Source organism: Scomber japonicus, chromosome 3, assembly GCF_027409825.1.
Source record: "Scomber japonicus isolate fScoJap1 chromosome 3, fScoJap1.pri, whole genome shotgun sequence".
Lineage (NCBI taxonomy): Eukaryota > Metazoa > Chordata > Actinopteri > Scombriformes > Scombridae > Scomber > Scomber japonicus.
The window spans coordinates 14553879-14698057 of record NC_070580.1 but is presented as its reverse complement, the minus strand read 5'-3'; the positions used below and the strand labels follow the sequence as shown (position 1 = coordinate 14698057).

The 144179-nt window shown below is 40.0% G+C and overlaps 7 protein-coding genes across 9 annotated transcripts; 4 read left to right on the top strand and 3 right to left on the bottom strand.

Annotated features, from left to right (window-relative positions):
- The first annotated feature begins 783 nt into the window (after positions 1-783).
- Positions 784-7283, top strand: LOC128355629 (dnaJ homolog subfamily C member 11). Its single transcript, XM_053315946.1, has 16 exons — positions 784-858; positions 1706-1835; positions 2003-2076; positions 2167-2268; positions 2399-2527; positions 2630-2752; positions 2951-3024; positions 3144-3333; positions 3469-3554; positions 4271-4387; positions 4483-4638; positions 5034-5103; positions 5276-5333; positions 6262-6404; positions 6493-6622; positions 6748-7283. Exons 1-16 carry the CDS (start codon positions 784-786, stop codon positions 6771-6773), a joined length of 1683 nt encoding a protein of 560 aa, XP_053171921.1. The 3' UTR covers positions 6774-7283.
- Positions 7284-13839: 6556 nt separating this feature from the next.
- phf13 (PHD finger protein 13) lies at positions 13840-18516 on the bottom strand. 2 transcript variants are annotated; one of them, XM_053316480.1, is made up of 6 exons: positions 18359-18516; positions 17525-17626; positions 15474-15653; positions 15262-15348; positions 14802-15141; positions 13840-14711 (listed from the first exon to the last, which is right to left on the bottom strand). In XM_053316480.1, the coding sequence occupies exons 1-6, from the start codon at positions 18401-18403 to the stop codon at positions 14479-14481; spliced, it is 987 nt and encodes a 328-aa protein (XP_053172455.1). In that variant the 5' UTR covers positions 18404-18516; the 3' UTR covers positions 13840-14478. The 2 variants fall into 2 exon arrangements, with proteins under 2 accessions (XP_053172455.1, XP_053172454.1); XM_053316479.1 differs by having other exon boundaries at positions 14802-15348.
- A 4935-nt stretch (positions 18517-23451) lies between these two features.
- LOC128355888 (uncharacterized) lies at positions 23452-27762 on the top strand. The gene is made up of 4 exons (XM_053316270.1): positions 23452-23640; positions 24675-25048; positions 26592-26638; positions 26721-27762. Exons 1-4 carry the CDS (start codon positions 23463-23465, stop codon positions 27718-27720), a joined length of 1599 nt encoding a protein of 532 aa, XP_053172245.1. The 5' UTR covers positions 23452-23462; the 3' UTR covers positions 27721-27762.
- A 1920-nt stretch (positions 27763-29682) lies between these two features.
- Positions 29683-34976, top strand: LOC128356049 (heme transporter hrg1-A-like). The gene is made up of 3 exons (XM_053316481.1): positions 29683-30059; positions 33373-33540; positions 33649-34976. The coding sequence occupies exons 1-3, from the start codon at positions 29930-29932 to the stop codon at positions 33783-33785; spliced, it is 435 nt and encodes a 144-aa protein (XP_053172456.1). The 5' UTR covers positions 29683-29929; the 3' UTR covers positions 33786-34976.
- An 11281-nt stretch (positions 34977-46257) lies between these two features.
- LOC128355787 (twist-related protein 2-like) lies at positions 46258-46830 on the top strand. The gene has a single exon (XM_053316138.1). It carries the CDS (start codon positions 46258-46260, stop codon positions 46828-46830), a length of 573 nt encoding a protein of 190 aa, XP_053172113.1.
- Positions 46831-53238: 6408 nt separating this feature from the next.
- On the bottom strand, positions 53239-99031 carry LOC128355793 (histone deacetylase 7-like). The gene is made up of 25 exons (XM_053316146.1): positions 98894-99031; positions 80406-80590; positions 79968-80055; positions 79293-79407; positions 79029-79108; positions 77902-78015; positions 77494-77591; positions 76718-76816; positions 75592-75745; positions 71074-71318; positions 70561-70806; positions 69645-69843; positions 69363-69496; positions 69068-69188; positions 68903-68952; positions 67497-67604; positions 67207-67262; positions 66002-66089; positions 65255-65374; positions 62572-62669; positions 58744-58862; positions 57910-58043; positions 57678-57762; positions 55813-55960; positions 53239-55719 (listed from the first exon to the last, which is right to left on the bottom strand). Exons 1-25 carry the CDS (start codon positions 98910-98912, stop codon positions 55677-55679), a joined length of 2946 nt encoding a protein of 981 aa, XP_053172121.1. The 5' UTR covers positions 98913-99031; the 3' UTR covers positions 53239-55676.
- Positions 99032-112650: 13619 nt separating this feature from the next.
- Positions 112651-141755, bottom strand: LOC128355028 (vitamin D3 receptor B). 2 transcript variants are annotated; one of them, XM_053315173.1, is made up of 11 exons: positions 141655-141755; positions 139351-140946; positions 139005-139078; positions 127467-127614; positions 126312-126442; positions 124762-124958; positions 123944-124043; positions 123007-123187; positions 120115-120266; positions 118918-119034; positions 112651-118280 (listed from the first exon to the last, which is right to left on the bottom strand). In XM_053315173.1, exons 4-11 carry the CDS (start codon positions 127610-127612, stop codon positions 118027-118029), a joined length of 1278 nt encoding a protein of 425 aa, XP_053171148.1. In that variant the 5' UTR covers positions 127613-127614; positions 139005-139078; positions 139351-140946; positions 141655-141755; the 3' UTR covers positions 112651-118026. The 2 variants fall into 2 exon arrangements, with proteins under 2 accessions (XP_053171148.1, XP_053171149.1); XM_053315174.1 differs by lacking the exons at positions 139351-140946; positions 141655-141755 and having other exon boundaries at positions 139005-139342.
- Positions 141756-144179: the final 2424 nt, after the last annotated feature.

The window sequence follows — 144179 nt, the reverse complement described above, 5'->3', positions numbered from 1 at the left end:
ATCTACCCTCACTTAACATTACTCTGTAAAAAAAAATCTTGTTTGGATTGAGTGAATATTGTTCTATTTAATTAACATGCTTATTCTATTTTAAACACATTTTATATTCACAAATCCAAATTCTTAAGCAAGAAGCCAAACTTTGCAGAGCTGGCCGTACACATCAAACAATACATTTCTTCAATATCTGAATGTACAAACAACAACTTACAATATATTTATAAAACTATTTCTCTTTTTTAAAATTACAACATTTAAAAATAAAATAAAGCTGTTTACTAAAAAAAAGAGCGTAAGATAAGTGTTAAAAGAAATCAAATTGTCAACATAACTTGAATTTTACTGTGATATTCTTTATAAATGAAAGGTCTTCATCCTTACCGTAATATCTAGTGGTAGCTCAGTCGCTACACGTTAGCCCCGTCTATGGTTAGCCCTCTGGCTACTTCATTACCGTAATGACAGGTGTATGCTGTAAATAAAGAGTCGGTGTTATCGGTTAGACGAGATGAAAGCAGACCGACATTTTCAGCGAGAAAGAAAAGAGAGGAGATGAACAGCTTCTGCTTTTCTTACATAAAAACAAATATAACAACCTTTACACACCTCACAGTTGACTTTCTTGTCGTTTTGGAGCGTTTTTGAGGTTTTTTGAGGCGTCAAATCTTTTATTTCCCGCTTAGCTCGAACTCAAACACTACCAGCAGAGGGCAACAGACCGACTTCCGCTCCTACGTCTGGCTGACCAATGAGCTTGCGCAAACACTGGACCAAACGCAAAACATGGCCGCGTCCATAGAGGATGATTTTGAGTCTAATAACCAGGACTACTACTCTCTACTCAACGTCAGGAAAGAGGTATGGTTCATACAGTGTTGTGTAGTGACCTTGTAGGTGTTTTACAAATGAGAGTGGCCCGTGAAGCTGCCGACAGTCGGTGCATCACCTCTCAGCTGAATGACGGTCTTCTGCAGCAGCATCATCCTCCTCCGAGCACACGCCGAGGCCGGCTGGTGCTGCAAAGATACCAACAAGCAGGACGTCTCAGCATGTACTTTACCTTAATTGCACTCTTAATTTGCACTTTGAAGCGGGTAAATGCAGAACTAGCATGTATTCACCTTTTCAAATATCAGTCCTCGTGAAGGTGAGAGGCCTGACCAGGACTGCTGCCGGGGTGTTTAACTGGACCGGTTGCAGTAGTAAGTCACTGAGGCAGACACCATAGCCTAACGAGAAATTACATTGCTATCACGCTTTTAATTGCATGCTTGATACAAGTGGCAAATATATTGGATACTTCAGTGCAGCGATGTTATGTCAGCAAAACAGTTGAAACAATTCATCAACAGAAGATTCATCCTGCAACAAGCATAGTTATCAAAAAAGCAATGAATCGTTCAAGTTATTTTTCAGTAAATAGTGAAATGCAGAAATTTCTCAAAGGGCAAGATTTTCTCATTTAGTTTGTGTAATGTGATAGAAAATGAATTTATTTGGTTTCTGAACTGCTGATCAGATATAAATAAGCAATTTGGGGCATCTGGGAACTTTTTTGTTGTTTTAGCTATTTTATGTCGTTTTATAGACCAACAAATTAAGCAACAAATCAAGTAAAAAGTATTTGGTAGATTCATCCATAATTGAAATATTTGTCGATTGCAGCCCAACTCTGGAATGAGGTCTATCCTCTCTTTGTTCACAGGCAACTGTAGAGGAGCTTAAGGCATCATATCGGAGGCTGTGTATGCTCTATCATCCTGACAAACATCGAGACCCTGAGCTGAAAAGACAAGCTGAACAGCTTTTCAACCAGGTGCACCAGGCGTATGAAGGTAAGGAAGCTCACACGTGTATACATAGAACTGCGACTGTAAAAAAAAAACAAAAAAAAACCCCAATTCAAATTAAACAGCATTTTCTCAGCACAAGGATGTGGAAACTGACAAAATACAAAAACATCTCAAACAAATCCATGTAAACAGAACATATTTTCCCTCAGTGCTGAGTGACGCTCACTCTAGAGCCATCTATGACATCTTTGGAAAGAAAGGACTGGAAGTGGAAGGATGGGAGGTATGTTTTCATTGTAACTCAAAAAATACTGTACAGTATGCAGTAAGGTATCTACATAAACAATATTGTATGGTGATGATTGCTGTGTAGGTGGTGGAAAGGAAAAGAACACCAGCAGAAATACGAGAGGAGTATGAAAGGCTGCAGAGAGAAAGAGAAGAGAGGAGACTGCAGCAAAGAACCAACCCCAAGGTTTTCTTAGTCACAACTTTTTTCTGTCAATTTTACTACCTTCATTGTATTTCCTATGTGGGCCACTGCTTTTATGTAGCTCAACCTTTTTTAATGTCATGTCAATCTCTCTCCTTTACTCATTATTCAGGGCACCATTAGTGTGGGTGTGGATGCAACAGACCTGTTTGACCATTATGATGAGGACTTTGAGGAGATGCCAGGAGGAGGCTTTCCTCATATTGAAATCAACAAGATGCACATTTCCCAGTCCATCGAGGTATAACACTCATAAGTATTATCTGTTAACCCACTTGCTTTCTTCACTGTTGTGTAATATCATCTGTTATAATCAGGATGCTTCTTTTTTGACTGTCTTCAGGCTCCTTTGACAAACTCTGACACAGCAGTGCTGTCTGGTTCACTCTCTACACACAATGGGAACGGAGGGGGCAATATTAACGTGACCGTTCGTAAGGTGACGTCGGCCAAAGGCTGGGGAGAGGTACACACACACACACATGTAATATTCAACAAACTGTATAAAGCACATTTTGTGAAGAGGTATAAACATATGTAGCTGATTCACCTTCAGAGGGACTTTTACAAATATTTGTATTATGTTAAATATAAGGACAGGATAATGCAGATTTTTTCATTATTTTGGTAAGTTTTTGTTCTGTGGTCACTTGTTTCTGTGCAGGTGGAATTGGGGGCAGGAGACATACTGGGACCTCTAATTGGGTTGAAGATGTTTCGTAATATCACTCCCCGGTGGTGAGGCCCAACTCATTCATATGAAAGACAATAATATGTACTTTATTAACATATGAACAGAGTCAACCTTCCCTTTAATTTTCTCTTGTTTATCATTCTCTTGTCATTTCTATGTAAAGTTTCTTGACAGCCCAGTGCGGTTTGCAGTTTTCTCCTCGTGGTTTGCGACCAAGCTGCTCATTGATGACAGCACGCCACTTGGACCAGAACACTATGGGTTATCTTCAGTGGCGTTGGGGGCCCAACAGTGCCATGACCACCAGTGTGGTGCGTGACACGAAGCGCAGCCACTTCACTTTAGCTCTGCAGGTACGCACATACAGAAACATGAATATAGACACAGTACCTTGCTGTCCTCGTGCTAATTTTGGTTTGTACACAACTGAAATAGAGCTATTTGATTGAGGTTTTCTATCTTCTTACACCCAACCCCACCCCTTCCAGCTGGGTGTGCCTCACTCCTACCTAATGATGAGTTACCAGTTCAAGTTCCAAGATGAGGACCAGACCAAAGTTAAAGGCTCTTTCAAGTAAGTCTGACTGCTATTGCCGTCTCAACCCTAACCCTTTTTTTTTCTTTAAATCACCAAATTTTCCTGGATGCCATAGTAAATCAAATTTGGCAACCGAGAATAAAAAGATGAGGGAAGAAATGTGTGAGTATTTTTAATTTAGCCTTACATGACTGTTGTAGCAAGAAAGTAGTGTTATTACTTTGATGTAACACATTTTCTTTTTCTAGTATCTTAACACCATGAAATAATTCTTTCTTGATCACAAGTGAGCAGCTTGATTCATGATTTCATGATATCTCATGGTCACACTCAAAAATATTCCTGTCATGATTATGAAAATGCCCAACATAACCATTGCCATAGCCATTTTGTCATCACCAAATAAACAAATACATAAACACCCTTATTTCGAGATCAAAAACATTATTATTTTGTTGTCATGTTCAAGCAAAACACAGCAAGAAAATAATTTCCCAGGAAGAAACAAGACTGTATAAAGCATTTAAAAATGAGAGTAGGAAAATAGAGTAGTTTCATTAAACTGTGGGCTTCACTTCAGTGTTTATTGATGAATTTTGGTACAGATAATAGTTACAGTCCTAAAACATATTACTCTCCCTAACAGCCTCCTGTCTTGAATGGTTGTAGAGTGTATACTATTTACTCTGCAGTAGCTGCCTGCTTCCATCTTTTCATGGTGTCTGTTTGTGTCTGTGTCCCTCCCCCTTCAGGACAGGCTGGTTTGGCACTGTGGTGGAATATGGAGCGGAGAGGAAGATCAGCCGACACAGTGTCCTGTCAGCCACTGTCAGCATCGGTGTCCCTCAGGGAGTCACACTGAAGATCAAGTACACTGGCCAAACCCAAAATATGACCTCATTCTTCTGTGTGTCCCCGTATGACAACATGATTATTGAATGTGTGTGTTTGTGTATCTATGCAGGTTGGCTCGTGCCAGTCAGACATACCTATTTCCAGTCCACCTGACAGACCAGCTGCTGCCCAGTGCCGTCTTCTACGCCACCGTGGGACCCCTGCTGGTCTACTTGGCCGTCCACAGACTGGTCATCATCCCATATACACAGCAACAGAAAGAGCAGTCAGTACATTTCCTTTCTTCTTAACTCCCCATTTTACACTGACATTTAGCAGCAATCTTGTTCTCAGTAGTGGAAAATCTTTATACCAGGCTCATGTTAAAGATTCATCACTGTTCAGTCTGGATTCTTATTGTTACTAAGTCACACCGTCTGAGGTTCTTTTTAACAGTTGTGTGTTTTACATCATTTTTGTATGTTCTTCATGTCAAAAGTTAGATTGTTCTTCAAATGATAACAAATTCAAGATGATTCAAGCAGACAAATGCAGCATTTCAGTTGTGGGTGCTGCTAGTACTAGAGGGGTTTCTTTGACGCATATGCTGTCATCGTAGAGAGTCTCCACAGTGAATCCCAGTGGGCGATTGTTGATGTCTGCTTTGTCTGTGCTTCTCAGAGATCTAGAGTTGCAGAGGAAGAGCTCAGCCACAGACATCGCCAAGAAGAAGCAGGAGGCAGAGTCTGCTGTGAGTGCTTGCATGCAAACACACAATCGCTCACTGTGAGTGGGATCATTGATCATTGTTTCGAGGTTCGGCTCTCCCCATCTCATTTCAAAACCTCTTTCCTATCCCATTCTATTTCGTTCTCCTCCCTCCCTCCCTCCCTCCCTCCTCTCTCCCTCGGCTCCTTCTGTAGGTTCTGCTGATGCAGGAATCTGTGAGGAGAGTCATAGAGGCAGAAGAATCCAAGATGGGTAAGGGAACACACACACACACACACACACACACACACACACACACACACACACACACACACACACACACACACACTCTCACTTATATCTTTGTGAGGACACTCATTGACATAATGCATCCCCTAGCCTCTTACCTAACCCTAACCATAACCATCACAACTAAATCTCTAAAACTGACTATTAACTTAAACTGAACCTAAACCTAATTTCAACCTTAATTCTAAAACCGAGTCTTAACCCTCAAATTGTCTTTTGAAGTTGTCAGGATGAGCCAAAGTGTCCTCACAATACAGAAATGTGTTCACAATGCTGAATTTCAACTGAAATTGGTTCCCTCAAAGATAGAAAGACATGCACACACATGCACACGCACACACACACACATTACAGCAGGATGAGAAACCTTTTTTAGTTTGCAGTCTGTCAAAACTTGGTAAAAATCCAAATGTGTAATTCAAACACATTTCTCATGGTTATTTTCAAGGGCATACTACACTGTACTCCAGGATTCTGTTTTTCTTAAGTCTGACTTCCATCATCTACAGTAGGGCTGTGAAGCAAGTCATGATGATGTAGCCCACCTCCATGCTGCTTTGTTTACATAGGTTACATTGTAAATCTGAGCACAGAACACCAGAGTGCACGCTGGCATAAATCAAAACTGTGATTTTAGTGTGCTAATGGATTTCCTGTCATATTTATGTAAAGGGTGCATGTGGTTATTTGAGGAGTCACCCTCTGGGTGTGTTTACCTTACAGATACTCTGGCCAAGGAATAAAGGGAGATGAGTGTTGAACAATATTAAGCTGACTGTTGCCACAGCTTGACCTAGCTGACATAAGTTTTGTGTTTACACAGTTGGAGGAATTTACACAATAACATTTTAGACAAAAGTACATAACACATGAACTGTACATTGCTGTCTAGGTCTGATCATCCTGAATGCCTGGTATGGAAAGTTTGTGTCAGACACCAGCCAGAAACAGGAGAAAGCCAAGGTCATCGATGTCACTGTGCCTCTACAGTGCCTGGTCAAGGACTCCAAACTCATCCTCACTGAAGCTTCTAAGGTGTGTGTGTTAGCATGTTAGCCTGTGTGATTGCCCATTTGTAAATCTGCACGTGTGCATTGCTTATGAATTGCATCCGTGTGTGCAGGCGGGGTTGCCGGGCTTCTATGACCCCTGTGTGGGAGAGGAGAAGAGTCTTAAACTACTGTACCAGTTCAGAGGTGTCATGCACCAAGTCATCTCTGCAGACACCGAGCCACTCCGGATACCCAAGCAATGTTAGTATGCAGCCACTTTACATCATACACTCTCATATTATCGTGCAATTTCACACTAATTAAAACATGACTAAAGACTATACACATCAACTCATACTCAAACCATTATTTATGTGTCTCATCAGCTCACAGAATTGAGTCTGAGTCCTAGGAGCCCCCCGCTGCTGGAGCACCAGAGGGCAAGTGAAGACAAAAACTGACTTTCTGTAAAGAGAACAACCCAAGAATGGAGGGTACACACCTAGAATAAGTTGCTCTCCTCTGGTCCTAATCTGTCATGGTATTAGTGAATCTATTCCTCAACTCCTCCCTTTCCTGTGGACCATCTCCCAGGTTAAGCAGAATACAGGAGTCAGCTCTGAGTTTCTGCAAGGTGTTATTTGTGTCTCTTGTCTGCAACACCTGACAGAGCTGCTCAGATATCTGCCTGCTGCAATAGATCAGACATTTGGTCCTGCACATAGTTTTATATATGCACTACACAGAGGGCCTGATAGTCCCATCAATGATGAGCTAAAAGTGCACAGATAGATTAAAAGTTGTGTCTTGACATTTGTTAGGTCAAGCATGCAGCCGTGTAAACAAATGAGCTGTGCTGTAATTTTACCCCATATCATTACAGTCTTTGTCCTGTCTGTGCATCACCCCTGTAGGTTTGAATCTTTTGAATGAATAATGTTATAACGTACCAGTCATTTCACTAACTCATGCAAAGGTTTAAAGGAAAACTATGCAGGATCAAGTCTCGTAGCCCTGAGGCTGGGCCAGGACAGAGGTTGTGTAACTGATTGTGTAACACATGTTATTGTTTACTTGTTAAAATGTTTCATCCTAATTTATTATGCCTTTAGTGACTTGTCTGCTGCTCATGGGGGATGCAAAAAAAAATGGTGCTTAAAACTTGAGTGTTTGAATAGGGGAGTTAAGGGAAAGACAGTACAGAGAGGGACAGTGATAGAGCCAATCTGTGGTAGCAATCCAACCATGTAAAGAAATGGCAAAAACGTTCATTCAGAATTTACAATATCATCTCAAACTGCATTGCAATATAAAAGAAGAACTTCCACTTAAGAGTTGCTTTACATCAGTCTTTATAGATGAAATTGCAGCCAAAACAGACTTATTGACAATGATTTTTAATACAGTGAGTTACTAGTGTGGATTAGCTAATAATGTTTAAAAATTTGAGATATGAATGAAGACTCTTTGCATGGTTGTAATACAATCAATAGAGGGTGTAGGTCAACTCTTTCCCTCATATAGGTTATGTTTGCTGCTAGAGCAGTATGGGGCTAAAACAGTGACAGCTAAATTTCGACATAGAAAAGGTGTGGGTCCTTTGAAACCACTCACCCTACAGAGTTGACTGATTCGTCTGACATGAAACAGAGATTTCTCGGTTGAAAAGCAGTCGATCCAGTGATTGCAGCGGGTGGACTCATGATCGGCCAGTCAATGCCATGGCACCGAAAGCAAAGAGGAGTAAAGCTAGACAGATATCTGAGTCAAGATTATTTTACTGCATTGCTTATTTCTCACTTCAAATGTTTTCAGAAACACATTTTGGTACACTCTTTAGCTGTATTGTTGGAAAGTTTATGACTCAGCCACCATGTAGATGCAAAACCACAAGTTCTAACCACTCACAGAATGTCACCCACCAAGTCACCACCAGCCAGACTGTTTAGTGGTGATCAAAATTCAAACAAAATTCCTTTTCAAAGATCAATGTTGGTCTCACAGATGAAATGTGTGTAATTTTGGCAATTACTGGACAGAACAACGGTGCTGCCTCTGGGGCTCTATATGTAATGATATCACATTTACATAAATATAAATGCATTAAAACAAACAGGTAAGCTCATATTCAATTCCCTTTTATTTTATTGAGCTACATAACAATTTGGATTTTTATTACAGCTCCATTACAGACTGAATAACTTAATTTACTGCTTCTCTCTGTCAATAAGGATATGTTTTCATGCATCACTTTACCTTCAGACAAACTTATGTTGCAGCTCCAGTTGTTAGATTTCATCTGTGAGACCAACATTTTTTTTCTTTCAAAAGGAATTATATATCAAAATGCTGCGGAAAAGTTAGAGTCAGCGGTAAATCACCAAAGAGCTGCACAGATCAGTTCATCATATCATGTTCTACACAGGAAGGCAATGCAGGACTCAGGCTGCTGCTGTGAGGAATCGACATGGTTACTTTCTCAAAACAACAAAAAAAAAGTGACATATTAGCCCTAGAGTGAAAATTACAACAGTCATCACCATTACCCTTGAATATCTTTGTCGGACCACAAGGCACACTGGGGAATGTAGTCCCAGCGAGGGTGCTTCTTTCAAGGCTAAAACACTGAAAGAAAAAAGTACAAAAAATGAACAAACACACATAAAAAAAAATATAAGATGATTCTATTGTAACTTTTAATGTCTTTTTTATTTTTAAGTGCTAGAACAATTTCTCCAGTACTACTACTCCAGTGCTTCAATGCCAGAATTTGACTCACTGTTCAGACCCCATAGAGCAGTCACTGTGTCAGGCTGTAACTTATTACTGGAGCTGACCTGAGCCACACTACAACCACTGTACTCATTATGGCACATTAATTATTCTACATTTATTTATTTTAATTTGGTTACAGAACGTAGGTTTAGTCTGTACACTACTTCTGTGCCATATGTTTTAATTTTGATATTGTTCTCTTCCCTTGTTTTATTTAAATTCTTGAATTGAATGAATCTACTAATGCCATGTTTAAGATACTCCAACCAGAGTTTCAATGCTGTCTATACTAGGTAACTTTACCTCATCTGTAGCTGTCTTTCATCACTGTGGTGAGGTCGACATCGGGAAATCTAATAACCTCTGATGCACTTTCTGCTCAGACATAAGAAGGTGTTGCAGCACGGTTTTCTAATATATCAGATGCACACTACATTAAATGTACATTCCCTTCTACTCAGATTTTATTCCTTATCCTGATTAATCATATGTATCTGTAGCTAGGATGCTCTTAATTTTAGGTGGATTAATACTGTAACTACAAAGGGAGGTTTGTGAGTGATGTCATGGACTACAGGTAATCCCTTAAAACCACTACTGAAGTATTCAAATGTTATTTTATTGAATAGAAAAGTAATATTTTGCACAAAATGTACAGTATTTAAAACCAAAATTAGATTTTAGTTGTCATGGAATCAGTGTTCTAAATGTAGATCTACGCTTGGCTTTTAACTGAACTTCATGGAGTTCACACAAGAAATAGTGACTATTCGTCTCCTTTGATTGATTTTGGTTTTGCCATCAGTGGGCGGGAGTACATTGATTGGCTTGCCAAACTAGTAAGGTTGGGGGTAGTCTCAAGAATAAAATGTGAAGCATTGAGATGGATATGAATGAACATGCTGGGGTCACTATGATGACAGATATTTTGCACTGATTCTGTTTGTGGTATTTGTCTTATCTCTGTTGTTAAAAGTGTGCTGTAAAGTATTTTGACGGGTGTGCTGGTCACCTCTGCTCTATCGCCACCATGAGGCCCGCAGAAAGACTGCTCCCTGTGGTTACATTCCAACCCATCATCCAAAATGACCCACGTTAGTATGTGTACTGTATGTTTGAAGAGCCTGTGTTCTCCATCCTGTAAAGACTACAATAAATAAGAACAAATGAGACATTGTGTTTGATTTCAAGTTGTTACAGAAAGCGCACTTTGGTATTATGATAAAAAAAAGCAACAGGTTAAAATGGTAACTCTTTATTTACAATAGTTTACAATAGTTTCACAGAAACAGTTTGCACCACAGTACAGACAACGCTTTCTCAATAAGGGGATAGGACAACCCAGGATCAGGATAAACGAGCTGTATCACAATGAGCATTGTTAACATTAATTACACTGATGTCTTTAAGACGTGGACTAAAATTGGGAATTTGTGCCAGAATATGTCTTCAGGCTCTCTTCAAGACATACGGTGCATGTCCTGAGAAACGGCAAATGATTTTAGGTCTTGAAACGTCTTTAAAAAACATCACCATCTGGGTAATGGTTGGGTACAAACCAGATAATCAACATTTGTAAATGCCAGAAGACAAGAGTGCAGAGATGAGCTTAACCAATTTTAAACTCTTGGAAAGTCTTGTGTTCTTTACAAACCACATTCATTGTGTGTTAGTCGTTCCCTGGTCAAGTCATTGATTCTTTATTGTAAAACCCATCCTGGACTAATAGCCAAGGTTCTGAGTCTGTCACTAAAATCTGTCACTCTACAGCAGGGGTCGGCAACCTATGGCGTGTATTTTTTATTGAATTGCTCTGCGTGTCACCATGGGCTCGCATAGCAATTCAATAAAAAATGATTCTTTATTTTTTGGATAAAAGCATTTTTCAATATAAAGTACAGCCTATTGGTTAACTAAATGAACAATTCAATTTCAAATAATACTGAAATAAATGTAATGACAGCAATAATTATTGACAGCAACACAGCGCACACAATTGCGCTAGAATAGTGAGAACATAGGAAAGCTAGCTAGCTTGTTTAGCTTTATTTCAAGAACTGACGACGGCAGAAGCAAAACAAAGAAAGTTGTCTATTAGTCGCCCCTTTTAGTCGTCTTGGACAAACGGATTCAGATTTATTTCACGACAGAACTGAGCTGTGTACACTCTGCTGCAAAAATCTGTATTGAACTGAACAGGTGTTAAACGTAATTTTAAAACAAGGCACAAGAAAAACTTCAAAGATAAGGCTAATAATGCTGAACTGATCAAGAGAGGCTAGCACAGGAAGCAAAGCAGCCTCTTTATAACCGTATGTGCCGCCAAAAACCAAGCTAACGTTACAGAGGGAAGCTAGAAAGTCACATGCTGCGTTGCTGAACACAGAGTATATAAAGGAGGCTTTCCTCAGCAGTTCAGAGGTCATATTTGATCGGTTACCAAACAAAGACACAATCAACAGGATCAAAGAAATACCCGTTTCTGCTAGAACTGTAGAGAGGTGCATTACCAACAGGGCTGAATAAGTAAGGCACCAGCAAACTGTTGCATTGAAAGATGTCTCTGTGTTCAGCGTAGCTCTTGACGAGTGTGGATGTAAACAACATACTATGTCTAGCAGTGGTAACCCGATTTTGCGACAAAAGGAGAGATGCGAAAAACTTTGTTGTTTAAAGCCCATGCACGGTTTGGCTAAAGGGGAAGATGATGAAGATCCATTGCCAGTAAAAATTTTGTGCAAAAATTTCAATATCTGATCTTTAATAGCACAATGGCTAATGTGGTGGAAATGGTTAACTATATTGTGACTTGCTTCTCTTTGACACTCTGTCAGTTCAAATCTCTGCTGGAGTAGACGGACAGTATTCACAAGGATTTGCCGCTCCACTGAAGTATTTGGTGGCTGAGTGGCAGTAAGAATTTCAAACAGTTTGTTGAGTGCTTTGATGCAATCAAGACCTTTCTGGTTGAGAAGGAGCAAGACTACCCTGACCTGTAGGATGAAAAATGGCTTCACAGCCAACCTCAACAAGTTCAACCTACAGCTGCGAGGTGTTTGATGTATGGATGACATTCATGGTGAAGATTGTAGTCTGCTCACGGGACATTAAACATCAAACCTTTTGTCATTTCAAGCACCAGGCGGAGCTGTCAGGGCATCAAACTGTCAACTGCAATGACATGAGCATGTACATGCAAGAGCTGGAGTTGGACTTCCAGCAACATGGCCTCCACTCTGACCTGTTGAGAAAGCTTGCTAGAGAAGTTTGACTGTTTGAAGAAGGTGGCCGATGCATTGATTTCAGCATGTGCATCCACTACAGTAGGGTCCAGGGGTACAAACATATTTTTACATATGAAGCCAATTTTGAGTCCCACGCGTAGCGAGAGTGACTACAGATCATTCAGAAGCTTGTGTCCACCTGAAAGTCACCCATACGGACCAGAGATCACACAGCTCAGCAAAGTAAAGTAGGGACAAGGGTTGCACTAAATCACTAACATTGAATTAGTAATAAAGAGAGAGTGTGTGCAGGCAAATGGGCAATCTAGACAGGGAAACAAGTAGCAGAAAATAAATAGATTAATGCTTATTATGAAAATGAACTGGCACTAGGGTCTGTGATTTTTTTTTTTTACATTATAAAGTGGCACGGGACATACAGAGGGTTGCCGACCCCTGCTCTACAGTATGGCTTTTATATAATCAGAAGCAACATATAGCTTACACAGACAGGCCCCAACAGCAGATGGCACATGAATAACAAAACTTAAAATATTTCTTCCAAAGTTTGAGGGAAAAAGGTGCCCTTTAAACCTGTCAAATCTGCTGCATATGGAAGTAAATGAATACTGCTGTGAAAACTTTAGCGAGAGGTGAAAAGGGACTTGAGATCTGCTCTTCTGATCTGACCCTTCAGAGACAAACAAAACAAACCGACTCTGCCCATGGCACTTTGCAAATATCCATTCCTCCATTTTACGGAAGACCAAAAACCCACAGAGCTTAGTTGAGTCAACTCACAGCAGCACATGCATTGCCAAACACCGTCACACAGTTATTAACCATTCAAAAAAAAACCACACACTCACATGCATAATTTCAACTGGACTCTTGAGAGAATCTCTCAAACGATACTATTCCAGTTAACTAGATAGTTTTTTTTCTGTTGATACTTTAAACAGGACGGCCATAGAAGTTCCCTTCTATAAATATATTTGTCTCTGAAAACTTTGTCTTGAGCCTGAAACCGTTGAAAACTAAGAGAAATACAATTTCGAGGCATGGAGAAAAAAAAAGAATTCATGAACAACACCACTGTCCAACCCTGAAATTAAGCAAAAATCACGGACCAAAGCCAACAGAAAACACCTTTACTGAAAACCAACTGACTTATCTGAATCTTGTTAATTGTCTGGCTTTTTTAAAACTGCAAGATAAAGTCTTTATTATGAAAAATGAAAGCATTTTTGAGAAGCAAAGTGTGTGAATGCTCCACTGTTGGCCAAATGACATCTCAACTCGAGAGAAGCAGCCGAGGCTGGAAGACAGCTTGTGAGAGGAGCAAGCACTTGGTTCAGTTGTTCGGGCTTAAAGCCTCAATGATATTCTTTTCACAACGTCTTAAATAACAAAACAAAACAACAAACAGATGAAGCAGATGCAGACTCTACATCTTTGTTCTATTGGATTATACCTCGGCTTAATACTATAGCACCATCTGAAGCAATAAAGACAAGGCTTAACTTGTTTTTTTGTCATTTTAAATGGTTAATCGTGTAACATTAATAGAGGCATCTTAGAGAAATCAAATCCAGTTTAATCAGAAAGACATACCTGTCCCTATCACAGAAAGGTCAGATGGATTTTTTTTTCTTTTTTTTTTCTTCTTCTTTTAAACATGAGAAAAAGTGCAAACCGTCTTTCCCATAAATCCCAGCATGCACCATAGTGGGTGGCAGTTGTGCGGGTATTCTCTCTATATGGCAGTTCAAATGTTTCCAGTGTTCATGAGGCACAAAGTCCCAACAGTAGCGGTTTGCTGCTATGCTAATGTCATCTACAGACAGACATCCATTCAGTGATTGCCTTACGCACAGAGTCTGTAGGGAAGCAGAAACAAACCTTAGTAAATGTAAAATAGCACTCAAACGGTTTTCAAATGGGATAAAGGCTCCGGATAGGTCCACCGAAGTGTTTATAGAAAATGTGGGTTCATGGCTGACCATGAAGGACAGACTGCTGAAGGGTGCAAGACCTGAATTTGAGGAAGGGTCAGTCCAGCAGGTGGAGGGGGGACACAGGAGTGGAGGGGGTCAGAGTTCAAGGTTCGGCCTGGGGTCAGTCTAGCAGATGTTTGCGCGGGCCTATGCGTGAGCGGTGGGAGCGGCGGGCATCTGCGGGTCCATGAGTATCTCGACAGCTCTGGCACACATATGTCTCTGGCACGTGGCTCTTGCGGATCTTGGCGCACGACAGGTGGATCCAGGTATTACACTTGTTACACTCGATCATGGCCCGGCCTGCAAAAGGCTTCATGCAGAAACACGTCACCAGGTCCCACGAGTCGTCGTCTGAGAAGACAAGAGAGGGAATACACTGAGCATTTCACACTGGTCACAAACCTGTAACAACGTAATGTATGCAGCAACACAAGACCCCACCTGAGTCCACCATGATGTCCTCGTCCTCTCCTGATCCGTCTTCGTCTCGGAACACCACCTGTTTTCCCTGGCGGAATACTGTTCTGCTTCCTGAAAAGCCTTCCACCTTCTGTACCTTTACCACCCCTTCTTCAAGGTCTCGACCATCCCAGTGTCGACGCTCCTCCTTCGGCTCCTCTTTGGGCTCCTCTTTGCAGGTGGGTGGGCTAGGTAAGTGCTGAGGATGAAGGGGGATGCTGATATCATCGTCAGGCTCTTCTTTGATTGTTCTGCCACCAAAGGAGAAAGGGGACTGCAGCTCTGGGACTGTCGTGTGGGCCTGCTGACTCTCCTCACCAGCCTGATGCTCCTTCTCCTCACCAGCCTGATGCTCCCTCTCCTCACCAGCCTGATGCTCCTTCTCCTCACCAGCCTGATGCTCCCTCTCCTCACCAGCCTGATGCTCCCTCTCCTCACCAGCCTGATGCTCCCTCTCCTTTCTCCTCTTCTTCTTCTTCAGCTTATCGGCTTTTCTGCGGTCCTCTGGATGCAGGGTGGTGATTGTGTGCTGCAGAAAAACAAAAAACATTATTTATGTCAAAATGACAGCAAATATATGACTTGGTCTGATTTTAGAGGATTACAGTTAACATCTATCAGGCAAATGATAACAACAATATTAAAACAACTCACATCTTTCTTGGTGTGACTGGACAGTGTAGCCCCAGGCTGTGGACGTTTCCTGCTCCTGTCCTGGGGGACCTTGGAGGGGCGCTGGGGGCAGGAGGGTGAGGGTCCCGGGGTCCAGCCATCACTGTCAGCTGTGCTGCCTGTGCTGTTGGGGGGGCTGGAACTACTGCGCAGTGGCGAGTCCTGTAATAATACATGGAGATGCAGAGATCAGTAAGTGCAAACACACATTAGGAGATACAGCTGGTGTTATTATTCAAAACCTGCAAGTAGTGTAAACATTGTATCCATTCAACAGCAACAATTAAATTACCATCCTGTCATATTCCTCATTAACAATCAATACATTGCCACTGCGCCAACAAATAGCATGACACTATACTAGTTTAGAGGTCTAAGTTTAAAAGGTCTAGCCAACATAGGGCGATTTGTATTGTGAATCTATTTATAAGAGTAAACAGTAATTACACTGCGGGAAATGTTTAAGTGTTGTCATGACAATTTGAATGTTGGGCTGCACTATTTATTTTATTTTTTTAAACTTTAATTCAGACATCTCTGAATTTCCATGGTTACAGGACAACAATTTAATTGTATTTAAATTGGCAGGAAAAACAGCTGCATCAAATCAACAAAAAATAACAATACAACCTTGCACCACAAGGCAAAATATGGCCAAGCAGAGGGGGGGGAAATAAAGGAAACAAATCTAGCACTAGTAGGAGACAAACACAGAACTGAAACTGTGAACGAAAGATCTTTGAAGGAACAACCACAACATAATCAAAATGAGTCAGATTTTTAGAAAAGCCTGCCACTGACAAAGAGATATATATTTATCCCAGTTGTGACGAACTGTGCTCATACTGAAAAAGCATGTCACACTTTGTTGTCTGTTTTGCCGTAGTTACAGCACTAGAGAGTAACATAACACACTTGGATCAATATCAAGAGTGTGACAATTTTAACCAGAACACCCCTGCCACCCAGAGGGTCCTACCTGTTGAATTTGAAGGAGAAAAAGAAAAGTGGATGACAACAGACAGTGAATTCAACATTGTGAAAGCAGCCTTCCTCGATTATAAGACAGTGATTCAGTGAGCCCTTTTTGGGTAGTGTAAGTGACTATTTTAGTGATTAATATTTAACTGAATCTGATGTTTTTAACCATAATAAATATGTTGATCACTGGGACCATGCTTACATGTAGGTGGCCAGTGTGACCAGGACTACTTGCCACACAATAGAGAGTTGAGCTAATCTGGTGACAAGCAGCTGAAGGCTAGTGCAGCTGAAGAAAGCTTTGAATGTAGCGGATGGTCAGGGCAACATGGAAAAGAGACCCACCAGCCGTGTGACCTGTAACACAATTGCAACTGAAATCTTGCTGAAAATGAGACTAGTGTGCTATAGTCTGTGTGAAAGACAATGCCTGGTTTAGTTCTTGGTAGAAGGCGTGCTGAACCTAAAATAAATACTAGAGCCAGAGAAACTACAGACAAAACATTCTGTTTAAGATAATTTTGTGGTGTGGCTGTATCAACCTCCCTATCTCCAAACAGAGGATACGATTCAACCAATGAAGATAGCTTCAAGTTTAAAACATTTGCTTCTAAATTTATTCAGGGATTTTTTTCTCCAGGGGGCAAACATTCAAATGTAACTGTTGTAATGATAATAATAATAATAATAATAATAATAATAATAATAATAATCTATTTTCATCTTAAAGTGTATGTCTTTTTTTATTTTTATGGAAAATTAAGCATCAAAATCAAATGCATTAACAATATGATGCTTGATGGATTTTACAACGTTATCCACTGCATTTGCATTGTTTATGAATTGGTTTTCCTTTATTACCGAGACTTTTTATTTTTTTATTTGACTTACATTCGTTTACATGTGAAGGAATATCCTAACTCCAGACAGCAATGCTCCGAGTAAATGAATGTTGTTAAACGAGTGCATTAGCGCCAGCTAAAGCCCAATAACACAGGTGTTGACATGAAGACGAGTGTAATGTAGTGGCGCTGACCGCCTTGTTTACTCACCTCTTGGGGATAAGGGATGTAACCAGCATAGGCCAAGACAAAAGTGCAAAACTTGTTAAAATCTTCGACTGTCCTCCTCCTCCTGTATGGCGGACTGAAGCCCTGAAACACAGTCACGTCATTGAAACATTAGCTGCATCAAACGTACACATCTCGACATGGCGTTTAACATACACGACAACCGATAACCACACACACACCATACGAAACTGAGCCAAACTACATTGAAACGTGCTGCCTCCTAACACAGGCTTAAGTTTTAATAATTGCACCAACACCTGCCTGTGCTCGTTGTTGAAAACCTCAATAAAAACAAACTAGAAGCGACAGCCAATGTTAGCCATGTCGGCTAGCAATGGAAAACAGATAAGTAAGTGTCAGTGGAGTTGAACTGGAAAACAACAACAACTATTAAACTACGTGATCTCGTACCTAACATTGTCAAAGAGTCACGCTGGGTCATAAAATCATCAGCTGTTAACTGAGGATAAAAGCAGATGGCGTTAATATGATGCTTAGTTAGCCGGCGTTGACGTTAGCATGCGCCGCAGTGATGATGGACTGCTTTAACGACACCAACCCTACAAAGTACCGTCCAAAGTAACACGAGTGACACATCCTCCCACAAAATGTCAAGTCTTTGTGTTGAAAAGTTTGAGTTTTAGTGACTTGTCTGGATGCTTCTCGCGTATAACTAATGTGTCAACATTAGCACAGCACGCTAACGCTAACTAGTTAATGACCGTGTGCTCCACAGACCTGAACAACTTGTAGCCATGACTGCCAACTAACATGTACAACATTTAAAAAAACAACATGAAAACACTGCCTTACCTCTGATTGAAATGCGTGGGATGTCGAGGGGTTTATATCACCCATCTTTACCGAGTAACGTTTACCGACCACCTGGCGTTTAGTCGATAACGTGACAGGCTGACCAAGTTAACTGGGCTACCTTAACGGATACCGCCTCCGATCGTAAACACCGACGTAAAAAACAACAACAACGAAAAAACAGCGTGGTTATCTTTAGCCTTTGCTTTCCTGGATAGCTGACTGTACCTATGCGAAAACTGGAAGCAACAGTGTTCACTCAGTCTGCCTGGGAGCTGTCCAAAGAGCTAGTGGGCTAAAAGTTGTAAAAACGTGCATCCCGTGGTCGGTGAACGTCCCACCGCGCAGTGCTGTAATGTCTCCGTTTGATCCAGTTTACTGACTGTTGGGGGAGCGGTTCACTTTGGCTGTCTCCAGCTGTCTACCTGCCCCCTCTTCTCCTTCTTCATCATCATCACCATCATCATCATCATCAAATCTACAGCGGTTGCTAAACGAAAAAGCTTCTTTTTTTTCTCCTCCCCAACTTTATTGACAACTAAATGAAAAAGGTTCCTCAGCGCCCTCATTTGGTGTGTGACATATTTGTGTTTTAAATTAAAGGGCACGTTCACAATTTTTTCCAGTACTGTCTTAAAATGTACCTGAATGGGGGTTTCTTGCTGTAATAATTCCTCCTGTTCACACTGACCATAGATCCCTTCATAATGTACGTGCAACGTTAGTGATGAGGGACACAATCCAAAACCCTCCTCCTGATAAACTTTGAAAAATGTAAAAGTTTATCTGGACCTAATATTAAACTTCAGCCATGTATATTTGTTAAATCAAGTCAATATCTTTCAACATTACAGTCTTTTTAGTGCCAAAGTCTCTTGCCTAAATTGGACTGTTTATGCATCATGTCAGATAAACGTTTTAATAGATTTTAGCACAAAATTACTGTGTGGACACACACTGTGAAATTTGGCCCCCATCAATTACTTTGAAAGCACATTTGAAGGGGATCTTTTAACAGCCATGAACAGGAGGAATGATTACAGCAAGGAAAATGTCTTTCAGTGTTCATTTGGGCACCTCACTGTTGTTTTAAGACAGACTTGAAAAATGAATAACTGTTTTCACAGGCTTAGAAGTACGCCTCATGACAAACTAACTGACCTGAGTGTACAACCGACAACCTTTGAGTCCTTTATGATGACCATAAATCTCACATCTTTGAATTTTATAAAACCATTTACCAAGGCTGGTCTTAGGAAAAGTGGGCAGGTGCACTAAAGCCCAGGACTCCCAGGGGCCATGGAAGCCCCATCTTCACTGTTTGCACTCTCAGTGTGCTATAAAATCTAAGTCTTGCTTCATTATTATCTGATCTGGAGGTTTCGTCTTGTGGAGAGGGCGTGTGTAAAAATCTATTAATACACAGCACCCCTTTAACTAAACAAAACAGAATACATAGTATGTAGAGGGGGAGGGGTGTGCAGCATCCAGTAGGGTGCCACAGTAATTTTTTGCCTCAGGCACTGTAAGCAAGTTATTCCAGTAGTTCTATCAACTTGTTTTCTTTTTCTTTTTTCTTTTAAGCAACCACTGCTTTTCAATCGGTATTTCAGTCTGCTGTTCTTTTCTCTCTCTAAAAAATACAATTATGTCAACATGTCAGTCTTTCTGTAGCATTTCAGCTATTTTCTCTGCTAATTAATTCTAAATATAACATATAATTCTTACAGTATGGAAGAGGATTAGGGCCACTTTGGGGGAAAAAAGTGAGTTCTGACTTTTTTCTCAGAATTCTGACTTTCTGAGAAAAAAGTCAGAATTCTGAGATTAGACGATAAATTACAAGATATATATATGGTAACACTTTATTTGAATGTGTGTGCATAAGACTGACATTACATTGTTATAATTATGACGTGACACCTGTCACAAGTCTTTATGAGTCTTTATGACACTTGTCATTAAGAGTCATTTGGTAAATTATTTCACTTTTAATGCAAAGTTGACAACAAAAACAATCTCAAACATGAATGTCCACTTTGCATTAAAAGTGACATAATTTACCAAATGACTATTAATGACAACTGTTATAAGCATTCATTAAGACTCATGACAGGTGTCATGTAGGCATGGGCCGGTATGAGATTCTGGCGGTATGATAACCATAAGCAAAAAGAAGTTTCACAGTATAGCGGTATTGTGATTACAGCTCTAAAATGTTCCTAACAGGAAGAAAAATAAAGACAGACATGTTCATTTAACCTGAATCTGTAATGACAGTGTGAGGGGTCGTGATACTCTACACTGCAGCTGCACCACCTGAGGGATTTCTGACCAGCACTTTCTGTCTTTGACCAGACTAAAAAACAGCTTATACCTTAGGAACAGTATGACAGAAAATTTGGCGGTTTCGGTTATCGTGACTTTTTCGTAACGCTGTATACCTTGAACACGGTTATCATCCCATTCCTAGTGTCATGTCATAATTATAACAATGTAATGTCAGTCTTATGCACACACATTCAAATAAAGTGTTACCATATATTCTAGTTTATTGAGCTCCACCTGTAGAATGTAATGGCATGCAAGAGTGATTCAAGCAACTTTCAAATGCATAGTCTAGAAGAAAAAACTTGAAAACGAACATTTTATTTTAGAATTTGAATTTGGATGTTGTTATATGTCCATATTTGATGGTGTCTGCTATCGTGTAGTTCGTAGCAGTGCTTTCAGTTGTACAGATACATCGAAGCATGTTATTTTTCACTTGGCTCGCTGAATATGAATAGCTTAGTGTTTTAATTTTTACATTGCTACTAAGAAACTTTTTATAGTCACTCTGACTCTCAATTCATAGCTCATCTGTCTAGGTATCAAAGTATAAAACACTGTTTTTCTCAATACTCAGAGCTTACATTTATGTATCCAATTTTCAGTGTTATGATTTTGTGTCAATTTTGTTCTAGCTCCACAAGTGGGACCTTTTGGAGCGTCACCCAATCCTCCTCCTGGCTAAGCGAACCTCAAATGTATTTGCCGCTGAGTGTTTCTGTCCATGGGACATGGACACAGAAGATTCAAGAGATTCGTAAAGCAGTTTCATTCAGCAGTTCAATATGTCCATATTTACATGTAAATAGTTTTGGTTGCTGTGATCCTTCCTCGTGTTCATACTAGCCATGAAGTATCACTCTGTAATGTGACTGCAGTGGCACTGATGTGGTGGTGGGGGAGTTGACAGTCCATTATGATTCAAAATCACTTTTAAATTTCAGATATGATTTAAGGCTACTGAATTTTTGAATGTTACAATTTTTGTAGTTGAGAATTCCCTTTTATTTATACATATAGTGAGCCATGAAAGAAATGTTACTTAGGATAATAATCTCTAGTTTTGTCTGAATTATAGAATATATCTGTGCACAGAATGAAATATGTGGATTTTGTCTTCCATCTCTTACATTAGAATTGCTTTAGTTATGGATGTATTTGTGGCCATTATCTACAGGATCCATCCCATGGCAAGCACAGTTATCATTTCTCCTCTGTAAAAACAAAACAGTAATGATGCAAATTTGAATAAGTTTTTAATTTGATGCTGTGTCAAAGCATACCTTTTTTGTTTTTATACCAGCCTGACTTGGTCATGTATTTTGTAGTCAGAGCTGCCCTTGAGAGGAAGCTATTGACCTGTTCCACCTACTCGCCGACAGTGTTTCCAGCACCATCGAGGTTTCTGCCACTCCACCTCACCTGCTCCAAAACAAACAATAAGATAACCACATTTAGCTTTAGAATCATATTTCTTAGACTGTGCATCCTCAATTAACTTGGTGTCGTGACAAATGTTTTAAGGTAGAATTTTGCTCTTTACCATAATGCCTGAAAAGCTATCACAACTGATGTTGGTTGAAGCTTTAACCACTGTTCCACAAGTATTTCTAGATTATAGATATATGTAAATGGTAGTACATTTCATGGGTTCTGGAGGCCTATCTTGCAGACAGCTCTGCTGTACAGTTTGCTTACCAATTGTAACTGTTACAAGAACAAGAACTTTTACAAGTACATAACAGTGTTGCATGTAATATACTAAATGATTTCACTAACATGGACTGCTGTTTCTGAAACACTTATACTTGTTTCTAAAAAAACATTTTGTGACATACACTTTTAACTTGCACACTGTACCTCACATTTGCTGGTGTGAGCCTTGGCATGCATTACAGAGAGAAAAGGCTTCATCACCGTAAGCGGTTGGAGCTCAGGCAACTTCTCTGCCATCTTCTCTAAATATGGCCAATACCTGCAATGAAAAACCACTTAGTATTTGGGGTTTAAGATGACATAATGGTAAGGAGACAAACCAGGACCTACAAAGTCACAAAAACAAATATGTTATTATTATGTAAATATTATTTCAGACTGTTTTCCTGTCTGCCAGAATTTGTACCCCCCCCCCCCCCTCAAAATGGACAGATGTTTATTTTATGTGTACTTCAGATACTACTCTACAACCTCTGTGATCATGAACAAGTTTCTTCTCTTCCAGCCAAATACATACACAGTCTGCCAGAATTTGTATCCCCCCCTCTCAAAATGGACAATTTGAAGCCTGACCATCAAATGATTTTTGTCTGTGGCCTGAGTAACTGGGGTTTGATTCCCCTTGTTCAGATGCATATTCTTTATTGTTGCGGTTTGTGTCTCTCACTCCTTCTCTCTTTCTCTATGGACAGTATGAGTCACTATTTTGTTTAACTGTTTATAACTATGAAGTAGTGGTCCAAGTCAAGATGTCAGGACTGTCATGACCAGCAGCTCCGTGGTTGGGACCATAAGTTTGGACCAGCTTATTCGTGGCACTGACCGTGGTCCCTACCATAGACGTATTATGTCTATGGTCCCTACCACTAGGGGCACTAAAGATGCTGGTGGGAGGGCGCTGATGTAACAAATCCCCAAACCATAGACGGAATTCTCCTTCTCTCCTTCCGGTTAGTTTGGTTTTTTTGTTTGTTTGTAATTGAGGCTCTGCTTGCGGTGTACGGAGAGTAAGTGACGAAAGAGGCAAGACGCAGGAACGCATTTCATTGTGCTCAAAATGTCCAACACCAGGTTCTTGCAGTTTCGTAGTTTTATAACCCAGAGGTTTACGACCGTGGCTGTGGAGATATTTAAAGAAGCTGAAAGTATTGTGGAGGAGATCTGCGAGGAAAACAAACGACTGCAGAACATCCTGCACATGGTGCTAAACCCAGAAATAAAGTTACGCAGGATAGGTGTGTAACTTCAGGTTTACTTACTGACTCCAACTCATTGATGGCAGCTAGTAGCTACTACAGTTTAATGTCAGCAAAGCAAAACCCTCACTAGTTTGTTAGTAAGCACATTTTTGTACTTCAGTATAGTTTTGGAGTACTTTTAATTTCCCAAAATACTCCTGAAACAGAACACAAAACAATTAGCAATTACAATAAAACTCTTAGTGGCACAAAGATCTGAGTATGTTCAAAGTGCATAAGCAGATGTGTATATAATACAAATATTATGCTAATTGTTCCTGCATTTAATTGAATGTTATTTAGTACTAAAGACTGTTTTCATTATCAGTTCATCTATTGATTATTTTCTTGATTAATTGATTATTTGTTTGGTCTATAAAATTGTGAACCATATCCAGTACAATATCATAAAGCACGAGATGGTGTCATTAAATGTCATGTGTCATCCAAAACCTGAACATATTCAATTTACTAGACTGAAAAAAAACAGCAAGTTCTCACATTTAAGAATCTGTAACCATCAAATCCTTTTCACTTCTACATAAAAAATTGCCTTAATGATTCATTGATCATTGGTTAGCTGCATCACAAACACCCACACCATTAAAATGCAACTTATGCATCACCAATAATAATCATACACTAATGTGAAAATGGTCATTGTGTGTGGTGACCACTGTTATTTTTCATTGTGGTAAAAAAGTATTTGCCTCGGTTTTTTTTTTGTTTGTTTTTTAAAAGTTCTGCTTTAGACTATTTTCCAGATTTTCTTATATACAGTCTATGGGATTGACCCGAACCTTAATAGAAGCCATCTACAGGGCCTCTAGTGCTGAAGAGGTTAGAATCATATCATCTCTCGGGCTCGTTAGCTAGATATAATTACTTTTTGCCATTCATTGTTTAAAAAGACTTAAAAAGTACTGTTGATATAAACTTGTTAAACCTAAAGTGAAGCGAGAGATTTGTATTCAGTGTGCTTTCTTTTGCCCCCACAATAGATGTTCGTGAACTGTACACCGTAACCACAGATGACAGAGAGCAGCCCCCTCAGCTGAACACTGATGTAGACCTAGAAACACCAGAGCCATTGCCTATAATACCTAAAGAGGAACCAAATGAATGTGACATAAGTTGGGGAACAGAACCACACGAAGATCAGAGGGAAGCCGATAACTTCATTAACCCAGATAGTATTAAAAATGACCCAGATGCAGAAGACTTATTCCAGATTCAAGTGTTGGAGTATCAACCCACCTCCTCAGCCTCTGTCTCAGCAAATAATGACATTGACAAAGCCTCTGGAGACTTGGTCGCTGCCACAGATTGTCTTCAGCTGTCCATGGGTGAAGAAAGCACATATGAAGATCCAGGACCTAAAAAAAAGAAGTCATCAAAGAGAAAAGTATACTTGTTCATACCTTATTGAATTTAAATCTCTATAGGTGTAAAGTATTTGATGATTAAGTCTGACTGTGACACACTGGGGAAGCTTTTTATGGGGTATACAAAATCACAAGTTTAAAGAAGTTATGGCTTACATCTATTGCCAAACACTGCCACATGTATCATGTGGTAGTGTTTTGTCAGACATGATGCAATGAATAAATCATTTGGGAAAAAGTGGGAAAACACATTTTCAGCTGAGAACAAAACATTTTTGTAATTATTCAGTTTTGAAAAGAAACACACATTTTCATATACTGTTTCTGGCCTGCTCAAGCTAAAATGATGAATAACTAATCAGTTAATGAACACAAAAAAAATCAACATTATTCAATTAATTTTCAGAAGACACAACACAGAACATTTTCTTGAAAAAAAACCATCTCACAAATGCTCTCAAATATAATCTCTTTAATTTACTGGGTGATATTTCATGATAAGTAGGCTTTTTTCTGATTATGTAATTGAAAGATAAACATAGTTCTTAGGGCAGCTACAAACAATAATTCAATATAAGTTTGTCTGACATTTTCTTGATAGTTGATCACTTGTTTGGTCAGAAAATGTTAAAAAAATGTCAATCACTGTTTCCCAAAGTCTAAGATGACATACTCAAATATCTGCTTTAGTCCTGACTAACAGTCCACAACCCAAAAATATTCAGTTTACTGTCATAGAAGACTAATTAAACCAGAAAGCATTCTTATTTGAGAAGCTGAATTGAGAAAATGTAATAGTTTGCTTAAAAAATGGCTCAAAACAATTGTTGTTGATTAATTTTGTTAAGTGTTTTTTAAGTGTTTGCACATACTGTAATTTGTTACAGGGTTTCACTATGTCTGGATAAAATTTAATGCAACTTCCCAGTGACAGGTATGCCCTGAAAAACTAAAAAAATGTAACAAAATGTCCTGAAAAAGACACAGTTGTCCTGAAAAAGTTTTGAACATGCAGCAATAATTTAGTTCATCTTACTATCATCAATGTTTCAAGCCTCCTGTGCCAGCTGGCAGTAGTGACAGCTCTGGCTATGGGTGAGGTTGGCCTAATAATTGGCTTCAGAGGTCAGTGGACATGTATAGTTTAGTTTCTACTTGACAGAAACTTAACAAAATGAATTTCTGGAACAGAAATGGACTGTCCTTAAACCAAGAAATCCAAGGATGACACTTTTGGTTTAATTGATGTAAACCAGGCTTGTTAATTCTGTATAACTCTTCCCTGGTCTAATTTAGTACACAAACATAATTCTTACTCTCTAACAATACCTCCATAAAAAATGCACATTAGTAGCTAGGTCTGAATATCTCCTGGGATTATCCTGGATAGTCTTACTGTCTAGTGTGTTGTGTCTTAACAATTGCTGTATTCTTGTGGCCCTTAAGGGCAAGGACTATCACATGTTCTGTTTACATTGCCTGCCTGGTTTTTGTTTAACAGTGATGCATGTGATAATACCTTTTTTCTTTTTTTTCTTGGGTGATCATCTCGCTATAAAATAGAAGAAGTCAAAGCGCCCCCTGCAGAAAACTCTGCTAGAATTTCCAAGGTAAGAATAGTGAGAATTTGAACTGATGCAGTGGTACCTGTTTGCTTATTTATATCTAATACTGTTGGTTGTTTTCATACAGGATGATGCCTTACAAATCTTTCATTGCTGCACCAACCGACTGCCAGTCTTTTCTGGCAAGACTCACTGAAGCCTACAAAGACATTCCTGATGACAAGAAGCCTCTGATAACCCAGATGGGTCTCACAGAGAATGTGGAGTTAGTAGACTGTGCTTTTGGTAAAGTCCCTAAAGGTTGCCCCCTGTCCTACCAGTGCCCTGTACCATCAAGTCAGGATTTCAAAATGCAGGACGATGCTCCTCCTCGCCCGCTGCTTCCCATGACTTGTCACAAACTGGAACAAATATCATCTCTTCCTACTCTCAGTCTCAAGGAGCGGGACCATTTAAATGTCCTAGAGATCACTTGGGAAGCAGCCCACAGTCTGGAGCAAGCTACACGTGAACACAGAGAGTCCATAGAGGAGTTGAGGAAGTTGCGCTTGACCACCGGTTTCAAGAAGATCTGCAAACTTAAACCAGGACAGAGTCATGCAGAGCACCTGATATTCAAAATACAAAAAGGATTCACAAAGAGCAAGACAGCACAGATAGAGGAGGAAATGAAGACTGAAGCACTTCGGAAATACTGTCAGTATTTGTGTGTCAACTGGTACCCCTGCGGGTTGGTTGTCCACCCGAATGCTCCATGGCTGGGGGCAGTGCCTGACGGGTTAGTGTACGACCCTAGTGAGAAACCCTGTTTTGGGCTGGTGCATTTGAAATGTACCACCTTCCGCAGCTTCATCGAATGCACTTTCCTGAAGTGTAAGGATGGAGTCTTGCACTTGAAGAAGTCCCACTCGTGCTATTGGCACATCCAAGGTGAGATGATGGTGACAGGCACGTTGTGGTGTGATCTGGTGGTCTTCTCTGGGGAAGACATACTGGTTCAGCGTATCTACAGAGATGCACCATTCACCATCAATCTCATGAAGAGACAGTTAGATGACTTCTTTTTCTATTATTACCTTCCAAGTTTGTTAGGCACTAACAATACTGAAATTGTTGTCACAATTTGAGCTTTTGTGGCATCGTCACTCTGCTGTCTTACACCACATGCTGTTCCCCTTAGGCGGATGGCTTTGGCCTTGAAATCAAAATTCAGGCGTTATTAAATATGAAACTTTCTTATTATTACATTACATTACAGGAAGTATGTTTTGATTGGCCATATATACATTTTCTATCTTTTATATTGTCTTTATCTTTGAGATGACTCCTCTGTGCATAGAAATTTTAATTTGAGTGTGACCATCTGGCATTTTCTTTCAAAAATATTAAAATGATTCATAAGTTATCAGGTTTGTTTCTGTGGATCAGCTAATTGTTCAAATAAGATTTTAATTGTATGCTAAAATATATGAAGTACCACAAGTTCAAAGGTTGATTCAGTTGAGTTCTGGGCATAAGAACAACCAGTAAATCCAGTAATTCTATTACTGCAGAGCACAACTTCAAGCAGAAGATTTGAATGTTCAGAAATAAACATCCAACCACCATCAGTCCTGTGTCAATAGTCTTAAATGATCTAGTAGTCTCTCATCTTAACCAGAATGATTTGTGCTCAAAATATGTTTTTCTTCTTGTTACTGCAGTTGAATTTTTGAGCTTCACTGTGTTTAATGATATATCTACAGAGTTTGACACTAGAAGACAGTTTTCACATTCATCCGCTGAGAGTGATACGGTTCTCTGAGCTCACTGGAAATCTGAGTTAGACATTGACCTACTGCCATAACACCTAGTGCACAGACAATAAAAATGGGACTTTTTGATGAAGTGGAAGACATCTTGTATCCAGCATTTATACTTTTTTAAAAAATACATTCACAAGGAGAAGACATCATTTTGTGGATTTTTATCAGGGTAACTTGATAACTTTTTTTTTTATGGAGGATTCATATCACACACGTTATTATTCCAAGCAGGGGATTTTATAACATGATTTGAGGGAATCTTTAACATTGTTTTAGTATCATGACAGGAAATTAAACATTACTATGTTGGGGTCGCAGACACACCAGCTGTAAAACATGGTCAAATAATAATAATAAATTTACATTTCTTAATCTGAGAATAATGCTTAGGCAAACAAAAGAATATACATTTGTTCATGTGTAGTGAATAAAACATAAAACTTAATTTCTTAATTTTCACATTTGGTTGCCTCCATCAAAGCCCAGTTTATGGCAAAGGGAAGTGTTACCTCTTCAATACTTTTCAATAAGTTTGGCTCTAATATAATCAGAAGGAAAGCATTTAAAGGGAAATTACAGATTGATCTTGCATTTATTATTTTACACAGAATGTGAATGTTGGATATGTCAAGGATAGGTTCTATCTGGCTTAAAACAACAGCTAGATGTCTGTATGAGCACAGTCAGATTTTTCTCACTGTCATCATTTAATCTATTCTTACTGGTTATTAAAAGATTCCCTTCAAATGTGCACTCAATGTAAGTGAAGAGGGCCAAAATTGCATTTAAAAGTTTATCTGAAGCTAATGTGAGGCTTCGGCAGTCTGAGTTAATCATATCACATGGATACATGGCACATTTACAGTCTTCTTAGCATCAAATTCCTTCTGTGTTTTCCCTGGATAGTGTTTCATTGTTGAGCTGCGGTGGAACTTTAGTAACATTAAGAGAGACTTTGGCACTAAAAAGACTGTAACGTTGAAAGATATATTTCACTCATTTGGAAGACTGAAATCTTATCTTCAGATAAGCTTTTAAATACATTTTGCACAGAAGGAGGACTGTTGATCCCCCCGCTTCCCCCATCAATTACATTGTAAGTGCAGTATGAAGGGATCTTCTAAAGCAACTATACAAAGGAGAAGTTTGTTGTTGCTGTTATTTTCCCTTCTCCTGCAGGGGGCGCTGAGTTGACTCACCATGTGAGACGGTCGCAGGAATTCTTTGGTTAAAATTAGATGACGTAGAGTGGAGCAATGAGTTTTTGAGGTTGGACAGAAAAAACACTTCTGCTTTGTAGAAACGCTTTGTCATTTCTAGCATTTAATTGTTATGTGTGTGTGTGACAACAACCATTAGTCAGCTGGACTCACACACTGAGTCACATTGTGTCCTCTCCTCTGTGGTTGCAGATTGACCGGATGCAGTTTTAGATGTAGCTCTCTGCTCAGACATACTCGGTTGTCTTCTTGTCGAGCGTGTTGTGTACCTGTGTGTTGCTTTTTCCCGCACCGGCGTTATTTTTGTGACTATGGGGATAAACAAGACGTACATTAGTGTGGGCTATGCCGCGTTTGGTATGTGTGTGGGTTTCTCTGTTTTCCTGGTATGGAACATCGCGTTCAAACAGCCGTGGACTGCAGCCATGGGAGGACTGTCAGGTAAACACCTCAGCACTGTCTTCCTTTAACCACATGTATCACAAGCGTTTGTGTTTCTACATAGAAAAGCTGTCCAATACATGTTTTTATTCCAGCCCTCAGCTAAGCACCAGTGACCCCTCCTCAGGTTGAAGGTGCCCTAGTTCTAAAAGTGTTAAACACACTGATTGCAAAATCAGTCCATAGTCAGGCGGAAGGGCAGACATGTCAATATAATGCTACAATGACAAACTGCACATTTGTATGAGTGACTGACAAGTTTTCAGCTGGTCATGTGTTCAAGTTTGACCTACACTGACTAAATACCACTGGAGGAATAATCAGGTGCAGTGTAGACAAGTTAAAATGTACTCTGCTTACTATCTGGTAAGCATATATAGTATATAGTGGCAAGTTTTCCTCTTTCAAGTCTGTATTAAAACAGTCAGGTGTATAAAATAAACATTGAAACAGGTTTTTGTTTTTGCCATAATCATTCCTCCTGTATACTCACTATTAGAGGATCAATTCATAATGTACTTCCAGTGTCAGTGATGGGGGCAAATTCAGTCATTGAGGAAACACTATCCAAGGAAATACAAAGAGGGAATTTAATTGATAAGAGTGTAAATGTGCTAGATATCCACCTGATGTGACTAACTCATACTGTAGAAGTCTCATTTAGTTTCAGATAAACTCCTAAATAGGGTTTAGCACAGAATATGGATTTTGTCCCCAATCACTTACATTGAATGCACATTTGAAGGGAATGTTTTAATAGTCAGTATGGACAGAAAGAATGATCACAATGAGGGGAACTTATTTCAGTATTCATATGGACACTTGACTGTTGTTTTAAGACAAACTTGAATTTTTTTAACCTATTCTTTAAGAGACCATATCAGTGTTTTGCATGTTTTATCCCCCTCTTTTTACTGTTTTAAAGTGTGTTTTGTACATTGTTCATGGTAAATGGTAAAAGGACTGCAATTATATATTACCCTTCTAGTATTCAAACCACTCAAAGTGCTTTACAACACGTCAACATTCACCCATTCACCCATTCACACACACATTCATACACTGATAGCAGACGCTGCCAGAAAGGTGCCAACGTGCTCATCAGCATCTAATCTAATGCACATTCACACACATACACAGACTCTCACACACAGAAATTTGGGGTTCAGTATCTTGCCCAAGGACACTTCAACATGCAGACTGGAGGAGCTGCGGATCGAACCGCCAATTTTCCAATCCATGGACTCGCTCTACCTCCTGAACCAAAGCCAAATTTTCAGGCAGCTGTTGGTTGCTATCCAGTTAAAATCTCTACAAGTTTATTTTAGACTGTTGTGAAAATGCAAAACATTCAATTGAAGACAAATGTTATTATTAATGTTAATAAATTACCACTGGAATGAAAAAATACTTCAGGAGGTCAATAAGTGTGCAAAATAGACTGTGGACTCTAAGTGTTGTATCAACAGATCTGACCTTTGAGCCACTGTTTAGGTTTGCAAATTCATCTACCTCTGCACTCATCTGCTCACAGGATGTACTGTTATCTATTTCAGTGGTTGTTCCAAATACGTTTTAAATTAGTCAAATCAAGTCGATATCTTTCAATGTTTAAGTAATTTTACTTTTTGTTACTTCCACTTTCCATCACAGCTCAACCAGAAACCACAAAGTGGGAGTTTAATGCTAAAAAGACTGTAACTGTGCCAGATATCCACTGGACATGACTAGCAATCTGACCTTTGAGCAATTGTTCAAGTTTGTTAATTCATATCTATAACCGCCACACTCGTCTGCTCACAGGTACTGTTATCTGTTTCACTGGTTCCAAAGATCAAATTGCTTAGCCCCTTTTTTGCAGCATCATCTATATTCTTTCACACTCCGTTAACTAATGACCTGCATACATTGTAGGCCATTTTCCATGGAAGCTGCATTTTTATTTTTGTAAAGGAGACTGGCTGTACATGTTTTTCCTTGAGCAAGAATGACTTGTGAATATACTTTCTAGTCTAATAGGCATGTGCACCCAAACCTCACTGAAACACTGAGACTGAAGTTAATGCTTCTGTCAGGTTGTCATAACACTGCAAAAAAGAGAAATTAAGGGGAACATGGACAGGGAAGTGTGATTCATTGACTCAGCAATTACAACATCATGCTGTGTCATGATGCGCGTGCTGCTGAAACTGCATACTAACCCCTCACACCACAAAAGGTTCATGACATCAGGTCAACAGCAGTTATAAAGTATATTCAAGGTGACACTCAGAGTGACCAAAGCGAGTTTAGTTTAATATGTCAGGATGTATGGAACTTCACTGCATAAACTTTTAAACACAAGTAATCAATGTTTTGGTCTACTATTTTTCTCAGTTTGACAGTCACATGGTAACAGGAGCCTGACTGATATAGTCAGCTGATGTAACTGGCAGATATTGGCCTATCCCAGATATATAGGTATCAGAATGTTGTCCAATGTGTGCCTAATATATGTATTATTATTATTTATTTATTATTTGAGCATCTTTTTTCTTAATTCAAGTTTAACGTGTCTTTTTTGTTATGTTTTTTTTAATTAAAGTAATTTTTAATTATTTAATTCTCAGTGAAGTTTGCTGTTTCAATACACTTACAGTATGTCATCTTACATATTTTACATCTTATTACAACGACAGTGCAGAAACAAGTTCAACTTATCTGGAAGCTTTACACTAACAGTGTATGACAATTATTGCATGAAATGTTAAAAAACAATGTAAAACATTTGGTGTTGTAGTGAAGTTTACTGTTTCAGTGCACTGATGTCATCCTATACAATAAGATTTGTTATTGAACAGTAAAATATCATGACTCCATTACATATTTTTGTCACAACTGTTTGATAACCACATTTGAGGGATCATTGCAAAAAAATGTGTGTTTATGTATGTATTCTGTATATGCATAAAAATATTGGCCTAAGTATTGATATAGGAATTTTTTTTACTCCCTAATATTGGTAACTGCCCTAAAAATCCAGTATGTGTCAGGCCCTACATGGTAATACAATTTTCAGAACTTCCACTTCCAGTATCTTGTTATACCTACAGTGCAGAAACAATTTGAAATGATCTGGCAGCTTTATACTGACACTGTATGTCAGTTGTTGCTTGAAGTGTTGGAAAACAATCTAAAACATTGGTGTACTTTGAAAATTTAAGTTGTTGTTGAAAGGTCAAAAATGTCTTTTTAAAAAGTGATTTATGTGACAAAAGTTGTCACTTGTTGACTAAATTTTCAGTGTGTGTTTTGTATTGGTCCCATTCCTTAGGTGTGCTGGCACTTTGGGCCCTGATCACCCACATCATGTATCTGCAGGACTACTGGCGGACCTGGCTGAAGGGCCTCAAGTTCTTCTTCTTCATCGGGATTTTCTTCTCTGTGCTGGCAGTTGTAGCCTTCATCACCTTCCTGTCTATTGCCATCAGAGACGGGGAGTGTAAGTCGGTCCACGCTGCTCTCCTGTTTCATATAACTTGAGATTGTATTAGTGTTGTTGGTCTGCAGAGTGCAGGATTCTAATCTCTGTGTCCCCCCTCTTTCACAGCCCTGAGGGACCCCCAGAGTCTTTATTTGTCCTGCGTGTGGAGCGGTATGAGTCTGAAGTGGTCCGTCCTGCTCACCATGTATGCTAACCGCTACCGCAAAGAGTTTGCTGACATCAGTATCCTCAGTGACTTCTAAGGGCACTTAAACATCACACAGTAACTATACAGACTCTATAGTGCACTCACTGTGTCTCTGGCCTCCCACCGTGAGAGTGTCACAGCGTAAACGTGATGGAGGACATTCACAAGGAATCAGACATTGTGTTATGGATGAGCACTTTGATCCTGGTTACAGTGTCTCTCCCAAACCTCCTGTGATTATTTTTTATTACATGTGCAGGATTTGTTGTCGACTTGGCCAGTTTATAGACAGATCCAGCGCTGTTTTATATGACCCTCGATAGATTTTATTCTCTTATGTAAATTCTCACATCCTGTTTTGTCACACACCTGTACAGTTCCCTTGTGACAAAATGCAAAATATGGGGAAAGCTGAATCACAACACACCCCTCAGTTGTAATTATGTGTTGCAGTTTCATGCGATGGCCACTAGAGGGTGTCACTCTTCCAACAATTATATGCCGTATGAAGAAAGTGTGTGCTTGTCATCCCCCCACTTTGTGATATTGCATCTGTTTTTTTACATGTTTCTGTGTCAAAGAATGATTAAATAGCCTTACAAAACAGAAAGACATTTTTTTCCATCACAGGAATCAAATGGTGAAATCTTTATTATCACCTTTGCATCAAGTTTATGGCGAAAACAGCGCTTTCAGGTTGATGTAAATCCAGGCGCTGCTTTCAGACAGCTCACCACTGAGTCTGTCAGGTCAGCCAAAAACCTGCAGCATCAACATGAATGCTTTCATGTGCAATTCCAAATCAGCACCACATGTCCTGGTTCAATGTATATCTGGAATATGACCGGGCATTTTATATGTAAAGAAAGTTTATCAGTCTGACAAAAAAAAAAAAAAAAAAACAGATAGCATTCAAATGCCATAACCATAAAAATGGGTAATGCTTATGTGTGTTGATTATATTTCATTTATTGTTTTAATTTTCAACCGCAGTGAACCATTAATGTGCATGCTTATGTATTAATGTTTGATTTTACATTGCCCACCCGCATCAAACTCATTTATGGCATTTATATTGTCGCTTAATGAGATTATGTTGCTGTATTTCTTTTATCTCTGTACACTACCATGTTAGAAATGAAGTATGGCATTGTGTATCCACACGTTTCTCTTGACTGAATGTAGGAATGTGTGTTTGTACAGAAGTGCGTCCGAGAGCCACGTTAATAAAATATGTTTTTTGACATCCCCTTTTCATGAAATATAAAAATAGCCATACCAGTGGCTAATAACCATTTCCCTTTTTAAAGAAGGAATTTATCGGCATCTTTCACAGTTTCTGTTGCTTAAAAACCTTTAATTTCTTTGTGCTTTTCAAAGGAACTGTGGCAGCGGGAAAACAATTAATTTTCTTCATAAGGCTTGTGACTCTCATGTAATGTGAGAAAGAGTCAAGGAGTCAGATTGAAGGTGTTACACATTCTTCTTCATACTAAGCCTGGGCCACAAGGGTCAGTGTTGGGCATTAGAGTGGGATTTGCACCATGAGAGGAATGAACCACTTTTCCCACCCACCCGCGCCACGTTTATGAAGAAAAACACCCCACAGCATTGCAATCGCAACAGTAAATGCAGGGCAATAACCTGCTCTTTGAAGTCTGGCAATTATTCCATCCATCCACATTTTTATTTTGTCCCTCAAAGGGAAGGTGGGGGGTTGCAGAGAGTTTTTGGTGTATGATTTTGTTAAGGCAGTCGCCTGATAGAATGACTTTGAAGTTGATGTGAAAAATATGTGACTGGATTATGCAGAGCTATCAGGGGTTTGGTGCATTGTAGCTCATTAATAGATTAATTCACAGGACAATATCTGGTGGAAAATGTGTCTTAGGTCCATGTTGAAGAAAAACTCACTATGCAAATCTGGCATAGCGTTCCTTTATTTACAAGAACTATCAGGAACTTTGATCTTTAAGCAGCCACTATCATTATTTCACTTTCTTTGTTGCTTTCTCCTTCCTTCCTCTGTGTTTTAAGGACATTTTTGGTGGTACTTATATCTTAATTGCATTACGCTGGTTTGTTTGTAAGCCCCCAGAGTCTCATTGCATCAAGGTAATTGCAATGTTGTGGTTAAATCACCATAGTAACATTTTTTATCTGGCCGTTATAAACTTCGACATTAAGAAACTGAAAAACAATCCGGCTCACTTTCCACTGAGCAAGCTGGGGGCTTTGGAACCAAATGCGTCCTATTAAGTTTATACACCAGCCTGTAAAAAGTGTGTGTGTGTGTCTCTGTGTGTGTATGTGTGTTTGTGTGGTATGTAAAGAGAGGGAGGGGTCTCATTTTATTCAATTATGGGACTCCTTTCTACCCAAATCAAGGAAGGAAGTTGTCTCAAGTGTTGAATGCCGTCTGGCAGAGTGCGGTGAGACTGGAAACAATAGTTTATACATTGAAATAACACAAATATCCTCGACATCCTGTTCAATGGGATACTAAAGAGCCACTATGATTTGTTTTCCAAGAACTGACTTAAAATCTATAGTGACCAACCAACAGGGGAAATTCAACAGATGATGTCAGGATGAAAGTATCTGACATTATTCATAGAAAACACAGAGACACACATGTTATACCTTTATAGGCATCCACCTGTTTATTCTCAGACTTGTTTATGTGTACCATCAGACACATTAAAATGAGTTGGGAGAGCAGATTTCATCTTCTTTGAGCGTTCGATATTTATTACAGCATTCTCTCTGTTGGTGTTGACTGTTCATCATCGGTTCATAAAGTGGTAAAAGTAAAAGTAGCAATATCACGTTGTTAAAATACTTGATTCCAAATAAAAGTCCTGAATTCATAACTGGACTTAAAGGTACCTTGTGTAGTTTTCTTGTGTTCAAACCAACGTTTATGTTTACATTCTGGGATACTCACAGAGGCCTTGAATGCATTTCCTTCCTCATACAACATACACATACCTCATACAAAGCAGATTTTTAAGATATTCGACATTGTTTATGTGGATGTTTACTTGCTAGCAGTCAGCTTTTTCACTTCCTTTGTTAACACATTGTGTACGTTTGTTGATGTGTTACCACCACCAGCTGTGGACCAGCGTGCATGAGGATGAGTGCCAAATCTGATACAAATTAAACAGCAACTCACCTGTAGAAACATTGCTCCATAGGGCTCCTAGTGGCCAACAATTCCACATGGTACCTTTAAGTAGAAGTACAAAAGTATGAGCAATGAAAGTACTTTTGTGGCAGCATGGCTTCTTCCAACGTGTTATATAATAGTACTGAATTATTATCAATGTTGCAATTCTGTAAAATTTTTGGCTACTTTATAAACTGTAGGGTAGTTTTAATCTAGTGAAGTTGGCTCCTTTAAGTGAATGATGGGAGTTGGCTCTCATCTAAGAACCCATTTCTTTTTTTCTTTCTTCTTTTTCTTTGAAAATGAATACAAGGCAGAATAATAGGATGATCTTTTCACCTCAGTGCTCAGCCACACACGCTCCATGCACTGACTGATGTTGTATTGATGTGTATGTGCGTGCAACCAATCACATTTTTACATTATTTAAGCTTTTTATACCAATCATAATATAAAATTACAGTATTATTTCCATAATAATTACCATATAATTACAGAAATTATGAGGTTTAGTATGATTACATTGAATAATTTAAGCGATATATGTGCACACATACTAGTCATAGGTCAAATTATTGCTACATTGGGCTAAATTGTAAAAGCCAGACATGGGACTAAATGAAAAGCTGTTTGGGAGCTGAAAGAGTCGGCTCTTATTGCTGAGCTAAGCCAAATGATCTGGCTCACTATAAAGAACCAGAACTCCCATCACTAGTTTGATTTATGATACTACATCATATTTCATAAACTGTTTTGTATATAAAAATGTGATCTTCAAAGTAATTAACTTGTAACTATATACATCAAATAACTGTAGTGCTAAAGAGTGCAATGTTCCGCTTTGAGATGTAGTATACTGTAAGTATAAAGTAGCACAAAATACTCTCAAAGTACTCTCATAAAGTAAACGTATTTTACAGATTGTACTTGCATACAATATTAAAGCTCATGTAAATGTGATTTGTGCCTTTCCTCCAGTGATAGAAGGTGAACAGGGATGTGAATTGTGACGAGTGTGAAATGGACATCGGTATTAATGATGCAAAATTGAATCATTTGATCTAAAAAAGGAAGCGTCAAAGAGAGACAAAAAAAGCTAAATGAAAAGCAAACATCTTGAATTGGTAGAGAACCAGATGGCCTCTTTGACATTAAGGAGCCGCTTTGGCATTTTAAGAAGGCAGTCCCAGAATGATTTCCGAGGAACTTCCGCAAAGTGTGGTACAAAGCCCACAGATATTTAAGCAATATCCATAGCAATTTACTGTTTTATTTACAAACTGAAACATATGTTTCTAGACCTTTGCAGCCTCCCTCCCTCCCGTCTTTCCTTATTACCGTGCTGATTTACTGCTGCAGGATTTCTCCCACACCATTTGCTTCTTTCTTTCCTTTCTTCACTCATATTATCTATCTGTCTATCTTTATCATCTTCTCACATCACTTCTCAGTCAGTCAGACCTTTTTACCTCCCCTCCGGTGCAGCCTGTTAACAGCACAGTAGATGTCCTACCTTTTTACACCCAGGCATTGTTTCTTTCTCCTCTGACTCTTGTGTTTCTGTGTGCAATGTTGTCTGTGCCTCTGGGACCACTGCAAGCTCGCATCTGAAACATTTTAGGGAGACACATATTTGCTGTTTTAGAGCACAAAGGGATATGCCATGGCAGAGGCTGTTTGAAGTGGCTTCACAGGGGGAACCAGAACCAGAGCGAGGGATTTGAGAAACCATAAAGAAACGTTAGCGCAATGTAACTTTGGTAAGGTCATCTAATCTAATGGAAGTGGGGATTGATTCAATGTGAAGGCGCACTCCTTTGAAGCTGGCTGCTGAGCTCTGTTGATGTTTCTAATGCAATAGCTCTGTTCTCCTCTGTACCTTGCAGACAGGGCTTCTCTGTACGTTTGACAGGAGTGGATGCGTGACAGTGCCAAATCCTGGGGATCCTACATTGACACTACTTCCAGAAACAAGTATTTGAAGTGTGAGATTGGAGATAGCACTGTTTGACTCCATGACAGGCTCCTTATCTGACAAAATTATCCTCAAATTGATTTGTGGTTTGGAGTTTTGTAACAAAGAGTTGTGTTCATAGAGGGCTGAAATGCTGTTTTATTTCCCTTTATATAAAGACATTTGATATTTATCCATGACCTTTAGTGACTGGTTTGTTCACTGTACCTCTACAGTTTTTTCTTGACAGCGTTCAGGTGCAGAAAGCGTTGTGAAAAAGTTCTCCTGTAAGTCTTGTGGCTCTGACATTCACGCTAAAACAGGATTTTCTAGCCCGGGTCGGCCACACGGTCAGGCTATCTGCTGACTCACTGACAGTCTTATTAGTGTTTGCAAAGAAAGTGAACCTAACACACTGAATTTGAACAGCTGACTCAGCAGCTTTCATGTGATGATTTGCTATAAATAGAGCTGGATCACATCATGTCTTACTGTGTGGCTGATTAGAGCATTTTCCATGTATGGGGCAGATTCTGATAAAAATGCAAATATCTGTTCTTTTTATGCGCTCAGAGGTTCCTGTCCAACTGTACTTCTAATGTGTTCCTCTGTTTCACATTATCACATGCACACACAGACCATATGTCCTGCTGTTTACACATATGGATATGATGCAACATGCAAGCAACCTCTCTCTCTTTCTCTCTCCCGCTCTCTCTCTCACACACACACACACGCACACACACATGCACAAACACACACACAATTTTATGAAGGTACTTCATGGAAAGTATCACTTTGAATTTATTTATAACTGATCAAAAAAGCATTAGTATATGATTTATTAATCACCAATAAAACTATTAGTTATGACTTTTAAACACTGTTATGTATCGGAAAGTGGAATTAGATCTGTCCCAGTGGATGTGTGCTTATAATCATCATGCATTGCTTCCTCCATGGACGTACCAGAATGAGCCATGGGAGTTACACCCCAGCCTCAACCTGCTGCTCAGTGTACACCAGCCCAGCATGCTGTATCCCCGGCTCAGCTGTGAGCTCCACCGGGACTGTTTGTAATGTGCCATGGACGGACCTCAGCACTTAAACACTGTAATCAGAGCCAGGGCAGGATATTAGCTAAATTACACATGAAAGCAGGGACATTTGAAGGAAGCTTGAGCACTAAATATTATGATAAATTACGGCCTAATGCGAGAAGATAAGTCACAGCGAAACAAGAATAATACAGGCAAGCACGCAGCAGGGGAGGGAAGTATTTTTAATGCGAGATGGTGCTTTTATATTTGAAAAACATTTATGTTAAAAGTATGCGTAAACATTTTGACAGAATGATCTCACCTCAGGGTCCACTTAGTAGCCGTTCTGGAGCTTTTGATCATATCACATGATCTTCAGCAGATGGAGTTTGCCGTTTGTCACGGAGTTGTAGATCCATTTTTTTGAGCGCTTTAAAGCCCTGAAAACCTGATATACCTGTATAACAGTAAATGATGCTTCAATCAAAGTGAAAGTTTTAAAAACATTTTTGATTTTTTAAGAGTTTAATCATCAGAAAAAACAATAGATCTGTTTCAGCAGGACTGTGTGGCAACATAAGCAAACAGCTGACCAACAATCTTCGCATTTTGGTTCAAGTAAGAAGCTGATTTGGAGAACAGGTTGTCAGGACCTTTAAAGCCTCTGAGAATTTGGCTTGAAATAGTAAAAATGGATAGAGACAGAGTGCAAAGTGTCATACTCTGAAAACAATGTGTGCCATATGCAACCGAGGGCTGAAACGCTAACAAAATGCCTGTAGCTAGTTAAAAGCATTAGATTTCAGCATGTCAAAGGATTATTTTAACACCATATGTCTAACAGAGGAGAAAAGGTAGTTTATAGCATATTCTGAAACCCATTACATTAAGATACAATACATTAGTGCAAGGCCTGACATCACAACTACAGCAGCGCTATTACAACTGTATAGCAAACTCCACCACACGTAACAGGCTGGCGTGACGCTTTTCACTTATGACAAGTGCAGTTTGTAAACACACACGAGGAAATTACACTCACAGACAGAGTTTCAGCTGAATGAAGGTTTGCCATTCTTTGATTTAAGGTGGACCTGCCTGTGATTTAAACGTCTTTTCCAAACACTGCAGCTGTTCTGATTTTACTTTAATGTGTGTTCCCTGTAACTAGCAGGTGTCCAGGTATATGTGCAATTTTACTGAGGTTTTTTAAGCTGCAGGCTGTCTGTGCAGTTCAGGTTGGGTCTGCCTTCCACTGTGTAACATTATCTAATTTTGTCTACTTAAAGACTCATATTTTCAGTTCAGCAGCTTTTTTTTTAGGCATTTTCTGTTGTTTGCTAACAGAATAGGTGACAAGGAAGCACCTTCATGCAATAGAAAGTCAATGGAGAGCAATTCATTCAGTTTTTCCCTCTGGGGTGAAGGGGACTTAGTCTCTAAATATGATATCAAAGTTGAATGTCACATTAAGCATCCACAAAAATCTGATGTTCACAACTATTAGAAAATGTAGTAGAAAAAACAACATCATTTTGCTGTTTAGACTGTGTAGCTGCTTCATTTACTGAGGGCTGGCTAACTACAGTAGCTAACAACTAGACACTTACTACATTTAATACATTCACACTAAAGGAAGCAGAGGAATAGCAAAACATATGACATATCCAGCAAGAGAGACGAGAAGAGCGAGAGGGTGAGGGAAGCTATTGCTAACTGCTAAGCTAAAGTCACTAGCAGATTGAAAAGCGTGTAAACAACTGTGTGTCATGTATCTAGCAAGAAAAGTGCTAAAAGAAAGCAGAGAGCACTAATGGCTGCAGTAATAAAGAATATAGCTAAATGAACTGGGCTGAGATGCAAAAACACTACCAATAACCAGAAATGAGACAATATGCTTACAGCAGCACATCATGTTGTTTATAATTGGTTCACTGAATGAATTGTGTAATTTTTGTAATAAATACCCCAGCATAACCACGCTCAATTCAAAACCCAGTATCAGGAGAGTTTAAAGAAACTTAGATGACAATGATTTAAATTTGGATGGAAACTAATCTCTAATACTTTTTAGATGGTTACTATTACACAACAACCCTAAATTACGTAGTTGGAAGGCTATTGTGGATTTGGTTTTCCAGTGGGTTTATGGGCTTCTCATCCATGTTGGTTTATTAGTTACACTATGTTAGTTGGAAGCAGTTATTCAATCTATAACAATGATTTTGTTACACCTTTCACGCCCAATTCCTACACCATCAGCTTTATAATCTCTTTTTGTAGTAGTAGTAGTAGTCATTTATTTGGTCATAAGTACCAATTCAAAAAGAATGCACATAGAAATACATGAAAAACAGTAGGGTATTAATTAAAAGGAAAGCACAAAAATATTGACTGAAAAGGTGTAGGCTGAAGTTTTTTAATAGGTTATATCCTAATAATATAACCCTTTAACTTCTAGGTTTAGGCTGTACAAAACAGAACCAGAAACAAAAGTTAAAAAATGTTTTTTACTCTAAGATGGCTATACCTCAGTTTTATATTTGTTTAGTACATTTTTTTAAGTTTTAATAAAATGTAAAAGCCAACTACATATTCTTAATTCCTTGTCACAGCTATTCCATTTTTAAATTGGATTCAAATGTCAGACTTCAAGTAATAGTTTGATATTCTGGGAAATCTCTTTTTGCTTTTCTTGCCTTGAGTTAGATGAGAAAATGAATGCCACTCAAGCATGGTATCAATCTTCTCATCATCTCATTAAAAAGCAGGTTTTTCAAAATGTCAAACTACTCCCTTTGATTCATTAACTAGAGAAGGCAGGTCAGGACTTATTCTATGATTATTAATGATGAACTTTTAACCTTTTTTTGTAAAAATCAACACACGCTCAGTTTGCAGTAGACCTGCTTATCATCCACACTTCTCGTCCTCATTATTAGTTTGCAAGCCTTCCCCTCCTTCACGCCAACCCAGCCCCATCACCACCATCCCCCACCTTCCATGCACCTTCACCCCTCAGCCCCCCAGCCCACTCCTCCCGAACCCCTCTAAGTGGATACCCCACAGGAAGGGCTTCTCCAGGGGGGAAATGGGTCCCAGATGTCTGCCTTTGTGCCACTACAGGCTCCCCGGGAGGGATGGAGCCGTGGAAGGATGGGTATGAGGGGGGAGTGAGGAGGGGGAGGAATGTGCTGTGTGCAAACATCAATAACAGCAGCCAAGAGGGCAAAGAAACTCTCAGGGTGAAGGTGAGGAGGAATTTAATGATTGGTTCCTTTCGTCCAGCCAGTATAGATTTCCAAACACATCACTTAGGATTGGTCACACAGCCACGCTCCTACCAGCTGAGTTCGTCGCTGAGGCGCTTCGACCTTTCTCTGTATGATGGTAATCGAATTGACTGCATTACGAATTTAAAGAAACTGTTTCCCCCACCTTTTTTTGTTAGTGGAGCACTTCAAAAGTTTCAACATGGCCGCTCCTCTGTGCAGCGTTTCAGTTCAGACAAAACCATATGGCGTAGAGAGAGAAACAGACAATACATCGGTCTTCTTTGATATCCAAGCACCCCTGTGTGCACGTGTAAGCCTATATATATTGATATATATTGATATATCTATGATCTATTTTCAGCTCCAGAAAGAGTTAATTATGACCCCCGTGGAAATAAAACGAAGAAGAGAGCAGGGCCTGAGTGTTTAGTGAAACATTATGTCAAGACTCTGACAAGGAAATGAAATGTGCAACATCAATCAGCCTATGAGGACAGAGATCAAACGAGCCTCCACACTCCTGCATCTGGTTCTGTTTGGACAGCCTCACTTTTTTCCCCCTTCTCCTTCTCCTTTCTTGTCCTTTTCTTTTCCCCTTTTCCTATTCTTCTCCAATTCTCTCTCTTTTCTCCCCTCTGTTCTTCTGCGAAACGGTTGTGCCACGACATTCCTGTTGGCCTACTTGCTTCGTTAGCTCATTTTTTCCATGATGGTGGCACGGACCCATGCTTTCACTAAAGGTAAGCGGCAGCCCCCAAGATTATCCTCAGCAACAATGACTTTCCTGTCCCTCCACTCTCTCTACCAGAGCTCCCAATAAGCCCAGTTCTAATACCAGTTAATCCTGCAGTTGACTTGGCCTGATATGTAAATACAAACTCAGATAATTCACTGTCTCCCTGCTTTGATGGCCAGATGAGTTTTTCTTTTTCTTCTTCTGAGTTGATTGAACCCAACTGGGATCGAGCTACTTTCCGTTCAGCGTCGCTCTCTGAATGAAATGTAAACCAGTGCAATCACGGGGCTCATCAAAAATCTTCTGAGCCGCTCCCCTTACATACAGTCCTTCACATGCTGCCGCAATCACACCCAAATTGTTGGCTAGAAGCTGTCAAGCACCGTGTCAAAAATCATGTGAGGTTCAGTTGCATCCCATGAAACTTTTGTTGGTAAGTACCAGTTTCTGTTAAAATGCCTTGTCTGTCTGGGTCTTTATGTAACAACTCTTGACAGCGGGTCAATTTGAATTCAATCAGTTTTGGAAAGATAGTAAAAAAAAAGGTTGGAGGTGTTGCAATGGGAAGGTTTCTATTCATCATCAAAAAGTACACCATTTCTGCTAAATTCAGTGGTATCCTCACCGCAAGATTTCTCTGCAATGATGCACATGTGAGTCACTGAAGTTGTGACGCATGGAGATATAAATGGTCACAACCTTGGGAAATCTACCTTCTACGTAAATTTATGCAAGATTTAGTGATCTGTCCAAACTGTTGCTCTACTGTTGGTGTCCTCAGTGGCTCAACAAGTAAAATCCCAACGCAGGTTGAACAAACATGACCCTGAGCTACACGCTGTCAGTTTTTCAGGAGGATTTTCCTGCTGTGTCATGACTGCCAATGTGTAGAAAATGTGTTTAAGTGGCTGCAGACCCATTTTGGTTCGCGGTGTGGAGGTGGAACATGTGTCGGCTCTGCCCTGAGGCCATGTTTGGCACAATTAGGTGCTCCCTCACCTCTTCAGACTGAGGTCACTGGGCCACTGAGGTCAGGGGTTATTTAGGGTCCTGTCTGCTCTACCTTCCCAAGCCAACATGGAGGAGCAGGACAGCTGATGTCAGCAGTGATGATAGAGGTGTTTGTTCATGACACACTTTTCTACAACAAGCATGGGTTTGGTGTTAGATCATGAATGTCTTCAGATGTCTCCAGTGTAGTTTCCAGAGACAGATCTTTGTCAGTAAAGACTCATCTTGTGAAATTCTTTCCAGGATGCGTGCTTGCACAACCTCACATTCTCTCTCAGATCTACTTAAAGCCGCCGCAGCCAAAAGAGATTTATGAAAAATCCTTTTTTTGGTTTGCAGGACTTCACGGTCTGTCATGGCAAAATTTATAATTTGTGTCATTTATAAACATAAATTCCACATCATAACGTGCATTAACCTAAATCCCCCCTTCATTCTTCTAATCCGCAGTATTTTCATTGAATCGGTCCATGTTGTGACCCGTGGTTTTAATAGATTTGTTATTATATCTGGTTATCAGTATGATAAACATCGTGAAAGACAAAGGTTTTTGTGAATTCACACTTGTTCCCATGATCAAGGGAAAAACGACAAATTTTTATTGATACTTTGTTTGTGATTTATGACTTCCATGCACATTTGTTGTTAAAAAACTAAGGTTTTCAAGAATATATGTTCATAAAAATGCCGCACAAAATACTCAACATTAAAGCTTACACTGACAACTGTCAGAAATAAAAGGTTTAGATTTCTGTCTTTATAACAGATTTGATGAACGAGAAGGCAGACACGAGGGTGCATGTGGACTGACACTCCAGCCTAAATCTGGAACCCATAAAGCCTCAGACATCTCTGCAACATTAGACAGAGCACTTCTTATTGGCCGAAAGGACCACTTACCCCCTTCCTCCATCACCCGCCCAGCTAACGCACACTTCCTGCTTTCCTGCCTGGCTCAGGCTGGACCACGCCTTCTGGAAGTCCGATGAGCCAATGAGAAGTGCCCGCAGGCCCTGGGTTAGCGTTTGGGTATAAAAGAGGCGGAGGTGGACCTGCCTGTCAGATGGTTTGTTGTTGTTCTGTCTGCCAGGTTGAGAAGGGAATGTGAAAGCGAGAAGTTTAACAAGGTAACCAGGAAACAGGACAGCTACAGTGACATTCAAGCCAATGGAGATTCAGCAGCCGTAGCTTTCTTTGACGGAGGAGAAGACTCTTTTTACGCAAGCTTGTCAAGTTCAGGTTTGTAGCTGCTGTCAGAAAGGCTGAAAAGAGAAAAAGAAAAGCCTTACAGCGTCCTGTCTTTGCAGTGGAGTTTGGAAGGTTGTCAGTGGACAGTACAATGAGAGAAGAGGTGTCCTGCACCAACTCCCCTGAAGGAGGGATGGGGGCCAGTGAAGAGGAACTGGAGAGGGGATCGAAGAAGAGCCTCCAAGGAGGAAACCGAAAACGCTCTCCTTTCCCCAAAAAGGACAACCTTGGTCAGACAGAGGAGAGCAGCACTGGCAGTCCCAACAGCCTGCTGCCATCTGGGCCAAAGAGGGTGAAGAAAAGCCCTTCGACAGTGGTGACTCTGGCTCCTACGTCGCTGGGCCCAAGGCCTGACCAGCCCTTTGAGGACCTCCACTCTCAGCGTGTCATCGCCAATGTGCGGGAGCGTCAACGCACTCAGTCACTGAACGACGCCTTCGCCTCTCTACGCAAGATCATCCCCACACTCCCTTCAGACAAGCTGAGCAAGATCCAGATCCTTAAACTGGCTTCACGCTACATCGACTTCCTCTACCAGGTGCTGCAGAGTGACGAGATGGACGCTAAGCTGGCCAGCTGCAACTACCTGGCCCACGAAAGACTGAGCTACGCCTTCTCCGTCTGGAGGATGGAGGGGGCCTGGGCCATGTCCACCAGCCACTAGGACCCCATCATAATTCTCTCCTAAACCCTCTCGTGTCCACGTCTCCACCCCACCGCCTCTGTCTGTGTTTGCACCCCATTCCTGACCTCTGAACCTCTGATTTCTTCCCTGACCTTAGTCTTGTTTTTATCTCAAACCTTTGCATACATTGCTCATCCTGCTTCATCTATGTGCTCCATAGTAGTTCACTCCGCCTCTACGCCACCTTTAACAATGGTTGGATCTAAAAACCTTTCATAGTTCACCCTATTTCCCTGCCATTGTTTCCACTCCCACTGCTCTCCCTTGTCTGTCCCACAGTTTAGTCCAGTGCAACAAAATGCTCCACTGCAGCCCCTCAGGTATGTACACACACATGCACCGACACACACATACACAACACACACACACACACACACACAGTTGTTGTACAGGTACAAATATATAAACCATACACACGCACACATGTATACACACTTCGGTATTCTTCATCCTTTATCCGCAAATGGATGTGAGCATACATGTTGTGTCCTAGTATTTATTTCCACATTGAAAATAGTGCAAGAGCGCTTCAGCATGTTATTTGCAGCCTTTCAGCTCGACAAATAAATACTGATAATACACCGAACAACTACATACGTTAGCAGGAAACTAAAATCCGCTGCAAATCTGTGGCAGTCGCAAACACTCACAAAACCAACAATAAAATAAAAAGATGAATACGTTTATATATGTTCTGTGTTTTGATTTTATTATTTTCTGTGAGACACAAAGCAAAAACTTCCTTTCACAGACTAAATAATTTGAAGCAAATTTTTTCTTATATTCAGCAAGGTGACGATAACTGAGCACAGAATATTTAAATATTTATAAGCAAATAATAAAACCTCAGCAGAAATGTAAACAGTTAAAATGTGTGTGAGTACAACACATCAGCACATGCTGAGTAGGCCTCCGTTTCAGATATATAAAGACACAAAGAACAAAACAAGACATTTATTGATATGTGCAGGTTTAGTTTTTGACATTTTGAATTTTCACTTAAATATGCAACACTTTGTATTTGAAGGAATGAAATTATATTGTATAAAAACCAAATCTGAACTACACTGTGACAGAAAGTTGAAAATCTTTCTGTAGAAAAAAAACAGCTGCCAATGGTTCAAATCTAACTCCAGTGATCTAATATCAAAACCTTTCTAATGATCTTTAATTGTTCCATGAAACATAAATATTTTTGATCACAGATTATAACTGCTACACTTATTTATTATTAACATTACTTTTGACACAATTTTAATACATAAGGCATCCTTATTTATTAGCTTATTATTTGTTGTTTGTTTCATAAAACTGATAAAAATGTTACGTAGCTCAGGAAATATAAAATAAGTTATCAAAGTAAGTGTTGGTTCTGTGCCCATGTGTATAAATTATACAGCCATTTTGGACTAGAACCTCGAAGAAATGTCACTCTCAAGAGTCATCATTGTTAAATAAAGTCCTCCAAATATTTATATAAATAGTAAAAATCAGATCCAATCAAGCTGAACTCACAACCTGTATATAATCTTTAACATGTATAAAATGCTTCATATAGAATTCATGAAAAAAGTTTTAAAAAATGAGATGTTATGTCAGATGACAAAATTGAGACAAAATAGATAAAAACGTTACGTTAAATACATTAAGTAGTAAAAAGAAATAAAAATGTATGTCAGTCCTCTCTGCCTGTATGTATATAAATATTGTCTCCAAAACACTTTGATCAACAGGAGCAAATCTTGTTTTTTTGAAGCCATGACTACAATACATCACATGAATAACATAACTGTAATAACAAAGTAACCAAGACAAAATATAATGAGAGGTTGAGCGCAGATTTAAGGAGAGCTTCTCTGAGCACGCTGGCGTTTTCACTTTATTAACTCAAATGAACTAACAGCATATCATCAGTGTGATCTAGACTCTCCAGGTCCAGGGTTTGACAGACCTCTGATGTGTTTAAGACAAATGTTTTCCTCCAGAATCTACAGGATCGACTTCACACAGGGACTGTTTTTTTTTCAGCCATTTTAACAGACACCAGATTCCTGCACAGGTACAGCATGAAAGGAGGGAAAGAAAGGGAGAGTGAAGTGAAAAAAGTGAAGGCACATCTCTCTCTCTCTCTCTCTCTCTCTCTCTCTCTCTCTCTCTCTCTCTCTCTCCCTCTTTCTCTCCCCTGCAGCCTTGCCCTCTCTCCTCAGGATCTTGTATCCAGTGTCGTGCAATCAGGCCCCGCTGGGGCCCAGACAAGCAGGAACCTTTAGATTGGAAACAGTTGTGAGGTATTAGGAAGGTGTGTGTACCGGGGTTAGGGTCAGGCACACTGGCCTGTGTAGCCTATGAACAGCACGTGTACATGTGTACTGTGGTGTGTTTGTGTAGATGTTTGTAGTGAGCTTTAATTAGCTGTGCAGCAGCGTAGATGAACGTGTGTGTGTGTGCGTGTGCGCATGTGTGTGTGTGTGTGTGTGTATGAAGAAAACTGCAGATTAGTAAACAGGAATACACTTAGAGATATTGTTTCAGCAATCTGGAGCTCTGTCGTCTGCTGGTTTTAGTTGTTTAGACTTTATGGTTAAACTTCTGCCGCCAGGAACACTGACAACATCCATGATTCAAATCAAAAAGAGTGACGGGATGAAATATGATTAGTTGCAGAGACAGTGTAGAGGTGTGTTTATGTGCTGGAGGAAACGCACACTTTTCCATTAGCTAGATGACAAGTCAAGGTAAACACATTTCAAACAGACACTGACAAAGATCTGTGAGCAAACGTATGAAAGACTTCACACACGTTATTTACTGTGGAGGAATCAGCGAGTCAGAAATAATACCAAGTGCTTTGAAGTATTGATAAGAGAACATTGCAACAGCACATAACTCTACAGTATCATATATTACACAGACCCACGTTACACTATCCAGACACACATACACACACACACACACATACACACACATGCAGCCGCTGGCCATGTGCGCACTGCAGGTGTTCCACTGTTGTGTTATTATTAAACCTCCAGTGGCCTCAGCAGTAGACGTTCGAGGGCCCCAGAGCTGCGGAATGAAAGTCAAGGCCGCAGCACGTGGAGCCGAGTGTCCTTGAATGCAACGCGGTAGTTATTACCCACCACTTTGCCTGCTCTGCCTGTTATCATCAGCTCTGCAGGGGCCATCATAGAAAGTGCTGGAACCTTAAGGCCTGCAAATGTCCAGGACGTCTCCATTTAGGAAACAGATGAGATTAGAGAGAGTCAAGAAAACTTCAAAGACAGGAAAGGGTGCATGCATGTGTGTGTCTGGAAAGTATTTGGAATGAAGATTTGTACCTGCTTTAAATGATAGATAGATATAAACTTTATTAATCCCAAAGGAAATTTAGCTTACACATATAAGACAAGTATATCAGTGTATCACTCATACATGTAAATATTCACTGAGGTTTTATCAAAATATTAAAGTTGCCTCCTCTTTTTAAGTTTTCTGGAGCCTTTTATCTGCATTTCATCTGTGGTAGATGGTATGCCGAGGTGGACAAAATAATAGGAACACAGTTTTTTTGTGGACTTTGCCAAACGGATGTTGGTGAAACTTTGTAGTAATTTTTTGATGCTGCAGTTTGTGTCATGATTGTATTGAGCTGCACTGAATTTCAAGATGGATAATTGGTTTTCACACCATCAATATATTTCTTGAAAGAAGAATGTAATAGTTTGTACTTTGAGTGTAGAGTTCCTTGAGTATCTATAGCATGCCCATGCACAAACATGCGGACAGCTTTGTGCATTTTGATGAGCATGATTGTGGGACGTTTGGGTGTCTGTCTCTCAGCGTGAGAACTGCAGAGTGAGAGGATTGTTCTGTTTGAGTTGGAAAAAACAATGCTCTCCTTTCTGTTTATACTATAATCAAAATGCCTGTCACTGCTCTTTCCTCTGCCGGAACCCCTGGCTCAGCTGCATGCATGCATGTGTGTATGTGTGTGTGTGTTTTGCAGTTTGGACTGACCAGCTGTTGGATTCTCCTCTGTACATATTAAATCTCTGGCTTTCTATTCGGACTGATGTGGGACCAGATCTAAAGTTCTCTGCGGCTCATCTGCGTTTTAAAAGACTCATCCAGAAGTTGTGGCTTCTGATAGTCATCTTTATTTTTAGAGAACTAAACTGTGAGTGTGTGCATTCAACTGCTGCATACACATGTGCCTCTGCATGTATAGGAGTATGATTGTGTGTGTGTGTGTGTGTGTGTGTGTGTTGGCCTTGCTCACACAGCTTCAATGGTAAAGAGCCAATGGAGGAATGACTTCTGGTTTGACACGTAGGCAACAAAGTGGCGCTTAACTGAAGTCCAAATTGCATCAGGATCTGTCAAACGTGGTTCCAATACAGCATGTTGCTCCCAAACACCAACAGTTCCCAGAAACAGAAGCAGCTATTGTGTGACTTTTAATAAAAGTTTGAATTATTTTTGAAATTTAAAATAAAAAGAAATGTTAGAAATTCTTTCCAAAGCACCATTAAATGTGTTAATAATCGTTTGCTTAGAATTCAATGCGTGAATAGTGGACTCCGCCACCACCAATATAATCTACTTATACAGAGATAACTAGTGAATATAAATACATTGAATGGGCTATGCTAGAAAATATATATATATAACTATAAATAGTTGATATTTTAAGAAAATTTCATGAACATTTTTAAAACTTTAAATGTTGTGTGACTAGAGAAAAATGAGACATTTGTTACATTACATGACAAGAAAAGAAAAGAAAAAAAGAAGAAAAAAATCCTTCAATTTACACGTTCATGCTTTTATGGCATAATGGGAGTCATGTGACAAGATGACACCCGCAAACAGACTTCTAACCTCTGCTTGAAAGATGGAAAAGAAAGGCTGTAATCAAGGCGAGCTGAGGGAGCTCCAGATGAAATGTTTGCTTGTTAAAACAAGAGAGGAGAAGTTGAAGAGCTTTAAGGATTTTTCCACTTTTCCACTAAACAGAAGTGTTTGTTTGTTTGTACACACATTTTATAACCTCCGCACACATCTCAAAGACTTCACTGGAGTGTTTTTTCTTCCATTTTTGCACATGTATGCCACCTCTTGAGATAAGTGTCTTTCTATCTAACAGTGTTACAGTATGATCTTAACTGATCTGTGTCTTTCTCATCTCTGCAGAACACCGACAAATGGAAAATTCTCTACACTCAAAGAAGAAATGTATTCCTGCCTCAACAGTCATCCCAACTTTCTTTTAACACTTTTTCTCTTTCTCTGGACACGTGCTCGACTCGTGACACCGAGATGTGTTTCACATCAGTTTTCGCCATGTGTTTCTGAAACACTGAACTCTGCTGAGGAGACATGACAGTCAAGCAATGAACACTTTGAATGATCAAAACAAGAAGAAGAAATGGAAAAAAAAAAAACACAAAAAAACAACTAACAGCTGGCCTGCGGTGACAATGAAACAAAATGGCTGCTGGTTCGAAATGCCTTTGGTAACACCTTGATAACCATCATCCAGCCGACTCTCTGCAGCGTCTCACATGGGATGACTCACTGCCAGACAGACATTAAGATGACTAATGATAATGGCACAGAGATGGTTAGAGGGCGGTCACAGCCAATGAATGTTTACAGCTAAAATGCTAATAAGCTAATCACTCTGGCTCTCAAAGCCCTGACTTGTGGGAAAACGAAGAGCACGAGGAATCTGATGCAGATCTTCTTCTTTTGTTGTGCTGTAGTAACTGGATCGCTTTCTGTGTACTCGTGTGGGTCGTGTATATCTGTTTGTGAATCTGGTATACACACACTTTTGCTTATGCATTACACTTGGCTTTAATGAATGATGTCCATGGGAAACCACTGATCACTCAGCCACTATTCCACTTGTTTTTTGTTTTTTTTTTCACTTCATTTGTGCTGTTATTAGTGAGTGGTGTATAAAGTTTATTCTATAACGCAAGAAAAATCTGATTCATGTATCTCCACTTCCTGCAGCTTTACCAAATATCTTTGCAGACCTGCTGTGACCATTTCCAACGACTAATGCAGAAAAAAAAAAACAGCAGAAAGATTCTTTGTAAAATGTGCCAAAGTGATGATGAAGTGATTACAGCCACATTATAGAGGATTCATTTGTAACCATAAGTACTGAAATTGCTGTTTGACCATGTTTGTTTTGTACTCTTTTTGCATCCGCTCTTGATCTTCATTATTGTGCTCCTGTGGACAATAAAATGTTTCTTGATGATGTATGTAAGTGCAATATTTTGATAATCTGATATTACATCTATGAATTTATTCAAATGAAATACAAGAATAATCACAATCACATTTAGAAATAAACAAATAATCTCAATCAAGTGAATATAATTTACCTTTATTAAGGTTTTTTTGGAACACAAATAGTAGAAAAGACAAAAAGGCAGACAAAAAACAAACAGTCATTATGTACACTGTACAGAAACAAAATCAGGCAGTCAGTTATGAGAAAACTGGACTTGACCTGCAGTTTTTAATTAAGATCCAGTTTGTTAAGGCTACCTTCACACAGGTTGGTCAGCATGATACTTCAAGGCACACTGGCTTATAATTTGGTCTCTAAGTGTGCACAAGGTTCATTTTTGAAATCAAATACAAAAATACGTCATTTGCATGAATTAAGACAAAATATAAGACATTAGATATGTCAGGTCACTGTCACAAATGTTCTCATAAAATCTACGTCAAAAGCTACACTCCTGCATCAGACTCTTCTACATAAGACCTTTTTTCTTTGCCGTCATTTGTTTTTCACATTTTCATCACGTTAACAAAGATTTGACAAGTTTCCTGTTGCACGCACGATGCAACGTAAAGAAAGAAAGAAAGAAAGAAAAGAGCAAAAACATACTGCATTTAAAAAAGAAAAGAAAAAAAAAATCTATAGCACCGTCGTAATTGTGTTAGACATGAAAAGAGCACTTCAAAGGCAGAATGTGAATGTATAAATAGAAGTCATGTAGTATTTTCTTGTTTTGGAGAAATGAATTTGTTTATATATCCATCCTGTGCTTTTGGTGCTGTTCAACAGTTTGGATAGAAAAAAGAAACATTCACAAACTCTTCAAAGTCTTTGAAGTTCTTTAAGCCATGCCAGTCCAGGGACGGCACATTGTTCTCATAAACTTTGGTTGCGCTTAACCTGTGTCCAATTGCACTGTGTGGATATTCAACTATCTCAGTATTATTGCTCCATCCTAACTGCTAAAATGTCGCTGTTTGGTCCGTGGAACCAAACATCTCCAACGCTGACAGTAAACAGAACAGCGTTGCGTCAGTAACGAACAAAGGAGAGCTCGCTTTGTCCTCGTTAATAAAGAAATAAAAAGTATAAAAGACATCAACAAAATACAGCAGGAATGCTCTTCCACAGGTATAAAAACACTGGTCCACTTAACAAACGTGATCAAAGTTCAAATTTTAAGACCAAAACACTGTGACCCCCGTTTCCTCAAGGCCACGCAAGTGCACTTTATATGTGTGTATGTGATTGTCATGAATCTCATCCAAAATGTCAAAATCCATGATGTCCTGACAGACAGAGAAGACGTGATCTGCACTATCACACGTACAATCATCTCTGAGTGGTAACGCTGCACTGAAGCGTCAGGGTGGATGTCTGACGTGTAAAGAATCTCTTTCTGTCCCATCGCTTTCTCCCCTTGATTCCTCGGTGGTTTGAGGAGTTAGCTCTTCATCGTGACTAATGCCTTCTGTATAAACTACAGTATCAGTATTAAGACGCACTTTACCAACACTGCTGCGTCTTCTTTAGCCTGTCGGGGAGCGATAACAATAACTGTAGCAGTCTAGAGTCATGCTGCATGTGCTCGCCCGACAGGCCAGGAAAGAAGAAGAAGAAAGAGAAAAAAAAAAAGAAAGAGATTTAAGAAAATATGTGGACATACAAAACAATATGAAACATATGTATCTCAGACTTCACTGTAGCTGGATTCTTAAACAAAAATGTGTGCCATAGGTCAAACGAATGAATATTCAAATAAACTGAAAATATGAGCAAACAAGATGTTTGATTGTCTACATGATGGTATGGCTGCTTTTTGTCCAGTTCACATTGCAGAACGTACAGTGCAAAATGATCAGAGAAGCTCTTGATCTTTTTCCTTCATTGGACCTTTGTCACATGACATCATCATAGCGGGACGCTTTTTAAGTGCAGTGTATGTCTGCTCTCCTTCACGGGCGCATCCCGCGGGGAGGACTCCTTCCGTTCCGAGTGATTGGCTCTGTTAAGCCGAGGTCACCTTTGAACCCCCGCTTTCAAGGTTATGACGGTCCGAGTGGTCCCGCGTAGGTCTTAGGGGAGTCGTTTACAAGGTGAACATTTAAAAGAGTCACAGAGCTGTGTTTCGTCAAGAGTGCTTGTGTTCATGCTACGTCACGTTTCCAGCTCACAATGCTACAAGAGACAGGATCCTTCATAAATCTGCCTCTGGGTGTCTTTTTTTTTAAACTTTCAGTTCAATAAGTGATGACCCATTCTGACATGGGAATGTGAATGTTGTTCCTCAGTGTATGTTTGAATCAGACTGCGGCCAGTAGTAATGCAGGTGGAGGAGTTTTTGTGAATACAGTGGTTGAACTGAAGAGGACATCTGCTTCCAGTGATGGTCCAAATGCATATATTTGTGTGTGTGTTTCTGTGTGTGTGTGAGAGTGTGTGTGTCTGTGTGTGTGCGTGCGTGTGTGTGTGTGTTTCCACTGAGACTTGGTCGAAGGCAGCTGTGAAGAGATTCTTTTCTTTACATGGAATCACCTTTCTCCGTCAGTTTTTCTGGATGTTTCCTAAATAGACGACAAGAGAAAAAATGTGAGAAAAAGTGTCATTTTGTTCAAGCGGGTTAAATGAAAATGAAAAATGAAAGGCATAGTGTTTACCTGTCAGAGGCAACGGCTCCCATTGACAGGGATGCGATGGCGCTGACTGCGTCGCTGTCCGAGTCACGTCGCAGCCGTCGTCTCTGGGCCTGCAGGTAAGATAGATCCACTGTGGCGGCTGAATCCTTCACACTCTGCCAGTACTCACCTGCAGGAAGCGGAGAGATGGAAAAGAAGGAGAAGAGGAAGGAAGGAGAAAGAAAGAGATTAATGGTCTCAGTCGCTGGCATTTCAATGTTGTTTTCATCTTGAATGGTTCCTTGAGGGAAAGTGCCTGCACTGTATTATTAAAAGGCACTACTTGGTGTTTGATCATCTGGCTGTGGCCGTTTGATCTGATTATAAGCACTGACTATGATATAAACAGCCTGAGGACTAAATATCCATGTTGATAATTTCAGAAATGTAAACTCAAATGTTCTCTCAGGCTCAGGACATGCTCGAGTCCTGTGACACGCAGTGGAGGGAAAAATCAATCACTGAACGTTCGTCTATGAGTGTGTGTGTGTTCTGGCCGTGTGCGTTGGTGGGAGCATGCAACTCACATATATTTCACCCCAGGCCTAAATTATGGGCTTAACATTTTTGTGGCTTTGCAAATATTTTTAATTAATCTAATTTGGTTGGGATAACATTTGTGTGCAATCAGGAGGGGATGTTGCGAAGGTCGTGTGCCAAAGAAGTGTTTGAAGATAATTGGAGCCAGGGCGGCCGTGTGAGTGTGTGAGCGTGTGTGTATGTGTGTGTGTGTGTGTGTGTGTGTGTGTGTCTGTCTGTGTGTGGGACGGCTGGAGGGAGGGATAGGAGACAGGGATGTAAAGGAGGAGAGGTGGCCAGAGAGCAGGAGTGATGAGGAAGCTGAAGGAGGATTATGCTAAATGGAGAAAGAGAGAGATTAAATTATAGACGATGGGGGACAGCATGCTCGACATCTTGTAGAATTAGAGAGAGAAATAAATGAGCTCATCTTGTGGATCGGCAATCGAAAAAAAAAAAGAAGCTCCTCTTTCTCGAGACGTGTTCGATCAGATTCAAATAAGATGTCAATAAATGTCAAAGTTGCATTTGAAACTACATTTTTTACCCATTACATTTTGTTCTGTAGTTGGTCTTCAAGTGCAGGTGTCGTACAGACCGCACAACAGCTGCACTGCTCTCTGCTCTAAAGCTCATTTTGGGGCATACGCTGCATAAAAATGACTTGACCTGACTTGAATCTCTTATAAGCTGGAGAACATGGTTGTATAACTTTTAGGTGGTGCACCAGTGACGGGGGTGTATTTCTCGTTTTCATCTACATATGAAAGCATGAATTACGGCCACTACCTTCGGCCGACCTTACAGAGCAATACCAGCTCGCCAAGCGCTGCTCAAATCTTGAAAACACATTTTTCTTCTGGATGTGTTTTTTATTTATCTTATTTTGCATTTAAGAAACCTGTTTATTCATTTCAAATCAGCTGATGGAAACATGTTGGCTTTGTCAAATTTATTGTGACATTTCAACAGCGAATGTAAAATTGGCTTGTCGTCTGAGATGGATTATGACTGATCTTTGAAAGTGGAAGTGAGAGTAAAGGAGAAATCGCAGTTACTGGTGAGATAAAGAAAGAGTAACCACTGTAGGAAAAAGAACTGAAACAGTCAACAAAGGCAGTGAACATTTGACAACTCTGCAGTCTTGAACTACTGAACAATCAGCAAGAATGTTGTTTAGAGAACTTAAACTGCATTTGTCCGAGATCCATTAAAGCAGTAAATTTAACAGCGTAGACTTCTCCAAACTGTGTATGTTAACACTTCACACGCAGTGCTGTAAACATGATTGACATGCTACATTGCTGCTGTCTTGTTCAGTTTCTCACCTTGAACCCTGATGACTCTCTGCAGTGATGTCACAGCGTTTTCACAAGGCCTCTGGTCCAACACGGACTGGGACAGAGGCTCCACCTGGGAAACAATGCAGAGCCAGCCATGAGGATGCAGCGTATCTCTACAGATGCCATGTATGTAAAAACACGCACACACACATACACACACACACACACACACACACACACACACACACACACACACACACACACACACAAATCTCACCTCCATGCCCAACAAGGCGCTGACGCAGGCTTCAGAGGCATCACAGATGGCCTTGAGATCATGTCCCCCCTCCAGAGCCAGTACCACCCGACCCCCGGCCAGTGACATTAGCTGACGGGTCAGGAAGCCAAAACCTGGTAGAAAACAAACACTCACAGGATCAGCTGGTCAGCTTTTTATCCATACATACGGATTAAAAGGACTCTTCTACTGTAGTCTAGAGTGATATTCCCTGTCTTATAGATGCCTTTCACCCCATTCAGACCAGTGCCCATAATTCATGATTAAATGTATGAATTCAAAAAGAAGGATAAGAAGAAAAACAAAAGTAGTTCCTTTACTTTCTTTCCAAAGTGAGTTTGTTTTGATCTAAACTCCTGTGTTACTAACTGATGCTAATGTCTGGCATCAATACTTAAAGTCGTCTAGCTTTATAGATAGTTTCTCCACCTGAAAATGAATAAATGAATTATCTTTCTGCTATTTGTCCCACAAGTTAGTTGGAGTTATTTATTAATACAAGCTAGCCTGGTCTCTGCTTTCATCCTGCTTTCAAAATGAAGACACTAACATATAATGCAGCACTGCCAAATATTCCAGATATAAATATTATTTTTCTGTGTGAGGCAGTCAGGCGGGAAACTGAGAGTCTCCTTCCCCTACACGAGGGAAATGAAGAGTATAGATATGTATAAATACTGTAAGTATGATGGATTTCAGACTGTGCTATTCTGTAATATGAATGCTTATTCATAAATAAATCTGTGTCTGTGTGTAAGAGGATGTTAATGTGAGTGTGTGCTGTATGTGAATGAGGAGCTGACTGAGCCTTACACTTGGCTGTGACCTTGTAGCCTCCCAGCGGTGACGAATGTCCTTCAACAGCATCAAAGCCGGCTGACACTAGCACCACATCAGGGGAGAACTCGTGGGCAATGGGCATCACCACAGCTCTGAGGAGGAGCACAGGAAACAACATGCTGTAAATCAAAGGTTCATTTCACACGTACATTTATTTAAGCACTCTGGCCTTGTTGAAATTACAAACTTGTACATTTGTGAGGAAATTAGAGATATGAACAGTGAGCAAAATATAATCATTTGAGAGAGGAAGCCAATCTGGCACTGATGTAAGATCAGAATAGACTAAAAATGATTTATTATTGTAATAAACAGAATTTAAAGATGCCCGTAAAGTAAAGAAGAAAAACATCAAACTGCAACCACGGCAAGGTTAAGGTGATTGATTTGCGACTGGCACATTTTTTTCTGGATTGTTAACTGCAAACATTTACTTCACTGTAAACTCCGTCCATTTGAAAATGATGAAAGATCAATTACTGACGGCCATGTTCCAAGTGCTTGATCTCTGTTCTTGATCCACTCCTGGTAAGTGGCCAACACTAGTAGGTAGGGTAGCTCCCAGGTGTGAATGTGTATAACTGTTTAAATGTGAAGCAGAGCACTGCTAAAAAAAAAAAGAAAAAAGGAACTCCACTCCTGGATATATAAAGACTTAAAAAAACAGTCAAAATCACATAACTTAAGGCAGGTGGGACACACTGAAAAGTTTCTGTTTTTGCGAGTGACACAAGCAGATAAATATGAGACCCTTGACATAGCTGTACTGAGACACCCCCGTACACTATACTCAGGGGAGACCACTTTCCTTGCTTCTATCCTCTCCTCCTCACTTCCTCTCCTCTCCCGCTGCCAGTTATTTAGCAAGAGCGCACGGCCCATGCCGCGTTTGATTCTCTCTCTCTCGTTCTCTCTCTCAGCGGCAGTTCAAAGGCGTTTGTGTGCGTCTGGTTCCTATTAGGAGCTCGTCCCTCTTCTCACGTCACTGACAGCCAGCCATCTGGGATCCATTGGGCCTAATTACGCCGCCTTTGGATTCCCTAACAATGCACCCCCCACTTCTCCTCTCCTTTCCTGTATTCTCCTCTCCTCCATAGTTTGTCGTTTGTCAGTAGCCACCTAGAAAATGCAGGGGGAAATATCTGCATGCACACATACGTGCTATTTGTGCACCAAAACTCATACAGTACCTGTGAAAAGTTTGGACACACCTTCCATTCCACTGAATGAGAAAGTGTGTCTGAACTTCTGGCGGGTAACGCACACATGTGTTTGACCTGCCTTCGAAACCGGCTGTTTCATGTGTGTGCTGTGCTACCGGTGATTAGACTGACCTTAAATTCTGACCACCTTGGTAGCCCTCCACACATACACGCATACGTAATGACACTCAATCTGAATGCAGCTGAGCTTTCTGTTGATTGTACTAGAGTCCCACCACCACTCTGAACCACAATATTTCCCCTGTCACTAACACACACCCAAAAACAGAGACGCACATCATCAACGACCGCACTCTGGCTAGTTTTCTGTTCCATCCTGAAGAAAAACACACAGTCTGGAACACCCTGTCGTATAAATCATGTATTCAAACTGAATTACAGAACTGGCACCAGACTAGATACTTAATTGCATAAACATGAATTCATGATGCATTAAATTTTGTCTTTATGGCATGTTATGCATTTATTCGCACCAGTTATTCCAATGAATGGTGGCAAAGTCCACTGAAAGAGCATTCAAAACTTCATGTCGTGTGTTTTTTTTTTCCTCTGCTATTTTGTTCATTGTACTTCTTAAAAATCTTCACTATTTTGCTGCAGTTTTGCAAGTTTTTACTATTACTGTTGACTTCAGCTCTTAATGAGAGGGTTTACAGTGGCAGTAAATAGGGGGTTGTTCCCAGGCATGATGACATGTGACAAAGGTCTTTGGCCGGATATACACCCGGAACATCACAGCTACAGTGAGGTTACGAGCCTCTAACCACTGGACCACCAGGATACTCCTTCTTCTCCTAGGTACTTTGATATACTGTAGGGTAGAGTTTGTAGGGGTAACACACAATACGGTACAGTACTACAGTGTGGTTAGCTGAGGAAGTTTTACACATGAAAACACTTGCCATTTCCCAAACTGGATGAAAAATACCAAAACCAGGCGGCTGCTCAGGAAAGGACCAATTGTTCCTTAATTACCATCCAGAGCTGCAGTAAACACTGGACTTAGTGTTTCTGAGCCTGCCTATTGGGTCTATGGGGTTTTTTTTCTACCAGTACGGGTTAGCTCATTAGCATCTTTCCTTTGACGAGGGGCCCACCCACTGAGTGTGCTGCATGAAGCACCATGTAGAGCTCACACACTGTTTCATCATCTGGTGGCAAGCTAGAGTTGCTAACAGAAACACTTTGAATTGATTACAGTATAGAGCAAAATCAACACATTTTCATTCAGGAAAAGTAGCTTGAATGAAATGAAAAGTGCAGCATGCGCAAAGGTGTGTCTCAGTAACACATTGTTGTTTGGTTTTGAGCTCAATAATTATTGCAATGTTACAGCTGACTCTTCATTGATTTCTGACCAACATTTTCTTTCAGAGGAAATCATTAAACCAGCTTGAACTGGATGCAACATCACATTATCCTAGCATGGTAACGCAGTAAAAAAGTATGCAAGTCTTCCAAGTGTTGCATTCCAGTGCAGATGGGAAGTTCCTGACTCCAATATTTGAGAGAGGGCTTAAACCAGGGGCAGAAAATATGGTTTATTGTTTGTCCACCTGGCACAAACACTTGTTATTTATATTGGTGCAAAAAAAAGAAAAGAAAAAAAATGCTTTTCTATTCCTTGTAAAGTATGTTTTTTCTGCCTTTTCTTAGCTTGGCTGTTTCATATATGGTCATTGTGAATTTGGCAAATTTATTAGTGAAACTGAGTTACTGTCAGACACACTTGACAGTACCGCCACTCATTTGATTGACTGCTGGTTAGCAAATAATCACTTTGCTTAGTATTCCAGATGGTGTCAGGTTGAAATAGGAACAGGGTTGATTTTTTTAAGTCTTAGGCGAGCTTCTCAAAAACAGGTAGTTGTAAGGCCGCCAACTCTTCAGTGACATAACATGAACGTAGGGGCAGGACAGTTAAGCAAGAATAATAAAAGACCTGCACCACATGCATAAAATACAGTTTATCCCATACAGCTACTGACTGTCAGTACCAGATGCTTCAACTGAGTGGAGCATAGTTATCCAGTTTAATAATCAGTCTCAGCACAGACAGAACACTCATTTATCCACTCCTGCTGTTTGTGTTTCTGTTACTGTAGTCTAACTATTCAACTATTCATTTCATAGTATACCTGCCAGGATCAAAGCCGGCTAATATAGCTATCATCTCGATTCTTTTTCTACTAAAAGTAACCTATACTGCATGTTGTAATAACTTATTTAAGGCATTTTACACATCATGCAATAACACAAATTTGAATCATCCAGTCCCTCAAACCAGAAACCCTTCCAAGCAACACTACTGTAACTATGACAGATTAAATACCACTGTGATGCTCTTGGGGTGGAGTACATATCTCAAGCCTGTTTTAAGTCTCTGCAAATTCATTCTGCATTGACAAACAAACTATGGCAGGCTGTAAGGTATACAACACTAATATGAATCAGATTTGTATAAAATGGGCTGAACATGATGAAACCACTAGTAAAGACCTCTAATTTTTGATTTGAAATTGTTGAGAGCTGCAGAATATGAAAAAAAAAAGATGTGGCAGATTGAGTTCATTTTTACCTGAATGCAGCCAGGTACTCAGCATCACCCATTGGAGGGTTTAAACCCCCTGTCCATCCCACATTCACATTGAAGCCCTCGCCTGCACCTGCTCCCACCTGGATGGAGGCAGAGAAAAGGGGGAGGGAATGTGAGAGAGAGAAGTCAAGAGAGAGAGTCCCTGTGAACGTCAAGAAAGTTAATAGGTCCCAGTGAAAGTTGAGAAACGGCATGACACTGACTGATTTGTGTCAAATGTTCACACAATCAGCGCTGCTGTTGCAAAACGTTGCATTGTAGCAATTGAGGGAAAGTGACTGCATCTCTTTAAGGCAACACCAGGGAGTGATTATGCTTCCTAAATTAAAGACGGATGGCTATTAATTCAACACCCCTGTCCCTCCATTTTGATTTTGATACAATTTGTCAAATGGCTTATAAATCACTCTGAGCCACAACAGAGTTACAGCCGTTTATGATTCCCAAGCTTTAGGCTACAGCTATATTGGGAAATATTTCACATTTGGCAAATACTGCCTCATATATAAAAACATTGCATTAAAATCATACACTGATGCTGTAAAATGTACTATTATTATACTTAAAATGTACTATTTGTATATAAACAGAATTACTGTATACTATCTGCTCTGTATATGTAAGTTTAGTAGTTTGGGATATATGACATGTCATATAAAACATGCACGGTATACGACTCTATATTACACATTTGCATCAATATTTTACAACAGACTGTTTATGATTCTAGTGGATTTTTTGTGGTATTGAGATTGAAGTGTTCTCCCCAAAATGCCAGGCAGAGCCGAGGGAGCTCCTCTCAGTTTGACCTCACATATTTGGGGCAGAGAGTGAACTGAGGCCCGGGTCTTGGAAAGAAGGTCTAAGGATTCCTGCCTCTCTCTTTGTAGTCCTGCTAGCAGCCATTTAGCTGTTCTCTGAGCCTTTCACCATCAGTCAATGTGTCAGTTTGAGGGGAGAGAGAAGAGGCTGATTGACACGCTCTTGGCAACCAGGCGTAGTAATTTCCTTTGTGTGTGTATATGTGTGTGCATCTATGGGTGTGTGTGTATGGGTGTGAGAGGATGCTTGAAAGAGAAAGAATGCTGATGAGCATCGCAGAGCGTCTGTCTCCATTCTTCTCTCAGTGGACGGGATGTTCACAGGGCAAACGAAAAACACATGAGGCCTCCCGTCCTCTGCCAACTGGTAATGTACCCGCATGCACACGCACGCACGCACGCACACGCGCGCCCGCGCACACACACACACACACACACAATTCCTGCTATTGCTCCAAGTCTCTTGCACTCCTCTCTGTCCTCTTTCATGTTTCAAGAGTTGCTGGACTGGATTAGGCCTTTGCTGGTTTCTGTGTGGTACTCTGCACTCTCTGTTATGGCTATGACATCACACCCCTACCCCATGGTGTGTTATATACCTACACGGGGGACAGTGAGACTCCAGAGGTTTACCACACAGCTCAACAGAGGTTGAGGGGCCACTTAAGGCAAAGCCACATCCAAGTGAGCGGAGCTTTTTATGTACCGTCCCTCATCAGGGGATTTTATGGGAAAACATTGACTATTTTATCCTCATTATTGTGGGGGAGGATAGGAGAAGAAGAGGGGATGCGGGGGATTGAAGGGGTGGTGAATGCCACCGTGGGTTGGGGTCAATTCATCTGACTTGGGATAGTCATCACACTTGGTTTCTGGTAAGACCGCAGGCAGGATTCATAGGCATCTCAATTTCCTGCATGTAAACATAGGCATGGAATTCCACTGTACACATCCTGTTGTGAAGTTCTGACATTCAAAGCACTGGCGTTTTCTCAAATAAACTGAACAAGCTAAATACATCCTTGATATACACACACAGTGTGATAAACTGACGGTGAGTTCACCGGATAAACACATTTGCAGCATCGGGAAATTCTGAAGTTATCATGCTGAAAAACAACAATATGACAGTGGATAAAAGTGAAAAAGTTAATAGGATATTTTAAATTGTATTTTAAATTATTATTGTTAACACTTGTAGACAAGCCCTTTATGGTACATATGTATATTACTCACGTTACCAGAATAGGTTGTTGATGACAGTGGAAAAGGTTTCATGATATCTCTGACAGGTCTGAAGCTCAATTGTAAGCAAAATATTTCAATCATCAACCCCTTTACACTATGAGATTACAGATCCATAGTAAACTGTAATATTTCTTTCCTGAGCATTGCATTGCAGACTGTGACATGAAAATCAGTCATCAAGACCAAATTGAGGTTATAATTGGGCATTAAATCATGTAGATTATTTCTGGATTTATTGTTACAATCATTCTTCTTGTTTTGACAAGTAAATGCTAAACACAAGGCTCCTGAGCTCCCTAATGTCCCAGTGGAATCGAATAATTACCAAATTTCTATGCCAACATATCTATCTTCATGTGAGACAAGGCTGGTATTATGATGAACTCTGTATCAAGAAAACAGCAGCTGTATTGCTGTAATATGCAGAAATAACTCTACATGGCACACACGTTGTATAAAGGCTCTTAAGTTACCTTGTTTTGTGAACATAAAGGCAGACATAAACACACACATACACACTCAGCAGACATCACCATGACAACACAAACAAAAACAGACAAACACAGCACTATTATGGAAGTCCGTTTTGTACCAACCTCACTGGGATTTCCACTACCAGGAAAGAAGTTGCCATTGTCATAGCGATGTAGAGAGATGTAAAGGACACTTGGGTCATCATAGAAGGCTTCCTGGGTGCCGTTTCCATGGTGAACATCCTGGATAATGATTGGATGACAAGTTAGAAAACTGCTGAGGAATGAAGAAGGTATTTCACACTAAACTAAAAACCCGACAGATTAGGAAAAAAATCTAAATGATACCAAAGCACAAAAACTCTGTAATAGATGTAATTACATTGTATAATTTTGATGAGCAAGGTCTGTAAAAGCTGCAAGGCTTTCGTCTGTCAATTGCAAACATGTTTCTTTAATCTTAAAGTTTTTGATGAAACAGGTAGTAATTAGTGTTTGATGCAATAATATGTCAGAGAGTACGTGTGTAGAGACATGGTGCAGGCTCATATACACACATATGGAGAACAGAGACATCGACCTGGCTGAGGATCAGTATCTGCATGTGTGTGTGTAGGTGTGTGTTCATATGACTGTGTGTGACTCTGTGTCTTCCCTAAGCACATGTGACAGTTCAGATCACATGTGGAGGCCAGAGATAACAATATCTAAATGAGCTAAATGATAAATAGGAGTGCTACTGTAGAGTGCTTCTCTGCTTCTGGGACCTTGTTTGTGCCCATGGTACATTTGTGAGCCTATGTTTGTGTGTGTGAGTTTATTCCTGTCCATGTGGGGACCAGTGATGCTGGTCATGCGGTGAGTCCTTACCCAGTCCACGATGAGGATCTTGCTGACGTTGAGTTTGTGTTGGAGTTGCTTGGCAGCGATGGCTACAGAGTTGAAGAAACAGAAGCCCCTGTGGACAAACAGAAAGGAGGCAGCCATATGTGTTAATCAGAACATCCTCAGCAAATTAATAACACAGAATCACCATATGGACCTTAGGAACCTCTGAGACATGTCTCCAGTTATGTGGCGTCATGTGGTGGCTATTTAGTCCAGGTTGTGACTGTCACAGCACTGACTTTAATGTGCAAGTCATTCAGGGAAACTTGCCACGCAAATATTTACGACAAATATTTGAGAAATGAGTATATTGTATTTCAGGTTGTTTTGTATTTCATCTCCCACTGCTGACAAACAAAAATAGCTTTTCATATTGGAACATTATGCTGAGTCAAAAATCCCTGCGCTCCTGAGAAATGCAGAAACCACAGATTTTGTGACAAACAGAAAACCGGGCTTATCATAAAATTCACTCCACATTCCAAATAATAACACTGTGTGAATTGCTGGCGGGACGTGTGAGATGATTTCAGAGAAATGAACTCAGCTTGGCGCAGCAGTTCCCTCAACACTTACTGTCTACAGTAAAGGTATGCAAAAAAAAAAAAGTGTTGATGTATGAAAAACAATGGAGGAATGTTGGAGGTGGCAGAGTCAGCATGGGTCGTAAAACTGAGCGTGTGTGTGTGGACGGTATATCATATATGCTGTCCAAACTCTGCTCATCAAGAAAAGTCATTATCATCCCATAAATAACTGGTGACAAGTCCTGCTGAGCACACATACAGTCCCAGCTGAATGTGGTTACTTGGTTAATACCTCTTATCAAAGACTGACACAAATCCATGCACACACACACACACACACTGTTCTTTCAAGGTGCTTTGCACTGTGTCTTGAAAGCTTAAAAGAAACTGAGTGGAGGAGGTAGTTTGCCTCAAGCATCAGGCAGGTAGCACACATCACACAAACTCAGCGGGCACACACACACAAAGATAGAGTGACATAGGCTCTGTCTCTCTCTCTCTCTCCCTCTCTCTCTCTCGCTCAGAAGTGTAGCTGATCTGCAATAAATCCTTTGAAACGCTTTGCAGAGACCTCCTGGCTCTTGGTATGTGCGTGTGTGTGTGCATGTGCATGTGTGTGTCTGTATGTGTGTGTGTGTGAGTGCATACTGCTGTGCTTACAGAGGGGAGGAGTGGCTTGCATGGTGTCCAGGGGGCCTCACCACTGCAAAGCCATTCTGTGAGAGGAGAAAAAAAAACAAAAAACCCTTAACACCTTGCTGCTTTCATAAACCAGACTCAGTTTGCGGCGGAGGTTCGCATCTTTAAGCTTACACCTGGTCATGTTGTTGTAGATATTGTACCGTTAATATTATAAACAATGGCCGAAATACCCAGGGGGATCTACTAAAGTTTACTGAAATTCCTGAGAAAACAAATAGCTTGGATGATATTTGTTAACAAAAACACACCTTCAGCTCTCCTTGTGCCACCTTCAGTGCCAGGTCTGTGACACAGCCTGCAGCAATACGGGAAGCTGCTGATGTGTGAAGTTCATTCCAGATTGTATCAATATCTACCTGTCAGGAAAACAATGATGAGACGATGATTAGTTGAGGCTTACTGGACCATGGTGACAGCACTTAAGAAAGTTATTACTCCTGTTAGGGACTCACGAAAAGTAGTCTGAATCAACTCAATACAAAAGTTGGTGAAAGATTTTGTTCGAAGATGTTGATTTCTTGAAATAAAAGTCAGCAGGTTTACCACATTTTATTTCAAAGTGCTGCCATTGGCCAAAAATGAGTCAACAAATCAACAGTCCTGTCAATGAGGATTTGCATTCATTAAATGAACTGAATTTTACTTCAGACTCCACTGCTCCTACTTTGAAATAATAAATGACAGGATTTATTATTAGCTTGAGATACAGTATAAAGCTAATAATGTAAATGTAATAATGTAAATAATGTATCTAGATACTCTCTGCTTGGAAGATAGTCCTTTTCCATATTTTCTTGATGTCGTCTTTCTTTTTGTTGCATCCTTTCTCAGAATAAACCCAGTCTTATGTGTTTTTAACTTGCATTTCTGGTGGTGTGCTGCAGAGGAACAATGAAATCAGAGGAATTTCTTTTATCACAGACGCTGCCATCTTGTTCCAATCACCCCTCTTCACTAGAGCAGTCAAAGGCCGGAAATCCAGGCAGATCAGTCGTCTTATCAACTGACACCCAGCCCCCTTCTTCTTTTCCTGCCTTTTCTCTTTTTGTCTCGTCTTATCTGTTTCTTCTGTTTTAGTTGTGCTTCACAACAGTTTCTCAGGGGCATCATTACCTGTGTTTTTCAGTATCAAAGGAGAAAAGTATTTTGTCCTCTTTTTATTCTCTCTATTGTTCCTTCTCTCATTGTCCTTCATTTAATTTTCTCCATTCTGCTCTCTTACCTTCAGATTAAATTTTCTCTTTCTTCTTCTGTATCCTAATTCCCTGTTTCTCCACAACCATTCCCTCTAAATAAAATGCAGTTTCACTGGCACGCAACCCTCCAAGCTACAAGAGCTTTGTGTAACCTCTTCTTCCCAACTTTCTCTGTCTTTCTCACATCTCTCACCTTTGTACAGCCTTTGATTTCTGATTGGGTTTCAAAGTTATCTTAGCCAAAAGCAATTGCATTAGCAATTTGTAGTATTATTAGCCTAATTGTGTAATGAGACATAATCAGCCATGTAATGTTTGCTGTTCAGTAATGCAATTAGATAAGTGGAAAGATTCCCACATGACTTGTGTTTTAAAGGGGCAAGTGATGCATTTGTGTATGTGTGTGAAAGTGTGTGTGGGTGTGTGTTATTGTGCATGTGTATGTACATAACACTCACCCCAACTCCTCCACATGGTAACATCACAAAAATCCGCTGAGAAAGGATTCCTGCAGGAATTTAATTGATGTGATTCAATATTTGTCTCCATCATCATCATCATCATCATCATCATCATAGTATTATAATTATTATTGTCATCATCATTATTATTATTTATCTTACCAGCCAACTTGCGGTTATCCAACTTGAGGCGGTGGAGAGGGTTGGTGCCGTACAGGAGCACATGTTTCTCTGAATGTACTGACTGCAGTTCTTCCAGAGTGGCCTTCCTACTGCGGATACGCTGCGCACACACACATATATATTCTGTAGAAAATAGTGACTGTGGTACAACATACTACACTGTAAGGGTAGGGTGTTGTATGTCAGATTGTAAGGCTCTAAAGCACATTTGTGATTTTATTTTGTATATATATAACTGACTTGAGTAATGTGTGTGTACGTGTTTGTGCCATACTTCACACTGGTTCCTGAGTCCTCTTTCATGCAGTCTGGACCAGATGCTCTGGACCCTCCCAGCATGCTCTGGGTGGCGGCTGTTGTCCCCACAGGTACACTGGTGCTTCTGCATCTGAGCATCATAAACCAGACCTAGACAGACACACACGCACACATACACACAAGTCCTCTTAACCTTGTTTTTGATGACTCAGATTTCATAGTCCAATCCCACATGAATTATAACTAATACTATATACCACACCAGTTTCTCAATCAAAAATCTTTCTGTGTTCCTCACCTGTGGTGAAGCGTAGCTGGACGTCTGCAGCAGGACTGGACAGTGACAGGGAGGGTATAGTTGGGGGTGGATGTGGAGGAGGAGGCAGGGAGGTGGAAGCAGGAGAGGACTGGGTGCGGATCAGAGGCTGGTGAGGCCACATCAGGACAGGCACACTCGGGGAGTCCAGCTGGATTCCTGATCTATGGATCACCTGCCTCTGTGGTTCCCAGAGCAGTGGGTGAAGGAGAGAACAGGAAATAGCGCAGCATGAAACAGCAGCAACACATGTCAAAGACAAACTTTTCTGTAGAATATCGCAACTACTCATTATTTGGTCAATTTAATACTGCTTGCCGAGAACAACCATCTGATAAAGAAATTCAGCATTGCCAAACATCCTGCCACAGAATTGTAATTCCCACTCTTTTCATCTTGTATAAATAAAGCCGCAGCGCCCCCTAATGTCAAAAACATGTTTCAGGCAAGTGAATTCATGTACATAAGCACTAAATCTATATATAAAATCGATAATATTTTGTCATACGATCAATGACTTTTACAATTAAAAACCGGATACCTAATATTAAATGTAACTGTTGGCAAATTATTAAAATAAATTACTGTAAGAGCTTCATTGGGCATAAGACATAGAATGCATGGCCTGTTAATCTGTTAATTAAACCTAAAGTCTGAGGTCATTAATCAAGCTAAATTAATTTTCAGGGAGTCACTATGTCAACATACTTTTTCTACCAGTACAAAGAACATTAAGGTATTAAGGAGTTTTTCTTTTGGGGTAAAGTAATTCATCATCCTTCTGGTAAGCTCTGTGTGTGTGTGTGTGTGTATTTGAGAGTGGGTATGTGTATGTGTATGTGTGTGTGTGTGTGTGTGTGTGTGTGTGTGTGCAGATGCAACAGTGTGTTTATATTACCTGACTGACAGAATGTGAAGGCTCAATCAAGCTCTCTCGAGAGGAAGTAGTGGACTCTGTGTCATAAACTGAGTCTGTGCTGGCAGTGCTCTGTCTCCTGCGATAGCCTTCCTCACACACTGAGCCAGGCTCTGAGCCGCACACAGACCCTGGACCAGACCCTGATCCTGATCCGATCTCTTCCAGGTCCATGTCCTCCGATGGGATCTGCGTCAGGCGAGGCTTCTCAATGGACTTGCTCATTGGCTGATATAAGATAGAAGTGTTACAGTCTTAACAATCTTAAGTTTGCAAATGTTTTCTTTAAGATATACTGGTCTACAACTGACAATAACAAATGATTTCTATGTTTATTCTAATAAAGTTTTTATTTTTCATTTTACAGAGGTTCATGCACAAGTCCACACAAAGAAACCAAAGAATGAATCAAAGATCTTCCACTGTGAGTATTAGAACTAACTAGTTTGCGTATTAGTGTGTGACATGTTTGTGTCCACACCTGTCTCCTCTCACCTTGCTCATATGTGCATTCAGCTTGAACCTCTCCAGCCCGCTCTTGTGACATTGCTGGGGCAGCTGGTGCTGGGTGTGAGCGTGATGGCTGGCATGCAGAAGGGGTGAGTGGCTGTAGGGCAGAGGCTCTGAGTGTGTTCGCTCCAGAGGTCTGTGGGAGGACAAGGTGACTGTGCCTTCTCTTCTGGTGGGGGAGGTCACGTGAGGCTGCTGAGGCTGCAGAGGGACGGAGCTCAAACCATGAACTACAGAGAGGAGGCGAGAGAGAGAGGAACACGTTCTATTGGTGAATAAAGTTGAGGGCAAGGGTTAAGGGTCCAAGGGGAGTGTTGGAAAAATAAAAAAAGGATGAAGATAAACATGGCAAAGAGTGATTCAGAAAAAAATGATTTGAACGGAGAGAAGGACAGTGAAATGGAGGAAGGGAATGATAAGGTCTAAGGGAATGAAAAGAATAATCTTGATAAATAGTCTATGTCAATCTAGGTAACTTATTTATATCACACTGAGAAATTAAAAAGGGAGTGCAGAGTGAATTGGTCATACAAAGAAAAATCATAATTTATAGAAAATATTTTAGTTTCACTGTAGAACTCTGCACTGAATGTCTGTATTGTTAGCAAAACAGCATCACTAACAAGCAGCAGTAGAGGGCGCCCGTGAGCTGTTTATAATGTACAGACAAAAGAAAGAGGACATCGATGTACCCACAACCTATGATTTGAAATTAAGTAAGACTTTTTGTTGTTACTGTCGAGATTGAAATAAAATAAAAAAAAGAAACAAAAACTACAAATATAAGTATACATAAAATAACTGGTAATGCTACTCTTGCAGACACAGGTAAGAAACATCTCCAAGGCAAATAACTGAGACTGAAATAAGCTATCTAATTTCAATATGTAAATATATTATGTGTGTGTATAATAGGTGCTAACACGTTCATAAAGAAAAATTCACACACTGTCAATTTCACAGGAAGGGAAGTGAAGGGTGATTACTATTACTCAAACTCAAAAAAGCATATGTGACTAAGAAACAACTTCCTACATGAATGACATCTCTTCCTGATTTCAGAAAAAACAAAATAAAAGACTATACTTCACAGTAAGTCCCTCCCATCACTTCCTCTGTATCAAAACTAAATTTGACTTTAGGAAACAGGTCTAAAGTAAGTCCTGTAGGGTTTGTGGGATGTCATGGTACTTCCAAGTTCCTCAATTAACCATCTTTATTTGGAAAGGCCTTAATTAGCATTTGACAATTTCTTCTTGTGTGTTTATCTTTCAGCAAAACCACCTTCTTTAAAGATTCCTTCCATACATGTTTTAAGATGTAAAACACTGTGCTGTGTCATTTTCTTCCATTAAAAAAGTTCAATAATCTTATTAAATAAGTATAAGTATCAAAATAAACTAAATCCTACACCTATACCTCTTTCTCCCTCATTACAATTTCAGAATCTATAAATATGCAAATATATTTCATTTCAGAAGTTTAACTGCCGGATACAAGCTGTCTGTTACTCCACTGTAGAGTCCATTCTCAGTGTATGTGCACTGGAAGCTTCAGGTTTCCCCATCACACTTTTTTAAGTTGAATATTGGACCAGAAATGGCTTCAAAACTATTTGCGATGTCCCAAATCATGCTCACAGGCCCACCCACTAAAATTGGATTTTCAATGAGCTCAGAGAAACTTTCCACTTTCAGCAGATGAATGTGAAAACAGCATTCTGCTATCAAACTCTGCACATTCATCATTCTCTACAGTCAAACTCAAACGTCCAACTCTAGGAAAAAGAAGGAAAACATATTTTTAAGTGGAGGGGGACATAATATTTGGTTTTCTTCTTATCATCTGTCTGTTTTGAAGAGTACCCCAAAATACTTTCTGTGCCACCTTGACCAGAATGCGTTTATGTAATGTAAGCAGGTTGGTATGTGAGAACTACTATACGTTTCCAACTGCCTTACGTGTGAAGACCCAAGTACATTTTTGAGTGAAATGGTGGTTCTCCACATCAGTCTCAACAGCATGTTCAGGTGCAAGTCCTTGGAAACACCAATCAAGCTGGTGCTATTGTCTGACCACAGTTATTTTGGAAGTGCCTTGATGAGGAAAAATCTGTGCAGTGCAGTTTTCCAACCTGCACTATTTAAGTCAATGAGGTCATTTAGACAGTTCTTGTGATCATACAGGTAGTACTGTCAATCTTTTGTTGTTGGGACAGTCACCTTTAATGACTGTCACCCCTTCAGCAGTGACTCTGATGATTACACAAGGCCCCAAAACATGCCACCATACATATGTCAAGGGTTCATCTGCAAAGGTCTGGAGCTTCAGAGAACAACTTGTAGGCAAATCTCACTTTGTTTAAATGCAAATATGTCGTAGTTTCTCTAAGGCCTTTGCAAACACATGCCATGAAGAGAAATAATCAAAGCACCTAGTGCTTAGTTGCCTTACTGAAACCTTGGTCAAGATGGCTGTGTCCTTGGAATGGAGTTTGAGGATCTGTGGTTGGATTGATCAGCTGAAAGGAATTTTTTTTTGATGCTGAACTGCTCAAGCTTAAGCACAAAAGAAATTGGTCCAGCTAGTTGGTGCTCTCTAGCTGTCCTGCTAGTACAGGTCTTGTAGCATGGTCTGGTGGATTGGTCTCTGTGGGAACATATCTGCACTGGTCTGGTAAGCTGGACGGCTTAATTCTCTGTACACATTTATTCACACTGATGTCAAATCTTCATGACTTGTATAAATAACCAGTCAGTGTCAAAATACTATGCACTGTTTAACCACTTCAGCTAATTCTGTACAGTACAGTGTTGTTCCAAACTATATAGTGACTTCTGCTCTCTGTAGTCCAGTGACAGCCGGCAATGGGCAGTCGCAAAACACATGGATGTGCATATGGTAATCCATCATGTTGTTGATGAGTGGCACATTCCTGTTTTCTTTGCTAACAAAAAATTGGCTGAATATCAGTCGGATTGTCACGTTCCTTCCCAACATGATAAGGACACCCTGAGGACTGCTGAGATTGAGCCCTGGAAGCACGATATCATTCATTGACATGCGGTCAAACCAGGTTTTTCTGGGTATGATAGACAAGTACCAGGCTTACTGTTCTTTCTTCTCATAGTAGTGACAACTCATCATGATGGTTCTTTAAAATTCTTTGCATGAACCCAAACAATCTGTCACGGTGGTTTCCTTTTGCCACAGTGACATATGGTATGCAATACGTTGATTATTTTAGAGGCCTTCCTTTGGCTGGTGAAAAGCTAGGGGAGTCATCTAACTAACTATATCATCTCTAACAAATCCCTTGTCCATTAACTGCATATTCCTTAATCCAAGTTGCAAATAGTGGTCCCTCTCTGGAATACTGTTCTACCCAAATGGTTTTATTATGGTGCATTAAAACCTAGTATATCTTCATTCACTGACAGACTGCTTGAATTCCTGACTGAAATCTTCCTTACCTCTGACAACATTATCACAAAAGAAGAGGTGACTTGGATGACATTATCCAGGGAGCATGTTTTAAAAGGTAGTTACAGCATTAGGAGTTTAAACTCCACTGAAACACTCATCGCCAGCAATGACCCATCCAATTTTTCTTGCTAATGAAAAGGGCACTCTCCACACCTGGGATGATTCCTCTTGCTGTATCTAAGAAGATCAAGTCAGGTAGGTATCTATCTTCTTTTGCAGATTTAAGCTCAAACAACAGATCACCAAGTTCATAAAGTTTATGGTTCTTATGTTGGTAATACACGGTAGGATTTCAACTTTTTTAAAAAAGGGCTCTTTCCATGGCTTGTGGCGAGCCGTATAATCCCATCAGCCTTGTAGAAATTAGGCACAAAGATGGGTGCCTGATGATAAATGCTTTAATCCTGTGAGCATGCTGACTCAAACAAATCTATCTATTCATGGGCAGACAGATTCAAAACCTCAACGACACAACTGTTGACTTCTAGTCGATGTAGTGGTCAAAGGTCTGGATCCAACTTTGTGGGTGGCATTTTACTATATTTTCTTTTTCAAAATTGGAATTGAATTAAACCTTTAAACAGTTTCTTCACTACTACCAAAAAATAAGCGTGCATCAACATATTTGGTAATGTCTCTCTTACAGGTACAAGTATTTCCTATTATTAAGCATACCACCTGAAATGCAAATAAAGTACTGCAACAACAATTTTATACTAATTTTTAAACAAATTTGCACTATAGATACTATAGACTGCCCAAAACTTACACATGTGCTACTAACAAAAAAGGTGAAATACCTACATGAATGACATCACTTCTTGTTGTCAAATGACAAGATAAAAGCTTACGCTCAGTCCATTAAAGTTACTCCATAGCTAAGATTATTACAATGTGCATGTACGGTATACTTGTTCTTTTGTGTAAGTATCTGCATGTGTTATGTATATGTGCATAGCCTCAAGCATTGAGATATTTCTGTATCTGTAGTGCAACACATTTACAGTAACAACTCACGGGAGACAAGCTGTGAGTGCACCAGCCCGGTATGTGGTTCCAGTATGAGCACCGGCTGCAAGCGCTGAGCCAGGGCTGGACTGCTTCCTTCCAGAGGCAGGTAGACTTGAGGCAGAGCAGATACTGCCAGAGGCCTGGCTAGTCGCAGGTCAGCCTGGGCAGAGAGGAGACAAGAGAACAATAAACGAGAGACGATGGTAAGACAATGCTGGAATTAAGAGACTCATCATGGTTGCAGATCCATGGAGCCCCTTTGGTGACATTTGAAAAAAATAAAATAATGCGTGGCTATGGGATACTATGAGATAATCAACGTGTGGCCATGCGTTGATTATCTCGTGGCCATGAGATAATAATGCGTGGCCACAAGTTAATTATTGTTGTCATTTCCATGAAGATACTGTTGATTGTTGCTGAGGCTCCGTAAACATGGACAACTTTGAACTGATTTCCTTTTATTGTAATGCAGGAATGAATTACAATCAAGTCACTTGCGGTTAGACATGGAGTACTTCTTAGCAAGAGACACTTAATTCGGCTGCTCAAAATGCATCGGCTTAAAGAATATGCTGATCTAGGGGATGTCATAGATTTCATCATTCACCAGCTGGAGTGATACCATAACAAATAGGTCCCTGAGCACATATATGTTTACATTCACCCAACACACTTGTAAATATTAACCATTGTTATGAGGGACTTCATTCAATCGGTCAGGCTAATGAATTAATGAATGAGGGCGTCCTTTAATGTTGTTTTTTTTGGTCAAATGTCACCAGAAGGGCTCTGTACAGATCACACAAATGACAAAATGTTTGCAATGTATGTCTTCACAAACCCATTAACAATATCATTAGATGAGTACAGTAACACATGACTGATTCACAAGATATGAAAGTAACACAGAGATCAAGAGGGAAGTGAAAGCCTGACTATACCACATGTTTCTATAACTGTTCAAGTCTGCAGGCTCTATTTTAGACATTTAGTCTTTTTAGATAGATTCATAAATTGGTTAATGATTCGGGAAATTGTTTGTAGTTTTTGTTGTGAGATAAAACTGAATAAGCCAGTCAATAAAATATTGTGATAGAAGGGTTAGACACAAGTAAGTATCATTGCTTACATGTGCAGGCAGCCCAGCAGTGATGTTGGGCATGGCAGTTGGGTTGGGAGGCAAAGTGAAGTGGGCCAAACTACCATCCTTCAGCAGCAACCTCTGTGCCTGAACGAGGCATAAAAGTTTGATCAGAAAGTTTATCAGTGCAGATAGTCACATATAAATGATCATATCAACCATTTTCAACATAAAAACATAAACACACACATTTCCTTAAAAAAGTTCTTTCCTTAATACCATATATTAAGAGATTGGTCTGAGTTTAGAGTGAGGAACCTTCACAGAAGTTATAAATGTGATTCTGTTAAAAAGGTTTTCATGTAAGACTGTGTTAAAAGCTGCTATTGTAACCAGCAAAGAAAAAAAGCTTAGTAAAGTGAATAGAAAATGAATTTATATGAATGTTTTAATTAGATAACGAGTGATCTGGTTACAGGTGTTTTTGTACAATGGGCCATCTGACCTTCTCAAATCTCCTTGTTTAAAGCATTGGGAAACATTGCTGTACAGCATGAAAACACCTCATTAACATTCAAATGTTGTCCTTTAAAGAGTAGAGGTAATATCACAGGGAAACACCTTGTGATCATGGACTGCTCTGTAACTATATAGACTGCAGGTGTTGTAGGACTTTACTGTTTCATTCTTAGTTTCATTTTTTAGAAAAGAAAGATATTTAAAATGAATCCATATAGGTAAATAATGTCTACCAGGTTTTTGGAATGGAAGATAGAGATGCATGGAAGTTAACATCTTTACCCATTACAATAATGTAAATGTACCTCGTGGGCCACTGGGAGCGCACCGTTGTCCGAATGGAGGCTGTCGTTGGGTGAGCTGCACCCTGATAATGGGGTGCTGTTTCTGCTTGGAGAGGACTCTGGGTGACAGAATCGATACACTCATTTCAACTTGTGACAGCCAACACAGTCAGAACAAATGTATTCATACAGCAACAAAAGATAACACATAACAAATTGGAAAATGAATCAAATTGTGTCAGTGAAGTATTCTATTACAGGATGTGTGTTGCTAAAAATACACCATTGAAGTGTGTCATGTTGTACAAGTAACACAGATGGAAATGGCACATCAAAGCAACATTAACTTGAAATAGCTAAAAGAGCAGTGCAAAATAAGAGAGAAGCAGAAGATCATGAGAGTGATCCTGCTAAATGTAGATACCCTACCCAGAGTTTCTGTCCTGTGCTTGACAGCGGGAGGGGCACTAATCTTACGCTGCAGCGGGTTTGGCCTTGTAGTGATGAGCTTCTTTAACTTCCACTTCAGAGTGGGCTCAGAGACTGCACACACACGAATACGAATGAATACACGAAGAAACATATGCACACACACAATACACCAAGAAGCATATGCACACCTGAACATGAACGTAATTATCCCCCCGAGGTCTCATAAAAAGGAAATACATACATATCGCTCATAAACTTGCTGCTTGATGATAAACTGACTGCTGTCTTATACATCTTGTACAGTACATCTGCAAGACTGCACCCACTTGGTAATGCATGAACTATAATGATTCACTCAATTTCCATAACAAAACCCAGTTAAAGCAATCTGCCGCACAGCTGAACAAAGCAAAAGCCTCAACCCTGGTTAATGGCATAAAAAAAGTTCCATGTTTACATTGCTCAGGCTTCAATAAGCCCAAACAAAACAATCAATCAGTGGCTGGCTCAGAGCACATAAAAGGCAGCTTTGTGTTGTCGCTGGGCCAAAAAAAGCACTGGAGGATATGTGTGTGTGCTGGCACCCAAGGTTCTAGGGCAACGCAAATAAATAATGGCATTTTGAATGGTGAGTGTGCCTGCTGAGACCTACAGGAAGATGAAACCACTCCCATTCTAATTCACACGGTGAAGGAAATCTGCTCTAGACTCTCACGCAGTTCATTTTACACATACCTTAGATGATGTTATGTAACTGCTTTGGTCTTTGTGTCTTATTGTCAACTGTTGTTTTTATGACTGTTGAGTCTCTCTCTCTGGCCCTGCAGGCCTGGTGCTTAATGACTTTTTTCCTTGTTGATGGAAAGTACACTCCTGAGTATGCTCATTCATATCGAACTCATATGTAATGTAATGACAGTTTACTGAGATACTGTAAAAGATCACACTGAACAAAATATCCCTCGGAGGTATGCAGTCAGATGACTTTGAGTCTTGCTCAAATTACACAGAGCACATCGTAACAAAACAAATCTGAAGTGGAAAATCACCTGCACAATTTTAACCTCAGGGCGGGAACCCCAATCACACACACACACACACACAAACAGCCACAGTCAACTCACCTGTCCTGCGAAGGGGGAGGTCCTTTCGCTGGTCAGAAGGTGTGACCTGAGGCTTTGGTGACATGTCTGGCACCGGTAGCCTTGGTAACCAAAACAATAACAGATCAGTGGGTGTGAGAGGATTTAGTTTAATAAGGTATTTTCTTTCAGTTAATTGCTTTTATTTAAATCCCATATAGCAATTAAAGGGGCAGTATTATAACAAAGAAATGTCACAATCATAAAAGTCGGAAATCAATAATCTTAGATCAGGGCCTCACTCACCTGTATCCTGATGTAGGACTACTGTGGTTGGGAGTGATTCTATCATGGGTGGGCTGGTTCTTCATGATTATATGTTCCCGAAGTTTCTGCCTCACCAGAGGACTGGCTATAGCACCTGCCGGTCAATAAAGTCACTCCATCAGGAACAGAGACTTCAGTCATGTGAGATGGCAGCGCTGTGTTGCTTGACTTGTGTTGTGTGGTTGAGTGAGACTACGTTGTATTGCGTTTTTAATGCACCAAGCAAGGGTATAATTACTATTCTATTCTAAGCTTTCTATTCATATTCTAAGAGTGGGGCTAATATATAAATAATGAGAAAATGTGTTTTAATAACTGTTTTTCACAACAAGGTTCTTATTGCTGCAGTCTCAATAAGCACTGAGAGAACTTCAAAAGTAGGATCCAGGATATTTGTCACTTTCTTTTATGCTATCTTCATTTCCTCTACATGGTAAAAAATAAAAACAGCTCACAGTGTTTCCTGAAACAGGCTTGCTGGTTTGATATGAGTACGATTTCCTTGGAATCTGAGAATACACCACAGTACTGTTGGAAATCCCCCCCTTTTTATTGAAACATACGGTTCTATGACTCAGATGAAGAGCACGTCAACAACCTAATGGTCTTTCAGAGAATCTACAAAAACACATTACAGTATGAAGAAATACTCACTTTGCTCATTTTTACTCTTTCGTATCAGCTGTTGCAGCTCTTCTCTTTTCTCGTCCTCCATCTCTCTTTGCCTTTGTTCAATGTTATACTGAAAAGGAAAGAGAGATATTAACACTGACCAGTCTAATCAGCCTGGGCTGTGAATAGGTGAGACTGAAAGAGACAAACATATCATTGCTGCCACAGTCTCTCACAAGGCAACACATACCTCTATATAACTGAAAATGTTTAGACTAAAGAAATATAAAATCACAGTAAGAGTACAGCACCAATCACTCTATCCACCACTGTCAGTCTGTCTTTTGGTTTTAGGGTAAGGGTTATGCAGAAATGTCATTTTCATTTTTACTTTCTATCACTGCTGAAGCTTCCCTTCCTCACCCTCCACCTCTACTGGCTCAAGAGGGTTTTTCTTCTGATGTTCACATTTGTCGTTACCTGCAAGTGCTGTTGGGAAAACTGGGAGCAATGCTGAGAGGAGAGGTGTCCCAGGAAGAAGGGAGGGTGGGGGGCCAGCATGGCCGAATCTGGGCCTGGGTGTACCAACCGCTGGGTGACACTGAGGTCCATGGGCTGCTCCCAACTTTTGGGTAATAAAACCTGATTGCTGATGATCACATCCACTAGAGAGAGAAAGAGACAGAAAAAGAGAAGCACATCACAGTATTAAAGGCAAACATTGCATAATCGATGTTTACAGGTTGATATCATATAATTGAATATTTCTGTTGTACTGTTACTTAAAGGATATCTACTTTGCTTCTTTTATGTGACTTTTGTCCAATAACCACATCACAATGTCATTTGAACACTACATACATATACAATTAGATAGATATGGGATACATCTCTTAGATTTGGTAGTAATATTTAGGGTGTCCAGTTTGTAACACAAAAGGTTACTTGAGGAAGTATGTTTAAAACAGATATTCATAGAAACAGCCCTTGAACAATTGGAGCGTCATCGACTGTTTGTGCTCAACATAAACACGACGAAGAGTGCACTCAGTTTATTTGGCATAAGTGTATGCCCAGATGTGTACTTGTACTTGAACTCTGCACGTTCGCCAGTCATATTTCATTTCATTCAAGTCTTCCTGCCTCGAGTGAACTGGCCATTGTCCAACACTGCATTCAAGAAAGCAGAGGAGAGGGGCGTTTGTGTGTGTTGGAGTTGGAGGGGGCGCATAAGAGAGAAAGAATGAAGGAAACGGGGCGTGGAGTGGATGTGAACATTGTGTGGTCAAGGCATTTGGGTCAGGTACATCAATCTGTCATCTCCCTTCCAGGTTTTACTAAAATTAAAGAAATAAAAAGCTAAATTTAGCACCGGTGAGACAATTGAACCAAAACTCAGTGTCTTAACAAAAGACATATGTTTTTTGGGTTTTTTTTTTTATAAGCGCAGGGGAATGAGAAACAGTTTTGATCCATTCATATAATCCAGAGGCTGTTGTAAATATGTAGTGCAACCTTTTTTTTTACCACCACAATTGCTTTAACTGTAACATACGTGGCACGATATGTCCTTACTGTATGACCTATATAACAAACAGGACGGCTAATGATAACTGTGGTGATAAACCATGAGCCTGAAGTTATTATTGACTTTTGTAAGGCATCATATACTGACACAACAAAAACATATGCAAGCTCACAGATAACTTGATACTGTTTTCACGTGTCAATGCGACTGACACCTAAAACCAATAAACATGATGAGGAATGTTTCGATAATGATACAAAAGCCAAAACAGATACAGTATGGAAGGAGACACCTTGCTGCCTCTGGGGTAGAGAGGGACAGCAGGAGGGAGGGAAGGACATGGAAATTTACTGAACCCTTACGCCTAAATGACTGCAACCCAAAATATTACTCAACATTACTCATATAATTCCTGTAAAGGGCCGTTTCTTTACTGGCATACCCTGCTGAACTACATTAACTGCTGTGGATAACGCTGTAACACAGTAACAACTCTGCCCTGCACATCACAGTCCCCTAGTTAAAACATATCTGTATCACAATTATTAGTTACAGGAATGGAGAAGAGATTACATGACCAGACCAACTACACTGATTAGGCCCTATAGACACATGTATAAAACCAAAAGGCAAGAAGACACAGTTTTTACATGCTCTTCAATATCTGCTGTTACAATTAAGAGCAGCTCTGTGAAAATGGAGTGGCTTGAATAAAGCTCAACACAATTCCACAAGAGACATAATAACATTTAACTATCAGCAATGCAACTAAACAGCCAAACCAAAAAAAAAAAAAACAACAACAAAGAAAATCTCCATATGCAGGCTGCAAACAAGTCACACCTCCACTGAATTTCCCTCCTGTCTGAGCCATACAGAGCCAGGCAGCTTTATTTGGCCCTAATTCCCAACAGCAAGACTGACTCAGCCAGAGAGAGAGAGAAATAATCATGGCTGTGAAAGCGTTTCAGGTTGACAGAATTCCTATGAAGAAGAAAACACTCCCACGCTCTTATTACTGCAGGTCAAGTAAGACTTACACACAGTAGAACATGAAAAAACAGGCAGGGAGTTAATAAGACCAGAACTACTTAAAGTACAAGATAATATCTAGCAGTTTAAGCAAAGTGGTTTCAGTTCTGTTATCCTGTTCGACAGCCCAATACAGAGTTCATAATAACAGCAGTCGTTCATGGGGACAGCCAGAGGTCTTCATGTTTTCTGTATGTGTAAGAGAGAAAAACTCAAAAAGAAAAATAAGCTTTTATGTGAGAACTCCAATTTTTGGCGCAGGATTATTTCATGCAGGGAAACACAAAATGACATGCCTGCTGTAAAAAATTATGCCTGCAATTTACACGCTTCTTGCTCTGCAGTTTTCCTGCGTCACTGGAATCCAACCTTGCCAGGTAAGTTTAGGAAGCCGTGACACATCAGACAAAAACTTCCCAGAGAGACAGAGAGAAGTATTTCGACACATCCCACTTGCAGCTCGTTCATGTCCGTGTCACGGTATGTAAAACCACTGAAGTTCGTGGGAATTGTTTTTTTTGTTTTTTTTTAGCTTTGGATGTTTTTTTGTTTTTTTTTACTGCAATAAAAATAAAATATGTGAAAGGTACAACAGGATGTATGAGTTGCAGTAGAATAATACTGAATACTGAATGTGTTTTCAAAGGAAATCTGACCATTACAGAAGGGGTGGAGGGGTGGGATGATGGTGCTGGTGGTGTGGTGGTGGTGGTGATGGGAAGTCAAATCATCTACATATTCTCTCTCTCTCTCTCTTTCTCTCGTTCTTTCACATTTGCACATGCACACGCACGTCCACGCACACACACACACACACACACACACACACACACACACACACACACACACACACACACCAAACAAGTCAGCTCCCCTGAGAGAAAGGAAATGATCAGGAAGTCAGTCTTGCTTCTCATCTAAACAGAAAAGAAACACCTGCGGTATATTTTTACACAGAGAATACAGCAAAGAACAGGCCACAGCAAGCATGTATCTGAATACTGTTCTCTTTGGGAGACTAAATGTCTTCTTAGAGACACACAGTTACAGTCACTAAATCTTTCTGTGTCACTCTGCAGTTTTAAAGAACAGGCCATTTTTCAAAACAAACATTTTGTCTCATCTGCTCTCAAACCAGAGTTTTAGCGCTGACACTAAAGCTGTGACATTAGCACGTGACTCACTACATGACAGGAGACAAAACCAGCTCAGTCACTGCATTATGAATTCAACCAGCCAACTTAACAGCTTCAGGTTTCTTCTACTTTCACCCTGAAGCGTTTCAAAATGTGCTGATTACTTCCTATCATCTTACCCAGAGTTCACTGAAAGAGGACATTTACAGTACATGTTTCAACATCACATCAAAAAAAAAGAACCCAGCAGTGCAATGGTACTTTAGGTATTTCTAGTCATCTAAGGGGTGCTATTTATCAAATGTGCTAAATAATGCTGGGTATATATTTTAAAACTGAAATAAATGTTAGGATCAAATCTGTAACATTTAAAAAATATAAGGAGAACTGCATCTAGATAAGATCTGTGTGCGTGCTTCTGTCTCTCATTTGATAGTTGTGGTTCTAAAAATAGGCAGGAGACAAACTTCTGGTTTCTGTAATAGCATATTCGTTTCACAACCATCATCCTCTTTCTGTGGGCCTTCTGCAGCTACACACTGGGGTGCTGACAAACACATACACACACACACACACACACACACACCTGCATGCACACACACACACACACACACACACACATAAGACACTCGCTCGCACAGAAACAGCGACTTCCTGTTTCTAAAGTTAGTCTGCACCATAACATCCTCTTGGTTCATTTAGGCAAGCAGAAGCTGCTATTTTGGTTGAATGGCTTCATTGGCTCATTTCTGAAGCATGAGAGTTACAGATGTCCTTCAGCAGTATTTATATCCACGCCGCAGCCCTTAAATGTGCTTTGTTTATTGTTAGGCTGGAGTGAAGACCACGATGGTATTGGATGGAAGTCACACATCAGGTTAAGTGCTAGTTACTATTTGTATGTGTAAACAGTGGCAGCAGGCTCGAGGTTTCTGCCTGGTTAGATGAGCAGCAAAGCAGAAAGAGCAGAAGTTCAGTGAGCACAGCGTCAAGTGAAATGTAAACAAATAACATTGTTTCAAGATATCCAGCACGTCAACATCTGCTTAGTGTAAATTCATTAAGTTTACACCCAGTCTAACACAAAAAAGTGCAATTTTATGACCATGTTGTCCACCTTCAGCAGTTCCTCCTGCCCGCCACCTACGCCTCCGTGTTTCTCCCTCCCCTCCTCGCCTCCTGCCCCCCCGACCTTACGTTTGGAGGAATCCACAGCTGTTGGGGACATTCTGTCCCTCTGCTTCCGAGCAGCTGGAGTATCAATCTCCTTATGTGTGCATCCATATGTGTGTATGTGTGTGTGTGTGTGTGTGTGCGCGCTTTTGTGGGTCCATCCTATACGTGCCAAGATATTAATAGCTTGCAGTTGTTTCTTTTGAGTGTACACAGCAGGTCTTTGTGTTTGCATAAGTAGGATCTGCATGTGTGACAGTTGAGCGAACCGATGCGTGTGTAGCTGTGTATCAGTGCCGTTGTGTGTTGGTGCCAGTGTATTAATAGTGCCCATTTGTTTCTTTTGAAGGAACACTGTGGCTCTTTGTGCAATATTCAGTATATGCAGCCGTGCCAGTTTATTTTTAGTGTCACCTGTCAGTATACACTTGTGTTATTGTGCGTGATCATGCAAGTGCACATGTGTGTTTGTGGTCACTGAGTTTGTATGTTGCTGTTGGCATATTAATAGCATGACACCACTTGTTTTTGTGTGTGTGGCAAGTGTGTGCACTTGTAGGTGTATTAATAGCAATCCCAATTGCCCACACATGCGTTTGTATGTGTATGGCGTGTGTGCAAGTGGCTGTCAATAACTTGAGCCTTGTTTTAGGTACATGGATGTGGAGCGAGAACGTGTTTACCACAGCTGACAACTATGTGTGAGCTGATAATATCTGATGATTGGTATCAGCATACAGTAAATATAGATAAATATACAAACAGACATTGCAGTACATAGATTTTTTTGTCCATTTAACTTAGCCTTAATATAGGTCATCTATTTTTTAATGACTACATCTGATGATGTTTATATTATTTATGAATTACTTGATGATTAATCCATTAATAGTTTGGTATTTGTTTTGCTAAAAAAAGTTTCAGAAAATGTTAACCACAATTTCTTCTACTTTAAATTGTCTTGTCCAAACAACAGTAAACAACACGAAGATAAACCATTTAAGAAGCTGGAAACAGAAAATGTTTTCCGGTCGTGCTTGAAAATCACTCAAACGATTATTCAGTTATCAATACTGTTGCAGATTATCTTTCTGTCAATTAGCTAATTGATCAATTAACCCATCATTTCAGCTATACATTTTTCAATAACTAAATGAGAGGAATGCTTGCCAAAAACATTTCTCATGCCAGAAATATGCAGCCTATACATCATAATTGGATGCTTGGCATTTTCTAACAATTGCAATTAGAGGCCTATAAAGTAAGTGCTTATTATGCCATATACATTACTACACTTGACAATCAACAGAATAACAGCACAAGTAAATATGAGATTCCTTCATCGTCTACAGTAGTCTTTTCTTTGTTTCTCTCATACTCTGTCAGAAGTGTTTTGTACTGTTCCTGCCACTCTCATCAACCCAAAGGTCAGATGTCAGAGAGCTATAAGACCTCTCTTGATATTGTGTCCCTGAGGCATCGCGGGAATAAGGTGAGGGGTCGCCGGCTCACTGTGGAGTTGTGTGTATATGAGACAGTATCACAAGCTAGCATGCCCTTTAGTGTGATTCTCCGACTCAATTTCTCACAGACCAAACAGACTGACAATTGTTAAAATGGTTCATCATTTCTCCTGTGGGTTCCAAAAGGTCGTCTTTTTTGGAGGGGAAAACAGCTAAATTTGTCCCGGCGCGCTGTCATAAGGTTGGCATGAGACTGAAACTTTTCTTTTGCCCCGAGGACACGCAGACTATGTGTTGTAAGTAGTGACACTGATGCGTTTAAGACCTGGCAGGTATTAATCATTCATAGCTGAGAGATGTAACACGCTACGTACATCCTCATTCAGACGTACCACATACAAATGATCACATTAACACTGCCATCAATTATGCAAATGAACACCTGACAAGACCATCAGCTGACTTCCTTTACGTACTTCAAAAGAAACAGTGGCTGATCTAAGCCTAGACCAATTCAGGTCAGTGGACTGTGCACTTAATCTCCACCCACAAACATCCATTTCTGCTGTGTGGCCTCGATATTACCAGATGTTACCTGAGGGAATGAGGCCTCCACACACACACACACACACACACACACACACACACACACACACACACACACACACACACACACACACAGACACACACACACACACAGAGACATACTGCCATGTATTTGTGTTTTACATGTAAAACCCAACCCAATGCACAACATGACGATGAAAATTATTTGACTGAGAGAGAACAGGTTTTCGTGCCCACTTCCTACAATGCAATGAGTCACCTATGTGTCTACAGTATAATGTGTATCAGTCTGTTATTGCACACTCTGTAAGACGGCTATTTACACAGAAAGGCTTCTTTGTTTCAAATACACCCTGCAGTCAATATGAACCAGGTTACTGTCTTCTGTTGCTTTTGACAAAGTTACTGTCTTTGTTTGAACTTTGTTGATTTTCTTGGTACTCTACATCTTTTGCTCAATAGATACACACACGCACACACAGACACACAGACACACACACACACACACACACACACACACGCACACACACAGACACACACAATACACAAATACAGCGATAGTCCTGTTGCTGTGTTTTTGAGGAGCAGAGTGTATCAGCAGTCAGCTGAGTTGATCTTAAATCAGGAACAGGAAATGTGATCTGGGGCTCTGGCCGGTCCAGAACACTGTGCCTATTGTCAGTGCACTGCTGTGGCTCACACTGGGAAAACACTGGGGACTTTTAAAGGTTATCTGTCCTGGGAAAAGGTTGATATTCACTTTCACAACTATCCTGCAGCACAAAGGTACACCCAAAATGGATACCTGATGATGACCTGTGCTCCTTACTATAAATGTAAAAGTTGGTTTAGCTTATTTAACTGGGGTGGAACAAGTGGTGGAAGGTCCCTTACTTGTCATCTCAGTCATTCATGCAGCATGCAAATAAAACAATGCAGTGAACTTTTAACCCTCATCATGTCGACATATTTAACATACAAGGATGTGCAACTGTCTGGGATCCCTGGAGACTCCAAGATTACTGTAAGAAACAACCAACACAGCAACATTTCATTCTTCTCAAAACATTATTAGTTATGTAATCAATGTAATTTGAAAAAGGCAAACTGATTAATATTATTTTAAGAAAGTGAAAGTTTCATTAAGAAAGGAGAAAAAGAAAATTAAGGGTCATTGACAGAGCACATGAGGAAATGTATGTCTTTTTCCTTCATGATGTGACAGAATAAGTGCTTTTGACTGGACCCCAATACATTGTTTTGTTTTGCTTTTGTATTTTAAAAAAGCACTAATTAAAACAGAAAGAGAAAATGGGAATGATAGAATAAAGCACCAGTGACATATGACAAAGAGTAAACCTGTAGGATCTGCAGGTATCCCATACAGCAGGATTAGTGTTAACACACTGTTAATATGTGTCTCATCTAGAGCTGACACAACCAATCAATTAGTCAATAAGTTAACAGTTAAATAAGAGGAACCTTTTTATATGATTATTTGTTAATCATTATCTTGAACTGTGTAAAATCATAATGGGAATTTGTCATTTTAAAGACAAAATTATATAAATGGCAGATAATAATCAATTATTATTATTATAAATGATTACAGTTCTATTTCCACATGCAGGTATGCATTTGAGACTCTGAATCTTAATTTCATTCAATGTTAATGGACGAATAAAACATTATGCCGAACTCGTAATGAAACTCAAAGAAAACCAGAACAACTATGACACATCTCCACCTGTTACCCTGAGTCAAACCACACGGTGAGCTCAATGTTTAGAAAATGCTCGAAACAAACATCGTTGCCTCATCTTTTGCATGATTGGTGGCTACTGATGATTGCGGCAGGAAAGATGCGACTGCAGCTGACATCCAAATGTCTTTATGCGCGGAAAGAAAAAAAAACATGAAAACACCAAAATGCAGACTATGGTTGCAGCTACTCATTATTTTTGTTATCAATTCATCTGCTGATTATTTTTAAATGATTAATGCCAGAAAATTGTTGAAAAATACCACAACTTAATATGAGCCCACAGTAATATTTTCCAATTGTTTGTTCTGCCCGACCAACATAATCAGTTTACAATATTAAAGCAGCAGACAATTACACATTGTCACTGTGAGTGGGAAACCAATGAAACCCATAATTCTCCAAAGTTTCACTTTAACCATCAGACATATGAGGTCTGTTCAGTGTTTACAGCTGTGACAAACCCATAAGCTGTCACAACTCCCAGAGCAAAGGAGCCTTTGTGATCAACAGTTCAGGTAAGGTGACACTGTTCATGAAGAATAAAAGCCTAGTTATTATGATCAAAGTGTTTATTCAGTGATACGTTTACATGCCTGTGTACAGTGTTTGCGTGCTGCAGGGACAACCATGCACACTCACGGGCATTTACCCATTCAAAGCAATAACGCTCCCTGCTAGTTATCTGAGATGATGTGAAGAAAGGAATGAAGGAGTGAGGGAAAGGCAACAGAAAGGCGGCACAGGAGTGTAGGTGGTGTCGATTCCTTTGGCATGGCCAACATGAAACTAATGTAACTGAATCCCCACAACAGCACTAAGGCTATGACCTCATCCTGTCCAGAGAGAGAACCTGGACACATGAGAATATATACATATACACATACATATACACACACATGCGTGGAATAATGTATACATATGTGTGTGTGTTTTCATTTTCAAGGCACTGAAGGGGCTTGGGTGGGATCTAACAATTTTATGTGATTTTCTGTCATAATACAGCAGACACACTTAAACACAGCTGCCCACCCAGTGGTCCATCAAACAACCAAACATTTGTTGCCTAGTAGTGAATGAGTCAAACATTTCAATGACGTTATGGGCAAAAATACATCCAGTAGGAAACTCTACACTAGCACTCACAATGAGGCCTTAATACCATAATTACATCAATCATTTGCATTACTTATCACCTTAAAATAGTCTTTTCACCTGTCAGATTAGGATAATTACCTGTGCACCTCATGTTACTAACAGCTATTAGTTCAGGCAGGTAATTAGCTATTTACTAATTCAGACTGCAATGTCATTACCGCAAACCATGTATACACTTCCTCTGATTTTGGAAAAAGAGGGGACTTTAAAATGCTACATTACATTTTCTTAATAGCAAAAGGAGAAAATACATCAGCACACTGCTCTGCTGTTTAACTGCAGTTATAAATCTCAGCCAGGTGAGCTTTTACACCTGTTGCTGCTGAGTTTGGGGGCAAGAGAAGGACATTGAATCAGTGTTAAATGCCTAATGCTAAATGTTAGGCAACTGAAACTTAACTTCACAGTACCGAAAAACACGCTAACAAGTATTAAGTAATGAGCTCACATAGGTTCCCGTAACACAAGAAAGCAGTAAAGTAGCAGTCGAGATATTTATGCTACTGAGTAAAGTTAAAGTCTGTTTTAAAAGTAGTTAATAATCGTTTTAACCGCGTTTGTATGCTACTTTCCGATGGACGATAGCATACAAACATCGCCTACCTGTTGGAGGTGAAGTTCACAAGCGACGCATTTTCTATTTTGTGCGACACCAGAGAGCTGACAGCCGGGTTTAAAGTAGCAGGAGCAAGTCAGACAAAACTAAAGACAGGTAAAAGCTTAGTCCAAACGTCCATCCTTGTCACTGGCTGTCTTTTTTTTTGTACTAAATGTGTTGTTATTGTGTCAATTCACAGGCGGGTCCTTGACATTAAAATCATAGACGCCGCTGCCAGAGCTATAAACATACGGTAAGCTAACCTCAAAATGTCTCGATGGTTGAAGAGAGAAAGTGTGTCCACCGTCACCGAGAGCTGCTCTCCACTTATCTGCCTCACTGTGTCTCTCTGTCAGTAGTGAAACTTCTGATAAAACTTGCAGGCAGTCTCACTTTCATCCGTGTGCTGCTGGTGTGAGGGCTCCATCTGCTGAACTCAGCTGGTTAAGGATGCTGTGTGTGTGTGTGCGTGCGCCAGTCAGTGTTATATGTGTATTTGTGGGCGGGAGGTGTGTGTGTGTGTGTGTTTGGGTGGGGGGGGTTGTTGTTCCTGTCAGGCTTTTTGACTAGACTGATTTCAGACTAAAGGCGACTTGTTGAATTGGGGGCAAAAGTCGTGTCCCCATTTTTGGGAATAAGCTGATTTTTGTGTCAGTGGTTAAGGTCAGGGTAAGGGTTAGGGGTTGGGGGTGAGTAGTGGTTATGGTAATGGTTAGGGTTACAGTTTGGGTAAGTCCCCAGGAAATGAATGTAAGTCAATGTCCCAAAAAGGGACCTAGACGTGTGTGGACCAGGTAGGCTATTCTTCATGTTGTGGGGACAAAAAGCGAGCCCCCTTAAAGTAAATCATTAATTTTAGGTTGTAGACTGGGTTTCAGTTAAGGTTAGTTTAGGGTTAGGTTAAGTCCAGGGTAAGGGTTAGGGTTAGGCATATGGTGGTTAGGGTTAAGGTTAGGATAAATATCCAGGAAATTAAATGTCTCAGAAGTAGTGAAGTCTCTCTCTCTCTCTCTCTCTTTCTCTCTCTGTCTCTCTCTCTATGTCTCTCTCTCTCTCTCTCTGTGTGTGTGTGTGTGTGTGTGTGTGTGTGTGTGTGTGTGTTTTGCCTCTGCTCTTTTTGCTTTAGGCTACATCTGGAATAACAAAGAAAAAAAATAAGACTGAAATGAAACCAGTCTACCCAACACCACAGTAGGCCTATATCACCATGCCATTCGAAAATGTCCTGCTCTTATTTAAAATTAAGGTAAAAGTAAAGCTAACATTCTCAAATCAAATGTCAGAGTGCATAGTCTGAGGCTTCAGGTTGTCTTACAATGTCTAAAACCCTTAAGATAAGGTCAAAAATACTTTGCAAAAATAGTTACTTAACAGTTGACATTTTAGATATACAAGTAGTATTTCAATATTCAGCAATATTAATGTGACAAGCAAATATCTTGCTACATAACTAATAACTACAACTATCATATCAAAATGTACAATATTGTCATTTCAAAATTCCTCATTACTCAAGTATACTCAAGTACCAGCACTTCAACTCTTACCTAAGTACCAAAAGTGCACTGACTTGTACCTCTTCCAAACATGGTAATACAGGTACCACAGAAGGTAGAAGTACACTGAAACTTTAAAGACACATCACAAATCACTATAAGAATATAACAATGATTAAGATGATGTAACCCAGCTCACATAAGTCTGTCACATAAACTTTTGTTCATCAACTTTGTTTATGGACACAAACACATGCACACAGTGTTTTCAAGATACAGTCTATACAAACTAAACACACAATGAATTCAGTCAGCCAACTGGTTTACTGCAGGCCTATAAAGAGCTAAAAATACTTTAATCATAATAATGAGCACACCAATTGGTATGAGGACAGAGAGTAAGACAAAGGAGCTAGTTATATGCATACACAGGTTAGCCTGAGAGAAAGGCTTCAAATCCACTTTACTCCACATTTCATCTACTGCACACTCTGTAAAAAAAAACCCTTTATACTTATAAGTCCTAATATTATTGAATTCTTGACTTAACCTGCATTTGGCGCTGGTGTGAGATGCTCTGTGTCGTGTGCCAACTTGTTAATTTCACTGTACTTTGTTAAAGTACGTGCCAGTTTTCTGGTTTTATTGTGTTGTAAAGGTACATTTATATTTCTGTGGATGCACATACGTGCAAATTCAGGCACACACACACACACACACGCACAGCAAAACAACATAATAACAACTCTTACTTTGCATAGCGCTGCCGATTCTTGTGTATTCTCAAATATCGAACAGTCTCTCAGTCTCTACTTCTGCCAGTGCAAAAGTTCACATCACTGTATGCATGAAGATAAACCAATCTGGGAGAATACAACTAGTAAAAGACAGTGAGCTGAGCCAGTTTTTCATTTCATGTGACCCAGGCTGATCCTGCTCCTATGAGGTTTGCTGTTGTTCAGTTAAATTGTGTACCTAAGGGGGAAATTATGGCCTGAGTTAGAAAAATTTCTATCAACAACACTCAGTCTAATTTCAACAACAGTGTGTCTTTTCCCCTGTACTGTTGGCAGGACTTAACAGTCCATCCCCCAAGTCATGGGGTTGACTGTGGCCTAAATAATTTGAGATAGGAACAAGCAAATTGAATTTCATAGCAGATCTTCCATCTTGAACAGCACATGTTTCAGACAGAGCCTCCTCTATTTGCAAATAGAGCGAGTAGAGTAGAGTGTGCTTGGTAACTGTTGCCACATTTTCCCTGAAATGAGCTCATTCAAAACAGCTTCTTTATAAAAAATGCCAATTTAAATCAAATTAATTTGCTGTTTTGGTGTGGCCTTCACAAATAATCTTATGAGCCATTATCAACACATCACTATTAATCTTAATATTATCACCAACAATCATAGCTTTAATATTGTTAATATATTATAAAATGGCACATGTTATTCCACTTATATTCACTTCTGAAATGATACATATAGGAGCTGAAAGCTAAAGGTAAGTACCCAGTTTGAAAAGTACTCAAGAAATCAACTCAAGTACAACAATCAGAGCAGTTGTAGGTTGTTACCTTCCACCTGTGACTCTAGAGTTGGATCCTGTACTTTGATGTTAAGGGGTACATGCAAATATTTAGTAATTGATAGCAGGTAATTAATTGAAATATTGTCCGGTTGACATTTGATTTTAAAAAATTGAGCTACAGAGTGAAACATTTAGAAAGCTTTGCTTTAAAGTGATCAGCTGTCATGCAAAATAGATATTAATATAATATGGCTGCTTCTAGTGGTCACTTTGAGTGTTTATGAGCTGGACTGATTAAGTTGGTGCCAAAGTTTGTGTTTCTGTTAATGCTTCATCATCAGATGTCAATTGAGCTCTCCCTTCTTATCTTTCTCCCTCACACTATTTCTACAAGGTCTCTGTCATCATAAGGGCAGTGCAACATGGCACAAGATCAGCGGCAGTTAAATTTTGGCATTGAAAATAAGATTTGTCAGTTTGTTTTCAGTATCCCTTTTTTTCAGTTTCAACTGTCAGTGTTTTGGTGTAGAGAGGAGGAGTCTTGCTGGGCCTACATTACCCAGTATGTCTCATGGTCTGACGGAGATGTCCAAGGGCGATGGTGGAGATTTTTAGCCAGACTGTTGTCATTGTCACTCTAGGTCTGTTAATATTTTTAAGTGCTATTATTTTTCAAGTGGGATCATTTAGGTTCCCAATATGTAGTCAGTTTATCTAAATCAGTTTGTAAATCTGCTGCAAAATCTCAATGTTTTCAGAGATGTGTGGGGCCACTGGCCAGGTGAGACCAGTTGGTCATCACACAGCAGCAGCCTGAGTCCTGCATCGTCATCCTGGAAACAACATGATCTAATGAACTGATCTGTGCAGCTGTTTGGTGATTTACTGCTGGCTCTAATGTCTCCACATTTTGATATATAATCCCTTATAATCCCTTGGAAGGTAAATGTTGGTCTCACAGATGAAATCTAACAATTGTAGCTGCTTCATTAGTTTTTCTGTCTGTTTTTAATGGACAGAACAATGTGGCCTCTGGAGCTTTACAATAAAAGTTCAGATTCATTTGACCCTTCAGTAAAAACAATGGATGAATGAGCAAGATGCTGTGGAAAAGTCATCATTTAAAATCTTTGCTCATAGAGGTTCGATTTTACACAGAATCCCCAGAACTGAAAACCTGGACAGTGAAGTGGGGGAAAGACACATATGGCATACATGGGTAGGACTCCAAGGTGGAGTTTTGTGGCCAGTAGGGCTCACTCCTCTTCCAGTCACAGGAAGCCAGTAGGAATGAGCGGAATGCAGTCAGGCAATACGGTGATGGAGGGAGCAGCGGTTGCAGGGCAGATTGCCAAAAAGAATGAAAGAAAAGGGAAAAGATAGGGAGAGAGTGAGACAGTGATTAGAGAGTGGAAAAGGCAGGGGTGCAAATAATTAAGCATGCCTCCAGAGCTGTGTAGACACTCCCGCATACCAAAAGCAACACCCAGCGACAGGTTTTGTAGTTGCACAAGTGTAATTGTTCTGTCTTTGTGATATTGACAGTTTGATGTGGATAATGTGTACAGCATTAGAGGAGTCACTGGCGGGAATGCCACAGTACATTAATGTGACTGGTGGAATGTGTGGAGTTATCATTCGGACAGATTTCCGGGTAACAGGAGGAGGCTCGGGGTCCACAAACAAGAATGTGCTTTTACTATGCAGGAGGTCATCCTAGCTTAGACACACGTACACACACATGCTTGCACAGACATGCACTGACACATAGACAGCACACTCAGATATGCACATAAATATGCATACCATGGCCATATATACAAAAGCATACTATCTGTCTGGTTTACTCTCCCTCTCTTTTCTGGTCATCACCTTATTTTAAGGCTCAGCAATTTGTACAACATAAAAAAAGCCCCATCCTTAGATTCTCAATCTGGATAAAAAAATCGGGGAAGCCTCCGAAAGACTAATAGGTGCAATTTGTTGTTGTGTATGTACATGTATGTAGACAGAAGTAGCAGTAGTAGTAGTAATAGTAGTAGTTTTATTAGTAGTATGTAAATTGGTACCATTCTTGAGCATTGATGAAGTAATGTCACGATGCATGAAAGAGAAAATAAATTCAATCAAACTTTCAATACAAAACCATGTTGCCTTTATAATAAATTTAAAAAAGAAAAAGAAAAATCCATTTCATATGTCAAACAGTGGTTATGGTTTTTTTCATCTTTCACTCACCTTGAATTTTGAATAATATAGCCCATTGCATGTGTGCAGGTAGGCCTCACTAAGCTCTAGCTAGCAGCCATGTGGTAACTTTGAACTGAGAACGTACTGGAGGCTGCTCGCAGTGGCTCGCCTCGAAAAGCCTTTCGATTCCCAACAGCAAAGCAAAATCAACCCACAGAGGGGAGAGATAGCACTCAGCGCTCGTCTAGTTTCTCTGGAAACTAGACTGTGATGCTGGAAAGTGTTGCTTTACGACGCCTTCATACTCCTGTGTGTGCACGTGTGGAAAAAGGTCAAAACACTGAACTCAGAACAGCGTGTACCCCTTTGAAAAGGTTTGCGACGTGGCTTTTTCAAACCTGTAAGATGACAAGTTCACAGAAGCTGCTGTAAACTTAATGCTCATTTTGAAAACAATGTCATAACGTTTGTTGTGAATTAAACTATAGATAAATGAAGAACCTTTATAAGGTTAAAGGTCCAGCAGCCAAATATAATGAGAGAAAATAGATTTCTAAAAATGCTCCCACATTATGGCCTGGATGGTAATGTAAACAAAGATGAGTGTAGAAAAGTCAAAAGTTGTCATGAAGATTTCTTCTATTTCCTTCTGACACTATCTACAGCAATTGCAGTGCTTCCTCCATGACAAAAGCTTTCTGACCATTTTTCCTTGTACAATTAGACTTCCTGGCACATTAACATGAGATCAGATTCTTAGATCAGATTCTTGCAGTAAAAATAATTTTCCACCAGGGGGCAGTACTCAAATGACTGCTTCATTTATTTCTTATCTAAACACAAACAATAGCCTGTTCAGGTGTATGTGATGGAGGTGAACTTTACTATGGACCACGTATTAGTATCATGTACATCAGTCAGTAATCTCAAGTTCCTTCTTCATCCCTTTACAGTGCTCACTTGACCTTCGCTGGCAGCCTCTGCTGTCATGAAGAACCCTCTTCAGACCAGAGCGGACTTAATGAGAGGTGATCCATTTTAGATCACCATACTTTTGGTCTACTGTGCAGCCAAGTTACTGACTGCACTGTCTTTCAGAAACTTGGAAAATGTGATGGAACCAATGCAAATCCAAAAGTCATTTTGGTAATTGAAAACAATGTATTTAAGTTTTGACTGGACACTCTCAGAGAGACAAGTCAGTACTTTTTGGTGAAAAGGAGAAAGTGGCTTCAAAACTGTACGCAAGACCTTTTCGTCTTTAAAACTGAAACATTGTTACGAAGCCCTCTGTGGCCTTAGTCGACACCCACTCAGCCTGAGCTAGACACTCGTGACGCGACTCCTTCACAGAGATGTAGTCTGAGTCAGTGACCCTGAGAGAGGGAGAGTTATGTCCCTGCGGGCCACTTCCATATGACTGTGGCCTCTTAACCTGCTGACCCTCGACCTCTGCAAACTAAACAAACCCGGAGTCAGATGATTTATCACAGAGACTGAAATATAGACCAACTTCTACAGTTTAGCTGCTGAGATGGATTTCCCATTTTGCACAGGACATTTTTTGTTCTTACCTAATTGAATAAAAATATTGCTTCAGTTTTCAACATGATCTCAGTATAAATAGTGTGTGTGGCACAAGAGGCAGAACAGTGGAATTATTGCTTACAAGAAACTTGCTTTAAAGCCTTTCATTTGGACAAATAACTTTTCAGTCTCAAATGGATTCTGAGACCAGTGAGGGCAGTGATGGAAGAAATACTCAGATCCTTCACTTAAGTAAAAGTACCAATACAGCAGTGTAAAAACACTCCATGACAAGTAAAAGTCCTGCATGAAAAATCCTACTTAAGTAAAAGTATTAGCATCTTAATGTAGTTAAAGTATTGCATTTAAATTAAACAATATGTTACTGTTGTAGCTGCTGGAGGTGGAGCTAGTTTCAACTACTTTATGTACAGTTAGCTAGTTTAGTCCAGTGGTTCCCAACCATGGCTCCTCTAAAGGGTCACAAGATAAATCTGAGGGATCATGAGATGATTAATGGGAGAGGAAAGAAGAAACAACGAAGTTCTGATAAACAAATCTGTTTTCAGTTTTGGGACCTTCTTTAATATTTGATTTCTGGTGAAATATTGGGTCATTCGAAGATTTATAGAATTGAAAGCATGTGAGAAAAATCACTAAGTTCTAAGCTTTCTAACATCTGAAATGTGACCCTGACAACAAACAACTTTTTACCAAAAAAAAAAAAAAAAAGAAAGGCTGGACATTTAACAATGTTCTGTAATGTAAAAGCTTGTTATTTTATCCATTTTGTCAAATCTTCATCTGAAAACTAACTAAAGATAGAAAAGAAAGAAGAAAGAAAAGTACAATATTTCCTTCTGAATTTGTGGAGTGGAATTATAAAGTAGCATAAAATGTGAAGCACAGTACCTCAAAATTGTATTTAAGTACAGTACTTAAGTCAATGTACTTTCCACCACTGGTACAGGGAGGTATCTGTCCAAGGAGACTTTGTATTCTTCAAGCTTCAGTTTGCCAAGTTTTAATCTGTATTAAACTCTCTTAATGTGTTGATCGTCACAGGAGCAAGGCCAAATAAAGCAGGAATGTTATCACTATACCACCCATTATTTTCAGAGAGGACATAAACACCAACAAAATGTGACAGCAACTTAATCAACTCTCACTATCCTAACCTGTCCCTTCCAGCCTTTTTACTATACATCTTTTTCTAATGTCTGTCTCTCTGTATTCGTCTCTTTCAGCAGTGTGTTGCAGTGAGGGACTGTTGTTGTGTGTCTCCTCATTCTTTGCACACTTTTCGTGGACAGACTCTCTAGGGTGGGTGGGTCTGTTTCCAATTTTCTCCCCTTTCCCGTCCTGAGAAACAACACTTCCAAAACCAAACAAATAAAACCAAAAAAATGAGGTACCATTATTTTTTTTTTCAGACCACAGTGTTCCTCTTGGCATTCTTGCATATTTAACATTTCTACATGATTTAGAAGAATTTGCAATGATAACAATGTATATGGTATATTGATTCCAGGACAAACTCGTTTCTCATAACTGAAGCCAACCAAAGCTGCCAGTGGTAACAGCAGAAGACTCAGATGGACAAAATCAACAATTGAACCAACAATCTTAAGCATGGGCAAAACATCTGCAAAACTACCAGAACAGCTATAATGCTCTCTTCAGAGCACATTACATAAACAACTGACTTTTTTGTGTGTTTTACAGTCAATGAAGGGCACATTTTCTACATGGTTGTTACACATTCTTTAACAGATAGATATAATATATGAATGTGCAATATGTCTTACCGGTTTTGGGTGCTGACATCCAGTAAGAGGCCCCTCCGTGCTCCTACAGCAGTCCAGTCAATCACAGAGGCAGCAGTCAGACAGGCTGGGAGGCTCGGGGAGAAGATAGATCCTGCTTTGACAGGGGAGTGGTGCTGCAGCGCTGGAGCCCGGCTTTGCACTGACAGAGGGAGTCACAGTCAACTACTTGACACAACGGGCTCTGGATTTTCTATGTCTTGCACTTCCTCTCATGTGAGCTAAACTTGCTCTCTCTATTCTCTCTCTCTCTCTCTCTCTCTCTCTCTCTGTCCCCCCCTCTCCCCTTCTGTCTGTCTCTCTCTCTCGCGCGCTCTCTCTCTCTCTCACTCACTCACTCACTCACTCTAATTCTGTTTTTTAGAGAAGACACAGTTGCTCTGCCCTATCAGCCCCCTGTAACTTTGTCAGTGCTGCCCCTGCACCAGAAGTTACGGGGAGCGAGGGAAGGAGGGAGGGAGGTGTGTGTCTGTGTGTGTGTGTGTGTGTGTGTGTGTGTGTGTGTGTGTGTGTGTGTGTGTGTGTGTGTGTGTGTGTGTTGGAGAGAAAGAGAGAGTAACAGATTGTGTTGTTGCCTGCGTCTGACAGACAATAGCAGGAAGTGTTGCTTTAGGATGCACAAAGCACACAGAATTGAAATAAGAAACCAGAATGGAGTATTAAACTTGTTAAAATACATTACAGTGATATTACACTTTTTTCACAAATAACCCACCACCTCCAAAGCAAGTGTGTTGTTTCAGTATCGTCTTTGATTTGACACTATAACGTAACTTATGCCATATTTCTGGCAAGTTATGTGTTCTGGTGGGGCAAAATGGCTCTGAACCAGCATATCAACCCTGTAAAGGGACAACAAAGCATTGATACCAAAATAAGTACTATTTAATTATGTTTTTCTTTAAATATTGTTAATTACCTAACTTGATGTTAATGCATATTCTTATTGATATTATATTCAGCATTGTGTATATATGTATATATATATCTATGATCATCCACACAGTCTTCTCTGCTTGTCAGTCCTAAAATATTCTTATTGTCAAACATTACAAACATTTCTTACTTGACTCATGGTGCTTATCAAAGGCAGATATCTATAGTATGAAGCAATGAGCTTTAAAAAACAACAACAAGAACTCCATGACCCAGTCAAGCTCTCACAAATGGAGCATTCAGTGTGATTACTTACACAAGGCGACATATTTCACCCTGACAATTACATTTCAGCCTGAGTGAAATTAACGAACGAGCGAGAAAACAGCCAGAATGTTGGTGATTTAGGGGAGAACAATTCCACATTGTTACATCTAATTAATTATAGTAGTCTATTTGATAGCGTTCTTATCTCTTGCAGGTCTAAAGATCAACTACTTACGTATACTTGGCCTGCAATGTGTGAATCTTAGTCAGTAGCAATAACTGGATGACATCCTGTAAATGCACACGTTTTTTAAGGTACAGTAATTCTGGTACACAACATACGACAACGGTTCCCCGGAAATACGGGCGGAAAAGCCGAGTTACTGCATGTGGTTTTCTCACAGTTTTGTCACTGTGTCACCACTGAGATTTGTGCGTAGCAGGAGATTCATTCATATAAAACTACGACATCAGAGAACCGACAAAGGTAGAACATGTGTCATGCATTTTCATGCCACCTTGCAGTTAGATGAAGATGGAGCACGTCTGCTTTGGCTGGATTGGATTTTGTATTCTAGAGCAAACTTTGACACACCAACTTTTTCAACATTTAGAGCAAAAATGGTTTTATCTAAACCAAAGTGTTTACAATGTATTAAATAATTGCCAATAATATTCTGCAATGAGTAATACCTGCTCTCAATATCCTAATTTGATTACATTTTAGAAAATATTGTCAAAAGCATAATAGTCATGTTACAGTACACGTATGTGACAGGAAAAGACAATAATGTGATATATCACAGGACTATGTGTTACTCAGACAAGATTGAGCAGCATAATCCAGGTGTTTGGTACTTGTACTACTGCATGATTAGCATGAAAAACCATGTTTAAAATGAATGCAGAATTTGTCAGACCTTCAAGCAGTAATTGGTCATTTCTATTCAAGAAAAATCATGGTGATTGGATCATTGATTCTTTTCAATAAACCTGTGAAATCGTTTCCATTTCTCACAATGTTAAAGACTGTGTAAAGTGAATTCAGACATTTTCTTCAAAACACATTAAATAGGTCATAAATGTATTTCTAAAAAATGTGTAAAAATCATTTCAACCATTTAGATTTGAATTGTGGAGCTAGGCTTCACAAACTGTGTTTCAAGATTTCTATGTTCAGGATTTAGTGGGCGGGTCTGAAAATCATTGATTGGCATAAACTCTCCCCTGCTGCTGTAGAGGTATGAATACATTCAGCGCACACTACTACTACAGTCTACAGTTAGCCGCCAAGCTAGCAGCTGAGCTAGCCGCCGAGCTAGCAGATGAGTTACACCGCATCTTGACATACAGCAACGCAAGCGAGCGAGAAAATGTGATTAAAATACATGAGTTTTCAATCAGCCTTTCCTGACATGACACGAGCGACATCGCCCTGTCCTCGCTCTGTCTCTATCTGGACGAAATTTCGAGCCATGTCTCGCCCCTAAACACTTCCTATTGGTTGAAATGTACATGCTACTTCCTGTTGACAAGCTAGCTAGCCCCTCAATAATTTTATTGGTTTGGAATATACTCACGATAAAATTGTCACCCTGCATATCAGGACAGTTTTGCACGAGATTTCGTCGCTGGTTCACTCGCTCACTCGCTGTATGTCAGGATGCGTTGTAAGCAGAAGAAAGCTCTCACACATAGCGTCCATGTTTCGGGTAGAGGTGGTGACTTTGATTGACAGGTGACACTTGGTAGGGGGCGGGGTTTCAGAGAACTCGGTGGGCACGCCTACAGCGTTTGGCAGTAGAGACAGAGGCTGATTTTTACACAACTTTGAAGCTTAATTTCATATATTTGGCTATTTTTTTAATCATTCAAATTTGGCAGGGTGGTTAACAACACACTTTTCTATGGTATGTCAAACTCAGAACACATATTTATTCTTACTTTACACCGACCTTAAAATCACTGTATGTAGAAATCTTTTAAAAGTATGATGATCAATATGATCATGTTTTTTTCTGCACATATTGAATCAACACATCTTTCATCTGACCAACCGCAAGCTTTTTGGCAGACATAACAATGCCACAGACAGACATAACAATTCAGTGGCAGACAATGCACTGCAGTTGAGCCAACACACATTAGTGCAGTTAGTTGAATTAACCTGTGTTGACTTTTAGGGAGTGCATGCACCAAGATTTCTGCTGTCTGCGGAAGAGAAATGCAGCTACAAAGGTCGACAACCCTCCTGACCTTGACTGCTGTGTGGTCTGGCTCCTTTGCTACTGCGCTAGCAGCAACGGATTAGCTTTGTGGTTCAAATGTAACTTCATCCATTGGGAAAACATACTGACCAAAGGAAACTCATGTTTAGGGGTTATGACCCTTTGTCCTCGTGGCAAGTAAAGAGGGATTCTGAGGTAGGCTTTTCTTGGTGTCGGTTTCTCCTCAAACAAACTTGCTAAAAAGAAAAAGATTGGGATGTGCAAATTTCCAATCTAGAAAAGAAAAGGAAAAAAAGCAATAAATTGATGGTTGGATTTGAATTTTTAGTAAGAGAAACTACAGTGGATACATGTTTCGTTATGCTTTTGTCTTTGTTGCAACGGTTTTGATTTAAACTCCCTTGCAGAGATTTCCCAGAATTTTCAGTCGCCCCGATGAGAGCATGTGGGTTCATAGAGGAAACAATCTGCATTAGATGAACCCACTTTTCAAGCTCTGTGAGCACAAAATTGTGAATAATCAAGAGTTGAGCACCCGTGAAGCTCTGGTTGAGTTGATACAAATAGCTAACCTGTTCCTTTTGGAGAGCAGAGAGGAAAAGAAGACCAAAAAAATAAGCTGATAAGCTGATAAGAAGCAGGTTAGGAGTCCTTGAGGAATACAATGGGATCCGCATCATCTGGAAACATGAGGTGCACATGGGCTGTTAAAAGACCTTAAAGATCAGTGTGAGGAGGCGCTGTAGGAAAAGGGGGGCGTCGTTATCTGCCAGAACAGTTGAGACAGATCACAAGAAAAGGAAAATACTGGAAATGTCTTATCAGCATTTGAATGGCCATCTTTCTTCCCATTATATGTTTCGACTTATCTACTCCCTGATTACACCTCATGGCATCTGCAAGAAATTTTCTGCTATGCGAACAGTGTTTCAAAACTTCCTTCGGTTGTTTGACTATCAAAATTGCCTAAAAATCCTTCCTCATCTCCTCTTTGGTGTTTTGTATCATTTGAAAGGTTTTGATAGCAGTACTGATATAAAACCTGAGTTTCAGGGACCAAAACCAAACTAAACTTTTTTGATACCTTACTCCTGTTAATATAAACATGTTTTCTACACAATCTTTCACAATCTATCATACATGTTGTCTAAACACAAGCAGTTATGCAAGAACTTTGCACAGAAGTAAAACAAAAAATGGAAAAAATCTTGTTTTAAATTGGGAACCAAATGATTAAATAATAGGTAAATAAGATTATGAAATTGGCCCAATATTCAGTGTACTTGGGAGACACATTTCAGTCGGTACTTAAACGTATTGCAGTACAATATGAAACCCAAATCCTCCCAATACCTCGAACTTAACTTAAAAGTTAAATTAATTACAAATTTACTGAAAAATCCAGACTCAGGGTATGTGCACTGGAGACAGCTGGTTTACTGAAGTTTCCTAAAAGTTGCATATTAGGACAAAAATGGCTTCTAAAGTAATTGTAATGTCCCAACTCATGCTTGTAAGTACACACATTAAACTCAAACTTGAGCTCAGAGAAACTTCTAACAACTTCCGCTCCCAGCAACCTTCATGTGTCAAAGTCTGTACATACGTCATTCTGCACAGTAAAGGTCAGCAGCTGAAGGTGAAGTAACTAAAAGAAATGCACATTTTTAAGTGGAGTGGAACTTTAAATTACAAAGTTAAAAAAACAAAACAAAGTCTCTGTTCTCAAAGTGTTGCCTTCTCACATGCAGGCCTTGATGACCTCTTGAAGAAATACACCGAAAAACTGCGGTCACACACTTCCAAGAACGCTGGCTGTTGTGCTTCTCAGCCTCCAGTCAATCTGAGCGGCGAGCCGACCCCTCTCTCTCTCAGGAAGGGGGAGTTTCCTGAAAGGTCATGGTTGTTCCAGCCAGACCAAACACGGGCTAATTACTTTGTTGTTTGTCGGGTCGGTGCCTGTTTTTGTGTTGCACTTTTCCTTTGTTTTGCATTCCCAAGTATATTACCTGAGCCTGTGGCCAAAAGATGGGGAGGGCAGGGAAAGGGAATTTGAGTAGTGGGAGACAAAGAGTGGAGGGTGAGTGCTGAAAATACGAAGGCAGTGGTCGAACAGTGGATGCCGTGATTAGGCCACGATTGGGGGCCCCCCGTCTCTCTTTTTCCTCTCTCAAGCTATAAATAGCAGAAGTAGGAAGGTGCTTATGGAACCGGGGGGGGGGGAGAACTGGAGGGGACAGGACGAGCAGGGACCGCAGTAATTGGCGAGAGACAAACAGCTGGGGGAGTGTGTGTGTGTTTGTGTATGTGAGGGGTCTCTACTCCATGCAGCTGTACTCTGTCTTTCAGGCTCTATATCCCTTTCAAATTGTTACATTGCCTGTTTCTCTCTCTCTCTCTCTCTCTCTCTCACACACACACACACACACACACACACATACACACACAGCAGGAAGGAGAGTAATGGGTCCCTGACAGCCAGAGCCCTAAAGAATGAAAGAATGTGCAACATGAGGCAAAGGAACAGCTGTATGGGAGGAGGGGGGGCAGGGGGGCAGTTGATTCACAGAAGAAGGCGAGGTACAGCCGAAGCAGAAATGATAAAAAAAAAAAAAAAAATTAAAAGCAAGAAGAAAAAAAAGAGTAATAGAATGCGGCAAGGGTGGACGTTCCTGGAAGTGGAATCAACAAATTTATCGGTTTATGTCAAACGTTGGTCTAAATCAAACCCAGAGAGTCCTGGACGGGATTGGAAGCCGATGGAAGCAGATGTTTTGCTCAGCTGTTGCAGAACCGATCTGCTGTTGGGTGGATGTGCCTTCGATTAAGTGGGCTCTCTGTAATGAAACAGCCTTGGGAACTTAAACGACTGAGAGAGGCTGAATGGACAAGACCAACACAAGGACGACAAACTGCAGATCCCTTGTGTGTGTATGTGTGTGTGGGAGGGTGGGGGTGGGGGGGGGGGGGGTGTAGGACGTGGGTGGTAATGGAAATAACATGAAGTCACCCTGGCAAAGAGAGGGTGCTGGCTATTTGTTTTTGCCTCTGTATGAACTACATCTTCATATGTTAAAGCTGGACCATTGAAACATGACTATGACTTAGGTGTGTTCATTTGCTGCTGCGTACATATCCATACAAATATACATCTGAACACTATGATGAGCTAGTAACTACCTATTTTAGGGGACACCTGGTCGAGATAGACATCTTTTACAATGTGCCTCTCTGCTTTTTTTAAGTGTCTTTGTCTGTTTCTTTTTTTTTTAACGCTAGAAAGCATCTGCATGTGGTTTATTGTACCACTCCCATTTTTCAGAAGACAAGCTACATTTTTTGTTCTGCATGCACACAGCGGTGGATAGAAAATAGCATGAAAAAAAAAAAAAAAAAAAAAACAGCATGGCAAAACCACAAACATTATGAGATAGAGCCAGATGACTTCAGTGCCATACATGCAATTAAGATACAAGCACGCACAATCACCCAAACACTCAGACGCACAAGTATTTGAGTCAATCATTTAGACTAGACTGAATGAAGACAGAATGATATCAGTTTCTGTTTCTTCTCTTTTAGTTCCTCTTAAAATGTTGGTGCCTACCATCGAAACACCTGAATCACACATGTACTCTTTGTCTTGAGAGGTTTCGACGTCTGAGGCCCTATTCTTGTGAAATCCCCTTCTTCTGCTATCTGTGCTGAAATACCACTGTCGCCGTGGTTGGAGATGACACTTATCGCAACATCTGAGGTGTGTTTGTTGATCTGTGCGAGTGTGTATTTATATGTGTGTGTGTGTGTGTGTGTGTGAGATCAAGGTTGTGTAGGGGCTACATACCATACCACCATGCACCTGTGCACTGACGGAAATGCAACACAGTCTCCCCCCTTACTCCCCACCCCGCCTCCCCATTACCACAACATATACACACACACACACACACACACACACACAGACACACATCAGCCACCTGTACTGTCTCTTGTCTGTCTTGTAACCTTAATAGCTGAGCACATTGTCACTTGTCACCGCTAAATGTTTGTTGGTTTTCTTTTTTTCTGTTTAAGAAAAAAAACAACAACCTGTAAATGTTTGAAATAGAAAAAAAAACCCAGAGGGAATAAGAGGACAGCAAAATACATTATGAAAATAAATGTTAGCAAAGAAAATTAAATGTATATCAGTAAAGTAATATGCAATGTATTTACTACAGATGCAATTCCAATTATAGTTATTATTATTATTAGTATGTGTAATATGTTTTAAATACCATTGTTAATTAAATGTTTCATTAGTGTCTGATCAGAGGAAGCATCTGGTTTGGCAGGAATTGACATCTGTGCACATTTTGCAAAAATTAAATGTAATTATTTTTCTGCAGGAATGTAGAAGAACAGGAACATTGCGTTTAAATGTTTATCAGAACTGCATAAACAGACACACACCCAAAAGTACACGTTCACTTTATAACACGGTAGACGATAGATATGAAAAGAGGACAAGCTGGAAGGGGAGAGGGAGGGGGGGGGCTAACATACTGGCTGCAGGCCTTTAAGTTTTAAGCCTTGTTTAAAATTTTGTCCGGAACGTAAACATAATTTCCTGAAGTTTATGTGGACATGTTGTGTGTGTGTGTGTGTGTGTGTGTGTGTGTGTGTGTGTGTGTGTGTGTGTGTGTGTGTGTGTGTGTGTGTGTGTTTTAGCATTTAATTTCCAATGGTGTCTTTCTACATAAAGAAAACATCTGATTTCCACTTTTCTACAGGATATATTTTCTTCCAACCTTTGTTAACATCCTTGTGTTAGGTGAGTGTTTTTCTCTTGTGTGTCTGTCTCTCTGCTGTATGTAGGCCAGGGTGACCACAGTACTGATGAGGAGGTCTACAGGTGTCCCCCTGCCTCCAGCTGTGATCAGAAACACTCTCTGGGGTTTTTTCTTAGAAAATGCCCTGCTGCAGAGGTGTGAACACCTCAGCCTCTGAGCTACTCACATTACACACAGACATTCAAAACATATCTGGCTGGCAATATTACAACTTGTATGCATCAGAATTGTGCATACATTTAAACATCCGGCCAACAAATGTATAAAATCACCAGGAAGCACTGACATGATCTGGTTTGCAAGGCCACTGTCCCACTGCAGAAAACCCCCTACGCACTCTCACACACCCAGTAGCACACTCCTGTATGAAACTTGTGCTTTGGTTAATCCACAAACCTGCTCATTTGACATGCGGCTCATCTTACGGCAGTGTTTTCTGTGCTCTACACGTTTGTGTGTATGTGTGAGAGAGATCTCAGTCAAGCCGAAGATACTAAATGTTCAGGAAACCACAGAGAAACTCGGCGTGACATTTAAAAGCATGTTCACACACACAAATGTAATGAGCACATACTTGTCATGCTTTTGTCCCAGATGTTCAAACTTATATATTTACTTCAATATTACATAGACAGACATACTGTATTCATATTGGTCATTTTATGAATAAGAAAATAATAATAATAATGAAACAGTGTTTCCAGTGTTTTCTTTAATTTCACACCATCTAGTTTTTGCTGCAGAATAATCAGCTATAAACTATACAAAGCTATATAAGGCTATATAAACTATGTCTGCACCAAATTCCATGGCAAACCGTACAGTAGTTGTTGAGAAATTCCAGCATCAGTTTCATAATGTAACCTTTTTTTCTTTCTTCTCATCATAACTGGAAACTGTGTGAATCACAACGTTGGTGAATTTTGCTGCAAACTGAAATTTTCTCTCAGTTTCAGATCACTACGCTGAAAACTTTCACTGTTTTTCTAACCTTTTCTAAACACAATGCAGGTGTGAGGCTTGCTCCAACTCATCTCAGTATTACAGTACTTACATGAAATGACAGTAAACAACAAATAGCAAAAGAGATTGCTGAGATGATTTTCATGAATAATTATTCTGCCCATCCATTCTCATACTTTTATCGTCAGAAGAATCAACTGAAACCAACCTGAAACATGTCACTGCAAGGGAGGGATTTTGGGTTTCCACTCATTTAGGATTTTACCTAAACTCAAAAATGCTAATCAGTTGGCAGATTTTGTTCTTTTTCCCAGCTATTATTAATGAAGAAAAGCTTTGCTGTGCATGCAGGATTTTTTTTATAGCAATGCCCTACTTACAGTTCTCATAGATATAAACCTGGAACATGTTTCGTGCAAACAGTCTGATACTGATTCAGCGCAAAGCAACTGGGACTTTAAATGCCTCACTCAAGGGCACACTGGTAGCACTTTGTACAGTTTCACAGTGAAGTTTTCCCAGTTTGTGTTGAGATTGAAAACAGTGACCTTTCATTTGGTTCCATCTGAGAAGTTTTAGAACCAGCTCAAAAACACAATGAATTGTAAGTGATAGTTTCACTGATGCCTTTCAGCTGACTATACAGTAAGAACATGTGCTGCTTGCTAAGCTCCTGGGAGTACACAACAACATTTCAACATTCAGAAAAATTAATATTATGTAACGTGTATAGCTTTGAGTATAATTAAACCAAGTGAGTCACTTCAATTTGTAAAATATATATTTCACTTATAAATATTGCAGTTCACAAATGCTATTTTCTATTAATAGGATGTTAAATCAGTGTTTATTAAGTGCACCTCAGAAACTTTCCACCTAAACTCCATGTATAATGAAATCAGGGCCATTACAAAGACCACATGACTCAAGTGGCGAAAAAGTGAATAAACAGACTGGCATGCTGTGTGTGTGTGTGTGTGTGTGTGTGTGTACTCAAAGTATAAATATAGGGCAGGGAGAAACATGGAGGAAATGTTTGGACGTTAATGCGACTTTGCAGCCATTATTTTCCAAGGAGAACACTTCCTCACACACGCACGCACGCACACACACATACACAGACATACACACACACACTTACAAAGTTTCTTGCAGTTCTGCCTGCTTCCTCTTCCCTGGAAAGTAAGGAGGGCACAAGAACAATGTCCAGCTCGGGTGGGAGTGGGGGTGTGTGTGAAAAAAGCGACATGTGGAGAAAAAGAAAACATTCTGCATTCCAGTTTTTTTTTCTTCTTTTCATTATTTTAATTTTTCCCCCCTGAATCATATTCTTTACAATTGTAAAAAATGTGATGCTCATCCTGTTTCACATAAGTCACTCAGCTTTGTAATAATACACAACTGGATTATTCACACTGTGGTCCTCGTATCGAGCCAGTCATTGCTTGCCATGCATTTGTTAACAGTTGAAGAGCGTCTTCTGCCTCATGAGAGTTACATCTCAGAATCTTTCATAAAACGCAGGTTTATTGATGCTCTGTATGTATGTATTTTCTCTCTGTCTCCACCTTCAGCTCTGTGAGAGCAGAAAATGTTATTTTGCCCCACTGAGGGCCTGAGAGTAGAGAAACATCCGTGGACCATGCAATGCGTTCCTCACATTCTCAACCAAAACCACATGGTTGGTTTAGCCCTAATGATATTTGGATGACTCGCGTAAAGGGCATCCAACATCCAATCTAAGTGGGCACAAAATCAAGGGAAATGAGAGGAAGAAAGGGTCCTCTCTCTTTTGCCCCGTAGGCTCATGGACAGACAGTCAATGCATAGCATGAGCTTCACATTACTATTCTCACTGCATTGCTTTTTGCTTTGTCTTCTCATCATGACTGGCTGTTTAGTTTGAAATAAAACTCTCTCTCACACATACGGACACACACACGTACAAGAGATATGCACACAGAAAACAACACGCCCTTGTTATTACTGGAAAGTCACAACTGACATCCCCCTGCAGGCGGCTATGTGCCATATGAACAGTCATACCCCAAGCTGGGCCGCAAAAATACACTTATTAACCAGGGGCATTCTTAGCAAAACAGTAACATTTCATCAAGAGGCCGCAATCTATCAGTGTGCACATGTGCCACTTGAAGCGGCAGTATCAGGGTCTGATAATACATGGGCACCGCCCGTTGGTATTAATACCCCCATAGACAGAAATAAATGCTTTTGAGGACCACCCTATTGTGCGTGAGCATTGAGGTCACTGAAGTGTCTGTGTGTGTGTGTGCGTGCGTGTGTGAAGACGTCTTTATCTGGTACCCATGACACGTCTCTGCCTCACCCAAAAACTTAACGAAGTCACGTCTTATTCCAAGAAAGTGTCCTGGTGTGACCCTGGCCGCTGACTGTTTGGTTCATCCAGAAGACACACATACAGCCAGAGGTGAAATTATATTTTGAGATTTTCTTTGGCTGTATTGTTAATCATAGATTTATTACATGATTTATAATGTAAATTTGTTAAGAAAAACTCTATAGCTGCATTAATTTCTTTTGACATATTATCACCATATTGAGTTCATGTGTTGGATGTGTTAGCGAAAAGTTTACACATTCAGCAACATTAGCATTTATTTCAGGTTGTGCTTCTAGTCACCTGATGAATGTTAGGGTCTGGTATTTACTGTACTTCCAACTCTGTTTTGGTGTCTACCAACTCCTGAGAGAAATATCTGCCTCTTTAACTGTTAAATGCTCCACTATGTTCAACAGCTGCCTGCTGCTTCTGGATGAGAGCTGAGAGATTGAACCAAACAGTACAGGTACGAGCTATAAAACCAAAACATTGAGCTGAAAGACATTGAAGCACTGTAGAGAAACAGCCACTGTGCGATAATTGTCTGTTGGCTTTGTCATTATACTGTAAGTAACACCCTTATTAATACACACTGTAATATTTTTAATCATTAATATAAAAACATTGATTAGCGCAGCTTTAAAAGAAAATAAATGGATGTTACTTCTTTAGTTGTGGACCAAAACTAAAGGAAGACATTCTCATCAGTGGAGGGAAAAGTAGGAGATTTGACTGAATATTCAGACTGATCTTACATTTCATAGTAGAAACCTTTGTACTAAATATTGCTTTGGTGAATTCCAGTGCAAATCAGTGCTGACTGAGTGAAAAATACCACGGATACAAGGTGGACCGGTTCCTTTACTTCTTGTGCAGATGTCCTTATATCTGAGTGTCGGGGGCTCACCTTTGCACACCTGAACATGGCATGAGACTGCTGCCTGTCAGTTATGTGCATTCTCTATGGAGGGGTATGTGCAGCCACAAGTACGTCCCTGGTGGAAAAGTACAGGGTGTTAAGTTTCTCATTGCTCTGTTGTGAGATAATGTAACCAGAAAGCCCTCACCTAAGGGATGTTGCTGCAACCAGAGCTTCTCTTTCCTTCATCTAACCTCGTGCACAACACAACGGCTCAGCAGACCGCATGGGCGCAACCTTATCAGCAGGCAAAAGAAGTGCCTCTGCTTCGTACCAGGGCTGACAATTAACTGTCGTGCAATGACTGGATTTCTCTGATAACCTTTTATTTGTTCCTCCTGCACATTACTTCTCATGCAATCTCGCTCCATACATGACCAGCCAGGGAGATGTGTGCCGAGGTGAGCTCAAATCTTTTCTGACATATTGTACAAATGTCAGACGTATCTTGATACAAACCTCCTGTGTGTGTTAACCGGCTCTGTTGTGTTTCCCCCCACACACACACCACATCTTTGTGGTGAGTTTGTCCAGTATAACCTAATTGATCTTAACTGTTTCTGGCTGACATCAGTGTTCTAATCAGGGAGGTCATTAGGTCAATGAGGGTGTGCAGGCACATGTAATGAGAGACAGTGCCCTCTGGTGGCCGAGTGACACAATGCAAATATTTAAAGTTGATAAGAAAAAAAACACCAATGTGGAAAACCTTAAAGAAGAAAAAAGGGCACTGAGATCAAGAGTGAAAAAAAGACAGACTATAATAGTTATACATTCCAAAATATGGAGCAAATATAATGAAGAAAATAAATTCATTTTCAAGAATGTCAGTTTCTCTATGATGGGAAACAGAAAAATCCTCCAGCATAATAACATATTACATAGTTACATGTATGTATTCATTTAACTATGTTTCATCAAGAATTCACATATACACACAAATTGTCTTTGAGAGTGAATAAAGTTCCTTAACTTGCATTGATATGAAACATATGTAACGATAAACGCACTTTAATTTTGGCAGTAGTGTAGTGGGAGTCCCTTCCTCATGATTATGACTATTCTGTCACTTACGTAGGAATTAAAGACTGCAAATAACGGCACACTTTACCTTGAATCTCTTATAACTGGTATGGTGGGTGTGTCTAGAAAGGTTTTTGTACAAACAACTCTAATTCATGTCTTATTTAATAGAAGCATTTAAACAGCAGTGACCTTAAAGTGCATTAAACTGATGACATTGTATTATTAAAGATGAGCTAGTATGAAAAACAGACCACACAGAAGCCCGCTGCTATGTACAACTGTTTATTTTTGATTTGCAAAACATCTGACAAAAATAACATTACATAAACACCAATTTATAATAGAAAAAAGAAGATCTTTGAAAAAAAAGAATTTAGGTGACTTTTTTGATAATTGGAGCCATATCATGCTGACCTACACAGGCAGTTTATGGCTAGTAGATTCATCAGTATGCATGTGTTACAAACATTACATTAAGTGCTTTTGTTGGTTCAGGCATTTATAATTGAATGTGGCATGATTTGGGTTCACAACGCAGGGTTAGAAATTCAATGCCAAATTCAAATTTACTCTTTATAAAAGATCAATATACATGGCTGACAGAGTACTAAGCAATAAGCCAATCTCACACTCGGACAACCTTCCCATTAAAATGAAGCTGGGGAACATCTGAAGCCAGCTTCGTTAACACCCTCCCCCTGCATTAAAAGGGTCATATGGCACACAGCTCAGGGTAGATGTGACCATGGCGATATTGTTCCTTAGTATTCACTGATTAATAAAAACTCTTTCATTTCATTCAGTGTTTACCTGAAGCAGTTTGACATGAATACAAAAAAAACTTGGTTTAAATTCACCAAAGTGAGTAGTTGCTCCGTTAATATGATACTAGGATCTGAATGGAATTTTTGTTTCCAATGAGCACCACTAAGTTGCGTACGAGTCAAGAGACACAATCTTCCAATGAGGCCTGTCGTGCTGCTGGGGGCCGACACTTTGGACGATGCCTGCATTACGTTGTGTCAATGACACGCGACTTGGTGATGCTCAAGATAAAAGCAGCATTGCATGGATACTGAGGATTTCACCTCTCCTAATTCCCCTCGTTTGACCAAACATCGGCAGGGAATGATGAAGGTGCGGGAGCAGACTTTAGGACAGAAGGAGAGGTGAAGACACAGAGAGGTGTACGGAGGAAATGACGGGGCGAGTAAGAGGGAAAAGGTAAGGATGGCGTACTACAGAGCAAAGACCATGCTAACAGTACCAAGTGGAGCGCAAACACACCTCTCATTTCTCCTACTGCCACAAAGTCTTTCAGGTTGTTCCTTCTTTACAGCTGCACTTACTCCAGATTGTTCCACTCCCCAATTTGCCCTTAAGAACTAAAAAGATAAGGCAGATATCAGCAATGTGGCAACAAGATTAATTGCGTCGGTCGCTGAAAATCACCTAAATATCCAAAGGACAAAGTTGCAGAGAGGGAGAAAAAGATGTTTGTTTTTGGAGCAAGTGCAGCCTCATCCTAGCCAGTCTGAGCCCCGTTGGTCAGAGTGCAGGCACTATATTAAAAACACTCCTGGTATTTTGTGCGTAAAAAAAAAAAAAAAAGAAAATAAAAGGCAATGCTAAGTCTGAGAAGAAAAACTGTACAAAAAAAAAAAAAAAAACTATGAATGACTTCATTAGCTGGACTCTCCCAAATCTGTGAGATATCTCTGAGGTAATCATTGAAGTATGACTCATTAGACAGCAATAAATACCAACATGAATACAAATATTACAAAAGTAAAAACAGAGGCAAATGCTTAATGCTAAAGCAAAATCTGAGCTAAAAGAGGTAGGTTTTTTAGGTAGATTATGGTGTACATCCATTGTGGACACTCCTTTTTTGTAAGAACTACATTAAGTTGATTCCATTACAATCCCTGTCCTAATTGGAGGAACAAAAATAAAAGACTTGAGAGCCTTTTGCATGGGAGATGGCCAGCGGTTTTTCTGCAAACGATATACATGTTTTTACAGACAGGGTTTGTAATGGCAACAGTTATACAAAAAACTTCAAAAATGTCTACTAACTTGATAAACTGTAAAGCTTGCTGGTGATAGTGTACCATGAGTTGTATATTGCATTGTTACTGTGTTACGTTGCCAATCTTGAAGGGTAACAGAAATCTAAACAGAGATGGATGCATCTCTTTGCTGTAGATTTCCATCGCTGGATAGTTTTCAAGTTCCAATATTTGAACAACCACAATGCAGAGTTAAAACTTACAGATTCTGAGCAGCCTACCATGGTAAAACCAAACAGGAAAACCAGTGGATGCACCATATTTACATTTAACTGTATCAGCGTGTTATGTATAGTGTGACGGTTGGGAAACAGGGGGTTTCCCGCTTATGATAAAACCTACAGTCAGAACTTCCCTGTCACAATAAGTGGCTATATGAAACATCGTCAAAAAGTTTTCCCGTTCGGTTTTTAGATCCCCAAGAGCAACTCTCCTCTTTTACCCTGTTCTTGTGTGGAGGGAACTCTCCCTGTGGCACTTGCATGTTCACCAAACCTCCCACTGTATTAAACATACACAAATCAAACACTGCATCTCTATCTCAAAGAAGACAATAGAACAAAATCAAACCAATATCTACATACAGAAGTATGTATTCAGAAAAATCAACATGGAGACTTTTCAAAACTTCAAAAGTCAGTGTTCAGTAACCAAGCACATCATACCCCTCATCAAACTGACATACTATACATATGAGTGGTACTGCCTAGAGACACTCGAGCCTCAACTCCTTAAAAAGTTCAATCACAGCAGGGAAATTTACGGGACACGTGGAATTATAATTATAATTTTATAATCCCAGTGATTTCAGGAAGAAAACCAAACTCGTGATTACAGGAATATGGAAACATCCAAAATCTATTTACTATCTGGGCTATACAAATAATCTATACGTAAAGCCCCGACTGTCGGCTTGCAGGGTGTCACAGTGACTGGTAGCGAATGTTTGAACAAAGCCACAGTGATGGAGAATGGACTTGGGATCCTACGGTAGAACCCATCTGGGCTGAACAGATTCAAGCGCCAACTGTCTCGACTCTCCTCACGAATGAGTAACACACACACATACTGTATGCTCTCGCTCACAATCTTCCACTAAGATCACAGAGTAGCCCTGGTCTGCTGAGATGATGTCACAGGAAGCTCTCGGCCTGACACAGGAAGCCCATATGGCCAATCACAGGAACCATTTGAACAGATGTCTTCAGCCGCATAGCAAACAGAAGACAAGAAGGGACCATCATCATCATCATTATCTTCTTCTTTGGGGAACTGTCTCAACATAAGAGACGTCACTTGAAGTCAGTTTTTCCATCCTCCCAAATGCAGCGCGTCATACATAACTGTCCTCTAAAGCCTAGCATATCAATTCTCTTGGAAGTTTGGTTTATAAGCCATTAGATGCTGTCTGATGAAGCATAAGCCAAAGATGACTGACAGCAGAGAGAAGGCATGAGTTCCTACTGCGTACAAGCTTAAAAGAATCTTCCAAAGCCAAAGATAAATAGCATATGAGTTTAGTAGATTATATAACGAGAATATCCGAGGCTCTGGAGTCATCATTTTGATGTGCTGTAATGTATCGGTGTATAACAAGCTTGGTGATCTATATGGCTTATATTAGAGAGCAGCACGGTATGTTTAGCTTGTCCTCTTTCTTAAAATAAACCTTGGAAATTAGTCAAATACATCAAAATACACAAGCAATCCCTGTTTAAGCCATTCCTAACTCATTCTTACCAAGAAAAAACATGTTCAAAGTCAAAAACAAAGAGCATAGTGTCTCAAAACATAGTGATAATGAATCAAAAACAAAAAAAAGGGTCAATAATGTATTTGCATATATATTTTTGAAAAAATTAGCCTTGAGAAATATCTATGTAGCCCTATGTACAGCGGACATATTATATATACCTGGTATTTACATGATGCAGCCACTAGAGGGCTGCGCAGCATACATCATCAAACAGGAGGGCCTGGGCGAAGAGGTGCACAACCAGGCCCTCCGACATTCTAGAAAATCCACTTCCCAGTCAGAAACGAAAGGGGTGTGATATTTGTGGAGGTCTGAAGCAGCTTCCCAAGCTCTCCACCCACCGAGCTCACTGTATACTGAGGTGGAACAATTCATGGAATTGTTTTTAAAAGGTGAAATGACGTAAAAAAAACAAAAAAAAAAAAACAAAAAAAAAACAACAAAGCATCCATTGCAATTACATCCATATCTATGCCAATTCCAAGTATGGTATGCAGCTATATATTAAACAAGTCAGGCCTCTTGCTTTGGCCTTGATTTACTATTCCAGTTAGATTTGGCATTTTAGCCCTTTAAAATCTGTGATAATATAGATACTGTATAGCAATACATAGGCTTGAGTAAAAGGTGGTATAACAGTGCTTAGGATACATGTGGTAGCAATTAACTATTTACAGGGAAACAATTAAAAAAAAAAAGAGAGAGAGAGAGAGAGAAGAGGAAGAAAAAACAATTACAAAAAAAGAGCAACAAGCCATAATGTGGGCTTGGTTTGATTGACAGTTAGCAGTGTAAAAGTAGCTAACACATTTAGTGGCTAATTCTCACCTCAAAACCAGGCACCTCAAAAATCAAAGACTATATATTCTGTACTCTGCATTATAAACCTAAATAATGACAGTTTTCCTTCATAGGTTGTGAGGCTAGACAGACAATTTGCTAGCATGTCGATTGGCTGCATGCGTGGAAAAAAAAAAAGCCACGGAGCAGCAAGGTTGTTTTTTTTTGTTTTTTTTTGTCAGGTACTGGAAGCTTTTGAGAGAGAGTAGTTGACCATACCTTTGGTGAAAGGTGAAAGGCATGTGTTTGAATCGTATACACAGTCATATACATACGCTGCCTTGGAGAGAAGCAGATGAAACAAACAAAAAAACCAAAAAAAAAAAAACAATAATAAAGTATTCAAACATTTAAGGTAATGTGCAGGCACTGCTTTTGCACTGATAAAACTGAAATGTAATCTTTGCTGTATCTAAACTGTTCTGTGTAAAAGTTACTGTTTCACATAGGTGATGTAAATATAAAACAACCCCAGTAAAACCAAGAGGTAGCTCAACTGAATGGCTAAATGAATAACTGAGTATGCTTGTTGTGTGGGTGTGTGCACGACATGTACACACACAAAATGTCCAGGCATTTGAAGCAGCTGTTGGTTGATTTAAATACAGACAAAAACACTGTATATAGGCAGACATCGTATGTATAGTATAATCTGTATTATATGAAGTTCCCTTGTTTACTGTCTCTTAACATCTGCTTGCTCTCCATACGACCTTGGCCTTTTTCGCCAAGATAGACTTCTTTAAACATGACACATACACAAAGACGTACACTCGCACACGCATACACACAAACACACACACACACACACACACACACCACTTTCTTTCTTCCACTTGCTTCATACTCCACACCTACGTTTAGTCCATCCAGCACATCCTCAGCTCCGTCCCTCCTTTTTTTTTTTTTTTTTCCACCCCCAGGGGACTTCTCTCCAGCTTCCTCTCCACCGCTGAGGTTCAGAGGCGAGCCCCCTAGGAGACTTCGCTGCCGAACACCTCCAACACCAGCGGGGTGAGCTGCATGCTGTGCTCCGGCTGGAAGGAGAGTGAGCGGTACTGCTTGGAGTGCTCCTCGTTAAGGCTGCGCAGGTCGGCCAGCTTCTGGATCATCTTGGCGTAGAGCAGTCGTCCTCCTGGGTGGTGAAGCCGGATGTAGGCCTGTAGGGTCTCTGACAGCCGGTCTTGGAGGGCTTCGATCCGTGCGTGGTCCTGCACACCTGGGCGGTCTGCAGGAGAGGAGGAGAGCAAGCAGTGATTGGTGTGTTGAAATATTTATGATTATTACACGAGTTACAGAGCAAAAGGAATCTTTCATTAAAATTGAAATGTTGGAAAGCAGAGGATTACAATGCTTGGATTTATTACAGAAATTAACATAAAATCACATATCACAATATCTTTGTGTTTGTATTTCTACCCATTCTGGTCAGGTGGTTGTCTAATTTTAGAACTAGGAGAGCACATCTATGCAATGTTAATGAAGTGCGTCATACACAAAAGGATGCAAATATCCACATACACATACTTGCTTGCATGACTATGCATGTATAATATATGCTCTATATAACCTTCAAATGCATACTATATGCATGGATGTGTGTTCACACAAGCCAACTCACACGAGACATGAGACCCTTCAAGCAGCTTAGACCTGCACTTCAATTTGACACATAGAAACAATCTTTCAAATATTCACTAATCAAAATGCTTTAGTTGATCATTTCCCACAAAAAATAATAATAATGAAAAAAAAAGTCTTATTCTTTGGCAAAGAAAAAGAAGAGGAAAACCAGATCACTCATAAACAATTCATGATGAACCTCTACATGTTCCCTCCTCCACAGTCAGTCAGACCTACAGTACCTGGAGAAAGCAAGCAGATGGCCATCAGCAGCACATGTTCCTCCTCGTGCAGGTTGAGCTTCTTTAGGCCCACCTGGAACTTCACCAGCGGCTCTAACAGCTCCAGAGTGTGGCCCGCTATATGAGATACAACACATTATTACTGTCTGTGCAAGCGTAGACAACCAGCTCTATTCTACATCACAGAATAAGGCCCCTCCGGGGAATGTTACCATCCCTTTGACTCATTAATATTTCATTTTGACTGTTGGAATCGTCACTGGTGAGGATTTTGTCTTGTATGGGCTGCATTCTCATTTGTAATCACAAGACACTAGAAACTTGGGAATTTCTTTCTCAGATACAAATTTGAATTACAATCAGTTTACATTTAGTTTTGTTCTTTTAACAAATGGGGTTTTAAGTGGATGCGTACATAAAAAGCCCATAAAAAATACTGGTCAAAAGTGCTGATTGATTACAACCATTTTCTCATTTTACAGCTGGAGCTGTGTATTGAACCTCAAACCAAATGCTTTGTCAGATTAAATCTTTCTAGTTAATTATTCAATTATTTTCTAATTAAATATTTTTCTTACTTCTACTCTGCACTTTTATTTAGACAATGGACTTACTTATGACAATACAAACAAAACACTAAAGCATTTTAAAGATTTAGTTTGAAACAAACAAACAAAACAAGAAAAATAAGGTATTGAAAAGTTGAAGAGAGTTAAAAATCATGTACTACAACATATAGTGCATACTACTGATTACTGCACGAGAAAACCAATCAGTATTTGTCCCATTGTAATGTTCAAGTCATATATACGAGTGATATTTTAAGAAGAGCACAACAGTGCTGTGTCTCCTGGTCCAGACAGTGGTTGTTTTGTGCGGTGAGCAGGTCAGGACTGACATTCTTCTGTTGATCCCAGAAAAGGGGTTTTGTTTGAAAGGCAAATGAAAGTCATGCCCACAGGGGCTTCTGCCTCTGTGGATATGTAGGACTGGTTTTTGCACAAATATGTGCATTAGCATCCTTTGCCAATGTGTCCTCCCACACTTAAGATCCAGCCACCTCCTTAGTGCTGGACTGCTTCCTTTGAGCTCAGTGTAGAATTGTTAATGTGTAACACACGCATGTCTTTTTCTTCAACTGTCAGCTGAGAAAAACTGCACAGCAGTCACAGTACATGTGGCAGCATTTAGACTGACCTTTAGTGACATCACTGATCTGGTATTTAAAGTCAGGCGCACCACAGCTCCAGGACATGTCTTCCAGGTTGAAGCTCTGATTTGAGCGCAGCATGATCACCTCTATGGCGCTGGACTTGAGCAGGGCAATCTGGTCCTCTGCAGTCAGCTCCCTACAGAGAAGAATCACCTCATATGTTAGTGTGCCACAAACAGTAAACTCTTTAATCAAACAACCAACTCTCCACTCAAATCACCTCAATGATTTAGTGTTGATAATGTTAAACATTACAGGAAAATTATGCAGCCACTGGTAAACAACGAGGAAAGCTACAAACAAACACCTGCCCACTCAGTATACTCTGTTACACTTTGTGTGTGTGCATGTCTACCTACATAAATGTACTTGTCAGTTTCTCGGTTATATATTTCATTTCACAAGCTTCTTCTTATCAATAATTTACTGACTGGGTTCAAAGTTTTATCAGGTATACGTTGTGGAGGAAAAAAAGCTTCAGTGGGTTATTGTGTATAGAAAACTCATCTCATACATTACTGCACCTAATGTTTTAAGCATCATCACTGTCAGCTAAAATCCTGCATATAGTAGTATAATGAAATGTGTTTAAATGTTTATGAAGTGAAACTACTGAACCAGCAGCAGACATAAGCTGAAACCTTTTAATCTTTGGGGGAGGTCTGGGGTGTTTTTCAGGGCTTAAGAGGGAAGATCATAAGTGGACTAACATTCCAAAGGTAATCCACCCACGTCCATCACTCGCTACCAGTGGGAATGACAACTTTCAGGAAATACAGGCCCCGACTCGTTTTAGCCTCGACTGTGGGGTGACCCCAGAGAGCATTTCTCCCTGTCAACACACTGAGAGGCAAACATGCTGCAAGGCAACAGTTGCCATGTTCGTAAAGCGGGAAAGAAACAATATAAAGCTCCAGCCAGCCATTATAATTTTCCCTTTACAACCACAAATAATGTGCTTGCGTCTGTCTTCCACTGGCATTTATTCAATTCTATTTCACTCTTTGCTAATCAGGGGACATATATTACTATTTATTACGGCTTGTTTTGGACAATTTAAAATTTAAAAACTAAAAAGCATTCTTTTCTGGAGGAGGTCTGTCATGTGAAAATGTGTATATTTATGCTAAAGACAACCTGAGGGTGTAATGTGAGACAGACTGAGCACTACAGCAGTATGTGTAACATAACCATGGCAAATGAATAACCTTATCCAGCGAAGGAACAACACAACAAAAATTGTTCTGTAGATTTTCCACCGGCTACCTGTGATATACAGTCTATCAGTAATGGCCTTTAGACCAGCAGCATTACTGTGGCACAGTATTGACTCAGGTAGAAAAACAAGTCCGTGTACAAAGTCTTCAATACATATTTAGGTTAAGAGTCACTAGGAGACATGCAAATACAGAATACATACAAATAGCTATTGGGATGTTCTGTCAGTATACCTATATTTAGGTCGGATTTTATTTTGCCAAAATACACCATTTGGTCACAGAGATGCAAACAGGTAAGGGGTAAAAAGGGTGAGAATATTGTGTGGATGGAGAAAACCTGCCACAAGTAGAAATATATTTGCTGTAAATGCTCATTATTTAGTTACTTTTACATATATGTGCATCTGCCTGTAAACTTAACAGTTATTGTGGGGTAAAATAATCTGACATGAAACACATAAAAGGAGTCAACAGACGTGTGAACTGAACACACTAACAAGACAAAAACGAGAAGAGTATCCTGTAGTAACTTTAATAAGTTTCCACAAGAAACTTTCAGATTGCTACGAATCAATCAGTCTTGATGCCTTTATATGACCTGCATAATCAATTGAGACTGTCAGCAAGAAGATTGGCTATTTCTATATATAGTTAAATGCCTATCACCAGGTCAGGTTTTTGTGAGAAAAACGAGTTTAAGCACACAGGCCGGAAGAGCCTATGTTTACATTGCATGTAGCATTGTAGCATGAGAGAGAACAAAGACCTTACTAGAACGAGGGGAGGATGGGAGGAGGACATGTCTCTTTGTTTGATAATGTTAAAAGTTAAATTAGATATGTTCATTTTAAAAAAAGACGAGAGATCTTGAGTGCGCTGAGAACAACAGTGAGTGAGCGAGAGCATGAGAGAGAGAGAGAGCAGCGGTGGTCGAGTGAGCTAGAGAGTGAATGAAGACAGCGAGCAGTGTAGTGAGAACAAAGCAGTGAATCGGAGAAATAAGATGTTATTGTCTGATTGTTTCACAGCGCTTATGTTCTAAAGCACAAATAAACACGCTCACACCCTGCGGGAAGTTGCTGCATTGCCAGATTTGGTGTGAACTGCACTAAAAGGAAGTTTACTTTGCTTCATCTATGTCATATCACAGTTAATAATCTTACATAAGCACAAATGGATACATTACCTCATCACTATGTATCCTGCAAACAGTTGTGTTCAAAAAAGAAAAATAGTTTAAAAAATAAAGTAGCGTCTTTCTTTCACTCGCTTCCAGAACTAAGGCACGCGCTAGCCAAGATCTTTCTCACACGGGGAGGGTGATCATGGGAAATGTGGTTTTCATTCTGGGAAAACACTAACGCTTTTGTCCACAGGGGCTGCATGTAGTAACTTTAACACTCTTCCATTTTAGCACTGGTAAAAAATGACATCTAGTCTATAGGCATAATTATATATGATAACTGACTCAAAATGTACCAATTCTGCATCTAATCTGATCCATTACCCTTTCCTGCTTCAGTGTCTTGATCACAAAACGGCACATTTTTACAGTCATCATCAGTTATCAACAACTAATGCAGAGTGACACATTGACAACCCTGACAGAAAGACAAACGATGCTCCACACACACAGACACAGACACAGACACACACCTGAACCCAGGGATCATCTTGGCAAAGCCAATAACCTTCTGGATGCTATAGGAGACCAGATCAGCCAGGTGGGGCAACATGGAGAAGCTGGAGCCCTCCTCCTCACTGGAGTCAGGGCTGCTGCCCTGCTCCTGGTACATCATCAGCAGATTGTTGAAGTTCATTTTGGTGTCGACTGACTCTGCAGTGAGAAGGATGAATACAGAAGAAATGAGACAAGAGAAGAAAAGAGGACTGAAGAGAATAGTAAACAAGGGAAAGACCAGTGTATATACACATGTACACATAGCGCAACAATATCACACTATTCTTTTATTAATACAAATGCTCTGCGCTGACTGAATGGGGAGAAATCTGAAAAATACAGTAGATAGAAGGTCTTGTTGATAGGATGGATAATGTTAAAAAGTGTCAGAAATGAGAAAAGCTACAGAGCTAGCTGGGCTTGTATAAATTATTTGTCTCTGTTGATAGTTAGTATAAGCCACGTGACTGCTGAGCCTTGCTGTGTTCACTCCATTAGTGATGGGTGCATTAATGAACTGATGTTTACTAGTAGGAGTCAGGAGTCAGGTTATTCACTGGATTTCCAGTGGATTCTGAGTAAAGCAGCACAACAGATTATATAAACCAACGTACAAACAGCCCCTACTGGAAAAAACAACCCGATTTAAGTCAAGTATTAACTCAATATTATGTTATTATGTTTTCTTATTGTCTTTGATTGTGTGACAGTTCCATTTTCCAATGCAAATTAAGATGTTTTTCATTGATAAGACAATTATATTTTTAGTGATGCAACTGATCTTTGCAGTATTTGATTGAAGAGGATTCTTACGAAAGCTTAAGAGTGCTGGAAAATCTAGTTTAATTATTTCTCACAGCATTCAATGTTTTCACTTGATTTTAAGTGAAGACTTCATAGTGTGTTTCTTACCTGGAGAGTGACTGAAGGAGTCAGAGGAGGCATCAGACAGAGAGTGGAGAGAGGCAGCTCTGCTGGCGCTACGTGTCACTGGGCCTTCACGCACAGGAGGCTAAACAGGAGAAAAGGGCATATGGGAAGAGCCCAGAAAATATTTTAGATTTATACAACAAAATACCTCTTTCTAGTCTCTACATTTATATGAAAATATGGCAGACTAATTAGAGTTCATTATTCAGATTCAGATTTTAAACAGATTGCCATTTTGAATGGCCTCTAAAAAAAGAACAAGGTTAGGGTTAGGGTTAGGGTTAGGGTTAGAGTAGCCCTAGTGGCCTTGGGGTTTAAGACATTGTTCATGAACCACAATGTCCCTGGTTTCCATCCTGCCATCATCTCTTTATGGTCTGTTGTATAATAAAAGCATAAAATGCACAAACTATATTAATAATATGAATTAAAAAAAGAGGTTGAATGGATGGATTTGTGTGGACAGGATGAAAATGTACTTCACCATAAATGAGATGTCTGAGTAAATACTGAGAATGTTAGATAATTCATTACAGAGTAATATAAGGATCCCAGTCGTTTAATGTCAATATTGTTATTTCATTGAACTATAGAAGAAACAAACAGTAAACCTAAGGTGGTGTTCTTGTGGATTCTGGTCCAACAGAGCTGAAACTGTTCACACCTATCTTTAAAGTATAATAACAATATCAACTCTCTTTCTGTTTTTATCCATAACATGCTATGTGAAATATATTTGAAATAAATTCACTTGAACAATGTTAATTTAATATCAGGCATCACAGCATTCAGACACCAACCCTAAAGCGGCAGAAGTCAGAGTAGGAGTCATCATATGTTTTGTGGTGCGCCTCCACCAATGTGGCGATGACCTGACTCTGCTCATCAGATAGCCGGGGTCGCCGTGCCTCCCTCTCCGCTTCGCGCTGTGCCTCCTCATCCTTTCTCCGCTGAATCAGGTCCTTCTTCCTCTGCACTTCCTCATCTGTCAAAATGACTGGAGAGGGTGTGGCGGGGGGGGGGGGGGGGGCAAGTGTAAAGAGACAAAGTGGTAAAGAAAGATTAAGTATTACGGACAGAAAAAATAGACATACAGAGAACAGTTTATGTATAGATAATGATATTAATATAACAAAAGAAAACACGTGGGGTAAAGTTTCTAAAGCTTTTCTGTATGTACTTATGTTTTACATTGCGATGACAGCTATGTCAATGTGGTGCAGGGTGGTGGTGGTGGGGTTGTTATTCTCTGGAGGAAGAGAATGGGAGGGGACCGGTCCATATGGAGACCCCTGCTGCACTGAACAACTGAACGCATTGTCTTTGTTCTGTTCGCTCCTTGTTGTTGTAGCCACTGAATTAGCTCACAGACAGAGAGCAAGAGAGCGAGTAAGAGAGAGAGAGAGAGAAAGAGAGAGAGAGAGAGAGAGAGAGAGAGAGCGAGAGCGAGAGCGAGAGACAGAGACAGAGACAGAGAGAGAGAGAGAGAGATGGAGAGAGCTAGGTCTCAACATGCTGCTGTTTTTGCAACAGCAGCGGCAAAAGAAGTGCATGCTACTGGCTCCTGTTCATGTACAATAAATTGCAATATTGCTGCCACTACTCTTGTGGTATTCCCAGAAACACTTATGAGGAGGGGGGGGGGGGCACATTCAGCTGGCAACGGGTGGCCTTTGCTTAAAAGAGGCCTGGGGACAATATCCGGATATCAGGAGAAAACAAGAAAGATGTACATGCTATTTACAGACAATGAAAATAAACAAAACTGTGTGGAAAGCAGAGTGCTCGCTAGATTGTACATAACAGCAGGTGTTTAAACTTCAGATGGAGTATACTTACTGTATACAATGTGGGGAGGTTCCACTAGTTCAAATAGAACACGTAAACACTCTAATGGGGGCAAAGACCCAGGGATACGTGACCTCAGTCCAAATATTACATAATATTTACAAAAAGGACAGTAGGCCCCCAAAACTGCAAACAGCAGTTGTGTAAATTTTCGTATCCATCCAAGAAAAAGAAACAAGATTGAGTTTTCTATTACATTTCTGTGTATCATATATACATATTTTATGAATGTCTTAATTGACTTAGTGGGATGATGACCTTGGGTTAGCCCAGGTAACTGTGTCGATCTATATTCTTCAATGTTGAGCAGCTATACAAACTGCTAGTATGTCCAATTCAAGCATCTCATACTAATTAATAGAATAAATTATTCTTAGAAAACTTAATCTAAAAAAGGGACATACTGGGATGTAACAGCCACTACTTAAATTGATACAGTAAACCACATGGTGTACAGTTAGAGTGATGCCCTGATGACATATGGGTCACCTGTCATACTTACACTCTTTCATCATTCCAATGTCCACACAGCGTTTGAGCCGGCATGCCTGGCAGTGGCGCCTGTTGTCCTTGGTGATGGTGCAACTGCCATTAAAGGGACATGTGAAGGACGCCTTGCGCTTCATACTGCGCCTAAAGGAATGATACACATGTTTCAGTCTGTTAAAATACACAGATATTGCAGTTTATATAACATAAGACTTGCTGTGACACAAAAACACATTCCAAGAATTTTCTCAGTTTTTAAGAATATAGCTATGCCTCAATATGTGTGTCAGAACGTTTGTTACTATGTTGACAATAGAGCTTTGTGCAAAGGATGTGAATTTACATGCAGCAGTGCGACACTTTTGACGGTGTTTTGCACAAATAATAATCCTGTTAGAACTGGATAAATATTTTTGTCCTTCAAGTCTGGGGTTGGCTGAAACTGCAAAACTATGGATGCGTGCCAAAGAATCCAGGGGTAGAAGATAAACCTTGCCAAAAGGTGACGCAAAGTGTAATGATTTAGTCAGTGATGGACATGTATGTATGAACGTTTATACACAGTTGTGAGGAAAAACACACAGACACACATGCTTAGTGAGAGTTCAAACAAGGGCCAGCTCAGGGACGAGGAAGGAGATTACTAAACATCCGTCTATTTCATCCTCCCCCTTTAAATACCCTGCCGAGAGGAATAGGCACAAATGGACGGATACATGAAATACACACAAACTCACCAAATAATGACGTGCTCTAGTTTTGTCTTTAGAGAAATTGGAAGCTCGTGTGCATCGATGAGCAGACAGTTGCCGACGCATTAACTGTAGTTTTGAGCTCCCTACCTGCTGCCGGGCATTATGTATGAACATCAATACTAACCATAGTTTTGTATGTTCTCTTATGTAACTGTGGGTGGCAATTACATTTAATATGTGAGTGTGTGGGTGGGTACATATACAAGTATGCAGACCTGTGTATGCATGCTAATGTGTATATGTGTCCATAACTTGGTCAATGTGCATCTTTTTTTTTTCTATCACGGTGGTATGACCTAGTGTGCTGGCCACACAAGGCATAGTATGTGTGTGTACATTTCTGTGTGCACTAAATGTGCCAATTTACGTCTGACTGCTTTTAACTTCACACACTGGTGCATGTGTTTGCGTACCTGAAAAAACCCTTGCAGCCCTCACAGGTCATGGCGTTAAAGTGGAAGCCGGTGGCTTTGTCACCACACACGCCGCAGATCCGAGGTATGTTCCTATCAAACTCATCAGGGGCCAGAGTGGACGTACTCACAACCGTGGGCTCCATCACTAAACAGATGAGAGAGGAAATGGAGAAAGAAAAACAGGAGAGACAGAGAGAGAGGGAAAAAAAGACAGATGAAACCAGCTCCTTGTTATCCAAACCCTTGACTTACTCAATAACATTGCCAGCAATGAGCACAAAAAAGAAAAAAAGAGAAAAAAAACGAATTAGGCTGCCAACTTGTAACAACTGAAGAACAATTAAGTGTATTTTCTTAAATTCTAATCTTTTTTTCATTTTGGTCTGTTCTGTGTTGCACTAGATATGAGACAAAAATCATCATGCCTTTTTTTTTTTTTAAATGAAGTGATCATGTTTCAACTACCATCTGTTTTTATCTTATTTAGTTGTTTTTTTTAACCCCAACACCAAGTCAGACACGTTTCCTGTCACCTCTCTCCATGCCAACCAAACCGTGTCCCTTCCTGCAGGAGACACTTAAGTCCACAGTCTACCCTTTGGAGGTGAACTTGCCCTAGAGCAAGGAATTGGAGCAATATGAATCAAGTGGAAAAACCCTTTTTCCACTCCAAAATGCTAGATCTGGGTTACATTTGATTACATAGTGCTCTGAGTATCTATTTCACTTAACAGCCTCGTGAGAGGGAGAAAAAAGGCATGTCACCACAAGGCTAGCATCCTCATAAACAAACAATCACTGTCCTTTTCACAAAGCTCCTTTCTTACTGTTTTCTTTGCTTTCACTGCAGAGCGAAAGTGAAGCAAATGATGGAAGGAGATGCAGAGAAGAGTGGAGGGAGGGGGGGGTGTGTAACTAAACCGATAGAAACCTCAACAAACTCACAAATCAACATCCCGGAGAGGTAAGAGCCCTGCTGAATAATTTAAAAGGTTCTGACAGATCACTCCATCATTCATTTCTAATTAACACAAAAAAACAAAAAACAGAAAAAACACCTTAAAGTCCTCCCGTAAATGCAAAAACTATATTCTTATTTCTGTTGTTTTTTTTTTTTAAACAGTGAGTATGAACAGTATGCCTTTAAACTGAATTGTGTTCTTGGCCAATTCTATTAACAGGACGTTTAGTTCTATTTAAACCAAAGGTCAAAAGAAGAAAGCAAACAGAGCATCCAGTCATTGCCTTACTGCTGCAGGCATCACGGACAGCAGTAGCTCAAGCATTTACAGCATGTTGACGTCTTGGATCACGGCACCACATGCTCCGACCAGGAACATCTGATACGACGAGGTTACGGTACAGTGAAACAGTAAGCCTACACACAACTGGAAGTAGCAGCTACTAACAGCAAATATTTGTGGAGGGAATTCAGCAAATGGGTTGAACAGAACTCTGATAAACAACAGACCACAGAGAAACTTGTAGGTCGATGGGAAAACACTTCAGACTGCTCGGCCACATCACTGAGCTCCTAAAGCCGTGAGCTCTGGCCGGTTGATGGAAACGAAACTCAGAGTAGACAAGTCTTTTTTTCACATTACACAGAAGGGAGGGAAAAAAAATAAAACACATGTAGCAGATTAAATGTACATTACTAAGCCCAACAAATACAACATTTTAATTGCTCTTGATAAAAGTATGAAGTGTCAACTCTCCAATAGTTTCTGTGAGCACTGTTTGGTTTTTGTTATGATGACCAACTAGCCTCTAGTGACAGAATAGGCAAGGGTGTGTCCCAAACTCTCTTGTTTTCCCCACCGATTGCCTCAGTGCACAAGTTGTTTCTTTTCTCTGTTCCACTCTTTCACACATCCCTCCGTCTTTTCAAGAGCAGAGGTAAAGTACACACGGCGAGTCAAAGGTCGTTAAGAATGACATACCAGGCTACGTGGACTGCACATTTAACAGCAGGTGACTTTCTGAACAATTACAGTGTGGAATAAAAGTCAATTATCACTTTTTATTATCGATGTCACGGTAGGGTTTATCAATGGCCATATCAAGATAAAGCTTCCAGGCAATTTACTGTATAGTAACACTTGCCGTTCAGGTGATGTAATATGAATGAGCACCGGTTTTAGATTTCAAGCATTCACACTCATTGTAGCCTGTGCTGCTAATGTCAGTTGTTACACTGCCGGCCAAGACTCTCAGGCTGTTTGTTGTTGTTTCTCTTTCTAAGCACCAGCATTATAAGAGACACAATTCAACAGGAGATTTCCACTGCAAACTGAGTAATCCCATTTAAAATACTATTTTTTTTTTTACATTTGGGGTTTACACAAAGCTTCCTGGATCAACCTCAGAAGCAGCAACATTAATAGCATCATAGAAAAATACATATTCTATGTAAGGCTTACAGTAGAGCTTCTGATTATTTTCCCTTTTAATTGTTATGAAATGTTAGAAAGAAAAGAAAATGCATTTACAATTTTTCAGACTCCATGGTGATGTCTTCAATTTACTTGTTTTGCCCAAAATGTTAGGATATTCAAACTAGTCATACATTGGCAAGGACAGACAGCCGAACAACATTTGGCATTTCAGCTTGAAAAATGACAAAAAAAATGATGAATTGATTATCAAAATACTTGCACATTAATTTTTCTCTGCCAATAAATTAATCGACTTATCGTTGCAGCTCAGTTTGGATGTTGCACAACTGAGACATAAACAAGGATAACAAAGACTTGAATTTTCCTGTTTTTAAAGTGGTCAAAGTACTGGTTCCCAACTTCTGAGATGTCCATTATCAAAAATGTCAGATTTTTGTAGTCTGAATACTTGTACAAGCCAGCCTTGACATGGAAATCATGGTCAGTAATGCAACGTGTCCTTAAACCCACCCACCCACCCACTAAATTATGCCTGGCCTAGTACATTAGTTTCCAGTCATTCTCATATATAGTATTAAAATGAGGCCTTCTGGATGTCCGCTGATATTTTGAAAAGTGACACAATAGTCAATATATGAATAACCTTTATAATCCAAAAAGTTCAGCATGTGTGTAACTGGTTAAAACATATTCAGTATTTCAGCAGATGTAACACATTAGCTACATAAAGCATAATATATGTTTTGGTGCATGTAGGCTAACTTAATCCCAGCAGGCATTTTCACTCATCGCTCACAATGAACCAACAGGGAAAACACTCATTTACCTTACTACATCATCAACTGATCAGTGAAGTCAGTCCTCAGTGATCCCATTCAGCCTTGACAGGCCATTACACTAAATGCACAGTAGTATTGAGAGAGCTCTAAATAATGCATCAGGTTATTAGACCAGATCTGTACTCATTCCAGTCTGGAGCACGCAACACAGGGGAACAGCTCTGAACTTTGAGCTTCTGTTGAATGTCTCACTCTTGAATGATGTACATATTGTGTGTATGACTTTTGGCAGCATCAATCAAATCTGTCATCTCCATAATAATGCAGTAAATATTAGTCACAGAGCCACTTCCTTGTGTGTTACATAAACCCTAAGGATAAACAGTAATGCTGTGATGTCTGATTGCTTGCAGGATTGAGTCCTGCTCCATAATAGGCAACCATGTTTAAATGTTTCACCTGATGGCTGGCTAATAGAAGCCGCTATGTACTGTATAATTATAAAATTCGATGAGAAGCATCTAAAACCAATGTGCTTGTAGCTTGTACACAGATAAATTTAGCAATTAGGGAATTACTGTTGTGTGTTTTGATTGGCGCATTGCAGTAGGAGGGATGTTATGAACCGCCAGTGACTATATAAGCTTAATAACTTGGAGTCCAACAACTTTTGGAGAAAACAACTGTTGGATCCCTAATGCAGCTTTCATAAGTGCAACATCCACAGTGAGTTGTTTCTCAACTCTCGCTTCCCTCTTTTCCTGTCATTGCTATGTAATAAAAATGCCCAAACAAATCAATAAAAAAAAAATGTTGTGAGGATGTTGGAAAATTGATCGGAATAATAATAATAAACCCACTGTAACTCTGGTAACAAGGCAACAAAGTAGCACAATGCTGGTGGACACTAAAACTACACAGGCCTGTAAGTGTTTATGTTTTGTAGCTCTTCAGTTGTGTCACTACAGGCTGTTCGTTAATGTAGATCAGGACTAAAATGTATCATCTTTTAAAATCACATTGTAAACATCTAATTTAATACCTACTTTAATATAATGATCTTTAATAAATTGACCTTTGTTTTGTTGCTTTTTTCCTATTATTATATTTCTCATATATTTTTTTTTTTTTTTTTTTCTCCACGAATAACAAAGTTCCTGAAATAATTTGACTGCAGGGTCCATCATGCCAAGAAGCCTCTACTTCTGAGATAGGACATGGTCCAAGAACTATTAATGTGTAGTTTATAGTACTGATTGTCAGTGACTGGTCAAACACAGGCCTCCAAGACTGCAGTGACATTTACGGCTTTAATTCACACAGACACAAGTAGGCCTACTGTTTTTGGCTTGTGACAATATTAGTACTCAGAATGGGAACTTCTAGTAATGTCCTTGATGTTAACACAATGTCGCCGACTTCCAGACTACTCTATACAGAAGAAAAAGACAGATGGTCAAGGGGGAGTAAGCGAGAAAAACTATTTATCTTCTTGTGCTAATTGTTTCAAAGGGGTTTTGTACTACAAGACAAAAATAACCAGAAATCACACGACAGCTTTGGAGATAAGACATTGACAGACTCTTTTTCCAAAAACAAAAAGTACACAGAGGATAAAACATGGACTATCACAGTCAAAGAGTGACACTGCCATCCATGTGAAGTGGAAAGCTTCAGAGCATAATTACGGTAGCTCATTTCAACCACATGACAAGTATGAGTAGGAGTAAGCTTACACCAGCTGAAGGAGTCAAATATCTTAAACATGACCAACTTCTGCCAGATTTTTAAGGCGGCAACATTGGTTTATGTAAAATGCTTTGAATTCCTTAAGTTGCTTGGGCTGTTTATTGAATGCAAGCTTTTTCTCTCTCTTAAAACACTATTAACAGCGTACACGAGTGACTTCATAGCTTTGTGCTCAGTTAAACCAATTCATACTTAAGTACAAATATATATGTTTAACATTCTCCTATGCTAATGAGAAATGAACAATTCCTCAAATTTAAAGTAACTGTTTTACAGAAGAGCAATGTCCTCTGGCTTCTGTTATCTTCATATGACGGTAGTAGGGCTGCCACTAACAGTTATTTTCATTATTCATAAATCTACAAATTATTTTCTCAATTAATGTTTTGTCTGTAAAATGTCTGAAATTGTCAAAAATGCCTGTAGCCCAAAAACAGTTTACTATTATGTTTTACAAAGAAAAGCATGAAATCACCACATTTAATAACCAACTGTTTAGTATTTTTGTATTTAAAGCTGCTTAAACAATTACTCAGTTATAAAAATAATAATGGATTCATTTTCTGTCTATCAACTTATTGATCAATCACATGGCTGTGTTTTTACTCTGCTTATGTGTCAATTACGCCTCACTACACAGACAGTTCAGTTGAGCTCTCATCTACTGCTCTCTAAATGGCTGTTTGCAGTCAGGGAGAGGAAGCGCCAGCCCACAGGAGAGAGCAGTGAGAGTAGTGTGGGAGGAGAGAGCGATGCACGAGAGAAGCAGACCAGGGAGGAGTGGAGTGGAGGGGATGCAGGAGAGATGGAGTAATAACATAGATGTATACATAGATCCGGCGAGTGAGGGAGGGGTCACCTCTTTGTCACAGTGACTTTCTATGGCACAAAAAGCCCCGCTGTAGCCTCATGGATGTTGCAGATATGAGCAAGAACTGCTACGAGGAGACGCGGCCCAGAGAGGAACCATCAAAACAAACAGCCCGTTTTTGTTATTTTAAAAGCTGGCTAAAAATACATCATCATAAGTCACTTCAATTACTGGCTAAATATAAATAAATGTGTCATATCTGACAGCTCCTCATCTTCAGAAGTATCTGGGGAAAAAGCAATTGGGTTTTCATGTTGGAGTCACATTTATAGTGTGATATATTTCTGTTGTTCCTACTTCAAAAGAAATTTTGAGGAGGCGATTTTGGTGTTATGTGGGTGTACACTGATCCATGTGACTGAAAAAAATCTATCAACTGGCCAACCAAATTCTATGAATGAGTAAGACTGATACATTTATGTTGATTTAATCTTAATCTTGATCTCTTGCAATGCAATGCAAATCTATTTTGGACTGGGACCTTGTTGGTTCAAGGCACTGGATGTGGTTGAGTTAGAAGCAAACGGCTTGTCACATGTGACAATCACCACACCCCCTTGCCCACCCAATGAGTAATACCACTTACGCTTTTGAACTCAAGCGATGTAATAACTAGGGCTGCAACTAATCTATTTTTATTATTGATTTATCTCACAATTACTTTCTTGTTCAATGGATAGAATGTGGGAAAAAATGGTGGAAATACCTGTAACGATTTCCTACAACTCATGATGATGATAATCATATTATTATTAGACTAATGATGAAGGTGAAAAGCCTGAAAGACTGAAATTTGGCAATGTGAGAGACACAGCGGCAGTGGCCAATGAGCAAGAGATGAGGCCTGCTGTAATTATGTGTTACACCACAAACTGAGTCTAGCTTCTCATTTTAACTGGGTGGTGAAAGCTGCAAAATAAAGACATCACCCCAAGTTTGCTGGTGTAGCTGAAGGAGAGGCCAGGGAGTTTCCCCCTTCTTTTAACCCAACAAACTAGCCGATGGAGAACAAATGCTACTTAGCATGCAGTGGAGCAGTGACTCATCTTTTCCTCCTTTGATTTATTCACATCATGGCTGAAATGACGCGTATGTGTCTCATAATCTAGGGACTGACATTCGAACTGGTCCCAGGTTGGATTGGAAGACATCACACTGTCTGCAGACGCCTTAATATTAACAGTTGATAGTTTATTAGTTCTTAAAGAGGCCATATTATGCTTTTTGGGATTTGATGTTATTTATATTATGTTTTGATGAGATATCTATGCTAAACAATGTTCCAAAGCTAGAGTTAGGATATGTAGAAATGCCGACGAGCTGATGTCAGCCTGTAGTGCATGCCCATAAACTTTCATCCATGCCATAACCTTGGTTGCTAGGTTTTATCCATTTGAGAAGTAGACGAAGTTTTGAATATAGAACAAGAAAAAATAGTCCTACTGCTATAGTTTGTTTCATGTAGTCTCCTAAGCATCCAGAACTCAGCCATGACGAAGCTTCCAGAAGATAACAAATCAGAACAGAGCAGGCCCGTTGAGAGGACGGCTTTAACAAGACACGAGTGAAAATAGTCAGTTTGAGACAGAGAACTGAGGGGCTGCGTAAAGGGTCAGTTGTTTTTTTTTTGTTTTTTTAACTGTAAATCATGCAAAAATATTCCATAAGAGCCCCAGAATATTAATAGACCTGTAAATGTGCATAATATTTAGCTTATTTTTTTAAGATAAATTGTCTAATGCTGTTTGCACCACCTGCATCCTGGTTTCCCAAAAAGATACCTAACTTGCACTTTCTAATCAGCTGATATTAGATGTCAGTGAATGAGAAACAGAGAGCAGAGACGTGTTAAGCGCTAATATGAGAAATAGTAACACTTCATGCGCATGTTGCATGATAAGTGTTACCATATAATAGTCTTTCAAAAATCGGTATCGACAGAGTGAGCTGCTGTGAGATATTCATAAAGGGATAAGTGCCAAGGTGGACCATGGCAGGACTCCAATACCACTCATAAGGTAGCTTATTTCCTTCTGTTCTACTCGGCATTTCATTTCCAGCTGCACCATTGTCTGAGGATATGATTACCAAACAGGAAAGTGGCCATTGGTTTTCCTTGTCAGGTGCCCTTTTACTTACCAGAAAACACCTAAATGAGACTTCAGCTGTGAAAAAGATTAACTTTCATCAAAGTCAATATCAAGTTCCCCGACGCCCACCATCTAAGAGACCTAATTAAATGGTGCCATTAGGGCCTGGGCATTAAAATGAAAAGCTATCGAGGATGGGGCAAGTTATAACAAAGTGGGTGAAGAGGAGGATCCAGACAGCATTTCAAGGAGGCATCATTTTAACTGCACACAGACATGCAGAAGAGAGAGGGGAAAGGGGGAAATAAAAAACCTCTGGCATCACGTCCCAAGAATGTCAGCAATGAACTTACAGACCACATCCCAACACACAAGAGTCAGAGTCAGAATCACATCCAGACCTATAACAGCACTGGAAGAAAGAGGGATTGCTGTGGAACGCCTGAGTGAAAGAAGGAGGCCCTCTCTGAGAGTCCAATGAGCATCCTCCTTCTACATCACATGACGCAATCCTGCAAATGGTTCTGAAATTGTTACATGCTGCCAAAAGTTTCTCTTAAAGGAAAAAAAAAGATATAAAAGAGGAGTGAGAGTGAGAGAGTGAGGGTGAGTGTGTGAGTGTGTGTGAGAGAGAGAGAGAGAGGGGGAGAGGGAGAGAGGGAGAGAGGGAGAGAGAGAGAGAGAGAGAGAGAGAGAGAGAGAGAGTTGGAGGGAGAAGGGAGAAAACATAAGGCGATGTGTTTTACTGCATACCTCGGGCTGGGTCACTACGAGTACAGAAGAGACATAAAACAAATCAGATCTGGAATGACCCGGGCTGCAGAGAGAACTGGGCTACAATGTAAATACACGGGCGCCTGATTCACACGTAGAAGCACAACAATTGCAGAAAACAGGGTGAAGAAGGGAAATGTTAAAGTGGCAGGAAGGTGGGGGTGAAGAAAACAAGAACCATTAAAAGAAAACATGATCTGGAATTTGTGACAGAAGAAGTTTAATTCCAATCTGCCTGATGTTGAAAATTTCTTTAGAAAAAAAAAAAGGACAATACATGGGGAGAGCAGATAGAGGAGAGAGAACAATGGACAAAAAGAGACAATGTGGACCTAACAACAACAAAGTAGACAAACTGAGTCTGTAATGCAGCTAAACAACTGGCTGAGCAGACTAGTCCAGTCCTGTCCCTTCGCTTCCCTCTCTCGTTCTCCCTCCCGCAGCCTCCATGGTTCTATCTCATGCTCTTTTCCTATGATCACAGGGAGCATGTTACAGCAACAGTAATAGCACATGACAAGGTGACCTGTGCCCCACACAGGATGGGCTAAACTGGGGTGGAGGGGGTGGGGGGTCCCATGTCCCGTGTCCAAACCTATGGTCTCTGCACCACTCCCCCCCTGCCCCGGCCCCACTGCTGGCCTGCAAGGGGAGAGAGAGCCAGTGACGGCAGCCTGCCCCCTTATGCTGGGCCCCTTGCTGGACTCTGGAGAGGGGAAAGAGACGAGGCAGGGAGAGGCCCACTCAAACACACACCGAAAGTCCTGTTTATGTCTATGCTGAATTTGACAGAGAATGCACATTCTCAAGCACGCACAGTCATGCACACACAGGACCAACTGGACAGAACCGGACAGACGACCGATATGTGGGTGAAACGGGTGCAAACGCACACAAGTTATATAACCTCCATAAAATGCTCTCTGTTTCAGGAAATACCTCTCTAAAAAATGCAAAATATAAGAAATAAATGGCATTTGTATTCTAATTTAAGTCTAGCTGAATTGTAAAACTGTTAAAAATAAATAAATAAATAAATAAATAAATAAAAAATAAATATATATATGTCAAATGGTGACAAATATTTTGCTTTCCAAGAAGAAGTGTTTCTGCGTGACTTGCACTCCACAAATATCACCTGTGTGATGTGTTTGGCCTCGAAACCATCAACCACAGGAGGTAATTGAGGACCCAAAGACATTAGGGGGAACTTAACACTTCATTAGTTTCAAAGTCAACTGAACATATGTGGAAAACAGCACGCATGTACGGTGGTACATACAAGTGGGTCTTTACAGTTAAGTACAGCAGCCTCTTTCTTTCTATAGGGTTACATGTGAGAGGAAGCAACCAATTACTGTAGTCACGAAAGGGGGGAGGGGGCGGGGTATTTCACTGTATAGCAGACCTAATGGACTGTACCATCACCACAGCACACAGCTCCATAAACAACCTGATACAGTTACAGTCAATAAAGAATCAAACCTATTTCGTAGCTTCCCATTGCACGTCTATGGTTTGTTCTACTAATAAATTAATTGGATACTGAGTCAAAAGACAGTTCCCTGCGTCTGCAAAGTCTCTACTTTCGGTCCCAAATATACAGGTTCTCTTGTAAATTTCCATTTAAATTCAGAACATATGTGATCGTTGATCTTAAGTCAGCTAAGATGTAGGGAAGGAAAGCCCCATTTTTTCCTAACTCGAGTAAAGAAGCAGCTGATAGAAAAACAACACCCTACATGCTATATTTCAGGTGCCCGACTGTTTCATAAACAGAAATGGCTAGGTGTGAAAAATACAGTCTACCAAATCACTGCACAGGTAGGAAGGAATATGTACACCTTGTTGTTTCAGGTTTTCTTTTAATGATGAGATGAGAGACGGGGACTGGAGGCTGTTTATATAGAAGACGCAAAACAGACAAGACGCTCTTAATTCCTGATGATGTATTATCATCATCCAGTGGCTTCATCCTCTGTGACTATTTACGAGAGTCCTAGGGGTGTTAAAAAAAAAGGAGAACTGAGGAAGAAAAAGATTCTCTGTGCATGCTTCAGATAAGGATGGATAAATCTTTCCATGCCCAGATTATAGTACATGTCCACATACAAGGAAACTTTAACAGTATTTAAAAAAGCTAAATACTGCAGTGAGCATTCACTTAAATGTCTTAGTCGAGATAAGAGCAGGTTCATCTTTTCAGTATTTGTATTATTTGTTTGTCTACATAATATAAAAGTAATATATAAAAAATATATTACAGCTGTTATTGAAGGTGACGAAACAGATGGTAGTGAATATTAATTTCTATAGAGGATTTTTTTTTTGTCTGTATAATAAACTGTCCTCATTTAGATAGTGACCACCTGAATGGACTGTTTGACCACTTCCTTTTCAGCTCTGCAAATTTAATTAAACAGCCACTCAAGTCAGGCCTCAGTCCTTCACTTTAAAGGAGTGTCACTGATTTAGGTCACATCTTGACAGGTGACATTCTACCAAAGTTTCTTATTACTGCCATTTACAATTGAGAAAATATAAATGGATAACTAAACCATACTGCTATTACAGTGTTAATATCAGTAATATTGATAATACTTCATACATTATGTACTACCTTAGTAGTCTTGGGATATTGTTTCTTATTTATGATGAAAGATTAATGTAAAACAACCTGTGACATAACAAGACTGTAAACAAACCTTGAAAATTGTTAGTGCACACATTTTAAAATTCAAAGCAATATGAGTTTAGGCATATCTAGAGGTGAATGAACAATTTCGCAATGTATCTTTTCAAGCACAACAGAGTATCAATGCACACATGTATATTACCAGGTATGACTTGAAAGCAAAAGAAAAATGTCTCACCTGAGGTGTTAGCATGCCCTTGTAAAATAGGTAAGACTTGAAACCTCTCTTCAGTTAATCCCAAGTTGTTAATCCTGTTCAATACAAAAGCAAAATGGCATGTCACAGAGTGGGCCTTTACCCTAGTACCTGACCTGCGATTGCTCTGTTTATGTAACGCTCAACTATTTTCAACAGCAACATACAACACACACTGATAATCATCATATAGTGGTTATGGCAAATAGTTAAGCAAACATATAGGTAAAATGGACAGACTTAAAAATGTGCTAAACCTGTTTCTTGTGTGCTTACAATAACTGAAGCCTCGACTTTTGCATTCCTCCTGTGCATGCGAGTTTCATACCTTAGCTCAACTTTTCCCCCATCAAGAGCGAGTTGCTTTTAATCCTCTTTGGTCGCCGTTCGTCGTCCTCTTTCATGCTCTTGGAAAGTGTGTCCCCTCCATGTTGACTCGGTGGGGTAGCTTTTGAGGAGAGAGGACCGCGTTGTACCTATCTCAGAAATGTGAGGAGACTTGGGGGAGAAAAACGTCAAACTCGTAACTTACGCCCTTTCCAGACGTTGGCTCACTCACAGCAGCAGCAGCGCTGGTAGTAGCTAATGTTAGCGGGGCTAGCTGGCTGCTTTAACCCTAAAACGCGGCACCTAGTCCGGCCAGCTTGTTAACCGTTCTGCGACCGCAGGCGACGGACAATTGACGGAAAAACGGCTACAACACAACGGGAGTATTAATGACGGTGAAACACACTCGCTAACACTGAGACAACTAGATCACACCTACGGTAGTCCGACGAGAAATATCCCTCCTTCTTCAGGACCCAAATAGATGGCCATTACTTTTTTTTTTTTTTTTTTTTGTTATGCACCGCCCCCCTCTTCAGGACCTCTACGGGAAAGAGGGATTTCCCCCCCAGCCCCTTCAATATCCAATCACCGGTGGGCTCGGCGTGTCTCCCGTGTTGCGGTTGGTGACATTTCGGTCCAGCCCAGCTCTGTTTGGTCGGTCGCGGTGCTCATAACGCCGAGAGCCGCCCCCCTCAAACAGGGGTGTGTCGTGACGTCAGAGGTAACGAAGAGGTAAACAACTTTGACCGCGTGAGGTTTAAAGCAACATCGTTTTTTAGCCACTGATATCTGAATCAACGGAGACCCGATGTGGGGATCACCGTGCCAGCATTAAGATATGGCGCGATATGGCGTCTCAGTCGGTCGAAGTCTTCCTATTGAGGCCGTGCGTTTTCTCTCTCCCTCTCTCTCTTTGTGTTTTTATAGGCACAGGCTGTGGGCTCTGTATGTGTAATTCAAACAAACCGCAACACTGCTGCTTTCGATATCACACAGTTGAAATCATAATATGAATTGCGTCTGGTCCATAATGTGTGGTTTCATGCATTTGCCTTCATGATTTCTTTGACACTTTGCAAATGTGTGCATTGAGGCGTGTGTATTGGAGGGGTGTGTCTACTCTGCAGTACAGTGGTAGGCTGGGGAAGCAATGCCGCTGCATGGCGATGTTGCCATACATTTGCAATGCATGAGAGACGACCGAGTATGCTAAAAATAGACGATTAAACAACTCCGTTACACCACCACACCAGGCAAATATTGATGATATTTTTGCACTCCTGCCTCGATAATATCTCTCTTTTTTTGCAGTCATATTTATTGAAGTGACATTTATTCAGTCATGATTGTGTTCACTGGAAGCTCTGGTATGTGGTGGAAATGGTGGTGGTGATGATGTTGTGTGTGTGTGTGTGTGAGTGTGTGTGTGTGTGTGTGTGTGTGTGTGTGTGCTGTTAGGGCCAGTGGAGGGGGCCTGGGTGAAGGTCAGGGGTGTGTCAGTAATGTAAACATAGTAAAGGCGACAGATACGAAGGGGAGAGGGAAAGGGAGAGGAGGGCCCCATCCGGTCTATATATCCTCTTCTTGCTGCAGGCTGAAAACAAGAGTGGAGAGTTGGAAGAGTGGAGATTGTAAGACAAAACAGATCTTGGCTTTGCATGTGAATTGCATATTCCTTTTACAGCTCCTTTTTCTGGACAAATATGATAGCTTTTACAAACATATTATACACCTTTTAAAATAAAAAGAATCATTCCTGTCTCTAATCTGTCTTTTTGCTGTGTTAAATTTAATCGATCTTATTCGATCAGAATAAATAATTTAAACCTGAAAACAGTAATGCACTAAAGTACTTAAACAGACAGAATAATGGCAAAAACAGATTATGGCAGAAGGTGTAGACTGAAGCCAAAGCTTGTTACACCTACCCTTCTCAAAATGTATAAAAACCACAAATTGTATGCACAAGTTACATAGTTGCTTCTGTTCAGTTTATCAAGTGTGTGTCAGGTATTTTGCAGTCTCACAGGCCCTCCATTTATCCCCTGCATTGATCTAACAGTCAGCACTGTGCTAAAGCTACAGTATGTTGTACACTGTTGTCCAAATCCCCTGCCAGCGCTGCCTTGCCTCCAAAACGACAAGAATTTTCACAACAAACATTCCCTAAATATTCCGGTCTTTTCCACATTAGACAGTTGTACATTTTGTGCCCGCTGTGTGGCTAAAGAGTACAGACCACTCAACAATTAGGGTCACACTGTAAAACCCAAGCATGCAAAGTTCACTGTCAACTACAGACCTGTTTATGTCCACTTTTGTATTCTGGCTCAACCTCAGAATTAGCATATCCTGAACCCTCCAGCACCTTAGACATGTGTCATAAGCCTATTAGCTGTTGATTCATGTGCAGTAACTGGTAGTAAAGTGTGTGGGTGTTAGGTTCATGCTCATAGAGAGCTGATCCTTGTCCTGTGGCTTGGGCGGTCTCCAAGTCTGGCACCAGCGCTGGATCAAGCTGTTCTGCTAACAGGGATTTATTTGGCTCCACAACACCCATGTCAGACATGTATCCTGGCCCAGCCATTTTGTGTCCTCAGATGCTCTGACTTTCGCAGTGAGCAAGCCTGCTGTTTGGAAACCAGGAGAGTGGAAATAATAAATCAGAAACACTTGACCCACTAAAAATATGGGAATTAGTATTCGTGGCACTAGCGCAGAGACATAAATAACTTACATAGTAACAGAGCAGATACGGACATATGCCTTAAGGACAGCCAGACTTGACTTTCCACAGTGCAAAGGGATCAGTTGACAACACATATTAGTATGCACATCCAAGTATTAATGTGGCTCCAGAGGAGACATATTTTTATGTGTGGGATATTGGTCCAGGGCATTAGAGTTTCTTATTCTCAGCAGAGTAAGAGGGAATAAAACCTTATAGATAAGGGAAAAATCATTTGCTGAAGTGGCATATGATACAAATAAAAGTGAAATCATACAGAGCTGCAGAGCTTGAGGTGTGTCAACTGCAAAATGCTGTTTATGTATTGTAACATATTAAAGGTCATGGTCATAAATAGTAATAGGTTAACAGATATGAAACCAATCAGCTGAGTTTAAATGGAGGTGTTAACTGGGTTTTTAAAGTTAGCAGGCACAGACACACAGTGTTAACCAATATTAAACAACACTATTTTATCTATATTTACTAACTGAAAACGTCAATTCAATATTGATGCGTCATGTGTCTAAAATCAGCATCATCAGCATCACGTGTCCTGATTTTGTCAGTCCTACATATCAGCATCATGTGTCCTGGTTTTGTCAGTCCTACATTACTGAGGAACAGCTCTGGCAGTCTGAGGATAATCACGGAACCACAAAGGGAAGCCTATCTGCATTCCTCTTTAAAAAAAAAACTGAACATGTTCTACACATGTTTTGAAAATTATAGCAAAACTCAGCCAGTATGTCTGAGAGCAAGGCCACAAACAACTATCATGTGAGGAGAGCCTTGAGGTGCACCAACCCATAGTAAATACCCAAGAGGATCTCTGGTCACATTCTGAAAGCGTGTGTCGATCAGCTGGCACATGTCCTCACAATCTTTGCTTTCCCCAGTTAGCCAGTTTAAATGTTATACAACATGCATTCACGTTGCGCCTATGAAGGATATCCTGCCTGGCGGACTACCACCCTGTTCCACTTACATCTGTCATCATGTGATGCCTCAATCTGCTGGTCGAAACCCACACAAACACATTTCCCTAGGCAATTTAGACTCTGCTGTTTGCATGGGGCAAATATATATTAACTGAGTATGTCAAGATAACCCACACACTCCCATCTCTTACTATGACAAGAGCATATTTATACGACTATAATTGATTACAGCATTGCATTTACCACAGTTCCCTGGTCTTGAGTACCATTGTGTGCAACTGAATCCTGGACTTGCTGACAGGCAGACCACTGATGATGAAGGCAGGCATTAGCACTTCATCCACTCTCATTTACAGCACAGGGGACACCCCAGACTGTGTGCTAAGCCCGTGCCAGTATTCCAAAATTACACAGAACTATGTGGTACCACTCCACCTCAGTTTGTTAATGACAGTCACTCTCCTGGCTTTCGGCAGTGTGACCCGTGTAAAGCTTTTGATACAGTCAGTACTCCTCTCAAAGTTGTCTACTTTTAAATGTGCTAAATTTGATTGTCTTACCTACTTGACCACTGTCAGTGTGACTGGATAAAAGATAAAACATCACCTCTGAGAGTCTGCATTATGGGAGTGCTGCAAGGTTCCATATTAGGACCATTGTTGTTAAGTTCCGTCTGTGTGTGATGGTGTGGAGACCTTAATGTATGCAGACGACAAAGGCTTACATGCACACAGGAAAGACATTGTATAAGTTGCTGCCAAACTGTCATTAACAATGTAAAAATTTGGAAAGTGGCTCAGTTACTCATGTCTCACTCTGAATATTAACAATATAGCAGTGACACAAACAAACAAAGGGTATTTCGAAATATTTATGTAGATGGAGAAAAGATAAAAAATATTGATGAGTTCAAATAAGTGTTACTGTAGAATCCACTCTTACATTCAAAAGGCATATCCACATCCAGAAAATGATTAACTTTAAATGTATTCATAGGTCATGTCTCACACCTAGGAGACTGCAACAGATGAAACTCAGAGCTAATCCATATTGTGACTTTCGCTCAGACAATACCATTGGTACGTTTTATCATATGGTTTGGCAATGTCCAGAGGTTAACAGATTTTGGGAAAATGTTTCAAGTGTCATGTCTGATAT

Excerpts from the sequence above, each read along its gene's own strand:
- LOC128355629 (XM_053315946.1), top strand. The coding sequence starts at position 784 with ATGGCCGCGTCCATAGAGGATGATTTTGAGTCTAATAACCAGGACTAC. Across the intron at positions 2,528-2,629 it reads ACATTTCCCAGTCCATCGAG|GCTCCTTTGACAAACTCTGA; the intron begins GTATAACACTCA and ends GACTGTCTTCAG. Across the intron at positions 5,334-6,261 it reads GGCAGAAGAATCCAAGATGG|GTCTGATCATCCTGAATGCC; the intron begins GTAAGGGAACAC and ends ATTGCTGTCTAG.
- LOC128355888 (XM_053316270.1), top strand. The coding sequence starts at position 23,463 with ATGTCCAACACCAGGTTCTTGCAGTTTCGTAGTTTTATAACCCAGAGG. Across the intron at positions 23,641-24,674 it reads AATAAAGTTACGCAGGATAG|ATGACAGAGAGCAGCCCCCT; the intron begins GTGTGTAACTTC and ends CCGTAACCACAG. Across the intron at positions 26,639-26,720 it reads ACTCTGCTAGAATTTCCAAG|GATGATGCCTTACAAATCTT; the intron begins GTAAGAATAGTG and ends GTTTTCATACAG.
- LOC128355793 (XM_053316146.1), bottom strand. Across the intron at positions 80,056-80,405 it reads TTTCCCAACAGCACTTGCAG|TATAACATTGAACAAAGGCA; the intron begins GTAACGACAAAT and ends TTTCCTTTTCAG. Across the intron at positions 76,817-77,493 it reads CGCTCCCAGTGGCCCACGAG|GCACAGAGGTTGCTGCTGAA; the intron begins GTACATTTACAT and ends TGCCTCGTTCAG.
- LOC128355028 (XM_053315173.1), bottom strand. The coding sequence starts at position 127,612 with ATGGAGCCCACGGTTGTGAGTACGTCCACTCTGGCCCCTGATGAGTTT. Across the intron at positions 123,188-123,943 it reads CTCCTTCAGTCACTCTCCAG|AGTCAGTCGACACCAAAATG; the intron begins GTAAGAAACACA and ends TTCTCACTGCAG. Across the intron at positions 118,281-118,917 it reads CATCTGCTTGCTTTCTCCAG|ACCGCCCAGGTGTGCAGGAC; the intron begins GTACTGTAGGTC and ends CCTCTCCTGCAG.
- phf13 (XM_053316479.1), bottom strand. The coding sequence starts at position 18,403 with ATGGGTGATATAAACCCCTCGACATCCCACGCATTTCAATCAGAG. Across the intron at positions 15,349-15,473 it reads CCAGTCACACCAAGAAAGAT|CACACAATCACCACCCTGCA; the intron begins GTGAGTTGTTTT and ends GTTTTTCTGCAG. Across the intron at positions 14,712-14,801 it reads GGACATCATGGTGGACTCAG|ACGACGACTCGTGGGACCTG; the intron begins GTGGGGTCTTGT and ends TTGTCTTCTCAG.
- LOC128355787 (XM_053316138.1), top strand. The coding sequence starts at position 46,258 with ATGAGAGAAGAGGTGTCCTGCACCAACTCCCCTGAAGGAGGGATGGGG.
- LOC128356049 (XM_053316481.1), top strand. The coding sequence starts at position 29,930 with ATGGGGATAAACAAGACGTACATTAGTGTGGGCTATGCCGCGTTTGGT. Across the intron at positions 30,060-33,372 it reads AGCCATGGGAGGACTGTCAG|GTGTGCTGGCACTTTGGGCC; the intron begins GTAAACACCTCA and ends CCCATTCCTTAG. Across the intron at positions 33,541-33,648 it reads TGCCATCAGAGACGGGGAGT|CCCTGAGGGACCCCCAGAGT; the intron begins GTAAGTCGGTCC and ends CCTCTTTCACAG.